The sequence below is a fragment of the Hyalella azteca genome, unplaced genomic scaffold (assembly GCF_000764305.2).
Source record: "Hyalella azteca isolate HAZT.00-mixed unplaced genomic scaffold, Hazt_2.0.2 contig13234, whole genome shotgun sequence".
NCBI classification, from domain to species: domain Eukaryota; kingdom Metazoa; phylum Arthropoda; class Malacostraca; order Amphipoda; family Hyalellidae; genus Hyalella; species Hyalella azteca.
The window spans coordinates 951,671-1,095,849 of record NW_025943163.1 but is presented as its reverse complement, the minus strand read 5'-3'; the positions used below and the strand labels follow the sequence as shown (position 1 = coordinate 1,095,849).

The 144,179-nt window shown below is 36.6% G+C and overlaps 1 protein-coding gene across 1 annotated transcript; it reads right to left on the bottom strand.

The window, feature by feature from the left end:
- Nucleotides 1-58,168: 58,168 nt before the first annotated feature.
- Nucleotides 58,169-100,565, bottom strand: LOC108682113. Its single transcript, XM_047883568.1, has 22 exons — nucleotides 100,535-100,565; nucleotides 99,420-99,599; nucleotides 92,702-92,879; nucleotides 91,486-91,655; nucleotides 89,865-89,984; nucleotides 87,040-87,228; nucleotides 85,549-85,660; nucleotides 83,247-83,422; nucleotides 79,242-79,431; nucleotides 78,753-78,865; nucleotides 76,634-76,736; nucleotides 72,405-72,556; nucleotides 71,532-71,652; nucleotides 71,001-71,155; nucleotides 68,479-68,663; nucleotides 66,195-66,359; nucleotides 63,971-64,264; nucleotides 63,521-63,662; nucleotides 63,154-63,300; nucleotides 62,389-62,498; nucleotides 60,855-61,938; nucleotides 58,169-60,587 (listed from the first exon to the last, which is right to left on the bottom strand). The coding sequence occupies exons 1-22, from the start codon at nucleotides 100,563-100,565 to the stop codon at nucleotides 59,509-59,511; spliced, it is 5,196 nt and encodes a 1,731-aa protein (XP_047739524.1). The 3' UTR covers nucleotides 58,169-59,508.
- Between the last annotated feature and the right edge of the window lie 43,614 nt (nucleotides 100,566-144,179).

Here is a 144,179-nt window from a genome sequence, read left to right as displayed (position 1 = left end):
CAAAAAAGAACCCGAAAGCCTTCTTTTTGTATGCTAGCTCGAAGTGCAAGATGAAGGATGGTATTTCTGATTTGAAAGTACATAGATCAGCGAAAGATATCCTCTGATGAGGGCAAAGCTAACGTACTTTATCATTTCTTCAGTAGCGTATTCACTGAAGAGGACTTGAACAGTATTCCAGCTATAGAGGAGCGCCCAGTCGGCTCTAAATTAACAAGCTTTGAAATACAAGAAGAAGTTCTCAAGCGCCTTATCGCCAGCGTTGCCAGATGGTATATTTCTATACCAGATTTCACAAATCTGGTATTTTCAGAAGGTGTATGGTCTGTCTCTTATACACATCTAGATGTGTATAAGAGACAGGATAAATATTATGCATATTAATTTATTAAAAATATTGCATTCTATAGACTATTATATTCACCACTCACAGCGTGCGTTCGCTGTGAACGCGGTCCGTGCAATAAGAACAGTTATTTAATTGCAAGTTCCAACTCAGGTTAAGCCGTGCATTGAGCTTAGAACTTCACTCACTAGTAATGCGATGTTCCTGTGCAATTTGGTGACTATTCACTCATATCCATGAGCGACTATAAACTTGGATGATTAAAATTACAGGTCGGGCTTTCAAAGTATCGAAAGACAAGGCATTTTGGGCTTACCAATTCCCATTAAATGCTTTTCATAAAATTTAGTGAATATCGGTAAAAAATGACTTTTTCAACATTTACGAGCCAATTTTGAATGCTGACTGTTTCTTTTTATTACTCACTTCCACCGATTTATAAGAAATATCTAGCTAATTCTTATCTATCGCCTGGATGGAAGAATGGTTATCGAGCTAATCCTTATCTATCGCCATGATGGAAGAATGGATATTAATCTAATCCTCATCTATCGCCATGATGGAAGAATGGATATTAATCTAATCCTTATCTATCGCCTGGATGGAAGAGCTGAGACTCTTNATCGTCAGCTATGGAAAGATCGGGTTCCAAAGGCCGGATCCCTTGTGAATCAAGTCACGAAAAGTTCAAGAATCGGCAACAGGCCATGGGCCTATTTCTTCAACGCCGACACTTCTATACTATTCTATAATAGAGTCAATGTGCTTCTGGAGAGCGGGCCGTAGACCAGGTTGAAGGTCGAGTTTGGAGATCCCGTACGTCCGAAGTGGTCCCGGATCAAGGAGTCCCGATCTCGTATTGAGACGGTTAAGCCGCTACCCGTAACTTGTCTCTACAATGCCAAGTGTATGTATTTAGTGTTCCTTTGATTACGTTCTTTTGTATTAATGTAATAACTGTTCCATCGAGTCCTGTTTGAATAAACTCTCATTGGTTGATAGGAGTGTTTTAAAGAGAGTACCTCAAACTAGTTAGAAATGAACCCAAGAAAGCAACCATCTTCATTACAACCACCATTTTCGGAGCCACAAAATTCTCACTAAATAAATTGCCTCCTACCTAATCGTTAATTAAAGTGCATCCTATAGAGACATGCTTCAATGGTGTTCGCATCTTAGAGCTTCTTCTGTACGTCTACTGTGAGTGTGGGTTAGCCAAATGTAGGTTGGGTTTCACGGTCATTCTGGATTGTCTTGACTACCGAACAAAGGCCTAGGCTGATCGTAGCCTCCAACCTCCTAGACTGAGTCTGGATTGATTGCATTCGAAAAACTTTGGCAGATAACACTAATTTTACCGAAAAAGCATTAACTTAAAAAAAACTTTGCACTTTATCACGATTTGGACAGTTTAGGGACTAAAAAATGATGGCAGCTAAAAGTGTCATGTTCTTCAAAACGAGAATGTGTTTGCTTGGAATACTAAGTGAAATACCATGGCGAAAGCTCAGAAAAGGGAAACCGAGGTATACCGCTCGAAGACCTTGTTTCTTTTGTCAGCAGAGAAGTGCTGCCAGCAACAGACTGCCATCAGAGATTGCTGATTTCTGACACTGTAGCGACCCAACTTCCTGCGAAATGTTGGTCGCACTATTTTTCTTCCAAAACATTACTCGAACCTGAAATGAACGAAAGCTTTAAACCCAATTCTTTCTCGATTGAACGCCTGCCTAAGCGGGCGTGGCATGACGCGGTGACCGTATGGTTGTCTGGCAAGAAAAGTCCATTGGAGTCACCTCCGACGCTGCAAGCTGCAATTAATCCTAACCAAGTTCTGATTATTTCACCACACCTCTGTCGACGGCCATGGGCGAGAGCGCCAGCCGGGTAGTAGCCTAGAGAACCAGCCTCGAAGATGGTGCTACTCCCAGCGCCGTACTTCTGCTAAATTCAATGGTCAAATAAAATTTTTTCTTTCCTCTCGGCGAACCGCGTAGAAGGAAGTTCCTACTCATGAACGTCGGATAAAATGAGTCTCGGCATATCTACCCAGAGCACTGCGCTTATCCGCTGGGTTCCCGCATTTCACTCGATTCTTGACCTATACCCGATCTTGGACCACGTGACCTCTCAGCGGTAAAACCAGTGACGTACGGATGGGTCCAGCTGAATTATGATTTCGTGTTTGTGTTTATTTTGAAGTTAACGTCTCATTCATCTTGAAAGATCCTTCATGGTAATCATTTCTTATTATTATGTTTATTCATTAAATTATGCATGTGCATTTGGTTCCTGCTTGTCATCCTCTTGTCTGAATTGAACATTCAGCGAAGTTTATTAACGACTATCTAGATAACGTGTTACACGCTTTCCCCCAAAAACACCAACCGTTAATGCTATCAACTATATGCTTAACTCCGTCATTTATGTTTTTATGTACAGAGTGGAAGAACCTCAAACCAAGAGTCCAAATACATCGGTCTTTAAGTCTTCAAGTACTTGGTACAGTTTTTTACATGAGCGAGACCAAGGCTCCAACAAATTCTAATATGTAAAAGACGGAAAAACGAAGCACAGTTGAGGGCTCAAGACGCTTCCATAGCTGTAAAAAAATACGCGATTTCTACAATTGACACGCGATCTGACATTGCACAAGCCCAATCTCTAACGGTTGCAGAAAAATAGTTATAATTTGTTGACTTACATTGAATGAAATCATCCTATTTTCTACGTTATCGTTTTCATGACGTATAATTCAAATGTTTAAGTTTTCATCTGACATAATGATTAAGATTCAAACCTATAATCTAATTATTTTGTTGCCATTGGGACAGCGAACTAAAATTTAAGCATACACAGATTTCTCATCAGGCAACTTAAACTACAAGGTCGGTATGTCATGTGGTATTAATTTCTTCATTATAGAGCCGTGGAGCTTGCTGCTCGATTTTTTCAGCGATTTTCCTGTAGCGCAACTGACGCACATCAGAAATGTTATGACAAGCCTAGTCCAGGATGTTGTGAATCAATCTCTGATTGTACGATATTTAATCATTTTATTTCAGGGCCTCCCAAGGAAAAGACTCATTCAAAGTCAGGTTCGGTATTGAGTCGTCACGTCTGAATACCTAATCAATGTCGAGAGCTCCTCAAAAGCGTTGCATCATCAATGCCATCGGTACAATTTATGTGATACATTCCAAGATAACTGCGGACAGAACATTTGCGCAACGCGCGTCGGCAGAACCAAGGCATCCTGACATGATATGGATCCCCCTCCCTTCTTCAGAAACTGCGTCTCTAAGTGTTCTGAAAATATAATTACTAACTTGATGGCAAAGCAACAATGCTGCTATGTGCTTATCCTAAACATTATGATGTCATAAAATTCAACTACGGACGGGTTTCAAAATTTTATAAAGAGAAAACATTAATTTAAATCCAACTATTTATTATTATCGCCTCTTGTATACATGTTGTATAAAAAATTTGTCGAAGTCTAAATAACAAAGTAAAATGTTGGAAAAGTAAACCATATTTTGCCTGCTTTTGCCCTTAGACAAAAAAAAGTAAACCAGCAGAGTGGCTCTTTCGTTTTATGATGTGTTTACCTGTCATATATATGCGTATTTCTATTTATAACAGAGAATGTTCAAAGACGTGCAACAAGGATAGTTCCAAGCTTGAAGTGCAAGTCCTATGAAAAAGATTAAAAATTATGAAGCTTCCAATCCTCTGTTATCAACGTCTGGGTGCGGACCTCATTGAAGTATACAAGTATACTCATGGTTTATTCAAGGTCCCAGAAGGATTACTAGAATTTGAAACAAGAACCAACACCAGGGGTCACGGCTATAAACTAAAAAAACTGCGCTGCAACTTATCCGCGCGACAACATTTCTTCTCGCTTCGAATCACCGACATGTGGAACAGCCAGAGCTGGGCAGCGCTACTTTGAAATGTAGCGGCGCTAACGCTACCGCTACATGCCCTAAATGTAGTGGGCGCTACCGCTACACTCACTAGATTGTAGCGAGCGCTGCCGCTACAACTACAGTACATTAGCCGCTACAATGGCCAAAATTATTGAAAATCTCTAAATATTTATTGTTCTGCTATTGGGATTTAATCATAAATATTTAACGACAATAAAACATTTTCAAAACGTATTACTGCAACTTTATTGCAATTAACCTAACCAAACTAGTACGGGTTAGATACAATAAATAAAAGTTACAGTTATTTTTATGTTTTAACTTCCCTACATGGATGTCTACTTTAATCTACCAATCTCAAAAATTATCCACATATACATATAAAAAATCAGTCTTTTATTTGTATATATATGAGGATTATTTTTGAGATTGGTAGATTAAAGTAGACATCCATGTAGGGAAGGTGAAGCATAAAAATAACTGTAAAAATAACTGTAAGCAAACTGAAACATGAAAAAATACCTGTAAGTGGTAACTGGTAACATGTTAACAAATACCAACTAACATGTTGACACTAGTAACAGGCTGAGGTTGACAACATTACAACGAAATCTTTCGTACAGTTTTATTCTGTAATTTATATTATGTATGTATCATGCTGGTTTTTAGATAATATTTAATACTATTAAGTGAAATCTAAAGGCTTTATCTACAGGGTGTTTCAGAATTAAGTAACCCTTTTAATTTGTTAATAAATAAAAAACTAAGAACGTTATGAAGTTGAAACTTGTTTTATTTAAAAGAAGAACATTTTATGGTAATATTGTATCCTAGTTTTTAATTTTTAAATAAAACAAGTTTCAACTTCATAACGTTCTTAGTTTTTTATTTATTAACAAATTAAAAGGGTTACTTAATTCTGAAACACCCTGTATAAATGTAGCGGTGGAAGTCTAGTAGCTACTTCAAATGATCGTCAGTCATGAAAAGATCTGGTCAAATCAAAGGACACGATTTTAAATCTTCTGCGAACAAGTCACGAAAAGTAAGAATCGGTGACAGGCCACATGAGGCCTATTCTTCAGCGCCGACATCACTATGTTATGTTATTTCCATGATAAGCTCTTTTATGTTATGATAGCAGTGTAGGACAATGACATGCGATTCTCGATTTGTTAGGCGCAAAGAAACTCGTGATATTGATCTGAACTCCGCCAAGTCTCATTAAAAACTCTTGAAATTTATTATTTGTTAAAAGGTGAAGAGATAAAAAATACAGAATCCTAAACGCCACTATTTAATAATGATAGAGGAGTTCTAATATATTACCGCTGAATTTACAAATACAGTGGTTTATCCTCGAATAACTTCTACGGATCCACAGAGATAGAAAAAACTTTTCTTTGATAACTATCAATTATAGGAGAGCATAACATCTTCAAAAACAGACTAGAGTCTAGACGAAGCTATGCAGGAGCATATGTTCAGTCTTAAAATGCCTAGCAAATTACGGACCAGGCAATAAGTCCGGCAGCTATCTCAATCAATCGTCAGCTATGGAAAGATCGGGTTCCAAAGGCCGGATCCCTTGTGAATTAAGTCAGGAAAAATTCAAGAATCGGCAACAGGCCATGGGCCTATTTCTTCAACGCCGACAATTCTATTCTATTCTATTCTATTCTAAGTTTAGCACACTTTCTACGAATAATTTTATCACATCTGAGTAGATCCATACCTAAGCGTTGATTCACATTGCGCTTCTGCGGGAGTTGTAGTTTATTTGTAAGCGTTTTCGTTAATAAGGGTAAAATTGTTTTAGGTTTGACAAAATTATGCGTAAAAACGCCTAAATTTCGTTCGCGACGTATCGCAGCGGTCGTCATAAGAAGTTTGTATTGACAGAAAAATATTTTTGGTCTTTTAAATTTTAGGTTTTAATTCGTAACTAAAGATTATAGAAACTAACAACACATGATCGTGCGACATCGCTCTTACTGTTTTATTGATTTACATTCGATTGTGCGAATTAATCTGGAAACTTTAAAATGACTTTAATCATGGAACAGATTATTACATGTACATATATAACAGCCTCAGCAACTTGATTAATGTGGTACAACTTGGCATCCAGAAAAAATGCATGTGCCTAATTATGGCGAGAAAATTTTTGTTTTCTATTTTACATGCTTCTAGGTTTAAATGATAACATTATTATTTATTGTTATAATTTTATTTTTTTCCGATTCGCGAAACACCTCTTGGTCTTGGACCGGATTATTAAAGGATCAATAAGCAAGTCTAAATTTTTGTTTCATACGCAAATGAAGTTTCACCATACTAAGTAGGCAACTTATGAGAGATATTAGTCACTTAGGGCTCCTTAACGAGAATGAACTAATTAGGCTCTTCGAAAATAAATCCAAGGAAATCGATCGAAGATATTCTATGCAATAAAATCAATATAAAAAGGTTGATGAAACCTTAAGTGTTGTGCGCTGTACATTTTCTGAACGTTGGTCGTGCGAATATGTAAGATGCATTCCCTACTTTTTTTGACCTTAAATAATAATTTATTAGAAATACAAGTGCATATACCTGAAATACAATAATATTTGAAAAATTGTAACACAATGCGCAGTGAATAAATGAGATTGGTGCAGAACCAGAATTCACTGACGATTTTTACATCACATAAACGAGAGCAAACAAAAATACAAGCATAATCAAATTATGGCACAAATCAAATGATTCGCTTCAGTTCATTCAAGTATTATAGTTTGATGCATGAGCAACGCTCGGGTCTCATTCATGTTCGAAATTTGGTGAAAAGAACACCAAAGTTTCAACGCATAAAACAGACCGTAAAGTGAAAGTTCCAGGAAATAAAAGAACGGTCTGCAGCACAAAGCCGTTCATGTTGCTCTACAGGCAACTGCCGGTTCGAAGCCTTAACATTTTCTTGGACGTTAGAAGCAGAAGCTAACTCGTCCAGTAATGCCTGGATTAAAAGTCTTGATTTTTCCCAGACAAAGTTTGCTGAGAAAACGAGAGGATACTTTTAAGGTCGAATGAAAATCCTTGTGTGGGAAAACTTGCGCTAGATTCAGTTATCTTACCCCAGAAACTCACAGTTTCCAGTGCTACTACCAACTTTATTGTAATATCGAAACCAGCTTTCGAGATGTTTTTTCGACAGTGACATCAAAAGCTGATGAATGTTTCTCTGAATATCATTCCAGGTTTCATGTATCATATGCAGCATTTTATAAAGGTATGAAAGATTTTGCCATCTAAGATATGTTTTTTGTTTTTTTAAATGCTTTCGCCATAAAAAGAATTTATTCGCTTCAATTGGAGGAATCATTGATTAATCATGTAAGCTATTCAGCAATCATCATAAAAAATTACTGATAAATAAATGAATAGTGACGGACATTTCAAAAAATCTATGACCCTACTTTACGGCATAGTATTGAAAAATTTTCGATTCACACAATCGGATAGAAATTAGCTAATTGAAAAATCTAATCTGCTAACCACTACTACTGCAGGGATCATGTATCAAGTGACCTCAGCAGGCTTGATAATGTTGCCCAACAAGTTATCCTGCCGCATGGTGGTGAAATCTTTAAGCCTATCTCGAATGAAACTACTGTAGAAATTTAATATTTCTTGCTGTAGAAATTCAGTGCACATTCTCCGTTAATTCAGGCAAAGTTTTTGATTTGTGAAGAGAAGAGCTTGGTGGGCTCGGTCGGGACGCTGCCTCGCGTGTTTGCTCGATCAATCAAAACGAACTTAACGGTCGGCAAATTTCGTTCTGCAACGAACGAGCGCCGTTCGACCGAGCGAGTGCCCCGACTGGTGCTACATAAGAAAATTTATAGTCACTCTATAAGAGGCCCTGCGAAATCTCGCTTTCGGCCGTCCGTGATACTTGAAGTTGCTTTAATGTAAATTTGCAGCAGAATATAAAAATTATTAACATTTTTCTACTTCAACATACATGGACGAGAAAGAAGATATGAAAAGTGACTAATTATAGTAAGCAAATGAACAAAACTTAAATAAACGGACGGTTAATGACCAGAGAATCTACTTATTTATTTTTTTCTGATTCGAACAATATTCTTCAGATGATTCAGGCGTTTCGAATGTAACAACATTCAATTTCAAGTTATAGGAAGCATTGAATACAGAAATTTTTATAGAAATAGGCACATGATACACATAAATATGATACAACACGAATAAAATCAAGTTTTTGTTGTCATCTCTAAATAGTAGATTCCTATTATTCTTTATACGATTTTTTACCCGTAAATTAATCTTTCAGCATAACGAAGTAAATAGAAATAAATTGAAATCAAATGGAATAATAGAAGAAAATCTAAAATTCGAACTTGCATCAGACAAAATATATTGGTCTAACACGCAGAGAATTTCAACTACCTTTGGTTGGTGACTTTTTTATATCGTAAACTATTTGAAGTTAAACCATTTTTGAATTTCCGAATTTTTTAGTTGAAGACTTGTCAGAAACAATCCATAATTTTATTCACACAATCTTAATGGCATATGATTAAAATTGATTATACATTCTAATTAAGTTCATGATCTGTTAAACCACGAATATTTATAAAAGTTTATTTCTTTGCTGGAATAGCTTGACAACAGTGATTAGAATCCGTTTTATCCAGAGCACAATTCGCCAGGAGCTGTGACGAACTTGGGACTTGCAGTAGACGGGACTGCCGATGAAGCATGAAATTTCTCGGTGTAGATTATTAATCTTATAAATTAAACCTACCAAAGAGTAAGCACCGGATTTTGAAATTTATTTGTAAAAAATGTCAATTTATGTTCAATTAAAGAATTTCGATGATGAAGACTTATCGATGTCCACGCTAGCTGCGACAGTAAAAAAAATTGCATAAATGGTGGACGGTAATAAAGTTTGTTTAATAATAAAGCAGGGATATTAGGACGTGAGCGATTGTTTGATCCTCCATACATTTTATAACTTAAAAAAAAACATACTTTATAATGAAATAATTGTCTCGACTCGCTTGAAATTTGTCTTGTGCATTATCAATTTTGATTAATATCGATAATCAAATCAGTGCGAATTATGTCATTCGCACGTACACAAATTTCGTACGTAATAATGGTATAATTATTTAGGCGAGCATCAAATTGCGAGTAACACAGGATACTCAATGTTTATATTGCTTCCCACCGACACCCACGCTCGTTCGTTTTACCGGCTTCGCACGAGAGCCTGTGAAGGCCTTAGCAATGAAGAGGAGTCTACGCGGCAACGAAACAAACAAGACGGCTAATGAGATATCAACAAGTCGAGGTGTCGTGGCGCGGTTCCCCCAGACTCGCATGAGGGGAATTGCTCATTGCTGGCTTCTCGAGGGCTCAGCCTCGATTTGTCGAGCCTTCTTGTCCTGGGTTTTGTGTTACGTTTTGAGAAGTTTACAAAAATTTTGTGACCTTGCCATGGGTTCCAAGAAACTAGCTTTTATTCAACGCAAGGAACTTATGGGAGCACAAGATTTCTACAGCCAATTGGAACTTAAACCATTTCTGAATTTCCGATTTATTAATTTGAAAAACTTGTCAGAAACAATCCATAATTTTATTCACACAACTTATGCACTGAAAACAAAGAATCAAACATCATAATAAGAAAATTAATCTTCTTATACGACTTTTATATACAGAAATGAACCTTTGAACTTTCCTGCTAATTCATTTCCCACTCAGGAAAATAATTGTTCCATCCCAGTGGCCGCGAAACAATGAAAAATGCCATACGTTTTATACTTGTATGTTACGAGGGAAGGCACAAGTGTAAAATTTTGAAAGCGTATGGTGTCTGAAAGGGAAACATTCCATAGGAGAGGAAGGAACAAGTGTAAAAACTTGAACGCGGATGGTGGATAAAAGGCAAACTTTCCATAGGAGAGGAAGGCATAAGTGTGAAAACTTGAATCCGTATAGTGGCTGCAAAGAAGGGGACGAAACTTGCGCGGGTGTTTGGTAACAAGGTTATGCCTGCCTACGAGGCAGTAACGCAGAAGTCCATTTGCTCGCTTCCTGCGTAACTCTTAATCTAACTTTAAGCAGACGTGCCTCTCATTTTTGGTCGGCTGTGCGCGTTGATTCGGATGCATGGCAGCTTTATGACTTATTAGCGAGCTGCGTTGTTGGATCACGGCTGGCCTGAGTCGCTGTTTTCCAACGGAATACCAAATTCTGAAACTTACTCGTGTATCTCTGGGGTGAGATATATAAGCTACCTACATACTGTTCTATACAAGCTATTAGAGCTAAATTCTTTATGGGTACACAATAAACATACGCTACATGAGCTACATGATGGATCTACACATGTTAGTGGCAATTACAGATTTTGTTTGGAAAGAATTTCACTCCGTCTTGAAATAAGAACAATGTAACAATGCGATTATCTACTATATATTTTCTATTATGATAATAAATCATTATGTTTGCTCGTGTCTTTGTGATGGTTTTTTTCAACTTAGGCGCTGTTGATATGTTGAGCGCGCATCAAAATTGCGTATCGTGACGAAGAATGTTGTGACATTGCAAAAATGGAAGCACTTTAGAGTTGATAAATTTTATTATTAATTTAGAGTAATTGGAGGTATATATAAAACTGAATATTCGTATAAAAAATTCTCAACGTGAACTTGATAGTAATTATTTATTTATCATGAGGGCAAATTAGTTCTTCTTTAATCAGCATTAATTAGATTGAGAAATTATTAACCGGATTCAGGATAGCGGGATTCTCTAAGCAATGGAGATTTTCTTTCACGAGCAACGCTGGGATTAACGTAACGCATTTACTATTTTTTTATTCATACATAAATCCTTACAGTGAACTTGCACGAGAAAAGTTTCGGCACTGAATAAGTAAAAATACTTTTAATAAAAAATGGGCTACAGATCTTCCTTTCAATTTTTAAAACCTTATCATTTGATTTCTAAAGCCCAATATCAGATATTTCAACATTCGTATTATATAAAGTACTCATCTATGAAGCTAATATAATGAAATGCTCATCGGTCATTTCTATCAAAATCCTTCGTTTTAACACATATGTTTCTAGTACATTTGAAATTTCGCATCGTCCACTATCTTCACTTGGAATTGAATTCGTTTCCGTTTGACAGCAGTTCGGAAGATGGAAAATTCTACTATTGTATGATTATAATTTTTTCCGAACTTATCTGAAGCCCAGTTTATGCAGTGTTTTTTCTATTTTTTTTTGCAGACCGGAACTTCGTTGCTGAGTTCATGCATTAACGGCTGCCTAAATTCACACAGAGGCTGAGAGGTTTTTCGAGCGAAAACTTGAATGTTGGAGATGGAAGCGACTTGCACACATGCGTTTGAGGTGCCGATAAGTTTGTTGTACATTGCGCTCGCAAGAAGCATCAGCATCAACGTATTATTTCTGAAATGTATTTTATGAAATATTGTGAAATTAAATTCAAATGAAGCTTATCTTGTGTGACACAGCTTATCTCGGTAATTGATTTTAGATTCGACAGAATTTTTGCGGAAAAAATTTAATAAATGCATTTATGTTGTTATTGCCGTTAATATTAATTTAACAGGAAAGTTAGATATCTATAACCCATGCCAGTTGAGTATCCCATCATCCCGTGTAACATCATTTTAAATAAAGTTAATTTTTTAACTAAAAGAACCTACGATTAGTTGAAAAAAAAAACAGTTCAATTGCTGAAAGGAAAGGACCACCTACTAACTCTCAAGTTCTGTTTGAAATCCAAAAGAAACTTTAACATTTTATTTTGAATAAAATTTCCTCCTACCAACATATAAGTAACTTGTTAATTTTTGATTAAAATTTTTTCTCTTCTTTTCTACGTCACAAAATTTCAACATTAATAACATTTTGGGGTTTTATTCCGTCAACATGAGTATTATCTAAAAGCTCCAGATCCTGCTGTATATTTTCCCAGCGCAAGTCTTTCAAACACACACGCAATCTTTGACAGATATACGTAAGATTTTTCTCCCATGAATTTGTTAAGGGTGATTAAATTATTGAAACATTTTATTAATGATCAAATTCAGAATATTTCGACGACGATGCCGAGTTTCGAGAAAAACGAAAGTCGATTCAATTCCAAGATCAAGCCGCTCATTCCTGATATTCGGGCCGGAGTCGAACTTCATCCTTTTTAGTGAGATCGAAGGCCGCACAGTTTCAATTCAATATCCCGAGACACGAATAATTCGAAGTCCAATATCGCGACTCTAAGATCAGTGAAGTGGTCGCAGCGAATCCATTTTGTGGAATTTTACTTCAGGATTTAGGCAAGGAACGTCGTGAGCCGCTACTTCAAGTTCGATACAATGGGGGCTTTTAGAGCGTTTTAGCTTTTAGCCGCGATCGGCATAAGTCATTTGTTGCTGTATTGTACATGAGAATACGCTAGTGGTTAGAAAAGTAAGACAACAAGTGATTTTTTTGGCTTGATTTAGATAATAATTTATTAACTATTCTGTTAGACCGAGAAACAGTGTACTAAATAATAATACTTTTTGTTGGTATAAGATGAGATTTATATTTTTCTATCGCCCCTGCGACATAAGAAAACTTAAACTCGTGTCATTTAGTAAGAATTTTGGCTTCACAATAGAGTATCAAACAAGTTTATATTTTTCTTGTAATATTAGGTAATCGGTTCCTAAGAAATCATATCTTGATTTAAGCTCAATCGGGTCGAGGAAGGCGTGGAAAAATGTTTTCTTTTGTTACGAGACCATCAAATATATCACTTAATCATGCTTAGGTGCAATTTTAATTACGAGCGTCGAAACTGAATTTGGTCGGACATCGTGAAAGACATCATCTCTGCAACGGTTGTCGAAAAATTAATGTATATGTATATGTATGTAAAAATTAATGTACCGTAATTTTATTCTTCATCACTCGAGTATTCATGAGTTGGAATCTTATAATTTGAATCATCGTAATTAAACGGGATTTGAAAGCAGCAGATATTTTTGGGTGGCTCGGCTGAATTAATGATTTGAATCTAGCCAAGGTTCACGAATCTAGCTACTGGCCTTGATGCGTCCGTCTTGGCTATCCGATAGTTAAGGAAGAGTTAGAGGCGTTCCGAATGGCTGGTCAAGAAAGATTGGTCTGCCTGAGGCCTGGGCCATCAAGGCCTATCACAGTCCACAAACGTACTGGTGGGCTCATCTTGAAGAGTTAGCCATTTTTGTGGGCCATTTCCTGCAAAGCCGCTCGTCTCTGTCGTCGGACTTCACGTGCGGCGGTGAGACCCACTGCCTCTTAAATGCTCCTTAAATACAGGAATAAACGGCAGTACTTGCCCTCTAAGGATGAACATAATTTTCAGTATAGCCTGCGATGAAAAATTAACTGCTTTCGGCTAAATGAACTGCCACACTTCACGATAAAACACACTTATTTAGAAAGTACAGTTAATTGCTCATAGTATTTTTAGATATGATCATATATTTTTTAGCTACGGGGATTCCAGCTGAGGTTGAGGGTGATCTTTACACTTAATAATAATAATTAATAATATCCTGTTCCTACAAGCAAAAAGCTTGAACTTGTCAGTCTCGACTCAGGCATTCAGTTAGTTTTAAAACTATGAGAAAGTTGATTTGGCATTACGTCTATGATTTGTTACTTATTAAATGCTTAACATTACCTATGAGTGCTCGTTGAGTTGCGTTATCCATAAAGTTCGGCCGCTGCAGCATTTTTTAGGGCAGCAGCACCGAGTCCTGAATGTTGGTAGCGTGTTCGGCAGCCATGTCTACCCGGCCTCATATCTTTGGAATGACTTGCGGTACCACATCAGGAATTTTTTCCTCTTGTTTGGCCGATTTTGGAGCAAAGCACTCAAAGCAAAGAATACTTTTTCGTATAAACTCGCCAACGCCAAGCACAAGTCACGAATACTCGATCTGCTAACCACAAAAGTTTCCAGCGAAATTAACGGGTCCGAGGCTTCCTTTAGCGTGCATAAATTGCGATGGAGAAGCAGCACGCTCAAGGAGGCGTGCTTTTTTACCCAGCAGTCATATAGGAGAGGCAAAGATTACGGAGTTATGCCGGATATTAAGGGAACGCCACGATGAAAAGCCTCGGGCACGTATCAGACTGGGTTCTTGTTCTCCTTCATTGATCCGAGTCGCCTCACAAACACATCATGACCTTACCTAGTCAACCTTGCTGATTTTATGCAGTTAACACCAGAGTTTTTAATGTAATAAGAATAAATGTAAAGGTTAACTCAAATTCAAGCGATTTCCACAAGACAAAGGATAAGGTCTAGTTTTCTATTTAAATAAGAAAAATGTCATTGTCGTATCTCATCAGACGAGCCCATAATCACTGACAATATTTTCATCTATTTGCGTGAAAAATCTTTTAAATAATTTTTTCTGTCCGGGATAATTACAAATTTTATCATACTTTATTTCATTCTTATTTGAATAACATGAATTTAATTTCGTAAACATAGAAAACCGTGAATTCCACAGGGACATCCCTAAACAAATGAAAATTCCTAGCTCAAATGATTCGTTTTTCCTCGCTTGGGACCAGGATTTTGGCAACAAATTGCGACAGTAAGAGACTGGTAAACACGAATAATTTTGCCGTTTATTATGAAGTAAATAGAGGCTATTGCTGAAAAACTTGCACCAGCACAGTTTGTTGTGAAATGCCTGGCGGGCTTAAAAATGGGCCTGGCTAAGCAGCTTTGTTTGATCTGATCTACGAGTCGTTCAATTTAGATAGGAATTCATGTTACGTGGAGCCGCACCACAACAATATTGATATCTAACAACCAACATATTGCGAGTGCTCAAGAAACTCTTGGAGCACAGCAGTGACGTAAAAATTGTTCATAATGATATTCTTTCGTTATTTATTTGGTAGTAGTTATTCAACCAAATTGGGGATTTAGATTAAAAAGTTTTATCCTACACCAGAACCAAATAAAACATTCTCTTCATTTTGCTTGTTCTTGTCACTAGCCAACCACGACAAAATTTCGCTTGCTTGCCTAATTTTTCGCTTTGATGAGAGCCAGGACTATTGACTATCAAAATTTTCCGGCACTTGCAGATGAGCACGAGCAAAAAGGCATTAAATCGTCGGCGGCGCTAAGAGGCGAACATCACTGCAGACAACACCTGTCATTGTGCTAAAAAGAATGCCTATTGTTCGCTGGAACATCGGGCAGTCTTTGGTTGCCTCGCTGGTATCCCGCGTCAGAGCCTCTTTCAGCTGTCCCGCTCGGAATGATTCCATTTACAAGATGGAAAACGCAAAACTATCCTATTCGAAAAGGGCCTAAGAATAGAAACGTTGGCGTTCTTTGCACCGAAGCTACTCACTGGATTACAGACGAGGACGAAATGTGTCCGTGGATTTGCATGTGATATTTATATGAAGACGAGCGCGGCTGTCGTCCTTTGTTCTTCAGCCTTCAGTTGAGGAAAGAAAAGTTTTCTCAACCGGATCATTGTTGGCTTACTCTGGAAAATGGACTCCTCTTTCTCCGACATCTTCTTTGAACTGAACGAAACGTAAACAAGAGCAGCTTCTCGAAATCTGGGTGACAGATTGGCTAAATTTTGCTCGGCGAAAAATATGTTATTTATTTTCTTGAATGAAAGCCAACGGAAGCCACAATGTTGATGACGCTGCATTAATATCTGATGAAGATAAATTTACGAATGTGATTATCATAGGTATATTTGGAATGAAAAAAAACAAGAAATTAACCGGGACTCATTTCTCTAATAAAATATTGTGTAGAGCTTAGCTAAGGCTAAGGAATACGATGGAGATATTCGTACGTTTATTACATTTGGATATTGTACTTGATTCCGCCGTCTAAAACTAAAGCACCTTGATTTAGTATATATTAATGACCGTTAATTCAGTGTATTCCTCGCAACCAAAATAACCAAAGTCAATTAATGTACCTGTATTGCAATGTATGTAGTTCAGGATCTCATTCAATGAAGAAATGAACGATAAAATACAAACGCAGACGTGAAGAAACTCTGAAATTGACGTATTGAATACATTGAGAAGTGCAGGGGCAATTGCAAACTTTCTCTGCACACCGAAAAGGGATGCTGATGGAGCAAAGGGGGTTTCGCGTCGTGCACATTATTCACGGTTAGAAATCTTACAGATTCTAAGGCAACCAACTGTCCTCAAAAAGTATTGTTTTCCCTCAGGCACTTTCGACCAGCAAATAGCCAGACTTGCGGATTTAGTGCGATCTTGCTGGTCTTCTTTACGAGCTTCGAGCAACGCAGTATTTCTTTAGAATCGCTCGCCTGGGTTGAATTCTTCGCACAATAGCCGAACGCTCTTCTCAAGCAGTGATACCATTCTAATTGCCTTGCAATTTATTCTTGGTGTTCAAAGCCTTCATTTAAGCCAAAAATTCTCATGCAATTTCAATGAAATCTGCAGAAAATAACATCAATGAAAAACTACGAGTGGAATTTTCGTATTAGGAAGTGAATTTTGGTCTTCCATATAGGTTCCTTCAAAGTGAAATATTAACTTCGGAAATAAACTACCGTCTATCCAACAACAAATTTTACATATTGCTAAAACAAGAGCGAAAAATTTATCACTGCAAAATGGTGTAATTCTTTGTATAATTAGTCGGAGAACGAGTAACAAAAACTTTATGCAGATTAAAAGAAAAATTCCTAATCGGATTTTTTTTCTGCGCGATTTGACATCTACTTTTGTCGTAACTTCATTTAATGTTATCGCAAAAATATTATACGTGATCATAAGAACAAACCCCCAGAAGCTCAGAAAATTATAGCCTTTTAGATGAATTAATTGAAAACGACTTTGAGAAAGTCGTTTTGAAAGGCAAGTTTCTCTCAGTCACACTTTAAAATGCGGTGTAAAATCCTATATGAAATTCATCTTTAAATCATTTCAATGGTATTTCGAAGCTTAACTTTTCTTTAATGTCTCTGTGACTCAGATCAAAGAGATCGGGTCCTGAGATTATCTTTGCAGAAACTCCTTGCCACGCTGGATGCTTTTGATTTCGACTTCATTGTTGAAGACTTGAGTTTATTGTATTTCATTCTGTTGTAGTACAAACAGAGGTGCTTGAAAATTTTAATAGGAACCACAACTGCAGGGAAGAGAGCGACCGATAAAATACTAGTTGAGTTGACAAGTCTTTATTTAAGTTTAACTATAATTTTAATTGGAATTTACTTAACTTCATTATATTTTAATTTTTGTTCACCACGCGCAATAGTTTATTCGATTTAACGACTTTAAACTTCAGTCACACGTACCAACATTTTGAAGAATTATTTTTCAACCGAAGTTAGATTTACTGGTTCTCTTATTTTATCGGGAGGATAAAAGTTATATTTCCGGTGACGCGCGTGGACTCTCACGAGAAATGTAATTCAACGGATCGCCTAAAGTGGACGGGATTCACTCAAAGCGAAAGTCCATCGCCTCTACATTAGAGGGAATTCGATAGACTTTATATAGGGACGTAAGGTCACAATCACCATGGCCAGCGACGAATGCACTCAAGGGTTTTTAGATGGGCTTTCAAAGGCCAATAAAAGATTTTAGAATTCAATTGGAAGATGCATGCGACTAACAGTTGGGGTTCCAAAAAAAAATCAATGGTAAATACTATGAAAATTGCAACTCGCATGTTCATTTGTTACCGAATGTAGTTATTCTATTAATTAACTAATATGATATCACACAGTATTATTATGTGTTATCAGCATTGAAAGATGAAATATCTAACATTCAATTCAAGGTCCGCGTTAAAGCACGCTCCACGTTGCATGTTATTGCATGTTTTAACCATATTGAAATGAACGTAGAGTTTCTCGTGCCAAAGCAACGCCTCGCCAAATCCCGTTGCTCAATTTGTACGAGCGCTAGTCAACACAGTCAAGATATTCCCTTTGATATATTAATGAAGTAACGCCAGCAGAACCCTTGTTGCAAGCTCCCCCAACCTTGCAAGACTTGAGGTTTTATTAGATAAATTAATTGAGCTTATTGTATTATTAAGTAAATTTTAATATATGGAAGCAGTGAGAAGAATACTCCTAAATCTAAATACCTTACTAAATTTGTATTCGCAAAATTGATCATCGCCTGATTTTGGGTAATCAAGCATTTTCTAGTCGTTATTCGTTCCCCAAAACTCAACTTATTGAGTTCCAACATAGCAGTAAAGTTAAGTCTATAGAGTCAAGTCAATGTTTGTTAAACAAGGTTTAAATATTTAAGCCGTTAAGTTCAATGTTACACTCCTGTGTTGTTTCACTTCCTCCCTTAGTTTCTTAGAATATTTCAGAGCAGCAGAGCTCACCTTCAATGAGATTAGAGGGGCGTGCTGGAGCAGAATTTGCACAGCACGAGGAGAGACTTCTGAAGGTTTAAAAATAATGTTTGCCAGCCCGCAACACGATGACGCCATGAAAGCTGTACATGCTGTAAAGGATAGAAATAGTTGGGTATTTTAATGTTATGCGAGGCGATAATTTTTGTTCCAAAATGGTTTATTATTTTTAATTTGTCATTTTAGTTTAGAGTTTACGGAAGGCTATAAGTGCGGAAGGAGAAGGTGATAAGAGTATTATGTCGTGGAAAGCCGGAGCGGAGGTATGTGCTGCGTTAGGATGTGGACATGTAAATATATATGTACGTGAATAGATTGATGTGAACAAATTGTGTAAATACTTAGGTTATATATGTATGAATACTTTAATGTTTAGGTAACTATTATTTATCTGTTTTATTTGTCTCTTTTGTAGGAAAGCCTCAAATCTCAAATCTCAAATCTCAGAGTCAAGAGTTAGTCTCGAAAGCCATGCATCCAAGATGAAGTGTTAAAGTGTTAATGTGCCGAAGTTATATATTATTTATTGTGTTCATTGAAAGTGTAATAAACTGTTTTAATAAGTACTCGTTAATATCCAGAACCTATACGATCCTGTAGGCTAGTTGGGTGTTCTGAGAGCCCCAACAATGCACATGAAGGGACAAAAATGTGAATAGTTGTTAAATTGAATTCATGATCATTGATAAATATTATTTTCTAGCATATGCATTTTTATCATTTTTAAAAAATTTTCGCTTCCAGGAGAACTGCGATCCTTGGTTAATTTCTAGTGTGTAAAAAGGGTCTTTGAACGAAGACTTTGCATCTTTTTGCATAAGTAAACAAATGAGTTAATCATCAACAGCTGATTGATAGTAAGAAAGTCATCTTGTAAAAACTCGAACGATGTAGGGGAAGAGGAAATTCGAATTCCTGCGCAGCATGAATTTAATTAATGTCGCCATACTTCACTTAGTAACAATATTGGCTTTCGAGCAGTAGAACGTGACCAAGAGCAGGCCAACGAGTGAATTGAAACCTGCGCAGCTCCGGCACCTGTGAGCCCGCCAGAATCTGTTGCTCAGAAATTATTGGGGCCCTAGACGCTTGATAGAGAGATTAGTGATCACAGGATAACACTTTTTGCCTTTTTGCAAAGGAAAAAGAAAAGTTTCATCGACTTTACTCAATTATAGAAAAAACTTTTTCTCATCAGTCGCCGTCGCTTAAATTTTTTACATTTCAATTAGGTTAGGTTAGGTTAGGTTAGGTTAGGTTAGGTTAGGTTGAAAGTTTCATTTGAAATGAAAGTTAAAAAAAACTTAAGACTCTTTTACACAACTATAATTAAGTTTTGCAAAAAAATGTGATGTTAATGCAATTTCTCGAGATTTGTTTGTTGCTTGCAAATGAATTAATTTCGGAATCCAATTTATTTGGCATAACTTCCCTTAAGGGTCATACGTACAGTGGAGTGCTAATTCGTACAACAGTGCCCATAATTTTTTTCTGTTGTTAAATGTTACCTATATCTAAATTATGTGATTTTTTTGTATGGAGTCGGCTTTTATTTGTTCTAAGGATTTAATCATCCTGATCAGAACTTCCTATTAGAATATCCAACAAAAAAATCAAAAGTACTTGGAACGACCGACAGAATCGACAACGGCACATCACCAAATAAAGAAATTATTTACTTTATTCAAATTACTTCAGGAAAATTCCATTGTTGCTCCTAGTGTTGCAGCTGACGTTCCTATTTGTGGAAAGAAACGGTATTTTCTTCGTTATTTGATGAAATTTAATCACGCACTTAAATTGAAATTACTTTTCGAGTCTGGCATTTATCGTGCTATATAGTATAAAAAATCGCCCCATGTTTCAGAGATATGATGCTCCTCCTTAATTTTAATAAAGCTCTGAAGAATAGACTTTTAAGAATTTATTTAAATTTCATAAATATAGTATTCAAGACTTAGCTAATTATTTTGTTATGGTCGTGAGAGCGAATTTGTTTGCGAGCGCTAACTCCAACGCACATTACAAAAGTTGTAAAAATCAGTGAGGTTTTCCAAATAATCCAAATAAACAATGCAGTTTTACGACTCTTACCCTTGTGTTAGTAATTCTGACTCAATTAATCTCATCAAAAGATCGTATCAGTGCTACGCGCAGGAAGCAATTTGGACTTAATACCCAATCCTTTTTAGCGCATTTTTTCATTTATAGAAAAAATGCACTATTGTGCTCGCCATGTCTGTCTGTCTGTCTGTCCGTCCGTCTGTCCGTGACCTCAAGTTTTCGTCGACGGGAAAATGCGATCTCTGTCACTCACTGCAGTGAGTACTGAGTTACATTTTTTCAGTGCACTCTGCGGTCGAGGGTCGCGGCATGCAAGTATAGCGAGGGCCAAACTGTGCGCTATAGCGGCGTATATAAGCAACCGAAATTGTTGTGAATTCCTGGCATAAAGCCGCTGTGACGCGAATACAAGCTACTGTTATGTACGTTCAGGCGTGAGGGATGGCCACGGCCCTGGGCCGACGGTTTAGAGAAGCAACCTCCGCGCGTACCCGAATAATAAACTACGTTTCTATTCTTACCCAGACTATAAACAATCCTCGGGTCAACAAAAACATAAGGCCGTGATTAGCCCTGAAGCACCGTAAGAAAGAAAATAAGAAGTACAGTGATTATAATTTTGATGGGACCGTAATTCATGTAACGGGAACGACACAAGTAGCTCTCGATGTTACGGTCACGGCCTGCATCAGGAACGGCACGACCAGGAGACGGAAGGATCATCATACAAGTACGGCCGTTATGAATTCTATGGCCATGCTAACCGTCAGACATATTTGCCTGCAGTGGGACAAAAATACAGCCGTGATGATGTTTGAGAAGCTACATGGTGACGGCAGCGGAGTCCAGAGGCTATGGCAACAGTGCGACTTCCGATGGGTGCGGCCGCTTCGTGATCTGCGCGGGAGGATGCGACACCCGTTACACTCTACGAGATCGCATTACACATCAACATCTTCAGTAGAAGTAGGACAGTTTGAATAAAAAGTATTGGCATTAATTTTTAAAGTAATTGAATGAACTCATTCATAATGGATTAATAGTGAAGTTTGAGGGAAAACATTTCTAGCTTAAGGGGAGCGTCTGGGTGGTGAAAAACTTTTTTATTTACTGACGGATCACTTTGAAACTTGGTGCACCTATGTAAAACAGAATTCTTAGACTTTTTTGTTCGTGTCAATTTTTTGAAAAAATGAAAGAAAGCATGAAATTCTTAGAAAACGGCAAAAAGGGGGTACTAGAGAAATCCATCTCCTCTTAGGATTTTGAAGCTACAACATCGAGACGCATATCATTCGATGCGTAAGTACAATATAGAATTTTTGTGGATGGAGGAGCATTTTTTGCCAAATTTTCGAAAATTTTTTGATTTTCCCCTTCCCCCCCTTTTTTTCAAAATATTTTCAAAACTATAACGAAATTGAGAAAACAAGCACAAATCTCTAGATATTTTAATTGCAAATCGAATGGTATATGTCTTATCGCTGTAACTTGAAAACTCTAGGAGGAGATAGGTTTGCAGTGACAATAAGTTAATTGTTCAGTAGAGCTCGACAAAGTCCCGGGCGCCTCAAAATAAGCGTTCAAGGTGGCAATAATTATTGAATCACGTAAATCATTACTCAAAGAATCGCGTAAAGCATTGTACAGAGATGATTTTGGTAGCGTTGGATAGAGCAGAATGTCAGCTTTAAAATGAGACTAAAAAACAGGAAAAGTCAAAGTACACAAATTTTGGCCGGACGCTCCCCTTAAAATGTAGCTGATGGTGGTCTACCAAGAATTTTGCTTGTATTAGGATGTGGATTTGCTTGCATCGGAATAATTTCAAACGGAAGTTGTGTTCAATTTTGACCCTCCTGGTCAGAATGAATCTCTTAAAGGAGCATTGCTTCAACTCGCCTCAATTTACCGTATTGGCAAACTATAAGCCACTTATTTAAATGACCAATCACACACATAGAGGTATATACGAAACGTTTAGGGCCAATTTAAAGTTTAAAATACCATTTCTAAATTGGAATGGACCTGGTCTTTGATCAACGTTACTATAATTTTTCCGGCGCAAAAAAAATACCTTTATTTTCGATAGATAAATGGGATGTAAATGTTCCACATCCTGTCATGTCTTTGAATTAAAGATCAAGTCGGGATGATTAAGCCACTCAAATTGCTTCGGAAGTTCGTTTCCCTTTCAAGCGTCTGGCGTGATTGCTTCCTGCGAGACGAAGATTTGATTGCAGTCTGAATAATTCAAGTCTTATAATTGAGACGGCGTACGATAAACACTTCAGGTGCGGAATTAGCAGGCGTGTTTTGACGAACGGACGAATCATCATTTGCGCGGAAACTTTCTCATGGCTAATTATATTTGTACCTAACTCAAATAGTTCATCATGAAAAATTATATGAAAAAATTTTCGTTTATTGTAACTCGCTAATTCATCATAAATTTATAACGGGCATTTTGTAGTAGTTGACATTGCATTAAAACTAAATCTAATTATTATCAGGTTCAATTCATACTCGTATACTCGTGTATTGAATTCATTAAAATGAATGGTTTTTCGGAGAATATTTTTCCATTTGAACAAAGAATAATGCTGCAGCATTCAGCTGAAGAGCAGCATCTTCACCGTCAAATTTATACGAGTCATCCTTGAAAGAACTCTGGCCTCACTGAGCTGCTGACTCCGAAAGCCTTCTCCGATTTTCTTGTCATCAGAAAACATTAGTCGCTTCTCATAGGCGCCGCGTTGGTCTGGATGGGCACAATTTAGTGTAAAGCTTTGAGTTGTTATCGTTATCGTGGCTGCTCTCTTATCTCTGTGAGTGCACTGAGAATAATCTTGATAATACAACAGATTAAAAGTGGATGCCTAAATGAAATATTTCATTCCTGAATTCTTTGTAATATTGATAATTAATAATGTTTGCAATATTGATTTTTTTGTAGTGGAATTTGCATTTAACTTTTTCCAAGAATGACATAATTCATAATTTATTCAGAAAAGACATAAATGAATGGTACATGTAATACAATATAGGTAGTGCACCCAAGAATGATTTTCCTAGTTTGAAATTAAAAATTGAGAATACACTTCTCAGCATGACCACATTTTTGGCTCCAGCTATGCTACCCACATATCAAAGCATGACCAGTCATTTCTTTTGTTAAAAACGTGATTGAATTGTCGGGCTACGTAATTGCTTCGTTGTTTTACTGCAATTCTTTGATGCGATGATTATTTAAAACAGAGCCTTTGCCCCAGGCCGCTGACCTTAATTGTTCGTCTGACAATTCGCCAAAGCAAAAGTCTTGTTTTTCTTCGACTCTAGGCATTTATTCGTGTATTTATTTATATTTTATTGAAAACTCAGGGTTTAGACGGTGCTAATTAGAAGACAATAACCAGACAATCATGATTGTTTGCAAATATATGTTCATTTCTGAAATTTGTTTCTGTAAGTCGGCCCAATGGAAACTGTCGACCGCAGTATCAGGGATACCAAAAATCAATTTTTTTAACGTTTTTTTTTTTTCAAATTTTCAGCTGCAGTTTTTAGCGCTGCTGATTTCTTTCGACTTCCGCAAGGGCTGTGCTGGTGCTTCAAGTTTCAAGTCTCGTTCATAGTGAACAATTAATTTGGGCTGAGAAGGGCAGAAATGGGTCTACCCTAGCCGGCAGGTTAAAATTTGGATTGTCAATATGTTTGCTGAAACATATTGGCATGAAAATAATGTTTGTTGCATGCTGAAAAACTACTTATAGGATGCGACTGTAAATTTCTTTAATGGGGGAAAGATGTTCTCCTGGTACATTAATTCATATCTCAATGAGCAAAAAATTTATTCATATGAAATAATATTAGGTGAAGGAAAACTAAAAAAATTCATTTAAACCTTGGATAACTTACACAAATTACGCACGGGACAGAGTAAAGCTTGCCAAACTGACTTCCAATTGCAGCGGCTGCTATTTCGTTGTGGACTTAATTATTCATTCTAATACCATCCTGGGAGACGAAAATTTTAAATCCTATTCTATAAAATCATCAAAAACTTATAATAGGTGAGACTTTCAGGGTTATTTATAATCACTTTCCTTGTCCAAGCAAAAGGTTGTTGCTGTCAAGATGTTACTGACCGGCCTGATAGCTCATTGCCTGCCGTCAGTAACACCCGCGTTCACAGTTGACTTTGTCGCAGTAAAGTGGCAATGCAGTGCAACGCGTCGCGACAGCATCGCTTACTCAAGTCAAGTTATAATTAGGTTTTCTCCCTCCTAACCGCCTCCAAATGGCTTCTAAAGGCAACCTGTATGAATAGAAAGCTGTTACCTCCGTGGATTTCGCTGAATTTGCTACCGCGGTGAAATCTCGACCCAGAAGTTCTGGTTGATCCTCTGAACCTGAGCTGGAAAGTTGCAACTTGCGTGTGAACAAAAATTCATAAGTTAACGAGGGTTTTTTTTACATATCTTGCTTGTGGAAAGCAATCAAGGACTCTTCAATTGATGCACCAACCAAAAAGTTAGCCAAGGTTCCGGTTCTATTTCAGAGAAGACTTCATTCAACTTATTTCATCTCAACGCGGGAAGCTACGTTGTTTATTAATAACTTCGTTAATGTTCTGCGTGTCTTAAAACATTTTCAACAGTCGTAAAAAAAGATTACTTTACCATCAATGTAATGCACTACACTTGTGAAGCATTCTGCAGGAAAGAGTGGCGCAATTCATCACATTTACATGGATTATATGTATGCATCATTATGGCCTCAGACATTCTAAGGGCATCCTGGACATTACGATGGTTACATGTGACATAAAATATGACCGTTAGGCCTTCACGCAAGACATTTGAAGACAGTGTTCCGATCTAACGGCCGTCTAAACGATTGAATCAATTGCCCACAACTGCTTCCTATCGGCATTTGACAATCGTTCCAGCATTCCCAGTAAGCTCTTAAATTTTCTATCGGAATTATTTCTCTTGAAGATCCAGCGTTTGAATTCTTGTTGAAGAAAGAAGGAGCATCGGACATGCGAAAGGGCAACGTATACACAGGAATTCTACATCAGGTCGTGCAGCAGTCGTAATTGTTTAAAATAAAGGACGCTCGAAGCATTGAAGGCGTAATAGAAAAATCCTGTCTTTACATAGTTTTCCATTACAAAGTATTTATGGAGAGTCAATGTTCAAATAATAATTGGTTTAGCTGCACTAATTTATTCTTCACAAGATTTAATAAGTTTCGCCTCAAGTGTAAACATAATAATAATTGCTTTTAATATGTAGAAAATTTTTAAATTTATTCTTGATTGTTTTACTCACAGCCAAATCTAAAGCTGGAAGCGCACTTTTTAAAAATCTTTATGATTGGCAAATATTCAATAAAGAGGATGGTTTTATTGCGCTCCTCTCGTGGAGAAACTCGGTTAAGTAAAAACTTTTTCTTACGTATTCAAAATTCCTTTAAAGACTTGATAAATTCCTGACACGATTCTATTAAATTTCTCATTTATTGAAACTCAAATTGACGGAACTTTTTCTTCGATTTTGCTCCATCATAGAACATTTATTACTTAAGAATAACTGTTTTTCAGGACATTTTTTTATCATTAAACAAAACAAATAAAGCACGTTTTCCTCCGAAGTTGATTCATTGAACGGAGAAGTCAGGTTTTTTAAAGCAAGACTCCGAACTGATTTGTTTGTTTGCCATGTTTGACGTCACAATGGCTGGCGATTATAATTTATTGGTCTCAGTGACCATGTGGCAAAGGAAATATTGAATTAATATTGTTTTTGAGAGCCCAAACTTAGACGTGACTTAATTTGGATTTGAGCAGCACGACCTCGCTACTATTAACGACTGAAAAGCAGGTGCAAGCAATGGTTACGCGTTGAAAAATTGTCATTGAATAGAAAGAAAAAATGTTCTGCAACAAAAAATTCATGCAAAAAATTATTTTTCTAACTTTTTTTTGCATTGAAAGCTGGGCTCACCCTGTAGGCCGCACGAAATGACAACTCAAGAGATCGATTCTGTTCTTTAATGTTCGTTGATCCAATAATCGTCAATTTCCGGTCGCTGAAGCCGAAATGTCAAGAAGCCATCATCAGCCTCGCAGAGCAACATCTTCTGCCCTGAAAAATTACATAGCCTTCCGTTTGCATCGGATCAGCAATCCATCGCAATTTCGTGAACAATCCTGGAAAAAATGTCATTATTGCTCGATGGAAGCTGAACCCATCGCAATATCGTGAATATTCACACAAAAAGATTATTTTAAGTTAACTGCCAGTTTAACTCGTCACCATGTCATAAAAATGCAAAAATTGGTTGTTCTCCAAGCTCGACCGCACGGAATATTTTACCAAATTGTATGAAATTTGTTACAAAAATTGGTTATCACATGAAACAAATCAGAAATTACAAATTGTGCTGTGAACCTTGAAATAGCTCCACGTCGGTCCGAAGTAGTTATTTGTTATGTTTGGAATCATTTTCAACAAATTTACACTTCCATATGAAATTTTTTACTCAAATTGCAATATATATAGATATACACTTTTTTTGTTCTCCCGGTAGCTTTATTTACATTTATTCAAGATGTGTACAAATAATAGTTCGCCTTCGCTTTGAGATTTCCTGGTTTGAACCCTTGAAACTTGTGCAGTTACGAAATTGTCATATTGTTCCAAATTTGTGGTCAACCATCATCCCGTTATTTCAGCCAAGTTCTGCAAGCGCCTCTCAAACTTGCAGCCAAGAGAAGATTTTCTTGTCCGAGGTCACGACACAACTCCGTAAAATGTCATCTCTTTGTTTTCATGAGATTTTTCGAGCGTAAAGTGTCGCGAAAGTCGAAATAAATTTTCCCGCTTTGAGCATCTGAACGCTTCTTTTTACAACTGTTAAACTGTTATTTAGGCGAGCTTGGCGAACTTAAATAGAGTGTAAACTTTTTGTGTTGATATTTTATGTTGAAATTATATGTATGCTTGCGGGTAAAAGGCGAAGCAATGATGAACTCAAAGTTAAATACTGATAAAGTCTCCAAAACAATTTTTTTTAAATCATATTATTTAAGACTATAAAAATGCGAACATTTGAATCAGTTACTTAAATCGTTGAGTTCATCTACATTGAAATAATTTTGATGATCTTTGAAATAATAAACTTAAACTTATCAGTAACGTTTTGTGATGCAAAAAAATGTTTTTTTTTTTAACATTACAGTTATGGTGTATCTCACACACCATTTAATAATTAGAAAATTTGGCTTTACTATATTGTACGTTATTCAGTAGGTTAATGCAGTTGTATACATTGAAAAATAATGTTCATTCGTACGAGAAATTCAATTGTAATGCTCTATTGCTTGGTAAGGTGTATTAGTAAAAAATAGATAAATAATTGTCAATGAGATTAATAAATACCCGATTATATTCTTCAATTTTTTCATTAATATGTCCGTTGCAGTGTTGAGACCTTGACAATAATTTTAAAATATTACAAACTTAGAAGATTTCGATAAATTCAAAAAGATTGCGGCCTTGTGTTTTTTTTATCTTGATTTTAGGAAACCAAGGTTAAAGATGAAATGTGAATAACCGAGGTCCCATATTTACTACCCTATAGACTACATAAGCTCTCGAGAATGTGAAAACTAACCCATCTAATTCTCCATCGAGACTACCATTAAATTCCTCCCTGTTTCAGATAATTAATAGACTAAATAGAGTGCACTAACATTAACTGCTTTGCAATATCATCTCATATCAAAAGACATTCGGGAAGAAATGAAAGTAGTTTGAGGTAAAAATGTTGTCTCAGCATTTCCGAAACAAAACCAATTAGCAATTCATCTAATTCAATACCCTAATATCTAGGCTAAAGACTGAAATGAACAGATGATGAAACTGACTTGCACTCCGAGACCCGTTGTTCGACTCTGCTTGCCAACTTCAGGGAGTTTATTAGAGAAGACTCGCCAGCGCCTGGTCTGAATATCAATCTCTTTTATTGCTCGCAGGATTTGCACAAGTCCTCTTTGATGGAATAGAGCCTTCAATTTTTAACTGAATTTGAGTGTTCCGTCCGGAGGGTAGTCGTCGATCGAAGGCCGCGTTTCAAATAACGACCCACGCTCAGGACTTTATCGCACAAGAACCAATTGTCAGTTATATATTAATTGATTTGTCCATGCGAAAACCATCAACATCATTTCAGTATTTCGAGTTGTAATCAAAACGTGTAAATTGCTGAAACAGTCGCAGAATTATCTTCATCTTCGTTATCATCAGTCTTTCGGGCATTGATGATCTCAGTTGATTGGTCCGAGTCTGAAAAGACATAGTTTGAAGTTCTTTATGCAAGTAACTGAATCCATGGCAGCTGAAATATCTTGTCCTGAGTTTCCAACATTGATCAAGGCATAACCAAATAACTTATATCGTACGTTGCAGTGCTTTTTTGGCTGCTTTTGAACAGTTAATTTATATAGAAATGGAAGGGAAGCTCAGAAGGTTTTGGAGGCCATTAAAGCATTCATGCTTCTATAGGGGGCGATATTTCAAAGGAAAATGATCCGGTACATTGCATCAAAGCGTAGCAAACAGCAGCGCCATCCGAGACCAAGCTCGCTCTCATTACTAGTGCTAATTGAACTGCTTCGCTTTTTGTAACCAACTAATGAGAGGAACGCGGCTGAATGCAGCAAGAAACTCAATGGCAAACCCTGGTCGCAGATTTCTTTATATAATTATGAGCGTCATTAACACTATGATCGAAAACATGAACAGCCTTCCAAGTATTGAAATACTCAGTCGATGTTGCACCGACATATAAATTCGCAATTTACATTTTTAATTTTGATAAATTTTAGTCAACATAGATTCAATGAAGAAACAGTGCTTTCCACTACAAAATACATGAAAAGCATTTCACAATCGCTAATCTGTGCTTAATATTATCACCTATTACCGTAACAGCTGCAGACTCAGTGAACAAATGTCAGTATCCTCGGTAATTTTTTTCCATGAGTATACTTCTGGCATTTATCCATAAAAACTGAGTTTAGATGCTGCAAGGCTATATACAATCCTTCGATATTCCGTAACACTTCGCTTCCTGATTTTCAATAATTTTAAGTAAATTATGAATGCGCCATTTAAAGTCTCCAAATGAATCCCCTTGAATTATTTTGCTGTTCTGTGTAAGCCATTTGGAAATTTTAGTCATGTTTTTGGCAGCCAAACACTCGACCGAAGCTATGATCACTGATTTTAAGAGCCGAAATTCAAAATACAGGGCGATTCACCAAGATATCCTGATTTGAAGGCTCAATAAAAAACTGGAAAAGATATCATTACAATATAAACTTTATCGAAAAATACATTACCTGAATTTCTGTGTCATTTAGTTTTAAACATAACATTGGACAAATGATGGCCTCCATTGTCACTGCATTCATTTAGTTTAGTTTAATTTGAAGTTCCTTTCAACTCGCTGAAGCATATTGACGGGTTAATTGGCAAAATCTTGGCGTATTTTGTTCTTCAAATAAGTTAGGGTCCTTGGACAGTCATTGTAAACAATTTATTTAAGATAACTCCATAGAAAATCACACGAAGCCAAATCTGGTGATCGGGCAGGCCAATGAAGGTCTCCTCCTCATTCGACCTGAAGGACGAATACAGAACCGAATACGAAATGATCGTTAAGTGGCGATAATGGTACGACAATTAGAATAGTATGCTTTGACAGCAAACGCACGTTGCTTACTTGTCCAATGCATAGTGGCAACTGACTAGATGGGACACAAGACTTCATGACATTGCTTTTCCTTTTGAAATACTCTCCGCCCTTTTTCTACATTATCTGGCTGCTAGGTGCGAAATACAAAACAGGGGATTTTCGTGAATCAACCTGTGGTTAAACGTCGTCCATTCTTCAAAGAATAAACAGCTTCAGAGCCACCAATCACACTCTGAAATCACTTGAAAGAGGACTAAATGGGACCCAGCTTAAAAGTGAGATATTTGTCTAGAATTGGAAGTTATTTGAAGCCGAACGAGCACTACTCAATGCAGTGTAATTTAAAAACAAAGAAATTCAAGTTTCTATTCATGTTCCTGAGTATTTCCGTACGAAGTATTTCAATTTTATACGCATTGTTTGCCCTGTTTGACAATGGCTAGATAATGAGAAGTATTTTTTATTTTAGGTGCATTACAGTCATTTATGTAGGTTTACTTTTTACTGAAATTTCTATGGTATTATATATCATTATGTGTACAGTTCTTCACAGTGTCTATATAAAACCCATATAATGGCTCCTAGTGTAGCCAATAAATCAAAATATCTTTTCGAAACCCTGTTCAAAGATGGAAAAAAAGTTTTCTTTAATTTGTCCCATAAGTTAAAACAGACCATCATGTTTTCTGAGATATTTAAGACTATCCGCGATTTTTATTATGTTAGCAAAATCTGGAGGCGCTACATCAACATATAACACGAGCAGGGCAAAGTCCTTGGGTGACGTTGTCTTCCCTCAGACGGAGGTTAATTCCTCACACAAAATTCCCACATCTTTTCCTCCAGCGAGAGACGAGCATTTCTTCCGATGCTCAGGCCTAAAAATTATGCCGTTGCATAATTAATCAGGCACCTCTGAGGTCTTAGGCTCCTAAGCATCTTAGACGAAAACATGACAGGATCAGGCAAATGCGTGCCCAAATTGTGGCATGATTTTAGGTCCCGGCCTCCCGATTGTCAAATGACTCACATGATGACTCTAATATATATGTTATCTGATCATTCAGATGGCATTATTGCCAAGCTTCTTAAATAGAACGGAATAAAATACTCTCGAGTCTGCACAAAAAAAAGATAGACCCTCTGCAAAAGGTCTTTCAGTAGATTTTAGACAGTTTTTCTGGCACTTTCATTTTCTTCAACGTAGATGATGGTAAGCTATGTAAGTTTATCTTCTATGAGAATTACGGTTTTAACAAACACGAGGTAATTCACGTTGTCGAAGTGCAGTGCTGAAATTCATCCTAAAAAAATTTCATCAATCTCTGCCGTGGGAGGTCGGAACGGTATAAAACTTGTGAAAATATTGAAAAAAATTCTCTGGCAACATGCATTTTGCGTTGCTCCATTCCCACGCACACATACGTCGCATTCCGACAGAATTTTTGTCGATTCTTTGGGCACTTCTACCTTCATTTTCGGCAAAGGCACTAATTACTGAAGCTTCCTGACAGGCTTATCGATCAACGTCTGAAATTTTTACACAGCCACCAGCGTTCCGGAACGCAGCCACTTCAATTAAACTTGAGGAGTCTATTGTGTGGAATTTTTTAGCCAGCTTCAGGAACAGGTTTTCGGAAAACAGACCAGACGCCTCTAAGCTCTCAGTGCGTCGTTTTAAATGCCAGGTGAGATTTTCAGTTCGATGGGAGCAGTTGTTGGCATGAGTGACTGGATTCATGCGAGGTAATTCATGTACATGAATTAACGTTTGTCAGTCTCGACTGATATTTTCCGAACAAAAGTATCGATATTCTTGGTTTCCGCTGTTCATTAATATAATCTAAATTCTTGTGTTTTATGGCGTAATCAGGCTCCATCAAATTTTCTCTTTAACATTTCTTATGTTAGATTTGCGACGATTTGAGACGCATTTACTGATAAAAATATAATATTTGCCAGACAAAAACTTGAACTGAAAAGGAATCAAACGAACTTTGCCTGAATTCAATTTATAAAACCTGCACGTCTTCATTCCGTATATTGATGGGAAAAATTCAATGCATTCTTCATTTCTAAGACGTCAATATGCCGTCAATATTGCATTTCGCGGACCCAACGCAATAAAACCAAAAATTCGTTTTGGAATCAAATTCTGTGCTTATATTTTCCATCCGTTTAGAAATTGGCTCAGATCTTGATATGCAAGCAGATTTATACCGCAATACACATTCCTCAGTAGAGCGGGGAGTGAGGAGGCTGGAGAAACAACAAATATGAGTTTTAGGAATTGAATTACTGGTAAATGAGGTTGCCCTAATGTCCAGATCTCAAATTCAATTTTTTTATAATTTTATGTGATAAGTTACAAAAGAATATGCTAAGTGTCCGTGTATTTCTTCAGTGCAACTTATGTTTGACTTAGAACGTGTGAAAAAGAAAAATAAAAATAAACACAATTCTATACCTTCGTCGCACAGAGGTGAAGAACATTCTCTAAAAAAACGTGTTTTTTTAACCCTCTCTGGAAAACATGATTTCCATATTAAACAACGAGGAATAAGCTAACGAAAAATATTCTTTTACTGAAGTATGTATAGATATGTAAACTATACAATGTATGAACGACATTACTTGTAAAACCGTGTAGCTCATCTCATCATTTGTTATCAATAAATTTGATTACGATTGCAATGTCACAGCGAGTCCCGATATAACCCTGAATTTCACCATAAGTTTTCGAATCATTTCTTGATATTCGCGAGACCCGTTCAAATTATTCCGTGGAAATCCATACTTTTTCTAAAGCGAGAGAATAAATCCCATTCAGGGCTGGAGCTAGAGGGGGTCTCGCTCTCCTGGCAGTGTGGACAAAGAGGCTGCGGATATATACGGCTACACTACCAACATTAGCGCGCTACCGAACGTCTTTGCTGAGTTACAAGCAAGGCATTGTCGCCTATTATGTCGGCAGCGCCACAAGGCCTTTGTGATCCTGCATTATCGTTACACGTGTTTTTTTCAATCCTCAATGCTGTATTGATTTTATTAGCATATCTTAGGTCCTAATTCCTTTATTTTAATATATTTTTAAATTATACTTGTAATATTGCTTCATCGAAACAACTAAGCCCTGTTTGTAATCTTTTGTAGAGGAATTATAATTTGATGAAAACGCAATAAAGAAGTTTAATTAATACATGACAATGAATAATTTAGCGTGATGAAGATCTGTTCTGATATAATAGGATTGGAAAGTAATGCCTCAGCCCTTCCAATAAATCATTTCAAGAATTTAAAAGCAAGGTAAACAGCCAAATAAATTCGCTATTTCTCAAGAATGAAAACCTTTCGGAGTCTAGCTCCATCGTCAGTTCTAAACCTACGGCTACTAGACAAGCAAAAGCAATCAGAAAACTAAAATTCACATTGAAGATAAGAACCTAAATTGACAAACGAAAAAATACACATGAGGTGACAGGCGTATCTATTTACAATTTCATGGGGATTGGAGCTGGAGGCTGTATTTAAACTAGGTTTCTGTTAAAAAATATACAGGAATTCTAAAATTCGTAGGTCAGAAACAACTGTCGTGAAAGCTAGCACTCTAAAATCACTATCGGACACCGGAACATTACACAGCTCGGCGTGGGCGCGCATAGCTGAATAAGGTGGATGCGCAAGTAATGTTCCCTTTCCAAAATTTCTGCCCGTATGCTCCGCCATCGGAATGTGTAAAATCGCCTAATCTAATAGCCTAAAATCGCCTAATCTAATCTCCGCCATCGCCTAGTGTAAAAATTGCGAGGCGTCATACCGACGTACGCTGATGCGCACTGCGCACAACTGTATCTATTAACTATGGACGAACGCAAAAAAGCGGGAGAATATCTTTATACTTGAAAAAACGAGCTGATTTCAAAGTTATTCGCCAACATCACTTGCAGATTAACATTCGGAAGATATTTATTGAACAAAAATTTCAATTCCCTAGCCATAGTCCCAGATGCATTACATTATTGCATCATTTTATTATGCTTTAAATAAATGGTTGTCAATGTTTGCAGACGTAGAGTTAAACTCATAAGGAAACAATACTGAGCTTTCAAATAAAAAAATCGTGTTATTATAAAAAAAAATTTTTTGAGTATTTCTTCTCATCTCTACACCAACATATTTTATACAAAACTAACTTGCCTGCTTCATTCCATAGATTATAATGGTTCGTGTGGCAGTACATTTCAAGACTTGAGCTCATCAGTACATGGCAGACCACCTTAACGGGTAATTAAGTGTCAGTTTCCGTAGATTAATTGCTCTAAACTGATTCTCAGCCCGATTAGTAGGAGAGCGATTATAAACGGGGTCCCAAACTCCCACTTCTCACTGAAGGTAGTAAGCACCGCTCGGGATTTGACTTGATTTACAGCTTCATCCGCAGTATCGCACATACCAGAGTAATGGTCACCGCTCCCCCCTCATTCCGGGTAAGAAATGATGCTTCCGCGGCTGCCGTTGAAGAGAAATCTTCGGTCCTGTCTCGCACTTTCGGGAGAGTAATTCCTGTGGTTCACTTCATGCAAAGTGTTACATAACTTTTTCAGGAAAATTTAGGCTGGATACATTTATAGAAACTGGTGAAAGTGCAATGCCGAGATTTTTATATAGAAACTTGGAACACGGTTATTATATAAAATTAGAAATGTCTTTTTCGTGAGCGTTAAATTGCCGAAAATGTCTCTCATTCGTTGACGAATAATTACGTGTGAATGCTATTCGTGAATTTTTTAAATTCTTTTTTAGCGCATTTTCTCATTTATGGAAAAAACGCACTATTGTGCTCGCCATGTCCGTCTGTCCGTCTATTTGTCTGTCTGTCCGTCTGTCTGTCCGTCTGTCCGTGACCTCAAGTTTTCGTCGACGAGAAAATGCGCTCTCTGTCACTCACTGTAGTGAGTACTGAGTTATATTTTTTTGTTTTACAATGCCGTACGATGTATTTGCTCATATCAAAGTTTCGATTCTAATCCTAAATTTATTTCTTTCTATCGTGTTTTTCTATTTCCATTCTGTCGTTGCAGTTACATTAGATGAATTTAAAATCAAAATTATAGTGCAAAATGCTTATGACATTTCTCTTGAATTTTTATACTGATATGTAACTTTACCGATTTTTTATCTTTTACTCTATGTGTTTTAACTCTCGGCTCTTCTTGCAGACAAAAAACAAACGTGCTTTAGTATATAACAACCGCATACATAGTATATCAATCACAAGTAACAAAAACATGTGCTAAGCAACAAACATAGGCACTCAGATTATAAACTCAAGTTTTCAAGTAACAAACACAAGTTCTCAAGTAAACAACATGAGTTCTCAAGTAACAAACGCTAGTTCTCAAGTGAACAACACGAGTTCTCAGGTAACAAACACAAGTTCTCAAGTAAACAACATGAGTTCTCAAGTAACAAACGCTAGTTCTCAAGTGAACAACACGAGTTCTCAGGTAACAAACACAAGTTCTCAAGTAAACAACACGAGTTCTCAGGTAACAAACACAAGTTCTCAAGTATCAAACTCAAGTTCTCAGTTAACAAACACTATTGCTAAGGTTACAAACACAAGTACTCAAGTAACGACTAAAGGAACTCAAGAAACAAACACAAATATTTAAGCAACAAACAGAAATACTCAACGCAGTTCGTTTTAAGACACCGTTGAGCAGAATCCGTTCGGAATTTGCGAATAAGAGAAGCAATTCGCAATGCTGTTCCACTTAGCAATGCGGCACACAAAGCGTCCTTCGGGACGGCTGACTTTTAGTCTCTTGCTTTCAGCATCCCAAGGCAAATGAACGCACGCGCGGCGAGCACTACATACGAGCTTTTGCATGACTGATTCAGCGGACATTTTGATTGAACATATAGACAGCCGTTACAGCCAATTGGATATAAATCCAACTTGAATTTTGAACATCTGCATGGAGTTGAGAAATTTGCATTGTCAAATAAGTGTGGAGATTTATAATATTTTTGGAACAGATTATTTCATTTCACGATCCTTGTCATTAAAAACTGAATATTAAGTTCTTGGTTCGGTTCAATATTTTTATTTAAAGGTGAAGCATTCATGAAATCCAGTGAACGATTCCTTTTTCCGGAGTATCATTTTGTTCATGTGTACACTCATGAAATACGTATACACTAATCCTTGAATAAACTCCATTTTTACCTTAAACAGGCGAATCTCATTCGAGAAAATAGACATGAATTTCAGCCTTGGCATAATATAATAAACTTTACATATGATCCTCATATTTCCCGTAGCACCATTGAAATTCAATGAGGGTTCGTAACAAAGGAAATCCTTCAGTCCGCCATCATTCCCGCCGCGTCGACCTCAAAGAGTTTTCTATTCGTCAAAGCCCCAAGCAGAGTTTAATTCGTCCCGCAATTACGAGAGGTTCTTCGTTTCTACGCCGCATTCCTGGCGTGCGACAACTAAAGCCATTAGTCTCAGGGAGGCGAGCCTCAACATAACCAGCGCGATTATTGTGCCGTCCATTAAACACTGGCAAAATTCCATTAATAATTAAAGACAGACTCGCTAAGCCAAATTATGATTAACGACCTCGAGCTATGGACCAGACCGGGAGTCAGGTCTATATGTTTTTTTTTTGCCGAGAGTGTAACATTCATGTTCTCCAGGTGAATGAAAATGATTTAATCGGAAGCTCTGTTCTACTTTAATACGCGTTGGCAGTAATAAATACATAAATTTATTTCCAAGATGCATTCATTTTACTTATTCCTATTTGAATAAAGTAACTTCACATTCTTGATTTTGTTGATGTGCACATTAAATAATATACGTTTAAAAATTAATTTCTAAAGACAACACTCCAGTGTCTCCAATGTAAAACATTTTTAATGAATTTCTAATTTTAATTCGAATATTAAAAAATTAATTATTTAATTATTTTAGTACTCAAAATAAATGAAATTTTCAAAATTATTTATTCTGTCAACTTATTCATGCATTGTCTCCGACTTTACTCAAGTCTGCAAAATTTCAGATAGATTGGACAGCTAGAAGTGTGTTAAATATGATTATAAGATTTGTAGCAGACACAATTATTTTTTCAATTTTTTCAATAGTAAAAAAAAATTTTAACATTTTTTATTGTGTCAATCGATTCATGCATTGTCTCCAACTTCACGCAAGTGTGCAAAATTTCAGATCGATTGGAGAAGTAGAAGTGTGTTAAAAATCGATTATAAGATTTGTAGCAGACAGATAAACAGACAAATAAGAAGTGAAGTTAAAGAGAAGTGTTGTAATAATAAAAACCAACAATTGCCCTAAAGTTTTGAATTCAGTTCCATTCAAATAAGCTTTTTTGAGCCATTCACTGCAATTAATGCGCTCATTATTTCAAATTTTGTAAACTCAGTGACAGTCATCTTACCTCCCTCCAACTTTTTTCAAGCATTCTCCTGTTGCTGCATTCGTGAATGAACAATCCAATGCTGAAGCATTCATCTCACTACCGGCTCGTCTATGTTCTGCTTTGAACTTGCGCGACTAAAAATGCCTTGGCGAGTCGCAAGTGAGGCAATCTTTGCGTTAGGTCCCCTCAAAGTGGTCATGTCTCTCGTTGATTCATTTTACGGCTGCAAATGAGAGTGATGACGTACAGAATCGCATTAGCATTCAGGACCCTCGGCAGCATTTGACTTGGGACTCGAAACGTCTTCATCGCGGCGAGAGTCCAGGGCATTGACGGGGATGTTGGGGGTGAGGCGCAAAGAGGGAAACTGACGCATTTAGATTGTGATTGTTTATATACAGAAAGTAATTGAAATTGAATGAGGATGTTGAGAAGTTGGAATTATCTTTAGTTGAATTAATGTTGAATTTTTTATAATTGTTGTTTTTAAATCAAAGACACTATCAGATGCAATTGATCAAATTAAGGTCTTACTGACGCACATTGAGCTATGCATTCACTTAAAGACCGAGGAAAGGCTCGTATATGCATTATCATGAGGCTAGGAAAAATCAGAAAATCCGAAGGAAAAAATTTGTTAGAATATGTTGCGCTGCAATTTAGACTATTTTGTTTCATTTGAATTTGTAAGGAAATCCATTTGGACATGGATTTGTAAGAAAAAACTCCCGTACAAACGTCAAATTATGGAAGAAGTCCTCTCGAACAAATTTCTTTAGGAAAACTCATTTATTATTTTCATTTAGGAGCTTCGCAAAATAAAAGTTAACATTCTTCCACCAATTAGTCGCTGGAGCTCTAAAGCATTCAAAGCTTTTTTGAGTTGTGAAAGAGTCCGACCGTTCGACCGTTTCGAGGGCATCCGCAATGCGGAGTTCTGAGGCTGTCCATAGTTCAGCGCTCTCATCCAGAGCATGAAAACTGAACTGGAAACCTAAAAACGCCTGGCGTGCACCACAAACTTTTGAGAGATCAGGAAAAGAGTAAACAGGCTTGTGTCTGGAAGCCAAGTTTAGGGAATCTGCATGTGAACTACTGAATTTATATTTATTTATAACGTAAAATGAGAGCAGCGTGTGTATTGCCAAGAAAATTAAATGATTGAGAAAATTAAAGATTATTAAAAGAAAATAAAAGAAAATTAGATGATTAAATGAGTGATTATGGATGGGTGACGAACGCGTGATACTCGTTACTCAAGAAAGAGTGCACATCAAAGATAAATGCATTATTTCTTATCATTTGATGAGAGTGAAAGAAGTATATTTTGCAAAGTAACTGTTAGTAAAATAGATTATCTGTACAACACAACGTTTTTGTACAACTATCTCTGATCTCAGAGTATTTATTACATTCAATTATACCACAATTTCAAATACTATTCGTTATTTAAATTGTGGAATTAGAAGAGAAACCAAACGCGTGCGCTGGCAGCTCATCAAATATTGTTTATAATTTTGTTGATAATGGAATACAAAATTTTAGCGATATTTAAGCTTGAACGACAAGTTTTTAAACTTGGGATCGCAAGTTTACTTTGAAGTCTTGAACGTCGTGTGAAGTTTCCTTTTGTAGCCTCTTTGCTGTGAATTTTTTTAATGATTTTCATTTATACTGCTCAGCAATTAATTAACTTTGGCATACCTGGCTTACATTTTATTAAAAGTTCATCGAATGTCGGCATTTGCACCATCCTTTACAATAAAAAAACACCTATTGAATATTTTATCAAAATGATAAATAACCTACTCCTCATAATTAGATTAGGCAATTTTATTTATTACAATGAATAATATAAATGCTTGATCCTACAATATTTTTGATCCATTATATTTATGCTAAACCTCAAAGAGCCCAACGTATTCTGCCCCCGCTCGCAGCATGCGCGCAGGCTGCTGTGGAACCGAACATAAATCTCTTCGTCGCTCTCGATTGTTTTTCTTCTATACCCTCCTGACGGCTTATCCATGGCGCTGTGTTGATGAGATACAATTTATGAACGTCATACTTTCCCCTTAATATATTATCTGTGCTGAGCCATAACCGAAATAAGAAAGCTTGCATTCTCTGCAACCTATGAAAATAAATAAACTATATCCTGCTTTTCACAAAGAATTTTTACCGAAAGGATAACTATTCCTGGAGATATGCAAGTTTCTTAAATGCTCGGATGAAACCAATAATTGCATCAAAGTAACTTTTGCTTGTTAATTTGCAAACGCTTGTAAAGGTTTGCAAATGATTTGTATTTCGACACCAAAATAAAATATGGCGAATACATAAAAAGAATAGTAAATTTTTTTACTAATTTCATCGATTAGTAAAAAATGTTCGTTGTTACCATAATAAGACCTCGATGCAACGGATGTATCTTCAGGCAAATATACAGTAGGATGCTCACTAGGTAGTAAAGAAGGTAGTAAACGTTAGAGGGCAGATAGATGATAAGAAGTTTATTAGGAATATTCGTGGTGTTAGTATCCATAAAACACATTCATGTGAATAGCCGCTTACTCAAGTGGCCGAGTTATGGAAGATTCGACGCCAGACTACGAAATTTCGGACGCTCTTCACACAATTCCGACCTTTGCCCTCTGCCTCAGGACCCTGACCACGATCCGCCCCAATTGTAAATTATAACTGAGTTATAACCTGTTCTCGGTTGCAGATGGTCTGCCATCCGTAATTCGGAGGTGATTTTTAATGAGGTACCAAGCCTCGGTCTGTGTCTCGATATTATGAGCACATCTCGATACCAGTAAGGCTGACACATAAAGATTTTTATCGGGAAGGTCTAGCCGAGGAAATGACTTGTATTAACGCTGCGTACGGACAGCGCGTGGGCATGCGATATCAAGTTTATCCATCTGTCAAAGATACCATCATAAAGATAATAATTTCTGTTGCTCATTGACCTTGGGAGTGTTTTGATCCGTTTATCCAGCGCTCACTGAAAAACGATCAATTAAGATTGAACGTTGGTAAAATAAAAACTGAACATTTTATAGTATTTTACAGATCTGCCTCTCCGTCGTTATTGACGGAGTGCCTTATATATATATATATGCACCCAACCAATCGATTATTATCGATTATAATTGTTAATAAATAATTAGTCACTGATTCATTTCAATGAAATTCAGATGCTAATAAGGCGTCAAAAAGGCTCATTCTCCATATTATCTGATACTTAACTTGCTGAAAAAAAAATGAATTAAATTTTGCGAGTATTTTCGCTCAGTTTTACTGTGGAAAGCTGTCATCGAAGGTGCGAAGAAACATTTCGTTCACTACACTAACACAGCGTATCTCAAACAACACTCAAAATTACTAAGACTGACGACACAGAGCCTCAAGAGCTACCTATTTATACATGCATGAAAAATACCACACCATTAACATTATGTCTGTGCAATTTGGGGGCCGTAATGGCACTGACATTATTTCCGTGACATTCTCCCATGAAATTGCAGCTATTCTCTCTAGTAACAGCACCCGGCCTGGTCGTGTGCCGCTGTCGACGGCGGCAGAATTTCCGAATGGACTTTAACGAGTCATGCGTTGACTTTGCGATCAGGCATTACATTCTGGCTCCTTTTAATTGATTGCTGCATCATTGTTAGGACTTCAGTGAAGAGATATTTCGTTATTTTATTGAGAAGGACTGGTAAAGTATTGATAATCACTGCTGCAGCACAAACACAAATTTATTTGCGCATAACCTGTTCATTATTTTTTTAATTTAATTTTCACATTATTTCAATAAAGTTCAACAAATTAAGTTCTATTAAAACTGAAGTGTATTTTCAAGTTCTAAGAATGTCGATAGTTTATCAGAATGTTTGCATTGTTCAACTTCGGGGCATAATATGAGTGTCGAGCATCATTGTTTGGCTAGCTTCACTGATTTTATAAGCCACAAAAGCACGTTTATTGTTATGCACTCACTGCAGCACTACTTAATATTCCAGTTACTTATAAATGAACACATTAGTATATATTCTACTGTATCACAATTGAAACCAAGTCCTGATATAGGAGGATTCATGCACGAGAAGACGACACCAGGAAATAATAAGAATAACATCACAAGCAGTATTATCAATAACAATAAAAACAATAATAACAATAACAATCCATAACAATATGTGGACAGAAACACATGATATTGGCGGCCCAGTTCGCTGTCGCGCGCCCGATGACCGTCTTCTCATTAGCATAGAACAACGCGCATGGTTGATCAAGTCGGCCGCTGTTGGCGCTGTTTACATTACCACGTCTCTAAATACTTATGCCATTTAGGCCGAGAGCATGAGTGTTTTTTAAAATAGATATCCCTCTTAAAAAATTCTTGCACAAATATGTTGCTGCTCATAAAATATAGATTTGTGAACGAAAGAAACGAGTTTTATGTCACATTTTCTTGAAATTATACAAAAAAAAACGGAAATAAATTATTGGGAACAGTTGGATAAACTTTACATTTGATTCAGGAGAGCGAACAATACATAAAATATACTCATTTCGAGGAAAATGAGTTTCGATGTTGACGCAAATCTCACGACTTGCCAAATCTTAAAATAAATGCATATATATTGTGATCACATTCTTACTTGCCACGACTCCATCTCACGACTTGCAATTGTATTTCGAGTAAATAATCATTAAACTAGGTTAATAAGTGGTGAAAATCATCAGATTAAAGCCGTGATTGGCGGGTTTGCAACCCGACTAGCCATGAAATTCTGTGATCTCTACGAGCGGCGAAAGTCCTGACACGGTCTAATCTTCTGAAAAAATTATTAATAATATAATTATATCAAATCAACATAAACTATAAGTATCAGATTTTTTCTAAGACCAGTCGCGCTTAAATAATGTATTTAAGTGCGAGTGATAAGCATTTTATCTGGAACACGCCCAACGTGCAAATTATAATTAAAAAAAGTAATTTTCTATCAGCAATGAGCTGAAACTTACTACAGTGATTGATGGCTCTTTACTAAAGTCGCCATACAAGACTTATACAATAGTCTATCATGCTTGGTTTCTTAAGGCTGACTTTTCAAGGTACAAAATGTGAATATTGAATTCAGTTTGTAATATGTGAATACAATTACTTCATTCAAGATATCAGTATAGTGAGCAAAAATTATTCAGGAATGCTCCAAAGAAATATTCCATTTTAAATTTGATTATGATCCCATTTTATGGATGATTGAGATTTAACGTTAAATTTTAACACATCATAATTATGACAAAAAAGCCTGTTCAAATTGGATCCCCGAGGCACTTTCTTATGCGAGGCTAAATAGTTCCCGATAATTTCTGAAGTTTTCAATATTCGGCGGTAAAGTTGCTGTTGAAGCCTTAAGTTCATAAGTATTAGAAGACCTCCCTAACTTCCCAAGAATCGATAGAGTAACTTTCAAACTGATAAAGTCTTTGGTATGAGCAAGAAAGTATATATATATATCCTGCAATTAAGTTAGAAAAAATACGATCTATCAGAGAAAACATTCCTAATCTCATGACTTTAATTTTGAATAATTAATTAGGCTAAATAGGACACTTGACGAAGACCGTGATTTCCCTGTAAATAACTCAATTAAATACCAGTGATCAGCTGACAATGTGCAGGTGAGTTCATCTGAAGGTTTACAAGTCTTTAGGACCATATTTATTTTAATGAATATTTGGCGGATGATCTGAAAAACCTAAATAATTTTTGGAAAAGTATTTCACTTTTTATAGAACACTAGACGATAAATTAACATCGAACAAAGTCTGCGAACAGCGCTTATAATACTGCAATGTAAACTAGGATTGCTACGTTATCTCTTGCCAGGAAAATGTTCTGATTAACTTTGGCCAACTGCAGGTGTTCAAAAATTTATCTATGAAATAATTATTTATTTTTAATTCATTTATTTATAAATCAATATTTATATTCAATTTCATAATTTCGCTCCAAAAATTTTACTGTCGGAGATTATAGTCCACTTCGCAGTTCGTAAGTGAAGACCGGGAGGTTCGATCGAGCGTCCTAATCCACTTAATGAGCTCTTCGTTGGAAATTACCTTCTGGAACCTTTGGAATTTGATTACAGAACTCCCGCAAAAATAGAGCTCAAGCTTTACGCTAACGGAAAAAATGATGACGCCCTTCAATGGAACTGGAAGGTGGTATGTCAAAGGAAGGTCTCACGTTAAGTTCATTATTGTACTTGAACGTTTCTATTACGCTTAACCGTGTTCACGTCGCATCCGTAGTTAATTGTGTTATTGTACGAGCGAGAAAATTCATTGTGAAAAATGTGCCCTTTCTACTCACCCTTACTTTTCTTAATTAATCGGCTGGAAATAAAACAAATTTTCAGTATTTGTTTAAATTATCGGTGCCTCTCCTAGTTCCCTAAATTTGCAGATATACTTATATGGTTCTTGTTTAAATCTTGATCGGTGGCATAAAACCCGAAAAATCTGTGGCTCCTTGGGCAAGTTAAAAATTGAGAAATGCAATAATTCCTGCGGTGTCTGCAATTAATAACTGCTGCTCAAATAATTGTATGGTTTTGAATAGTACACTAAAAATCAATTTATACGATTTCAAGAGACACAAATTTGTGTTGATACGCGCCCCAAAACGTCATGTATGGTCATCGATGATTAATTGTGTCAAATGAAATTTTTTCACATTTTACAAACACTTCACCCGACTGCCGTAGGGCCGGAAAGGAGCGACGCAAAAGATTGCGTTAGGATTGGCAGACCTTGAACGAAGGATCCTAATCTCGAAGGTCTAAAAGCGCTAGCTTTCCTTGTCAAAGAATGGCACTGAATTCTGCAAGCGGACTCGTGTGCTGCAATGAGCGCTCCATGAAACGTTTGCTTCGCTTGGAGCTCATATCGTACAAACAACATGATGCGGGAACAATATTCATGCACTTATTCTAAAATGAGTAAATGTTCTACTTTTAACCGTAGTGATTGATCTGCAAAAATCATATGGACTCATCCAACTTCGCGTGCGTTGTGGAAGAGTTCTTTGGTTGCGCAGGCGCCCATACGGCACCTCATTTAACTGAGAACGAGTGGTAGTAGCTTCCGCTCAAGCCGCTTCTTGTGAAGTCGTTTGACTTCTCAAAGACAATGGTTTCGACGTAGTGAAATAAAATGAATCCAATGTTTGTTTCCTTTCTCGTCAGGCGCGACATGAACACATTTTTTTGGTCGGATCTCTCCTTGATATTTCCATTTTATTCAAGCGAGAAAATTGGAGTTCGTTCGCCGCACTCTGCTCGTGGCGAGAAAAAGTTTTTTATTAAAACATTGCACGAATTATATTTGAGAACGTGTTTCAGTACACAACAATGGAGATTGTGCCCGAAGCCTGGCATTCATGCTCAGGAAAATTGTTCGATTAAAACCATGCAGCAATTTTTGTGTGGGGCTAGCAGCTTTTACCGTTAAAGTTCTATCCCTTTCTCTGTGGCTTATTTTAAGCCGGAGAATCGGAAGGGCATACTCAAGAGTAAAAATAATTCATGTTTTTCTTTCAGGAAATGTTGTTGGGAAAACCCCTGTAAATCTGGCTTTCAGTTAAGGAATTTAGTAACAGTTTGTTGGCAGAAGCAACGTATGTTCTTCAGGAGTGATTGAAAAGATATTTCGAAATAATTTTTACTCGAGCCAAGGTCATTACGTTTTAACCAAGCCGAAGCATAAAGCCTTGCGCTTTACATGTAGTTATATAGGCTCAAATCAAAAGAAAAAGCATTGTTTCGATTATTTAAATTTCCCTTACGATTTTTTTCCAGCCATCAGGCCCTTGAACGACCCGATTCTTAGGAAATAAGTTTTAGTAAATTACTATTGTATTCGACCTCTATAATTGAACTAGTAAAGTAATCAAGTACATATTATAATAAATATATTTAAATAAGAATATTTGGCTTCGACCATGAAAGAAAAATCCCAGATAACTTTTCTTAGTCACATGAGCATCAATAAATTTCAAATAATTATTGTTTAATTATATTGGATGTAATATTATACCAAATAACTTCGTAACACTTGAATTTGATGGCAGATCTATCGCAATACCTGAAGCACTTTATTCTATTATTCTGACTGTATCGTATATAGGAAAGAATTTCTATTTTTGGACAAAAAAAATTCCGTGGAGTATCCGAAACGGAATTGTAATATGGCTGTTGCACAATGGATGAACATATAAAATTATAAGCAAACCGTTGAAATGCTTTAGTGAAGTTGAGTTTTCATGAAAGGAATTATACGAATTTGGAACAGCCGCTCATGATATCGATTAAATACGAATTTCGTAATTCTCACATAGTAGAACCAAAAATCCTATTGGTGTGACAAAGTCTCGTTGACATTTGTTGTCACACTTCGTTGACAAAATTCTTGAATTTAACTTTCTGTCAATTGTGATAACAAAAGTACTCTCGACGAAGCTTCATCTGTACAAATATTTGCCAATCAAAACTTATGCAAACATGGAACCCTCAGTGATAGGATCATAATTTTTAACTTTTGAGGTTGATAAGTTCCATTTTGAAGGGCCTTGTAGGACATTGTAAATAAATCTCAAAATTTAGATCCATGTATTGGAAGTAATTGAAAATATCAATAAATAGTTACGCGTTTCTCTTTAAATCACTGCATATACGCCGCTATAATTCGCAGGTGGATAGATTGTACGCTGAACGCTTAGAAGAGTGCGTAGTCTCGGCCTGTGTTAAAAATGTGAGTTTTATGGACAACGGCGCGGTCGCGAAGCAACTGTTCGGGAGTATAAACTTTTTACATATCTCAATATTGAAAGTTCACTAAAGGAATGTGGACCAACTTCGAGGTTAAAGTAGCATTTTAATAACAGACAGCTTGAAACTGTTCCTGAAATATTTATGCAGCAAAGCGATATTTGGACTTAACTGGAAAAACTGCAGTGGTTAGTTCATTAGTAAAAAATAAAAAAAATTTCCGTATATTATGTGCATTATTAAAGTTTCAAGTTGTGTGATTGTTTGACTAAAACTTGAACAGCAATAGTATTTAAAATAATCAATTTGATACGAACGATGGAATTAATAGTCTGCGAATTGGTACCATTATTATAAAGTCCTATTATAATGCTATGAAATTTAACAATAATTATTATATTATTCTCTAATTAATGCCACCATGAATATGAGACATAAGACAGAATTATTTGTCCTAAATTCAACTATTTAAGCTGTTGAATTGTGATCAGAGAGAAGCTCTTCTTTTGGATTGTCTCATCAGTTTTTTAATTAAAAAACCAGATTCTTTTTACTGGGTTAATACTCAAAGAGAATGCTCTTAATGAGGCCAATCAAATTAGCTAAAATAGTTGTTTAACTCGTAAAACGTTACGCGTGAATTTCCCTCATTCAAAGTACAAACTTTGAACTTCAAATATTTCGAAGGAAGCATTAAACTTCAAAATTAATTATTAAAATAAGAAAAATAGTAAATGTTGACATTTGAGATTCAAGCCTTTGGAACTATCATCTGAGATGCATCGACACGGAAGAATATGTGAAGGCGTGGCATAAATGGTTTCTGGTGAGCAAGAAAAACGAAATTGACATTAGCAAAATTATAACAAAATGAAGAGAGACACGGACGCTTAAAGAATAAACAAATGAAAAAATTACAGATCATAGAGACAACTTAAACTGACCTATTAGATCGGGTTAGAGACAAACAGCAGGAACCGATATATGTAGCCTTCAAAAAATCGATAGGGACTCTTAAATCGCCCTCCATCTACATAGTTCTTTAACAAATTTTGTTGCCAATTGGTTATCTCAGTACTACTAGTCTTTGCAAACATCTAAATCGAATATTCAACCCAGCGGGAAAACAGATGAGAAATCTCATTCGAGAAATAGATAGTCTCCAGTCACTACTTTTCAATAGTTTAATGGACATTATTAAACTTTGCTGGTATATTTGCCTAATTAATTCAATTTATTAACTTTCACATGAAAATTTTTAAAGCTCGAAACATCAAGTCAAATTGCGTAGTCAAATTTTTCCGCAGTGGTGACCTCAGTCATTATAAATTCCCCTAACTTAAATTAAATAAAATTGTAAAAATTTTCTATAAATAGAGACGTGTTCGACACACAGGCGCTGTAAACAGAGTCAGAGTCAATCGGCCGGCACAAGTTTGTTGTTTACGGGGCTTTGTGACGTCCTGGCTAGCCAAATTAATGGCGTCGAATTTACGAGCGTAAGTCATGCAAAATCACCTAGTGACGCCAATAAGTTAACGAAAAATTGTCAATAAATTGAAGAAAATGTAATAAAAAGTATCTTCAAGGTTTAACAGAGAATTAACGGAGATTCTTGATGGTCTGAAAAATAAAAAAAATATTAGATAACTGTGAATCCTAAAATTTATTTGTAATTATCACAACTAAAATCCAATTAAATGCAATAAGGGTTTGAAAAATGTTTCCTGAATGTGCATCACTCTAAGACTAAAGTTATTAGGATATTTGATTAGCAGCATTTTTAGCGCATTTACTCATTTATGGAAAAAAGGCGCTATTGAGCTCGTCATGTCCGTCCGTCTGTCCGTCCATGACTTGACGGACAGACGGACGAGAAAATGCGCTCTCTGTCACTCACTGCAGTGAGTACTGAGTTATATTTTTTAATCAAAGGGTTTTGAGTAGTTGGTGAATATTAATTTTATCCTATAAATTAGAATTCTTCATTATTTCATAACAAAAGATCATTGGGTATTTGACGTCGTGAATTAAACGTTTTTTATTTTATTCAAATAATTTATTTTATGAATATTTATGAAATTTGGTTGATGAGATTTAGTGTGTCCTGTTTCGGGGGTGATAGGATTTGGGCTAACATTATTTTTAAATCTTTTGGAATAACTATTCCGTGCAATGCAGGATTAGGCGTGAATATATAATGAATAAAAAATTATTCGCACAGCCCATTATTTTCCATATTCCAGGTACGGAATCACGAAGAAAGGATCCCTGGATTCATCATGACGCGATGCTATCACGACACCAAAACTCGGCGTGTGATTCCCGTCCCTAAGGAATTCAATTACGACCAAAATCTGCAGTTTTATTATGCACGCAGTCCATGAGGCTCGCGACAAAATTCAGACCTGTCTCCGACGAGATGAGAATGTTGCCAGACCGCTTAGGAAATTAACTTGGAGCTTCCATAGACCTCACAGAAACTCGTAATTCGAAACGAGAGGGATTCTTAGAGAGAAGATTATCGCTTCTCGGAAATTCAATGATAAAGAAACCCCGAAAAAAATGTTATTTGTTGCTTGCTTGATTTCGAACGTGGTACTGACGTTAAAAAACTTGATACCATTTAACATGTTAATTTAACAGCTCGAAATTGATCTGAAAATTTTTAAACGATGTTCAAATGTTCCATAAAGGACTAAAATTTACGTCCGGTGCACAATTTTTCGGAAGCTGCCTTGCTTATATATTATATCGTTTGTACGGTTTATTGACGCATTACGACGTAATCTAAAATTTCTTGAGTCTCAATATTATAATTATTCATCCTATTATCGAGTCAAACATGAACAAGAGCAATCAACCCTATGATTTATCACAAATTGTCCACTTCGAGTTAAAATTATTTCATCTCTTTAGTGGCAATTATCCTGTCAGTTCTACAATAACTTGACACGTGGACAACTCCTCTGTATCACACGTGCATCTTTATTGCGCATACAGTCGAGACAATGACAGTTTTTTTACAACTTCCCCTTTGGAGAATCGTACACGAGAATTGCCAGTCTCAAACAACTACACACACGGGATAATGAGCCTGCTAATATAACAATATGATGGGTTTTTTAATGGGAAATTCGTTATAATTTTCACATTTTTGGAAAATTCATCGTACATTTAGCCAACGAGTTGCAAAACCAACAAAAAAACAGAAACTATTCACGAATAAGGTATTCAAAGACATTACCTCTGAAAATCTACTCGAAAATGAGAAAGAAAAAAGTTTCTTAAGAAAATTAAAAAACATTTATATGTCAAATGATACATAAAAATTCAAAAAGCTTGATTGCAAAATTTGAATACCTGTCAATAAAATGAAACTTCCAACATGTGCTTCTTGGCTACAGCCTCCGTGTGGGTGCCCCGGTGCTCTGCAGTGATAAGGAATACGGCGTTGAAAGCGGCTATTAATAAAGACTGAGCAGCAGTCGCTTTTAAAGAGACAACCCTTTTCAGAAACTTTCATGTCATAATATAATCAAATTTTTCTATGTTACTAGTACCTGAAATATTGAATAAAAAAATTCTATCTCGTTCCACATCGAACTTACCACCTCATCTGGCCACCACTTGAAATGAGAACAACTTCACGTATCATCAGCCTCAATTATCTACTATGGGACGCCGGAGCAACACCACAAATACGCGCTTTTCCGGTTCTACACGTGGTTTAGATGTTACTTATACATCATAGTATATGGCTGTTGTGAGATCCGTTTAACGGCATACAATTTGAAAAAAATTATAAGAAATTTCGTCGAAAGTGAAATATAAGAAACAAAATTTATTTTAAATCACCTTAAATTTACAAATAATAACAATAGCAAATAATAAGGTTAATCGTTCATCTGGCTTTCTTTTAAGAGTCTACTCTACAAAACAGAAGGAAATCGAATTAACGCAAAAAAAGAGAATTTATGATTTTTATACGGAATAATCATAGTCGACTTATCAGTTGAACATTAATTGATACTTCTTAGGTGGCCAACCCTCGTTCATTCAGCGGCCATGGAGGCTGTAGCTGCGCAATGCTGAGCAACAATTCAAATAAAAGTCTAAAGATTTGGACAAACAGAGTTCAAAGCTGCACACGCGGAGAGCAGAGGTCGCTGGGGCTCAAAGGCTCCTCCTAGGCAGCATGTTAATTAAGTCTACCCATTATTCGAGCACCATCATCGAGGCAGTAACTCATGCAGCTAAGCCGCGGGGTTCTCTTGAGCCAGACGCTCATGAGATCAGCCCTCGAAAATGGTTTTGCGATCCCCGGCAAACTTGCCAGGAAAGCGAAGGAAGGCTGGGCCTCGTGTTGCATTAATTGCATATATCTATTGCCTCACTATGGAAAGTATTACACTTGTTTAAAATCAGGGAAGTTTCATTGAAATGAATATCATCAATTTTTCCGACGGATGCCTGAATTCTACTTAAATTACTATTTAGTTTAAAAATATTTATACGTAAATCACTTTCCACGAAACGGATAAATTTTTCTGCGGGGGTCCTTTCTTTAACAACAATGCCTAAAGGTTTGTACATCGGTATTTTCGATGATAGTTCTGGATATAGACTTTCATCCATATTGCATTTTGAAAATCCAGCAATTTTTTTAGGACTGACTTAAGAACTCCGTCCTCGATAAAAATTCTGTCCATTCTGCCCAAGATTTCAATAATTATTCATATTCATCTCTTTAATAAATTCTGAGTATTTCGTCCCATATGAACCGAAATTATTCATTATCTTCTCTATTTCCTTATAAATCTGTAAATTTTCCACATTTCTTTGGTCAATATTATATCTCTGAGAGGAACAAGAATTAATTCTCAACGCAATTAAATGTAAACATGACGAGTTTATCCAGTTTTCTCTTCAATTTTGAATTTTATAAATCAGGGCATACAAGAGCAACAGCTTCCACTCTCTTTTCTTTCTCTTTTGTTCAAGTAGAATATGCTCCAGTGTTGAGTTCTAGAACTTTAAAATTAAGATTTTATGCATTAACGCCATACGGTTACCGAGAAAAAATTAATTAGCTTGGAAAAATATGCCTGTATTTTTTTATGAATAACAAAAATCCATTTGATTGAATCGAGTTGAATATAATCTTGTAATTATTATTAGTATAATGACATACATTTGTAGGTATATTGCCGTCCTTATAGTATAGCTGAGTGATATACAGTACAATAAATATATCCATTCCTTACTAAAAAGTACATTTAAACAATATCCAACAACAACAGTAAATTACGGTGATTTTAGCTGGATCTTTGTTTTTGTACCACTCAATCATTTATTTATATAGCAAATATCTGACGCTAACACTGATGAGCGGAAAGTCGTAGATGCAATGCTCCAAAAATCTAATAGCCTCCGCAGTCTCGGTCGTTTCTTCTCACTCTATATTCAGTAAAAATAATTTAATCTAGAATCATAATTCACCTGTGCAGCCCTGAAGCTCAATTCAATTAAGATGTAAGTAAAAATTGAGCAGAAGAAGACCGTGCGTGACTCGTCATTTCCAGGAGCACGAACGGCACGATAGAGGAAGAAAAAACCTGCGTAGGCTGCAATGCCGAGAAAGCCTTCATGCCATTGCCACGGCAGCCTACGACCAATAAGTTGTTCTTGTGCTGCTCCACAATATAATGAAAGACGCCCAAAACTCCACCAAACATCTTAGGGACTCCCGAATTACACGAAATAAGAAAAGGGCACCTATTCCTACTCAAGTTCTACTCAACAAAAGAGTTATGCCTAGCAAATTTCTATAGTTATTCGTGACTTACAAAGAGTATGATGATTATTATCACGATTATTTCATCATAATCGACAGCTGGAAAAAATACGGATTCTCTCATTCATGCGATCCTTGCACCAAAGTATGTAGTATTTTTATTTCTTATTTTGATTCGTTTTTAACTGTTATTAACTGAGTCAAAATAATTGTATTGGAAACAAACCGTCTCGTTCATTGAACTGGGAAAATTGTTCTATCATAAAAACATGGATAAAAATAAGCTAAAATCAATGAGCTTAAATTAAAATGAACAATTCTATCATTAAATTCAAATTATAATTTTCTAATTGGCCCAATATTGAAGCAGAAAACTCCCAAACCCGGCCTATATAACATGCCTTGCCCTTGAACGGAAAGAGGACACTTTGATGAGATTCACGCATGAACGACAGCGTTCGTCTGAAGCACCGAACTCGTCACAAGAAAATTAAGCTCTACTTGCCAGGGCACTTGGAAGCGGGGACAGAATATTTCTGAAGATAAATAGCTGCTAAACACGCTCCCTAACGAGCAAACTTTTGGCCTCAAGGGACAGCAAACTAGACGTTCAGCAAACTTGTTCTAGTATTTATTAATTATTTTCATGCCCAAGGCTCATTTAATAGGTGTTCACATGTAACTGACCCAAGCTATTCAACCTGAGTACTGAGTTTCAACAGAACATAATTCATCAATTTATCTCAACTTGTCGCAGGCTTTCAGTTCCATATAGTATAGTATCTTCGGCATTGAAGAATAGGCCTGGATAGGCCTGTCGCCGATTCTTGTGCTTTTCTTGACTAGACTGGCCTTTTGATCAAAACTTTTCAACTGACGGTAGATTTAAAATCGCTTCTAGATATCAGTGGCTCCGTAGGATACGAGACATTTCAAGACTAAACATATGCTCCTGCACGGCCTTGTCTAGTCTGTTCTTGAACGCGTTCATACTCGGAGCGTCAACAATATCTTCAGGGAGGCTGTTCCACATGTCGGTGATTCGAAGCGAGAAGAAATGTTGTCGCATGGATAAGTTGCCCCGCAGTTTTTTTTAGTTTATAGCAGTGGCCCCTGGTGTTGGTTATTGTTTCAAATATTCTAGTAATCCTTCTGGGACCTTGTACAAACCATGAGTATATTTGTATACTTCAGTGAGGTCACCACGCAGGCGATGATAACGGAGACTGGAAAGCTTCATAATCTTCAATCTTTCTTCATAAGACGCCCTTTAAGCCTGGAATATCAAAACACTCTTTTCGTATTTTCTAAATATGAAAAACTGCTTGCATTTTCATTCTGCAACTGGTTTCGTATTTTCTAAAAATGAACCCTATTGTTCAGCCATTCAAAATGTTATCACTTTAAAGTGTTAAATTAAATAAACAAAAAAGTGTCCTTAACACTAAAGTTTTCATAACAATCTATGAACAACTGCTCCGTGCGGCCAACAACCGAACCAACGCAGCAGCTGGCTCTGACTCTGATGGCAGAATGGCTTTGTGCAATTTTGACAAAATTGGGGAGGCGTGAGTGAAATATTTACAGACTACACTTGCTAACGACCTGCTGGATTGAAGGTCCAATCAAACGGGTACGGATTTTACGACATGAAATCGTGCAGCAGGACTTCAGGGTTGATGCCGAGCGAACGTGAGAGACGATCAATATTGGGATTTACAAGTGCTGATATATCCTTATTTATTCCATCGTCTAAATAAAGTTTTACTTGTATTCTTCAAAATAAAATTGCAATGCGCCTCATTTCCTCTCGGCTTGTGTTGCGTGGTTTCATTATTGAGCGAATTAATCGCAGTAGCAAAGACATATGATCAGTTCAGGACAGTGTGCCGCCAGTACAGTATATGAAAGGGAGGTTAAAGGTATGAATATATTCTTCACATATTTACATAGGAAAGAATTTACCTAATTTCCTTTAGTTCATATATATTGATTAATCAAGTAAACTCTCCATTCCTTTAAACCTCGTACGCATCATTAGGAGCTCTCCTTTTAGAAATTTGTACTTAAAATTTGAAAAAAAAATTCCAGTCAAATTTTTGTGTTTTTCAGATATGTAAAGTTGCAACTGTTCTGTTTTACGCCCGCGTTTCGATATATCATTTCCATTAGGTAAAATTCTTTGCACGTCAAAATCTCACAACATCGAGCAAGATAGAAAAAAGTACGTTTCTTGCTCAAACAATAGATTTTTTTAAAAAAGCCTCTAAGTTTTCCACGGCAAAATAATCGATCGTGATTATCGCTGCGCATTTTTAGCCTTGAGAGGCGATCCCGCTTGATGTTTCAGGCGGAAGCGCGCGATTCATTAATCAGGGCAGCAATTTAACTTTGGTCGTTATGACACTGGGCCGAAGTAAAGAAATATCATAGCGAGCCCTCAAGTTCGCGGCAAGAAGATCCGCAGGAATGTTTAGGTAAAGAACATCCAAAATAGGCGAGAACAGAATCACAAAGAAGAACAATATTGGTGATGGTTTAAAAAATACAAAAACGTTGTTTTGAGATTTGTAGAATGACACGTCAAAAGGATATATTAAATTCAGTGGACTGCATGATCGAACTGAAGAGTAATATTAGCAGGGACCACATATAAACTGATAGACAAATCTACCTTACGATAAATGAAATTGTAATTTAATTTTACGTGAACATAAAAATGCAATCTGCAAGAGAATTTGATGCAAGATCGCGTAGTGAAAGACCATCAAAACCCGTTGAGTCTGGACCTACAAAATGATCTCTCTAAAACTTCTGTAATATTTACATTTTGGTATGCCATTTCAGCTGAAGCGAAATCATTCCGTGCTATGGGACATAAGCTCAACTAGACGTAGTCATATTACCCTCGTGTTCTTTGATGTGTCTGCTCTCGTTTAGCAGAGGAACTGTACCTCTCGTCGCAAGAAGACGTAATAAATTATTACACAGATTATAATTGATGGATACTCAAGCTTTGGTACTTTAATGAATTTCTCAGTCGAAGTCGAACACAGTCGCCGGCTTCATCATGGAATGCTTTCAGCAAGCATCAGTTAATATTTATGCGCACTCTGAGTGAGAAATAATAAAAAGTAGGTATAGAAATTAATGGAAGTTGAACATGTTTGGAAAACAGATCGGTGATGTTCACTCAATTTCTAGCCAAATTTGCTCAGAGTTAAAAAACGATTTAACCGAATTCAAAAAGTGTTATACGAGTAAATGTCATTTAGAAAGGTGGAACTGAAGGTTATAAAGAGGGATAAAACTTATGTTCCGTTGAAAGTTTTTTAAAAATTCGTTCCGTTGAAAGAATAGTATATAACCAATTGGTAAAACTAAGAGAGGGAATAAATATTTTGAAAATTGGAGTTTCTAAAATATGTAACAAGATGAGCCTAAGAGTGCTTGTTCCTTATAATGTGTTTCATAAAACAGGGGAAAGCACAGATGCTTTACTCAAAGTCCTAAACTAATCATGACATGACGCTAAGCCATACAACTATTAAAAAATTACGAGCATTCTCAATTCATGAAAGTTTAATGCTTAAACACTACGTACGCTTTACAGACTGAAAAAATGAATAAAACGGCGCGAAATTTCATGTCAAGGTAAAGCCTGCACAAACAAATCTAGCTCGGGAGGTTATCAGGCCATTAAAAAAGCTGGCACGCTGCAGTCCTGGTGAACATCAAATGTGAATTGCCTCCTGAGGCCATTTGACCAGCGACAAAACTGCTTCTTTTCACGACTTGTGATAATTAGAGACGCTGCCTGAAGCTAGTGCCAATTTGCACGTCCGGACGACGGGCGTTGCTTTGCCACGGGCTGTTCCTGAACTTGCTTTTCTGTCTTCTTAAACTCATTAGAGCTCCACTAATTGCATCGACTTCCATTAATAAATTGCAATAACTAAGTAGAAATGCTCCTTTTATAAACCTAACCAGGAAAATGAATTAAATTACTTATTACGTCTGCAACTCTGATAAGCTGCTGTGACATCTTTAATAACATTGCAAAATATTTGGCAAATGTTGTGCAGCGAAGAATTTTGCATTCTCAAACTCAATTAAACTTCATAAATTTTGTGTGTAATTTTCAACAATGGTATTCTTTTGCATAATATTTCATCTTCAACCCAGAAGAAAAGAGCTCTTTGAAGGAGAAACAAATGTATGAGATTCAAAATATGTTTTAAAATAGTTCCTGCTCTGTTGATGAAGCTACGCAGGAAATCTCCATATATATAAAGTGCTGTAACACATAGCACGGGAAAATTTTTGCAATCTAAGAAAGATTTAAAAATTTTCTGATATTGAAATATTTTCGGATTATGAACAAACTCCTGGGAAAGCAAAAGGGGGAATGCGCAGCGCTCTCATTAGCACCGTTGCAGGGATCGCTTTAATGGGAAGCCCTGAGAACTTCATTTCCGAGCTCCTGTCATCTAATTAGGTGGCCGGGATTGTTTCGTCGAGTTGAATTACATCAACGAAGCCATCAAAAAGTGCTACACAGTCACTGCCGAGGCGTATTTGCCGCCGTGAAATTGGCATGAAATGTGCTTATTTTTCAAATTCTGTATGAATCGTTTACTACAGGTTTTTTAATATTTATTAGAAGAGCGCGTTTCTGTTTTAGTTTCTAGACACTGAGCTCGTACAGACACGTCGCGTTGTTACATAGAAATGTTTCAACATTGAGATACAAGGGCGACTTATCTGTCGGGACCATTTCAAAATTTCAAAACAATTCAATAAAAACTTTTCATTTTATGTAAAATACAAAAAATATATATAACTTGACTGAATATATAAGTAGCTCATATGAAGTGTGCGATGATAGCTTAAACTCCAGAGTTAAGGTGAAAGCTTAAAGTGATGCTGAAATACAACTCTTTACATACAAATGTTGTTTCAATACTAAATGTATTCCATGAGACTGACGGCTGCTTAACAATTAATTTAAAGTTTTGAAGGGTAATGACAGATTCTGAATGAAAAATAGTTTATAGTTCTGTAAAATAACTAACGTAACAACTCCTCCGGAAAAATTTCTAAGTGATGAAAATGCGCCAGATAAATTTTCTACAGCTGTCGTATAACATATAATCTTGTAATCAATAAACTCGGTGATAATTTAATTCGATATATTGGTAATAATTATTTACAAGAGTTTAATGATTCAAGGGTAAAATATTTGATAGACATATTTTTTGTTGTTTTGTTGAGCGGAATGGCCGCGGTTTTTCAATGTCATTCAATATATTTATTTATAGAGTGAATGATAAATGTCTTCTAGATGTATTGCTCGCATTAAATTTCCTGATTGGCTAGCCGCACTATATATTAATACGCACTCATTAAACATTCAAGATAAAAATAACCTGGGTAATGCGTGTAAGAAATTTCATTTAATATAATTCACTGACTATAACGGTTGTGTTTGAATAATATTGTATTTTAAAAGCAATGCAAGAGTTGTTATAGCTGTCGGCGCTGATAGAACTATCGCCACACGTGACCATAGGCCAATACGAATCAATTACTTAACCTGCTAGTGTTCTAAGGGAAATCAATCGAATGCATAAAATTAATACTTGGAATTTCACTTAAAAATAACGTATAATGGGAAGATTTTAACTGGAAATGGAATAAGCGAATAGGTGCATAAAAAAATATATCCACAATAAGACATGAGAATACTTTTCTTCCAAGCAGTGCCATGAGCTAGCAGGCGAACCGCTTGGAAGAAATCATTAGACAAACCCACACGATATGCTACGAACAGACGAACCGTTACGATGAGGTACTTGGCCTTAGCCAGACCAATAATCTAGGATCAAACGAACCAAGAGAACCGTTACGATACGACAAAAGTCCACAGTCAAACCAATTCTATGATCAAACGAACCTGGAGAACCATTACGATACGACAAAAGTCTGCGAGCAGGCCACTTATACGATCAAATGAACCTGAAGAACCGTTACGAAAAGACAAATGTCTGCAAGCAGGCCAATTACACGATCAAACGAACCAAACGAACCGTCGCGAAATGATGCACTGCCACGACCAATCGCTGCAGGTCAGACAAACCAGAAGAACCATCACGCTTCGTCTCGTTTATTCGATTTTTCCTATGAGTCGCAATCTAATGAAGATTAATTAGAAGAAGACCAATCGTCAGGACGAGACGACGAACCGTTACGGGCATCAAAATGACGCATAACGACGCGGGTATCAAATGATCGGCATAATTGCCTGATGTCTAGTTTTGAATTAAAGATGAATAGACAATAATATAACATGAAGATAATTGACTGTTCATTGCAATGCAAGAAAATCTCATACTATAATCCCTAGCTTATGACGTCATTGGAAATTAAATGCTACCAATTATTTATTCATACGACAAAATAAAGGATTGTCTGATTATCATATTGAGCTGTTGTTTGAGACTTGGGAAGCTAAACCGAAGTTAGACCGCTCACTATATTGCATCCTGACTTCAAAACTTTGTGAGCATAAAGATCGAAAGAACGAAGAATAACCGTGATTAGAAAAGTTTATGTTGCAAGATGAATTATATATATAACAAAAATAGAAACTCATTCTGCTTCAATAGAGATCTTTTGTGTTGCTAATTCAACCAATTTCTATTTATCTCAGTGACGGAGGAAAAGCTTTAAGAAAATCATATCTATCTAGTGACAGACTTATCATTTACACATCACTACTGATTGAAAGTCGCAATTCTCATGTAGGTCCGTTTGACTCCTGAGGATTAGCAGAGGGATTAATGTGGGTGCATTGCTTATTTACGGGTGAACTATTGACAATTTTAATTGACACTGAATTCATTTCATTCAAATCCGGTTTCGCAGAGGAAGTGTTTGCACCAAAAGACGCAGTGGGGGCTGAAGAGCAGCTACTGTTGCTGCTGGTATCACTCGCGTTGTTCGGGCGCTGCTGGGCTGAAACTTTCGTGTTGCGATGTCCTCGCAAGGTTGATGAAGGCGAGGATGAAGCATTCGATGATGTAGACGATGAACATCTAAAAGCTGATAAAGGAGGGGAACGCAAATGAGAAGGGGAATATTTACCAGCGCCTGAGGAATGTTTTTCTACGGGCTTTGAGTTGGAGGAATTTTTTTCGGTGTCAGAGTCGTTGTGTACGATGTTATTAGCGTATATAATAGAATTCGATCCACTGCTGTGATTGCCAACGCTGCTCACATTACTGTCCTCGTCAAACTCGTCATCATCGTCATCATCAAGTCTTGGGTCATGAAAAGTTTTAGTTTCTGCTATAGGTTCATGAAAAGTAACCCTCGGCTCACTGGGTTTCGTTGTGTGTGGACTGCCGTGAGTGGGGAAAGGCTGGCAGGCCGACCGGTTCATCCGTAGACTTGAATCACTAAATTGATTCATTACTTTGGAATTGTTATCTCGACTCAGTCTTGTTTTGTCAATATTTTCAGCGGAATTTTGGTTGATGAGATATTTTGATACGTTGTCGTAGTCAGAACATGGCGTGTCGATACCGTGGCAGTATTGGTTACTGTTCGGCTGTTCATGATGGCCGCCGCCGTCAACACTAAAACTGCGCATCAAAACCCGGGATCCTGCCATGCCTATTGAAGGAACTGGACTTCTCTGGCCTTCAATCCCGTGCAGTTGAACGTCAGGAAAAGCTTGCACTGCTCTCATATTGTTGCCGTCTCGCTGACTCATCGCCTGGCTCTGGTGATTGCCTCTTTTTAAAGTCGTGAAATGGCTCGGAGATTCGCTTTGCCGAGGCCTTGGACCCTGGCTTCCGTAGTGAGCAAACTGACCTGTAAAACATTCGCCAGAAATTTGTAGCCTAATTTTGTTTTCTTCTGACTTCGTTAGTCTAGTAAATTCAAATCTAAACTGAAAATAGTCTAAAAAACTACATCTAACTCGAAATATGTGTGAGGTAATATTCGTTTACACATTTTTCGATACGGAGTAAATATGAATATCTTCACATTATTTCAAAGTAATAAAAGCGATACATTCAGTTTTCTCTCATACACAAATTTGTTTGAATTCGGTAAAAAAATTGTATTTTAATTTACCTCCTTGACAGCATCGAGAATCTTGGGTATCAGACGTGTAGCCACACAAGTCAGCTGGATTCAGAGCCGAAAACATTGAATAAGACTTTTCGGTATAGCTGCATCGTGAAATCGTATTCATCCTTGTTTGGTTGGGATCATGTGTATTTTTGTCGTAATTAGAAGGTAGCAAAGTTTTTATTTGCAGATCCGTCCTGACGTTGCCGGAATGAATGGCTTCGTTAGGAGAGTCTCCTTTGTATGATTCCAGTCGTTCATTGTCAGTGGGTCTCCCGATAGAGCTACGATCACTGCTGAGCATAGGGTCTATTGTAGGACCGTGTGGTGCATGTAACTGATGCACATGGTGATGATGGGGAAAATGATCGCGGCCAAAGTTGGAATGACACGCAGGATGAAAATGATCACAAGGATCTGCAGAAGGTATGATTTTCTGATGGCAATGCATGTGGTGCCGAGGATGCATTTGCATCATGCGTGAATTAGAGTGCACCAAGTCGAGTAGATCTAAATTATCCTCAGGTAGACTCGAAGGCTGATGTGGTATAAATGTATTCCTGCTAAAACCTAAGGGATGATGATGTTGTATCATTGATCTATTCGATTCAGAAGTTTCAATACTCGGTTTAGGCCGAGAATGTAGGCTGGAAAATACTTGTGCTTCAGTCAAATTATTATTCCTTCTCACGTGAGGACAATGCACGGGGTAGCTGTGCCACGACGATATGGAAATTTGATCCTCCCCACGACAAGGCGATCGGCCCTCGCAACAACTTCCAGCAAGGGAACAAATTTCTGGTCCGAGCTCATTATTTTCACACGACTTATTTGGATCCAAAGTTGAGAAACAAGTGCTTATTTCATTAGTTTGGCATGTCGTGGGTCTTAATATTTGGGTGTTATCACACCCTTTTAGTTCATCTGGACTTGTAGAGAGGTTATCAGGAACTTGTAAGTCCATGATATCATCGTTGTTTTTGAAGTTGTTGGAGTTTGATAATGAAGGAGACCTAATCCTGCCCGGCGACAGAAGGATTGGTTGGGCCAAGGAGCTAGTCAGCTCCTCATCTTCAAAATGATTACCCTGGGGGAAAGAGAAGCCAAACAATTACCATAATGAAATTCAGTGGAAGGCACCGGTCTCGGAGCTTCCAGATTAAGTTTACTCCTTGTAATAATTTGATAATAAATAGCAATTTCGTGAATTCATCCCAACAACATAAGAAACTGCAAAAAATAAGTGTGGTTGAATTTACTGATCTACAACTTTGTTTAGCTCCATGAACTAAATTATCAATTGAAATTTCAGTAAAATGAAACATGAAAAAATTGATAACGCCGAACGATTTTTTCATCGAAACATTCATCCCATTAAAAGAATAACAGTCTGCATGTACCACCGAAACAAATTTTTACTCCACACATTCGCTAAATCTAAAAATTTGGCTAAAACAATTGTGCTAGAATACAGATGAGTGAGGAAAATTGAGCTAAAAGAGCTCGAGTTCTCGCAAATCACATCAGCACTACACACCGAGCCGCGCGTCGGGAGCGGCGTGGGCGCCAGCAGCTCGTGTTGACCGTCACCGTCGCTGCCAGGCGTGCCGGGGTACAGGGCGATGCCCGTCGTCTTGCTGCTCGACGCTACCGTTGCGAGTGAATCATTTCAACTTTATTCAATGATTCGAAATTTTTTATAAAATAAAAGAGTCCAAAAACTGTACATTATCTTCGCACAATTCGTTTTACGATATTTTACTAGCAAATGTAAATTTAAAATTATTTTGTAAAACAGCTAGTTTCAATTCTTAACCTAGTCATGAATTAATTTACCTTGATTTGTTGGTTACATTTGGTTTGCTATAACCAATTAATTCTCTCCCTAGTGTAAATTCATTCACTCAAATCTTCATTCTCTTCTCAGTCTAAATTTATCCACCCCACCCTTAATCCTTTCTCAAGTTCAAATTCAACCGCTAACAAATTATTCTCATTCCAGTCTAAATCTTCTCTTCTTCTTTCTCTTTCGTGGTCCTTGATCCTTTCCCTAGTTTAAAGTCAACCACTCCCTAGTCGAAACTAAGGATTCTATTATCTAAACTAGGGATCATCTCCCTAGTCTAAGCTAGGGATGCTAGCATCTAAACTAGGGATGCTAGAATCTAAACTAGGGATGCTAGAATCTAAACTAGGGATGCTAGAATCTAAACTAGGGATGCTAGAATCTAAACTAGGTATCATCCCGCTAGTCTAAGCTAGGGAGACTAGGGAGAAACCCTCTCTCAACTGTCCGCCTCACCAGACAGGGAGTTTGCCCGAGCTCTGCGCCTCAAGAAGCACGCTATGATGGCCAGGTTGAGGGCGAGCAGCGTCCCGCCCGTCACGATCAGGATGAGCAGCAGCAGCCGTGGGGTCTTCCAGCCTACCAGGCCCTGACTGTCCGTGTCTATACAGAACATCATTAGTGTTGAAATAACGAGATTAAATGTGCATAGGGTAGCATGGCTTGTATAAAATTGTATTTAGTTTTAACTTTATTTACATATTGCCAACAATACCTCTATTCAGCAATGCCTTTGAATAAGCTATTTGGAATTGGAGGTAACCGTGTGTCAGTCTTTTCAGATAAAAAGTTCTCGTAATACAATAAAACGAAACTTTCATACCAGGCATTTTGAAAGCAATAGGTGGCGTGGGCTTGGAGGTTCCCTGCTCGTTTGCGGCCGCCACGACGAAGCTGTACGTGACCCCAGCCTGCAGCCCCGACAATCGCGCCCACGTCGACGATCCGGGGGCGATCTCAACCACCTGCAGATACCGAATTCAATACACTGCATGATATGATATCACTACCTGGATGTTCTGATCTCCACCTCTGTAGTTTTTCTCGCCGCTGGAGTCGGGAAGGAAATTTTTTTAACATCGGGAATGGCAGCTAATTCTAGATGATACGATCTCTACCGTATTATTTTTACTTGCGAGTGTGGCGTGAAAATTACAAAAGGCAAAAAGTAGTAATGACAGTGAAAATTTGTGAATCACCTTTATGGGTAATTGCAACTCGGAAATATACTTAAAATTAAAGCCTTACTTTAATATTTTTATGATATAGTTACCTGATGCTTGCCGGTAAGCTCAGATCTGTACTGAAGAATGTATCCCACTTCACTGTTGTACGCCTGGCTAGCAGCTGCTGCGTCGACCGAGGTGCGTGATTGCTCCACGTATTCTGCGTCTGGCACGAGAGTTCCTACGACTTCGGCGCTTTTGTCCACGTCGCTCTTCTTTCTCTCAGAAGAATCGCGCGATTCGTCAACACCATTGACAAACGCGTTGCGATAAGCAGCAGGATGATTAGATCGGCCTGGGTTCCAAGCCAGCACAATTGAGTCGTTTGTTACGTTGACAACCTAAGTAGAGAGATGTTTAAATGATAGCGGGCGGTTAGTGTTGATTTATGTTTGTGCTGCAACGGATATTCTAATATTTTAGCGGACCAATCAAGAATCATATATGCAAGGAATATTTTTCGATTTTCTGAGGCACTGAAGTTGTATTACCGAGATTTTCTACTTCGTGAAGAAAATACGTATGTTTGGGAACAGCCGTAAAGCTATCGAGAACAGCAATGATTTCCGTAATTGATGAAATGCATTCCTAATTTTACCTGATGTTCGTAAACTGCATCAAGTCGATATTTAATTTCATATTCATTAAACCTATCGTAGTGTACAAAAGCTGTACATATGCAGCCTGCCAATTTCATTGCACGTGTTAGCTTCAAACTTAAAATTTCATGTTGTCTTGTAATCTGGAAACAAGGAAAAAATATTCGAATTGTTTCTTAATTAGACTGCCTCAAACTTGATATATTATTTCCCAAAAATTTAACTTCGTTGCAAAGTTTGCTTTGCATGAAAGATTCTTCGCAAAAATTAGAGTTCGGTTCATGTACATAGAAACAACTACACGAAAAGAACGACGTACTTAAATATTGGGAGCAAATTCCGTAGACTGGATTGATCTAAAGTTCGTGTGTATATGCAGCTTCCGCGAAGTAATAAACGTTTGTTTTATTCAATTTACAAAAATATTCGATATTGGCTGCAACATCTGCAAAACTTTGATCATGCTCCGTGCATTTCACTCTGTAGTAGCAAGACTGACACTATAGGTTCAAGTTGCCACGGCAGGTGCACTTAGTTTGTTATGAATTTGTCAGCGTGGATGCTCGTAATTCCGTACAACTGATGGAGGCTTCCTCGTCAGCTCATGCAAATTCGAAATGCGAGTGAAAGCTTTCATCCGGAATGATATCAATTCCCTGTCGAGTTTTTGTCAAAATACTTGGCTCCTAATATGTTGGCAAATATTTATTCATAATAGCTTAGTACAGGCACAAAGAGTATGTTGTTTAAAAATTTTTCCGTTTGTAGAAGTGTTAAATGTTCCATCCTGTAATTTTTAACAGATCTAAATTTTTGTGCCGATATATTGGGCGATATTATTTTTTTCCGATATTAAAGATTAATGCTATGAATAAAGAAGCTTGTCGCCTTATGGAAACATTATATCACATCTATTTGCCTTATGAGTTTCAGAAAGATCGTCATTTATCAGGAACAATTTTCAAAAATGGATATGAAGTTTGACAGTTCTTTTTGACCACCTTAAAATGAATAAATATTTAGCCATAATAGGCATTATTTACTCCAATGTAAATTGCGAGCTCGAGGCGGATAAAAATCGACCAACAATCTAAGCAAATCATAATCATTCATTGAAATTAACTGAAAGATTTTTCTCTTACAGAGAAACCTCTCTTGCCAATTTTGTGATGGAAATAAAAGAAGTAAATATATGAGTGCACAATTCGACCGACCATTGCTTAGAGGCATGACCGCTCCAAAAGAGATAGAGAAAATCAATGCAATAAATTCCGCGGCAAAATAAATAAATTTAAAAAATCAATGAAATAAAAATAAATTTATTTTTATTGAAATATTGTCAACATTTTCCAAATTCGAACCTTACCGTGATCAGTTTTAATAAAACCATCACGGTTAGAATATGAAGAATACCGAAATTACAATGAGATCACAGTGATTCCCTATAAATTTGGTAGATATGCTCTGATGTTTTGAGTCAATCTATAACTGATCGTAATTTTGATCAGCTACAGAAAAGAACTCACGGTAAGATTATAAGGAGTGGGTACCGGCATGGAAGAGTGCAGAGCGCACTGAGCTGTGCTGGCACCCAGAGAGTTGTTGGCCATTAATATAATCAATATAACAAATCACGTTTCTGATCAGCTACAGATCAGCTACAAGAACTCACGGTGAGATTATGAGGAGTGGGTGGTGGCATGGGAGGGTGCAGAGCGTACAGAGCTGTGCCGGCACCAAGAGAGTTGCGAGCCGTACACCTGTAGAGGCCGTAGTCCCGTACGGTCACACGACGAACCTCTAACCGGGACGACCATAGGATAAGGTCATCCTCCAGCTGTGAAAATAAATGATGGTTCTTTTATACAATATGTAATTAGTCTTGTTCACCCTGCCGCTTTTGAAAGGTATGTTGGCCGAGAATTTTATTTTATTTTTTATGAATATATTTTAATTATGTTAATCTGGAGTTGCTCGTGAGGCAAAGTGTGGTAAATATCAGGTTAACCCAGGTATAGTAAATATTTGCTTTTGTAGTATGAATCCATCGTGCTAAACCAGTTACAACCAAACTGGCACCAGTATTTATGGTGAACAGTACATAACATGCTATAAGCTTTCTCTCAATGATACTAAGCTTATATATGGAGGCCAAGGTAAGCTTCAAATTCACCAATAATTTTTAAAATATAAGAATAAATAAATCGGCAAGCAAATCCAGCAATACTGGGGGAAAATAATTTCTGAGATGCGACAAATATATCGGTATATATCACATAAATGACAAAAAATGAGTCGCCATTTGAACAGTGTTCTCAATTATCAGCGTCATGCCTACCATTCTAATTTATTATGCAAGAATATGATATGAAATAACAACGAGATTTTATATCTGAAGATGATTGTTAATAAGAATTACTCTTTGATGTTCAACAAGTCCTGATTAAGTTGGGCCGTAAAGTATGACCTGGACTTCAAAAAGAAGTGCAGGGCATAATTCAAAAATTCAAATTAACATTAGGATCCATAACAATGAACTCTTAGGGACGCAAGGCTTTGATCCTCCGTAAGAAAAAGCTAAGCGTATAATGTAGTAAATTTGTTTTTAGAAAACGAACGATGAGAATTATAAAAAGTGGCGTAAAACGTCAGAATAAAAATTGCAATAAGTTTGCAAAAAATGTGAACGATTTACTGGGATTGATATCTTTTTCTGTAGTTCGAACAGTTAGTTATAGCCTGAATAGAAAATTTATATATATAAAAATATATTAGTTAAGTGAATATGCAAGGAATTAAGCTCAACCTTTTTCTTTTTTTTATAAATTTTCGGTCGCATTGGTATTTTATCAATCAGATAGCTGAGAATAGCACATTGATCATTGAAAAAATTGAAATAGTATTTTACAAGTTGTGACTGAGAAATAATTTCAATTTGATTTCGTTCTGAGACTACTTCCAGTTTTTTTTAACCGGCAATGTTTCACGCGTCTTGCCGATCGCTTCTTTTAATCGCATCGCTTTCCTACTATCGGAAATATTTTGAACTAACGATGTAGTTGAACGCCTTGAAACAATTTCTCAGTATTTCTTCCTGTCAATTTTATTGACGGTTACTCAATTTTCAACTTGTACTCTGAGCACATGTCGACAAATCATCGATATTCCATCCTCTCTATCTTATGTCTAATTTATACGGATGGTTCATCCTATCTTCAGTCTTATAGACTTTATTGATGCTGCATTCTATCGTTTACCTAATATATATATATATATATATATATATATTTTAACCTAACTTTAATGTAGTGTATATCGATGACTCATCCTGTCCATCTTCTGTCTAATATATTTGAAAGCCTATCAAGAATCCTCGCTCATTGTTTGTGCCGGCACCTGCCTTCTGGTCCTTGTTGTCCTTTGACGCGAGTCTGAAGCAAGTGCCATACAATGGAGGCAAATTCACCCTCCGAAGTCTTATTGACGTAGAGAACTTGAGAATTTTCATGGACGTGATAAGGTCGAACTTAGACAATAGGTGAAAGGTCAGCTCCGGTGAAAAGATCATCTGCTTCAAATTTAGTGCCGGCGAGGAGGAAGCGAAAGCAAAAGAAACCGAGTCTCAAGTTTTATGTTCGTCTTTGATCTTTCGCAGACAAACGCAAGACGTGTTTTCTAATAATTTTTTAGAATAATAAAGATGTTAATTAAAGATACGGACGAATTACGACGTAAAACTTCCGTTTGCCTAACACTTAAAAGTCGATATAATGGACGCGTCTTTCAATCTACGCTTATCTAATAGATTATATCTGCTAAAACCGTCAACAAAATTTAAATATCATAAATGTTTAGTTTTTTTTTTAATTTTCGCCCTTTATTTGTTCGCTGTTTTGGTCATCGCAATGAATTTTGCCGAAAAAAACTCATTTACTTTAGCTCCAAGCAGTACTCACTTGGGTTGAATGCACGACATGTTTTTCAGAAGAGTTTAGTCGGTCCCCGTTCTCTGTAGCCCACACAAAAGTGGGCCGTGGGGCCGCCCTCGCGTAGCACGAGAGCAGCCCCAGCCCACCCAGGGGAGCCCACCCCCCCGACCCACCACCGGGTACCTCACTCCCCGCCACCATCTCCACAGCCTCTGCGAGCATGAGAATGGAACAAATGGGTTAAAAAGAAGTAAAAGTTAATTTATTGCAAATTACAGTGCATGCGAGAAATCAAAAATCACACATGATTACTAAATAAATTGATTAATTGATGTTGCATTCATTCAATGAAAAATTAGTTTACAATTTTTTTCAATTCAAGGGAGTAAAATAAACGAGACGATTGGATGAAATCAGTTGGAAACATAATGAATTAAACGACTTTAATGTGAGATTATAAAACATAAATTGTGAAAGAATGCCAGGATGAGAGGGCTAATTTATTGTATAGACAACTGAATTTCGAAGCCATGGATGTTCACTGAATTAGGGAAAGCTTACCAATTATATTAATAATATGATGGGGTTACGCTAATATAACGGAAATGGAGCTACAAGGATGCATCAATGAATTATTAAATCCAGTCATGAATTCTCAAAATCTGATTTTATTGAAGAATAAGAAGCTAACGAAAACTTTATATAAGAATCTTACGTGTTTGATTACCTACTTTAATGAATGATAAATGGAGTCTCCTAATGATATGCTTCCCGGCACAAACCAGGCACTGCAGTGCAGCCAAAAAACCGAAAGACTTGCAGCTTTTATATTAGCCAGAACAATCGTAATGGCACGGAGGCAATCCGAGCAAGCGAGCTAATCTTTTATTACGCTTGTTACAGCAGCCATGGTCAAGCGCAAGCAGAGAGAGCGCAATGCGTCCGGAATCCTAATGCCCGTCTCACTTAACAGTTGTCCATTCAACCCAGAGGCAGGCCAGAAAATCTGTATCTTAACATTGAGAACTTCATCCTTTTCATTTGTGCTTGTGTCATCCCATGCGTCGGTGCGTGCAGTTTGTAAATAACAGAAATTTAAATGACTCTGAGTATGCAACATTAAAGTTCCTTAGGGAACAAAAAACCATAAATTCCTTACGATCTCGTTTTCTCCGAAACATAAATGAAGGAACTGATACTATACATATAGATTATTGATAGATAATTAAATGCATATAAAAATGTGATGATGAAATAGTTGATTATTTGTGTCTAAAAAAGCTAATATTTTCTTCAGATGTGGCTTGGCACTTCAGAAGCGGCAGCGTCTGAAGAGCATTTCGTGTAGCAGACGATGATCCTCAGGCCTCTCGTCTTGTGCTCAAACTTCATGAATACTTTATGGACGAGCCATCGATCTCTGGCTCAGGTTTAGAAATTCTAAAATAAAATTGCATCTTTTCGCGGCGTCATCGTGAGCCTACGAGATAAATAATTAAATAATGAATGAATGAAGAGATGAAAAATGAATGAATGAATGCTTACCTATAGCAGATTTCTTTCCTGTGTCAATTAAATCTTGTTATAATAAATATTATTACAGTTGGACGTGAAAAAAACCTGGTTTAAGCGGAAAATTAATTTTTTTTTTGCTCCCAGTGATCCCTTAGCATGAGTTAATTATTCCATAAACGATGATTTCTTGACTGAAATCGTACGAATCTCATACTCGGAAATCGCGTCTCGAGTTAAGTGTCGTAACATCTTTCATTTTCTTGCTTCGTCGTGAATGGAAAAAAATAATGAAGCAAGTTTCATCACGAAAACGCCCAAAAAAACAAGAAGTAAACAATAAAGACGCCCACTTCAAACTAATACAATGGATCAAACATAATGAATTTTTACGCAGGAACAAAATCTAAAACAACGACGCTTGCTTTAGGTATAGCAGCTTTAGTGTTTAGCCGGTGGCATGCAGCTCCATTATAATTTAAATCCCTAAATGACGGAGATTTGCATATAATGAACACATTTATTTAAAGCTTAAGTTGAGAAATGTTCTATGTTAGTGAGTCGTCAGAATGATGGTTAGAAATCATTATTTGCTAGAAAATAATTTGTAAATTTCCATTCTCGTTAAAGTATGATTTCCTCAACAATGCAAATCGTGTTTAAATTTTAGTAATGAAAGAGAATTAAATGTTGTTGAGTGAGTTAATTGAACGTAAATTGTACAGCGTGGAAGTTTATCTCAGAGAGATCTTGTTTCTAGTATCGGTAGACGTAGAACTTTTTTCTTACTGACTGGTCTATCTCTTTTGTTATTTTAAACTTGTAACGTTATTTTCAATTGGAGATAATAACTACAAATTATCAGCTGACAAGCATCCAAAAAGGGGGTTTTCACTACATTGCCACGAGCGTCACACTTGCCAATAATTTTTACTCAACGATTCAATAAATAAATATTTCAAACATAAATTTTGGTGTGTCACCTTCAACTTACTGATAAATTGATATAATTGATTTATTAAGTGTAATTATCTCACGCGTGACGATGATGGCGGCAGCGACGGGAGGGGCGGCGCCGAGGGAGTTGTGTGCATGACAGAAGTAGAGGCCGGTGTGTTGACGCGCTGCTTCCTTCAGGACGAGTCGCGCCGAGCCTAAACCTTCTGAGAGCTTATCCTCCGTGTAGCTGCTGCTGCAACCGGAACAACCCCAGCAATTATTTTTAGCCCTTGTCGTAGCCATAATTTTACTACTTTATTATCGTACCGAACTTTAGTACGAGTTCAATAATATTGTACATATGCATATCGAAGAGGAGAGGATTAAATTAATGCATTGGCTTGAAGATCTCTAGATGTGAAAAGGGAAGTCATATGCTAACCAATATTAAACCTTCTCTGTAGACCACGTGAATTATCCAAAAGAATTAAAAATTCACGCACGGATTCCTTAAGTTTGCCGTGAATAACCGTATGAGACCTTCAAGTCCCGAAGAAGATTACTCTATTATTTTCATGTAAGTTAAAAACTCAGCCCTGTTTCTTCTTAAGAGTCCCTCGGACCGTAACCTGTTGTGCTGCGACCAGTACAGCTTCGGCTTAGGGTTCCCTCGCGCGGTGCACTCGACGTTCGCCACGCCGCCCTCCTTCACAGTTACGCGCTTTGTGACGTGCACTTCTTCAGGAGGATCTGGTTCAGGTACTTTTATCAGTATCCATCTTGACTCGCAAGTTCAAACAAGAATTTCAAAACGAACTAAAGAAAAAATCCAATGCAATTTATTATATCTTAATTGAAAACGGTTTGGAGACCAGCTCCAACAGTTAACAAATTTAGAGAATACAGATGCAATCAATAAAGTGCAATGGTTTTTCTTTCGTGAAAATTTGTTATTTCTCCCGATATGATAAATTTACCTGACATTTTTGCTCTGAAATTTTTGATGCGATTCAAACCATACAAGGGTTGCATTACAGCAAGCCTTCATTGCAACAAAAGTCATTCACTAAGTATAGATGTTCGTAAGGCTTTGTTCCCAGCGTTGAACGAAGAAGCAAAGTTTTATTTAATATGAGTAGCGTAATTAAGATGCGGTTTAATTCGCTGTTCACAAAATTTAAGATTTGACTGAATTTACACAGATTGTTGAAGATGAAGATGGTAATGATGATATTTAATGCAGAGAAAGAAAAATAAATAATACCGAAGAAACATTGCCGACGGTGCTTAGCAATTAAAAGTATTTACTTAAGTGTTCTCCGTGCTCTTACGGAGAATGTCAAGAAAAAAGGAGGTACTGATGGTATTTAATTACGTGTTCTTACAGAGAATGTCAAGGGCGAAGGAGGTACTGATGGTATTGATGATATTTAATCAAATGTTCTTACAGAGAATGTCGAGTGTGAAGGAGGTATTGATGGTATTTAATTACGCATTCTTACAGAGAATGTCGAGGGTGAAGGAGGTATTGATGGTGCCCTTGGGGCTGGTCGCAGAGACGGTGTAGGTGCCGGCCTCTTCCCGAGATATCCTAGAAATGTGCAGCTCTGGCCCGCTCTCTGACACCAGACGGCCGAAATGTTCCCAGCGGTATCTACAGTGTAGGAAATTCCTTACGGTCAATTGGCATTAAAATTACATTGTTAATTTATAAATGATGCTCATGACAGTTCAATGGTGCAGATTTTAATTTAAATTGTAGATTATGTGCAAATAATTTTAAATTATATAAAATTAAAGTTATATTATGCCCAAACTGTTAATTTCAATGTTTTTGGCTAATTACCATTTTAACACGTTGACTCCGACTGCTTCATCTTGTACTATTAATTCATTTTTTGTGCTATTTTGAAAATTATGCAGCATTACATTCTGAAGAAACACATTTCGTGGTACTTACTATATGTACCACTTCGGAGTCATCGCGTTAATATTAGTTAAGTAATGATTTCAGCAATAAAAAAAATTTCCCAATCGTTTGGTATTCATTCAAGAGTGTAAAAAATGTGAAATAAAGACCTAATTATCTAATTAATTTAAAATTCAATAAAAAGTAATTTTCGTTCTTTATATTAATTCATTTTGGAACGAATTAGTTACTACGCAGGCACGGGTAAGATTGTCGAATTTCTCACTCTGTTTACAAATCAGCTTTGACTTGACCTTGCGAAGAAATTCGTTGTACATTTTCATTCTGATATCTGATTCCACTACAGGAGTACGTGGTTCAATTAATCGATTTTCTGTGTTTTTCATACCCGTGCTGATTTAAGTGGTCGTGAAAACTCTCAATTTTGATTATTCTTTATTTATATTATGCAATCCATGATATATTTTGCTTTAATAGTTTATTAATAACACTAATTCTAAAAGTATGTATATGTTTGCAGTTTCCGAATGATTTCTATTTACAATTTTGCTGCCGTCATACGACAATTCCATAACATTCTCTAAGCAATCAAATGCTAACGGACACATATTTTATAGAAGAAGGATGGGTTGAAACTATGCTTGTGAAATACATTAAGCCTCGTTCAAACATCAAGGGAAGAGTGATCCTTTGTTTTTAATTTCATTGGAATACGTAACACAGAGTCGGACAGACCAATTTTGTGTTTTGATCTGCCTCGTACTTGGGTCTTAAAGGCAAAAAATTCGTTACGCAGAGTTGCCGTGAGCGTTCTGTTTGAAAAGTTTTAGCAAAAGAATTTGCATAGCATCTCTTTGATGGGTTTTCTTTTGGTTTGCCAACAATAACGTACAATTCTTGGAATCAGTCGAAGCCGCACACATTTATTATTAAATAATTTAGATTATAAAATAATATTTGGTTTGCAGTAAAAATCAATACATCAGACTAATTTGATTAAGTTTTGTAGATGGATTTTAAGATGGAAAATAGAAACCGATACAGAGACCGGTTCAAGCGCGTATTTGGAAAACATTGAACTTAACTTTGAACTTTGGACTTCATAGACAATATGTGACAGATAAGAACATCTGTTCAGGTGGAAAAAAGGTTTAGGCAAAGAAGTCATTCCTAGTCTTGAGCTCCGTAACTCTGACTGGCATTTCCATGACAAAAGAACTTGATCTGCATTCTTATTACACTTTCTCGATGTCGAGTGACAGCAATAATTTGCATAAATCTCCATAGTTCAAATTAGAAAAATTCCGTGAAATGCTACGGGAGGTTAAACTTCTTGAGATTGAGTTTAGCGCGCACGGTCTCAGCAAACGGTTATGGAGAAACTTCATTACATAGCGGGAAATAGTCTATTTTCGTTACGCATTCAGTTTGATAAAAAGTATTTATGTTTATCAGTTCATTCAAAAATAAATGGAATTTGAACCTAGAGAACTTGAGTTACGTCAGGGAAGTAGCTCTGTGGAACGAAAAAGTTATGGTTACAAATATTTGAATTAGATTTGTTATAGAAACGCTAATTTCCGGAAAAAGTAAGTCTGCAAGGGATTGAAGCCCATATTAAAACATATTAGTAAAAAAATTTATAAACATACAAGTATAGAATAATTGAATGCTGCCAAAATCTTATATTTTTACTTTGGATATAAATTATTATATGTTAATTTTTAATAATAAATGAATTATCAACATAAGAACGAGTTTTATAGAATTTTTGACCTTTAAATATCTCGAGACATCATAAAAGAATTCGTTCATTTTACTTTTGTCTGGACACTGTAGAGAGTGCGAATGAATAGTTCATTCTGTTACGTGAACATTTGCAACGAATAACTCGAAGAAGAAGTCGTTATTAAATAGAAAAAGGAAATATTGCGATGCCCACACCGTAGTTACTCAATTACTCAAGTTTGATTATAAATTTGGTAATTAATGTCTGTACGAATGGCGGTTTTTGCGTTAGATATCAGGCCTTCTTGCATAAGTTAAAATTTCACCTACCACTCTTTTCACCTACCGTAAATTTCTTCTGTTCTTTTCAAATTCACAAAAAATATTCACCAATTTCATGATAAACTATACAATCAGGGTTTCTTGCATTGATTTCGGTTATTACAGCTGACATGGCAGTGGCTTCACATGGAGCTGAAATTTTTAACATGAAATGACTAAAGAGAATTCAACGATAATTTATATTTATAAGTTAATTACGTCCGGTACATTGAGAAAATGCATTCAAATAAGTATGTTGCTACCACTCCGCACTGTTGCTACCACCCGAGTGTAAAAATCAAGGACAGTTCACATCAGCTAGGCCCTGCCCGGGAGCGACCTCATTGGAATAGCGTGCATCGCAGGTTGGCAAGTGCAGGCAGCTGTAGAGCAGCTGTAAAGCAGTTGTATGGCAGCTGTGGAGCAGCTGTAATGCAGCTGCAAGGCTGCTGTAGAGCAGCTGTACGTCAGCTGTTGTGCAGTAGTAAGGCAGCTCAGGCATTTGCCAGGCTCGCGCGAGTAACGTAGCGGCATTCAGTGCGTTAGAAGTCGCACCTTAATGGCGTGTACGAAGCAGAAATTTGCTCCGGTGAGTCGGTATTGCGGAGTAGATACGAGTATATATAGTACGTGGCATGCAACATGTGACCATTGATGCTTTCGTACCCACATGAAGAAGTTTGTGACAAATAATTGAGGTGTCCGTAGTAGTTATTTATTATGAATCGACGTACACAACAAATTTTAATAAATTAGATCATCAGTGGTAAGCTTCAAATAGGCAAACTGACAGTTAAAGAAGTCGTTCAAAGTGTGTCATATGCTAAACTTATGTGGAAAATGGGGTGTGAAAAAAGACTTGGTCTTTAAGAAACAGCCTTAGCGTTATAAATTAGGTTATTAGTGCGACTGCGTTCAACAGCCAAACGTGAACTTCAACGTAAAAAATCAGTTTATACGTCGTAAAAATATGACCATTGAAAATACGGAAAATACCTTTTAGACGCGACATACGTTGTTAAAACACACCATAAATGTTGCGTATTTTCAACAGCAAATTTCAACGTAATAAATAATCGAGGATCCTTGTTCTTACAATTAAAGATTTTTGTTACCGTATGAAACAAATGCGGAATTTTTTATATAAGGCTTCTACTTTCTGATGTTCTTGTTCCTTTTGGTAGTAAGGGCTGTTGAGGGTCCTAATCTGATTGTGGCTGGCTGCAGCATACGCTCAAATGCCAACCGCCAACAAAATGCGGCAATTCAGTTAGCCCAACTTCTCGCCTCTTTGAGGCGCTTCAAAAATTGTTTCAGGTCGAAAATGCATTGAAGGCCGCTCGTGTGAAGGGCTGCGTAGGCGGGTATAGTGCTGGATCCTATAAGGTGAGAGTGCATTCACAGCAAAATGACGCAAACATTTCGTGATGAAGTTTACAGTCCAAGTAGCAACGTGAATTTTCACAGGCAATGTGCAATTGGTTTGTAAATTTGCACATTTCCCACTAAACAATTAGAATTGCGCATCATGGGCGATGAGTGTTGATTGTTTTATCTTTAGATCGAGGATAGAAATTCGATTATTCCTTAATGTTACGTTACTCGGTGAATTTCAGGGGCTCGGTTTAGGTACTTTCAGAGAAGAACTTGGTGGAGAAATTTCCCACACCGGCCCAGAGTAGGCGTGACTGTTCGATTGCGGTGCAATTTCAAGAAAAAAGAATAATTTCATAAAAATTAATTAAATTTCACCTGACGGGTCCAGGGTTTGCCGCAGCTTCGGCCGTGACAAGAAGATCGTCTCCTTCGTGTACGTCCACCAGCTCGCTCGGCGACTCCCGCCACACTGGCGCATCTTCACGACAAATTCATCACAAATTAGCAAGGTAATGATGAATTACATTAACTTACCTAATGATAAATCGTGTGATGAATTAAAATTTTTGTGAAATGTAGCGATATCTCTCCGATTTGACGTCCTTCTATGTTATTATAAATGCAAATGACGGTAAAACTGTGATAGCTGATCTTGAGCAGAATTAATATCACGCTTATATCTGATAGCGATTAGAACAAATTATCAAAAAATTTGATTTCTTGGTCGTTATTTTGATGACAAATGTTAGTAGTAGCTTTTTTGGTTAGTAGTAGCTCTTTTGAGGATTACTTAATTTTCTGTCGATGTTTATTGAAAGAATCAGTTAGTAAAAAACATAATTCAAGTGAAATTGCAAATGATTAGAATCAATCATTTATTGCTTTAAAATACCATTAAGTTCATCACTGGAAAGACTGTATTCAATAGAAAGAAAGGCTTTTGTTTCCTGATGAAACATTGATAATTGTAACCCTCCTAAAATAAAGCCTTTTAATTATGTTTTGTATGCACAAATGCTTAATGGGTTTTTGAAGGCTAGTTAACATTTTTACTGCTGAAGAAACTTTAATGTATTTTTTCACAGAATAAATACACCCATCCCTCCAACAACGTGTTCCAGTTCAAGTTTGTTTTCCCTACCGCAGGCAACCTCACCAAGAGAACCTTCGTTTTTATTTGTTTGATATACAACAAAATTTCAATCGAAAGAAAATGACAAAACTGTGACTTGGAATATTTGGTCGCAATTCAACCACATATGTAAAGAATTCGAAGCGCTGTCACGCTGCATTCTCCTCTCGCACCCTTTTCAATTTGACCAACGGACTTTCCCCTCTCCAAGGGGATAAGGCACGGAACTTGAGCCCCCAAAGGGCGCCTAGGATCTGCAGGGCTTTCTCGACAGCCCCAGATTGTGATGAAGTGTTGCGGTTTGTGGACCTTGCCCAAGTTCCCAGTCTGGTCACGCTGGGCTTTAAACGAGCGCCACTTCCGCTTGAAACTCGGCGATATTTTAACACGCTAAAATTCTTCCCCAAAAAATACTCGCTTTAAAACTTGAAAAACATCTAAGAGTTTCTGGTAAATGAAACTGATAGGAGATAGCGAAAGGCTTCTTGCTTTCTTGCTCTAACCGAAAGGGAGAGAGGTATTCCATTGGTATTTAAAGAGAATCGAATCTTGTTATTATCTCAGACTTGTATACCATAATTATTTTGAACTACTATACAAGGATATTATTATTATTATTGCCCATACTAAGGCCCATTCTAAGGCATCGCACATACTAAGGCATCGTAACATTAGAATGAAAATAGCAGAATGACTGAACGCACTAACTGGATTATTTAACGTTTGTGAGTTACTCATTAAAATTACAGCACTCTAAAATTATTATACCGCAAATCTGATTAATTGATGAGACTAGAGTATTTATATAAATTAAAATTGAATTTATTTCAGTACTTTTTGTTATGAAATTGAAAATGTACATAAATAATTCTCAAGCTTTCTACTAGGCTACAGATAGTGTTTTTAAACTGAAGAACACAAATTTTGCTTAAGTTATGAACATCACTGCTTTCAACAAAGAATATCAATGTTCTCAAGTTAGTAAAATCAATATTTTCAACGGATGAACAGCAATTTTTTCGATCTATGAACATCCTGTTCTTAACAGATGAACATCTCTTATTTCCTACTAATGAACATCGATAGTTTGAACTGATTATCATTAATTCAACAAACCCAGCTGATCAATATTTTCTACCAATGAACATCAATATTTTTCAACTAACGCAAATCTTTCTCATACAAAAGCCCGTACCACGCTTTTCCCCAGAACGCACTTCAATCTTATTTTTAATTTAATTAAAATAATCTTATTTTAGCATTTTTTATCATAAATAAATTTCAATTTGAAAAAATTAAGCCACTAAATCAGTTTTAATAAATTTTAAAGTGATAAAATAATATTATATAATTAGCACTAACGTCTGACGCGCGTGGTGATGTTGACCGTAACGGGCGGAGTGACACCGTTGTCTGCAAGACACCCGAACACTTGTCCGTTGTCTGCCGCTTTGGTTTTTATGGTTACCTGCGACCTACACGGGAAAACAATTAATGTTTCAATTAGTTTGAGTAATGTATGAAAATTATGGATGTGTATTTGATACGTAACACTTCTTTCGGTAAAAAGAATAATCTCTAACCATTTTGAGTTTTAAACTATATTGTTTGTTCCAGTCGCTCATTTGCAAATCCAGTATCTAATATAGCAGTAATTTGGCTGATATTTATTGCTTCGAATACAGCCTTTGAATCCTTCACATAAATGATTTTTTAATTCTCCAATTATTTCTTCGTGCATTTGCAGAAAAATTACCAGTAAATAAGAGAACAAAGTCGTCCAACGCTCTACTGCCATTCATTGCACACGGTATTAATTCCAAGTGCAACAGAAGCAGAAAAAAATCTTACCCTGTAATTTTGCCACCATGTTCGCCGCTGGAGATTTTCTGCTTAGCGCCGTTCAAAAGACGGCCGCCCTTCGACCGCCAGGTGATGTTGGCGGGCGGGTTGCTGGAGGACGTCTCGCAGATGAGGGTTGTCTCCTGACCCTCATCAACCTCGATCGGCTCGGCCACCCCGCTGATGCGGGATGGGCTGACTGCAACCAACAAAAAGGATATCATAACAACAAATATAAGAGGCGTGAAATACGGGTACATTAATGCCTAGTTGAAAGACTTTAAAGACGGGAGGCATTAGATCCTTTCATGCATCACATGAAACGCGAGGATTATTATGATTGCAAAGTTGAAAAATGATGAATGTGAAGAGGAAGTTTAAGGCCTCTGAAAGTTGTAATAGCTTACTTATTTAGATCCGCAAAAATAACTGAGAGTAATTTTTGATTCGTTGGTAAAAATATTAATCAGTTGAAATTAGTTACTTATAGCTTCTAAAGATCTGGAAAGTTTCTCAATCGCAATCAAATTATTATAAGAAATTAAAAATTGTTTTGTACTTTTACACTCTTTCAATTCCTTGATAGAAACTTCACTCATCTTTGATTTATTAGATAATTTCTCAACTCGGCGCACCTTGTTTCTCACATGCAACAACAAAATTCTCATCGTAAATCTAAGATCCTAATTATGATGAAACGTGGAAAACTTCGTTACTAGATTCGTTACGGCCAACGCCTTGAGTTCAAACTTAATGACATATTCCATAAGTCTCCATGAAGATGAGGGCGGATGAAGAAATTATCTTGGAGCGTCCATTTTAATTATGAAACTGTTAGCTCATAACAGGCGGGTTGTTCTCCGAGGACTGTAATCACACGTCTTGGTCTTCTCGAGTAATAATTTTATTCGCTCAGCGATATGAGGGGAATGAGGGGAATTATTCTTAGGAACGAAAAAACAGAAGAATAGTCAGTGATAAAAATTTCCGTTCCAACGTAAAAGATTCAGCGGCAAAGAATTACGCAAATGATTGAGGTGACGGACCTTTTATATGATCAACGATTACGACAATATCGTTCAGATAAATGGCCTTATAAAATAATTTTAAAGTGAATCGAATCAAGTGTGGACTAGAATTTAACGTCGTGAATAAATTTGCGGGTATTTTTTTTGTATTCCACAGTGAAAGATTTTAATGGAAGTGGCAGATGAATAAAACAATTTAGCGCAATGTTCATCCAACCTTCGTACGAAAAAATTAATGAAAAGAAGCAATTTCAAGTTAATAATTTAAGCTCCGATTACAAATTGTCTTTTCTTTTGTCACCTTTCACACTAAGAGTGTTTACATTTATTTGTTGCTGCAAAAATTTAAATCTCAAGACATTCATTACTATTTTAATCTTAAACCATTCGAAACGATTTGCTTCATTATTTTCTGATCAAATTCGCATCAAAAGAAAAATTATGGTTAGCATTTGATCAGAATAGACGGTTTCGACCAAATTTCAATTCGGAAGATCATCAAGTCTGAATTTATTTCATGAAAATCAGTTATTCATTTTAAATACCTCAATATCAGATATACATAAAATGCAAACCCCTGAACTTTACCTACATACGCGATCACTCTGTGAATTTGTCTATGATTTAATAAAAATAGATGTAATTTTCACCTTGAATTTGGATGCGGAAGTTTGTAAATCTCTCAAATAAAAAGACGAAAGAAGACTATACCGTCAGAATATCAAGAAAAAACTCGAAGAAAATTCTGGCCAAACTTCGAGAAAAACACTAACTAGACAACTTCTGATTAAGTTTTCATTGTCCGAAACATTTAATTAGGAGGACTGACTTCTCCAATAAAGGCTGAGAGAACGCCCGACAAAATTCAATGAGGGGCCATACCTACGGTGAGTCTATTTAGTTTGTGGTCTAAAAACTCTAAATTGCCGCGAAAAAGTTTGTCTCCACAGAGATTCGGAAGAAAAAGCAACGATTCTATCGCATTAAAATCAAGCCATTACGAAGGTCCGGTTTTTGAAACCCTTAGAAATTAACGACAAAGGCATGTGAGAACAGTTTTTCATGAAGAATAATATATATTATAGGCTTAAATGAGCATCTGTTGAAGTGACTTGAATGAATTTTTTGAACAACCTTTATAAATTTAAACCATAATTATTTCATTTTTACACATTCTTTCGATTCCCTGACCTCATTCATGTTGCTTTTTTTAAATTGGAAAGCCGTACATTATTTCGGCCTATTTCAAAGAAATATTTGCAGGGCATTTCTGCTACTAATAAGAACTGACTTTTTGCTTGAGGATGTGCCAGGAAATCTTCTCTTCTAAGCCCCGAGCTCCAATCTGGGCCCGCGAACTCTCATGAATATTCGCAATATTATCCACCTGATATCGGGCTACTGTTTGCTTTCATGGAGCAGGAAAACATCGGGCCTGAAGGGAACCTGGTTCGAATATTGGGCTTCTGTATATATGGTTCTATGGAGCAGGCTAACATCGGGCTGAAAGGGAACTCGGCTCAGATATCGGGCTACTGTTTGGTTCCATGGAGCAGGAAAACATTGAGCTAAAAGGGAACTCTGCTGGGATATCGAGCAGCGGTTTAACTTCACTGGAGCAGAAAAACATCAGGCTCAGACTTGAGCTGGGCCCGGATATCGTGCTCCTGTTCGGTTCTATGGAGGCTTAAAAATTAGGGATAAATAGGGAGCTGAGCTTACGGAACACCTTTAGCGTTGGCTCTTGCCTTTTTTCTCGCTCCTACGTAGCGGTCATGGTTTCGGAGGTGATTGGTCTAGGAGCTACGTACCCTTACCTTAGAAATGTGGAATCTAAATTTTACAGCAAACTCTGCAAATTTATAACTCAATTGGGCCTCAATTTTCTCGCAACGTCCTCTTGCCGATTTCCCGCGATTTCGCCTACTTAGGAATGCATGAGATCTCGAATGCATCACCTTGTCTTACAGAGTAGATCCCAAGAACAGAAGTTTTAGTGTTTTTCGTTCTTCCATCCCTTTTCCGTCCCTAACATGGGATATTCACGTTATCAGAAATAAAAAAAATATGCAAAAGAGCATTCCCTTAAACAACTGAACTGTTTCCAAATTCCACCTCCAAATTTCCAGTTTCTTGCCGAACGTGTTAAGAAAATATTGTTTCGTAGTCCTCGCCAATCTGCAGTAATGTGAAACTGAGAATTTTTTGCTGAGTAGAATAGTCCCAATCAACCCCAAAAATAATAGAAGCTGGCCTAGTGTATGTAATTTTGTCTACCTATTGCCCCGATCTTTAATCAAATAAATAAAAAATTCGGCATTGAGTGTTTGAAATGCTAATGAAATTCCTCGCGAATTCACAAACGCTTCAGGTGCTATAAGCTTGGTATGAAATTATCACCGCCATTTTCAACGACACCTTATAAAATTAAGTTTTTTCTTGTTCAGTGAGCAGGATTAAAGTTGTTCGCTGAAGTGAAATTCGAGTTTAAATATTTTTGACTTTTTACACAGAAATACTTGCAGTCCAGGGTTGGTTTTGTGATCCCATGCACTTCGAAATCGATTATCTGGTGCCACTCATCAGGCGTACATGCATAAGACAGTAATAATTCCGATTCGAAGAATCGGAATTGATTCATCCAGAAGAACTATCTCTTCATTTAACATGACAACCAAAATAATCAGGTTACCTCTTCGCCTTCGCTCCATAACTTTCTGGCCTCTGGTGGTGAGGCCTTACTCTAGTGAATTTTAATCGAGCGATTTTAGGTTTAACCGATATTATCAAAACGAATTATCTTGTAGCGAATAGGCGTCAGTTGCAGCATGCAGTACCTACAATTAAATGCTCGATTGTACTTCAAATTCTATAAATAATAGAAGAAACTTACTTACTATGTAATCAGATTACGAAAAAATTTTTTCTTTTAATTTTAATTGAATGATGACAACGAGAAAGACAAATAATTATGATGGGCACTGACATGCGACGTCGAGTCTGGCGACGGCGGTCATTGCTTTAGAGAGCGCTGGTCCTGACACCTCACACAGCACCGCGGCGCCGTTGTCGGACGCCCGCGCCGTGACGCGCGCACGCGCCTCCGTCACACCGTTGCGGTGGATCAACTCTGATGTGATCTCCTGCCCGCTCACTGAAATCCTGTGACAATTGTGATAGTTATTAGGCTTTAAATATTTCTAGAGTGTCCATCTCACACTACAACATTGCGGCCATTGTGATAGTTAATGTTTTTTCATTATTCTCTAGAGCTTTCATCGTTTGCTGAAATCTTGTGGCAATGGTAATAGTTATTAGGCTTGCATTGTTTCTAAAGTGTCCATCTCACACTACAACCTTGCGGTCGTTGTGATAGTATTTTCTATACAATAGAATTCTATAACTGGCTCACTGAAACCATGCGGTCAAGGCAATAGTTAATGCATTATTCTCGAGAGCATTCATCGCTCACTGCAATCCTGTGGAAATCGTAGAAGATATTATGCGTGCATTATTTCTAGAAAGTTCATCACTCACTGAAATCCTGTGGAAATTGCAGCACTTATTATGCGTGCATTATTTCTAGAAAGTTCATCGCTCACTGAAATCCTGTGGAAATTGTAGCAGTTATTATGCGTGCATTATTTCTAGAAAGTTCATCGCTCCCTGAAATCCTGTGGAAATTGTAGCAGTTATTATGCACGCTTTATTTCTAGAGAGTTCATCGCTTGCACTGTAGCACAGCGGCAACTGTAGTAGTTAGTTACTATGAACTCAGTAAAGTGTCTGCGAACCAAAGTGTTCACTGTATTCTGTATCAATTCGTGAAACAATATTTATGGCAAACGATGAATTCACATGAATTATTGACGTGGAATTCAAAGTGAAGCTTATTGTTAAATTGAATTGCGAGTAATTTTTAGTAAATAAATAACTTTTAACAATTTATTCATTGTTCAATTTGCAAATTAAAGTCCCAAGTTTTTTTATAATAAAAAATTGCTTGAGATAGCAAAACAAATAGGATTCTAATTCATGTTCAAATTTGGCTTTAATCTTGCTGTGTCACAAATGTAATCGCTAGCCGAGGTACTGAACAAAAATTTCAAATGGTGTGATCGAAAAGAAAATTTTGATTAGGGATCGAAAAACAATTCGGCCACTCCCTAGCTGACATTTTGCAAGGGATGCTTCACGGGTCGAGCTGCATTAAATCATTATGCAGCAATCGCTGATCTGCATAATGGAGTTGCGTTGCTGCCTGGGATTTAACAAGCGTAATCCATTTGACTTCTGAAAAATACTCATTTTGGACATGTACTCCGATGCTCAAATGCTATTTATTGCTGCATTTGAGATAAAAAAACGGCTGGATACTTCATATTCTATATATTCTTTCTATAAAAATTCACATTCTTTATGTTTTAATATATAAATCCAGTTCTTCAAATGCCAAATATTAGGAGAAAAATTTACGATACTGGAATAAAATCTAATTTCATTCAATTCCATTCATTTTTCTAATAGATTTCTAATGAAATCTAATTTTGCAACATAGATGCTAACGGCCTGCAGATGGTAGGTATGATCATGATTATTTAATTCTATTATTATGACGACCATAATAACTCTTATTATGATCTTATGAGAGATTCTCGTGAAAGAAATATTTTCTTGTAAAGCCCACGAATAAGTTAGTAATATGTAGTCATGAATGAAGTATGTTTCGCTAAAGACGATACATTCAGACTTTCATAATGATATGATTATTTTATTTTTCAAATTTAATGCGCGAATGCAACGCATTCATGAGACGATGAATCCTTTGCCACCACAAAATTATCACACATAATTTTGTTAAAGAAAAAAGGCATGTCGGATGTAGCGAATTCATCCAACAAAATTCTTTATCAACATTATTATTAGAATCAGGATATATGACGTCATTACTATTGTTATATTTATCTTCAAATCATTCAATGTATTAATATTAATATCATAAGAATACTTAATTTCAATGTTATTAATATCAACAGGATATTTGAAGGTAATATTATTAATATAATCACGATATTACCTATAATATTAGTATCAGGATTGTAATTTTATTATTATCATCGGGATATTATTTATTTTTATATAATATCAGGATTTAATTCTATCATTATTATCAGGATAATACTTTTTGATAATATCAGCATTTAATTCTATCATTATTATCAGGATAATACTTTTTGATAATATCAGGATATTAATATTATGAGGATATTCGAGGGAGGATGACTCACACAATAGAGGGCGGAGGGTTGCCGCCGACGCTCGTACAGATCACAGGCACGATGGAGCCCTCAGGGACAGTCTGCTGCACCTCGCTGGCCAACAGCGGGGGACCGGGAGGCTCTGTAAAATATCCAAACAATATCTTTAGAATAATATAAAGTTTTTTTATATCACAGAATAACTAAATTGACGCAAACGAGGCAGTAGTTTATTTATGGGGATAGATGGAAAATGTTAATTCTGGGCAAAATGACGCATAGAAAATTATGAGCGAATTTTCCCGAATTTTCGGAATTTAAAAATAACAAGGACAAAAGGTCCGTCCGGATGCAGGCATTTCTTTATCTCATTCATGTGTTGCATTACTGCTTTGCTCAATGACTTGGACGAGCGACTATGATTTTGACGACTAAAACACTAGAATTTTTAAAGAAAATCCATACCGAAGATCCTATTGCGATAAAGTTTACGATTGGTTTGGCACAGGTAGAATCGCAGTTTAAAAACATATACTTTCGGAGAATTTTTTGAAAGGAGTCAACTTATTCCAGTGTGCTATAAAAGAAGGAGAATTGTTTCCTAGCTTCATGTCATTATTGTAGAAGAGCAGCAATAAATTACTTCCAGAAATTATACGTCCAGTAATACGAGTTTGCTCATCACGGGATAACATAATTCTTGTTTTCCTGGAACTTGTTCTGCTGAAGCAACGCGCGAATCGTCCACGTACTTTAATTTAGCCAATCAATAAAAAACTTTAGCAGCAATTCAAATGCCTCAAATTAAGTCTTTTATGATCTATTCAAAGGAGATTGGATGAGGTCTTCAGCGGCCCCTCAGCGGTTACAGGAAATGAAACTAACTGCTAGCCGCGGAAAGTCTAATTATTTCTCGCTCCGAGTTCAAAAGAATGAAGTTTCAATGCAAATTTTCTCGTTTTTCTTCAGGATACGGTCGATAGGAAAATTCCTTGTTAATTAAAAGCGTATTGTAGCTCCATTATAATTCGAGAGATTTTCTCATTTAGAAAATTTATTTGAATTTTAAGAACATTATACAAGTAAAAAGGATCACTTGCTGCCTGCCAAACCAAAACAAACAGTGATTTAAACAATAAAAGAATCAATTTTTTAACAAAAATCTTCTCATATCAATTAACTCAATGCAATAATTAATGATAATGATTGACAGTTACCAACAATGATGATGAGATTGGAAGAAAGTGAAATCTTCGTAGGAGGCAGTCACTATAACCATGGTGATGGTAGAGGAGGAATGCACTCATGCCCAGACATACAAATGATGGTGATGAGAAGTTGGGAAATGGGCTATGGGCTCTTTACCAGACTTACTGACGATGGTGACGAGATGGGAGTTGAAGGTGGACTGGGCCAGACTTACTGACGATGGTGACGAGATGGGAGTTGAAGGTGGACTGGACCAGACTTACTGACGATGGTGACGAGATGGGAGGTGAAGGTGGACTGGGCCAGACTTACTGACGATGGTGACGAGATGGGAGGTGAAGGTGGTCTTGTCGAGCTCTTTGCTGGCAGCGCTGCACTCGACGATCACTTCAGACAAGCCCAAGTGGCCGAGCTTGGCTTTGTTGAGCGGCAGTTGGGAGACCCAGCCTCCCTCAGGGCTCTTGGATATCTTAAGTTCTTCTTTCGAAGCCACTTCGTCACCTTCATGTTAAAATGAAATGTTTATTATTTTTCTAAGTTTTTTAAATTCAAAAATGTATAGTCAATTAAATTTTACTTACCACAATTCGCGAAAAATCGTTTTGTTGTAATCCACGCTGAATCTAAAGCATAACCATAAGCATGATGACACGTAAAATACAATACATTCTATAAAGAATAAACGGTAGATTTGCACCGAGCTGGAAAAAATCTTTCTTCTATTGTTTTGCCTTAGCACACATTGGACAGTTATATTTGTAAAAATATAGCAATATGTAAAGTAATTCTCAATTTTTTAATTATAATCCCATTTGAAGCAAATTCAACCACATTGATTATACTTATAATTTGAAACGGCTTAAAACATGTGGCCCGTTACTTTCTAAACTTTTGTCAAAATGCACATTATTTTTTACGAGCTAAAGTTGGCATTTAAACTTTAATATTATGCACTTCAATTTTAAAACTGTTTTCGGACTTGCAAATTAAGTCCAAAGAAATTCTGGAATATTTCAAGAAAATCCCTTCCTAAGAAATAAAATTCAAAAGCAACGTCATCAAAAATGTATGTCACATTAATTTTCTAATATGCAATGACTGCCAAGTCAAATAAAGGCTTCCGGCATGACTCTAGCAACTTGGTAAGGACATACGCCATATCTTTTGGTTATAGACCATCATTGAGAAAGTCAGTGGTGCAAGGCATACGATCCTAACTTGAGCCAAAGTCACTTGGTCATATCCAGTTGTTCGAATGGTCTCTTTGTCGATCCCTTCTGTTAGGTTCCGTCATCAGCTTCCTGATAACACAACTCGACTCTAGCAGAACTTTAGTCAGGAGCCAAGTTATGTTAGTTGTCGCTTGGGATCACAATACTGCTTCGATATTGCGCGTCGCTAACTTCAATATGTGACTGGAAACGAAACTTGTTCTCACTCTCAAGGCCTCGAGTCAAGCAAGATCTGCCAGTGATCGTACTCGACCTGAAGAGAAGGGTTATAGATGACAAATTTATGATGTTCCGTCACAATTACCCGTCACGCATTCCGTCACGTATTCACAGTTTTATTATCAACAGACCGTATAACTTTCCACAATAGCTAAGGTAAATGCATTAAAGCCGAATAATTTGGACTATGTTTACGCATCTAGTTCACTTTTTAGGCCGGTGCCCTAACCGCGATATCTCGAGCGGCAGTACCGCAAATAACGATAATAATAGGAGGAGTAAAATTTATAGTAAGAATTATGTTCGAACCATTACATTTTTGGTTTCAAAATGTCGAAAAAAAATGTTTTCTCTAATCACATTCTAGATTCTAGAATATCTTTTTTATAAGTAGCACATTGGCATGAAAAGAAAAGTCATATACTGATTAAAAGTTTGCCTTTTTAGCAGGGAAGCTCGCTCGGTTAGCGATAATATCAACGGTAGATTCAAGACACCAGAAATGACGGAAGTGGATGCGTAGAGTTCGAGTTTTGAATCGATTTCCAATATGAAGAGACCACACCGACCACCGCACTGAAAATGACGACGACTCGAATTGCCTCCTCGTCTGACGTTCTTCAAAAGGCAGAAATGGCTGCCATTATGGCAGTAGCGGAGTCATGATTTGCTAATGGGGCGTCTTTTCGTTATTAAAAATATTGGGTCCAATATTTGATCAAGCTTCAATCTTTCCGAAAGCGAAATTAATACTCATCTGTAATTAAATTTCCGAATTTTTTTATTCTGTGCAGCAGCGAATCAAAGTATTGTCGATAAGTTTCGGAGTAAAACGCATATATGTGCTTCTTTTGATTTCTCGTCAGAATTTAGTCGTGATATCTTCGCTATTTAGCGCATGTGTCTTGGTGGTGTACCTTGATTTTGCTTCAGATTTTTTATTGTCAATGATACAAACAGAAGTATACACCGCAGTTTTTAGGCTATGATGCTAACTAACCTAAAATCTTAACTCTTGATGAATTACTCATGCAATAATCTTTGTATTCACCATCTTTGTATTAGACTAGTTAATGCAAGAAAAACAAGCTCACTCAAATGTCATTGTCCGTAACCAGTCTACTAGAGAATTGCTCACTATTAACAGTCCACTTGACGTCCACTTACTATTAACATTCACTTGATTAACTCAACATTACCAGTCCACTTCAGTGCCACGCACCATTAACAGTCCACATGAGATTCACTCACCATTAACAGTCCACTTCAGTGCCACGGACCATTAACAGTCCACTTCAGTGCCACTCACCATTAACAGTCCACTTCCGTGCCACTCACCAATAAACGTCCACTTGCTTGTCACTCACCGTTAACAGTCCACATCAGTCTCACTCTCTATTAACACTCCACTTGATTGTCACTCACCATTAACAGTCCACTTCCGTGCCACTCACCATTAACAGTCCTCTTCCGTGCCATTCACCAATAAACGTCCACTTTATTGTCACTCACCATTAAAAGTCCACATCAGTGTCACTCTCTATTAACAGTCCACTTGATTGTCACTCACCATTAACAGTAAACTTCAGTGTCACTCACCATTAACACTCCACTTCCGTGCCACTCATCATTAAACGTCCACTTGATTGTCACTCACCATTAACAGTCCACATCAGTGCCACTCACCATTAACAGTCCACTTGAGGGCAACAGGGGGGTTGGCCGGGGAGCTCCGACAAACAAAGTCCACAGTTTGTTCCTCAGTGATGGACGACGGTCCGCTGATGTGGACGGAACGTGCGGGGTCTGTGACATAAAAAATAATCATATTCAGTCACAGGCTCATCTGCATAAATTGCCTGAAGCCACAGAATAAACTATCGACTAGTTAATTTATATATTTATATTGCGATCATTTGGTACAGTTAGGCAGAAGCAGTTCTCTAATGCATTATTTATGGAAGACCATAGAGTAATTCTTATCAATAATATTCTAATATTATTGTTTTTCGCAATTCGTGTAATTGGATTTTTCCTAACGAAGCCTACATTTAAAAACAAAACCTTCTTTATGTATTGCGTATAAATTCACCATGAGATAGAATAATCGTCTTTCCATCTTTGTTGCAAGTGCTCGGTTTATTTTTGGAAATTATTTGTGGAATGAAACAATATAGGAATTAAACATAAATTTTCTACCCCAAAATTTTTATATCTGCTACCGATGCATATTTCCAGCCCTGAATTATCGGAAGTTAGCTTCGAGAAAAGACTGAATGCACTAGAATCACAAGGCAAAAAGAGTTGCGAGATTTATAGGCGATGTGAACAGTTGAGGCATCTTATCTAAAACGCCTTCTATTGGCTCCATGAAGACGAATGAGATCCTCCTAACGGATATAACTTTCTGCTATAAAACTTCGCAACTTGAGCCTACGACGAAACAGTTTGTGAAGTCACGTTCAGATGCAGTGGCAAGTCGCTGCTCGCAATATGGCAGAAGCTGGTGCAGAATTATGGAACAGGTGCACAAGTTTCGAAAACAATAAAGTTTGCCCTCTAAGAGGATTGTGAAACATGAAATTAGGGAACGTTCTTGGCTCATTGCGATGAAATGCAGGAGTAAACTTCCAAATAAAAGTTGGCTAATTTGTTAGAGTGTATGTGTACCATTTTAGCATCAAAATTTTGTTCATTGGGCTTACACCAGAATTTGGTGTAGAGGCTACCATAAAAGAATTAGGGCCTCAAAGGGATGCGGTGGCTGCACAAAACTTGAAATAAATTCTGCTCTAAAACATTTGTAGGCTAATAAATTTCCAAATAAAATTTTTAATTCATCAACTAAATTTAGTATCGTACTTCTGATGCAATGAAGGATGGCGTGAAATGTTAAGCCTGATTTTAATGGTAAGAACAATTTTCAAATTGCGTACATCAATTTTAAATTGGAAACCTCAAATAGAGATCGGATGAAAAAGACATGTTTTCATTTCATCGTCCGCATTTTAAAGAGCTTGAATGTTTGATGCTTCTTAGAGAGCGTTTCGGGGCGTAAAATTTTTCAAATGGCGATCAGTTCTCAAAGAAATTCGAAAATGAATTTTCTGATGAATTATCGCCAGCGCAATATTTTGTTCTTATCTCTTGTTGAAAGAAGAGCAAGTTAATTATTCGTATTCCTCATATAAATTATTATGGTATGAATAATGCATAATTTATAATTAATCAATAATATTCTTACTCTATAATTCAATTTCATTTTTAAAATAATAATAAAATAATATACCTGACATTAATGACTTACACATGACGGAGAGCGTGACGTTGTCAGTCAACGGTTTATCGAGCATGTCACTGTTAGCGTGACACTCAACTGATGCCCCGTCGTCCTCTTCCTCCAACTCGAACTCAACCTCACTCTTGATTTTCCGTGTGAGGTGCCCAACGGGTAGCGGGGTTTTTGATGTTGGAACTCTGCAAAGTTATATTATGCGGGATTATGTTGTTATATAAAACAGGGTTTTTGTTTTCGGATATCTGAAAAGTTATGTTATTCATGATTAAGCTCATTAATTTAATTCATTAGGTTATTGATTAAAAACGCTGGCTTAATTTGCCTTGATCACTGGTATTCCAACCTGCTGGGAAAAAATCAATTTGTTTAGGATACAAATTGTTAAAAATACTATTCAAGAAGGTTTACTGTAGCAATGCTACGCAATATAATTTTGAATGGTTAGAATTCTCATTACTGTACAAACAAATCCTTTGTAATTGACTTTAATTGATTTAATTCAATAATTGATTGATTCGGTGACTTATCCATATGGACTAATAGAAGAGGTGGCTGCTTTGAAAATTTTAGACCAACGAAATACACTAAAATTTTCAATTAAAATTTATCTTCTTCGAAAAGTTTCTCTGTTATAGACAAGTAGATGGCAAGTGAACGAACAAATATATCCAGAACATATCGTATATTCATGGTTTATGTAGATTTTAATAATTCAAATGAACGCAAAAAAGTGCCACTGATCTAATGACTCCTTACATTATTTGTTTTTGAACAAAGCGAATCAAATTGACTGATGAGGTTGCGTTGTCAAATAATTCACTTTGCCTGTCCATGATATGATTTTTTCCAAATAAATTTAGACTCCATTTTTCTTTGTAAGAGCCATTCAAATTTTTTGTTCTCCCACCGAATGTTTTGGAGCTCCGAAGCCGAGATCCAAGTAACTTCCTCTAACAAGCGTAACAAACAAGCTTAACTTTGTCATATTGTAAGCCTTCAACTCGAAAATCCTTGATGATAGAACGCAAAAAATAATTTCAAAAAAAACTTCAAGTTTTGAATTATTACACTCTTACAAACTTTCTTCTAAATTATAAAAATCCGCAATAAATATTTCTGATGACCGGCTATTAACAATATTTTGCTCAAACTGCGCTCCACAGCAATTTTAATATCATATGACTTAAGGAAAATAGCCATGAAATGTAACATATATTATAAATACCCTTTACTGCGGTCTCCTCCTATGGATGAGTTGGTGGGCAAGGGCACGCCTCTCCTGAACCAGGAGATGGTGGGTGGTGGGTTGCCGCCTGTGACGCGACACGTGAGGCGAACCTTGTGGCCGGACTTGCCGATGTCTTTCTTGGACCAACCGCTCAGCGATATCGAGACCGGAGGGTCTGAGCGACATGGAAATAAAAATAAATGTTGAAATCCCACTAACGTATTAACCATTGCAAGAATAGTGAGTTTGCAGGAATGAAAATGTTGTAAAATACGGCATTTCGTTCACTTGTTAGCGTTTGTTGCTTTGGTACAGCATTTTAGTTTGAAAGAAAAAAATGTTTACTCATTGTTCAAAACTTTCAGCTTTAATTTCATTTTGTATATTATTTCGCAATTTAATCTTTTTCTTGTAACTAAAAATAACATTAAACTTGTAACTAAAATGAATTCTTGCTCATTAAATTTGAGCAAATCAAAAAACAATAATCTGAATATAAGGTTATATGAATAATATATAACTGTTAGTCCATGCCTACTGTCTAAATTATATTTTAAAAATTAATAAATATAAGTCCAGAAACGCAGAAGCAACCACTTTCTTTATTTTCAAACTCAAGATTGTATTCGAAACTTCCTGTCTGACGATGCAAGACAATGAATTTAAATGTTTCATACATTGATAAGATTAAGCAGTCTATGGATGAGAGCCGCTAAGTGCGATCTGCGCAACTCACTCCAGCCGGAGGGAGCAAAATATATAATATTGTGTTAGTTTAAATTTAGGGTAAGAATTAGGAATCATTGTAGGAATTTAGGGTAGAATTAGGAATCATTGTAGTAATTTAAGGTAATAATAAGGAATCATTGGATATACAAACACATTCCAGTAAAAATTTCGAGACGAATTGGACTATGCACAACATAACAATATTTTTTGCATGAATGCCCGTGATGTAACATGTTAGTGAAAAATTGAGTATTTAAATTAGTACAATCAAAATTCACGAGTTGCTGAATGAAAGCGTGTGTCCCAACTGCTTTCAGTTCGACTGATTGTGGAAGTTAAGTTTATGGTGTGACGAACTCTTCTCATGCCGTTACACCCGGTGAGCACATGACAGATGCACACCATCATTGGACTTTCATTATAAAATCGAATACAGTATTTGTATAGAAATTTCTTATCCAAGGTCAGTATATATAAAAAAAATAGAAAGCCTGAATGAATTTTAGGATTGTGTTCGCGGATCCTTTCATCCCTCGGAGACTATCCGTGAGCGTACGAATCCCGAGTGTCTTTCGATCCGCACTCAAATTATTGGAGAAGTTTAATTCAGTTTCACATACCACATCTTTTTCATAAAGATTTAAGTTTGATGCTCATTTTTTTATGTAAAATTACGTTCATTTCAAAATGGAAATTCGGAATTGTGGGTCGCAAGATCCATACAATAGACAGGTAACCTCTTATACGCCTTTTTGTATTCGACGGATTTATTTTGTTAGTCTCATTTTTCAGACGCGTTTTATGTTGAGCAACCTACTGCAGAATGGACAAGAATTTTTACGACACTTTTAATATGTAAAAAAATGCAAGTGATCCGGTAAATCTCAATAGAGTTTTTGATTTTCCTTAGTTCAAAAATCTAATTTCATCTGTCATAAACTAAGGATAAAATTCTAAATTCTCAGTTCAGAATTAAACGAGCATGAATTTTTAAATTGTTCGAACGGTTTAATAATAGAGACAATGAATTGTATTGTAAATTATACAAAATATTATTAGAGAGTAAAATAAGTTCTAGTATCACGATGTTGTGAGATCAAACAACGATTTCGACGATCACGCCGATAACCATAAAGACTATCGCACGCTCGTGTCTCGTATGTCTTGTAAGCACAAGAAAATTGCCTGTGCGTGGAGTCCGCCAGAACTGCGACGTAACTCTTCATAAATATGTACATCAATAACTAATTTTCTGGGCTAGATATTTTGTATCAAATCTTAAGTGGCGATAATATTGAAATAGAAATCGAACGTTGAGTTGCAATAAACAACCCTGGAATTAATTAGAATACACTATCGTTACTAAAAAATTCGTTACGCTAACTTTAGAGCAAGACATCGATTATTGCAACATTTCACTAGTTGATGCTGAACGATTTTGCTCCAATATGCTTTCATTTTCAATGATCCGGATTATCAATAGATCTTCTTTATGGACCTAATTTTTGCTTCCACATTTTTATTTCTGACACGCAGAATATAATACATTTTGGAACAAGATTGGAAATGTTCTGACATGGTGCAGGATCCTCCAGTAATGAGGCGAGCAATATTCCGGCGACTTTAATGCAACGTGGCACCGGATAGATTGGTTCTGCTCTGATCCCAATTGAGTTCTGCTGAGTTACGTCGACGACCAAAGTTTGAGTTGCGCCAAGAACATTTTAATTCTAGCCCCGTACTGAAACTGTCATCGCAATTCCCTGACGTGTGGCTCAGAGTAAGGCGAGCTATTAAGACTCTTCTTAAGTCCAAACGACACCGGTAACGCTTTCTCCAGCCCTCAATTACGAGAGTTGAGCTTCACTCCTAGACTCTCAATTCAGGCCGCCCCAAATATGGGATCAGCACGAACGGACGTCTGAACCAGCGGGGTTGATCGAAATACTTCTGGATTTCTTAAAGTGTTTCTCGGAAATACGTGGATCACTTCTAATCCCAGACTCTAGAGAAGTAATTCCAGGAACGAGTCAATTTTATGCGATAGATTCATTTTTGATCTACAATTCTATTCATATCAGAAATGGTCAATGTTTTCGACAGTTCATATCGAAAAGTGTCGTCAATTTGCATACTATGTAACAATTACGTATCACGACCATTTATATCATCTTATAAATACCTGATGATGTACAACTAAAAAAAAAGAGCCTTGTATTCCACTGCACGCTTAGTAACTTGTTGATATGTTGTACGTGCTTTGCTCGTGCTCTCGATAGAACGATATGTCGGTGTTTGCTAGCTATGAGGATATCCCTGTCAGGCCAGGACAGCATCATTTATCTTTACAAGGTCGGCAAGCAGAGACATCAGTCTCGCGAGACCGCGGCCATGTCTAGGCAATGTTTGCTAAGGGTATCGTCAGGTGCACTGCATCCAAGCCAGCAGGTGCAGCCAACCTGCATTATAGAGTTCGGTAAATGCACGTTCTGGAGTCTAACAAGTCACGCAATTCATCTTGCAAAGGTGCTACTCCGCATGCAAAATTTCAATCAGCCGTGCACAAATTTTCTCAATAAATTGATTCCTGTTTTAGTGTATAAATAATTACTTGGCTTTAGTAGTAAATGTGATTACAGGAAGCAAACTGAATCGTGGCCCCAACATATAACTATTTCACTCTACGTTTTAGAAATAACGTACTTTACTTATGTTAAGTAATAATTTCCTGAACTATTTGATCGAAGATTCGTACGTAATTATGCAGCTGATAATTTAAATTGTTATTTATTTTTTCTCATCTATGATCCGACTCGTATTAACGAAAAGTACATGTATCTGAAAAGTTATCCTTACGAATTCATTATAGCCTATTACTGCAAAACAAATAGACTATTTGCTCATTAATTCTCTAAAACTCCCATAGCCATTGACGTCACAAACATCAAAGGCCCATCAAACAAACGACATTAACTTTCAGTCTTTTCCAGTTTTGAAACTCCAAAAACTCGGCTGATTTTCGATGGAGTAGGAAATGGCTGCTAAATTTGAGGCTGAGCGAGGCGAGTTTCTGAAATTCTGATGCGGCTTTGATATTTGCGGGAAATCATTTAGTAATGCAGATGCCGCATGCAAGATGAGCTTTCAATTTATTCTCGACTGTCACGACCTTAATAATCTGCGCGCATACCATAACGCCGGGGAGCAAATGCTAGGAATTTGAAACTAGTTAGGCCTAGACGGGGGTGGTGTTCATCCTTGTGTAGAAATCGAGAAATGAATGAATCACACGCAATGAAATTATCACACGAAAATTTTATTATTTATGAAATAATGGAAATTATTTAATATGCAGATTGTAAAAGTTGCGTTAGTGTACAAGATGCGATGTTAATAATAAAATTGAAAAAGAAAACACCGCGAGATTATCGCGCATAATTAAGGAAAAAAATGTAATGCAACGAAAAAATACACCGAGATAAATCTAAAAATATGCTAGCGCGACAATTGAAATTACCAGACTTATCATTAAATTACAAGCACCATTAATAGTGTTCCTTGAGTAACACACAATATTGAGTACCAGGCTACACTCAGAAAATGAGTGAGTTTGTCGTAAAAGCTACCATCAACTGGGGTGACTTCGGCCAATGTTTATGATTTTGTTTAATGGCCATTTCTTTCTGTTGTAGTTGTGTTATGTTATTGGAACAAAATGGTATCCAATGTAGTTTTTCCTTATCTATCGATTGGAAACTGTCTTGTTACATTAATTTTATATCCTGCTTGACCAACACAATCTGAATGCCACAGTACTATAAAGAAAAAAAAAGCTGAATGCAAACTTCAATATTTTGAGATATAAAAAGAATTTTGGAACCAGATTTGTTTCACTTATTTTGGTATCTTGTATAATGATTATATCAATGACTATACGTTTTTTTACCAAATATTATATATATGCTTAAGTGGAGCGTCTGGCTAAAATTTTTTAATTTTGGCTTTTCCGGATTTTAGTCTCGTCTTAAAGCTGACATTCTGCTCTATCCAACGGTACCAAAATCATCTCTGTACGTTGATTTATGCGTTCCGACAGATCGCGAAAGGGTGGGGGGTGGTGGAGTTCTTTCACATTAAAGATAGGCGGAAATTGCCGGTAGCACATTTAAATAGCTAGTCCAAATACGATGTGCTTCAGTTATCCGCCTGCAGTTGTACGGGAGGGTTCGCGCGTGTCGTCGTTCACACCATCCTTGGCAGGAATTGAGTCTTGCTAATGGTGGTCAGTCTCGCCAGTCTTGCATTCTTGCCACCTTGAACGCTTATTTCGAGGCGCCCCGGACTTTGTCAAGCTCTACTGAACAATTAACTTATTGTCACTGCAAACCTATCTCCTCCTAGAGTTTTTGAGCTACAGCGATTGAGACACACACCATTCGATTTGCAATTAAAATATCTATCGATTTAGTTTGGCATTTTTTCAATTTCGTTATAGTTTTGAAAATATTTTGAAAATATTTCGATTATAGGGGAAAATCGAAAAATTCTCGAACATTTTGCGAAAAATGCTTCCCAATCCACAAAAATTCGAATTTCGAAAAACGCGAAAATTAATCGATAGATATGGTTTTTACGCATCGAATGATATGTGTCTCAATGTTCTAGCTTGAAAATCCTAGGAGGAGATAGATTTCTACAGTACCCCCTTTCTTGATCGTTTTCTAAGAATTTCACGTTTTCTTTCATTTCTTCGAAAAATGGACACGGATAATAGCTGTCTATTTTTCGGTCTTAAATGGTGTACCAAGTTTCAAAGTGATTCATCTGTAAACAGCCGACAAAAAAAAAGTTGCCAGACGCTCCACTTAAAAAATTAGCTGGCCAAAGTCACCCCATAGTACATCGGCTAAATGGGGTGACTTCGGCCAGCCAATAAATGTTTAGAATAATATATTTTTCTTCTTTTTTTTTCAGACAATATGCACAACTATAAACGTTAATTAGATTCTGTGCCATATAGGATATATTATGAGGAGTCGTTTAAGAAAGCATTGCAATTGATAAAAGATGGTGTTAGCTTAAGAGAAGCTGCAAATATTTGCGAAGTCCCTCGTTCAACTTTGAGCGACCGATGTGCTGGCCGTCATGTAAAAATTTTAGGACAGTCTACTCTTATACCTACAGAGGTGTTCAGATTTAGTATCCTACATTATTCTGCTTTAAGACTGGGAATTCCCATTACTGGCCATTAGACGGCATGGATCTGTGTTTTTTGGTTAAAAATTACCTTGACAAACAGGGTCGCACTTTACGTAAGTTCAAGGGTCGCACCTCTATCAAGCATCATTGGTTTTTTGAAGAATGCTCCAGATCCCATGGGGACTAGATTTTTCAAACTTTCACGTCCAGCTGCCATTGAAATCGACGGAAAGCTGCCCTAATGAAGCATATGAATCACAAATGTGAGTCCTTATCTTTGTGTTACAATTTTTATAATACACAGTGGCATTGATTATCATTTTTTAAAACACCCTACGTGGCCGATGTACCCCCGCTAATGGTTGAATTTGGCCACGAAATCATTTTTACTACGTTTTTACTGTTTTAACACATGTGGTCGAAGTCATCCCATCGCGGGGTGACATCGGCCAACCAGCCAACTTAGAAAAATATTAAATAATAAAAGTGACATAACTTAGAAATGACACATATAAAGAACATTTCAGTAATATATTTACGAATTTACAATCACCGGCAATGCCTCATTCCTATTTTGTAGGAATTTGATTGGCAGAAACTAGTCTAATTTGGCCAAAATCACCCCAGTTGACGGTACGCATTTTTTGCATTCTTATGAGTCATCCTGAACCAAGTTTGGTCCATCGAAAGCTCGCATCAATGATCTCTCTGCATGCTCATGCTGTGGGTAATTTATTGTGTCAATATTTGGACAACATGACCCATTCACTTCCCCGAGTGTACTCACGGAGGACGGAGAGAGTGACGGAGGCGACAAGGGCGGCAGTGGCGTCCTTGAGGGCGGGGTGGCCGCCCCTGCAGGAATATTGCTGACCATCGTCCTCGGCGCGCGCCGCCACCTTCAGGCGACTGACGAGGGTCACGAGACGACGGTGGCTGCCTTTCTCTTCGTGGTCCTCTTGCAGGCCTGAGGTTACAAGTGGCAAGTGACGTTACAAGTGGCAAGTAGCGTTGCAAGTGGCAAGTGGCGTTACAAGTGGCGAGTGACGTTACAAGTGGCAAGTGACTCAAGTGACGTTACAAGTGGCAAGTGACGGCACAAGTGGCAAGTGACGTCACAAGTGGCAAGTGACGTTACAAATGGCAAGTGACGTTACAAGTGGAAAGTGACATCACAAGTGGCAAGTGACGTTACAAGTGGCCAGTGGCGTTACAAGTGGCAAATGACGTTACAAGTGGCCAGTGGCGTTACAAGTGGCAAATGACGTTACAAGTGGCAAGTGACGTCACAAGTGGAAAGTGACGTTACAAGTGGCAAGTGACGTTACAAGTGGCAAGTGACGTTACAAGTGGCAAGTGACGTTACAAGTGGCAAGTGACGTTACAAGTGGCAAGTAAGGTCACAAGTGGCAAGTGACGTCACAAGTGGCAAGTGACGTCACAATTGGCAATTGACGTTACAAGTGGCAAGTGACGTCATAAGTGGCAAGTGACGTCACAAGTGGCAAGTGACGTCGCAAGTGGCAAGTGACGTCATAAGTGGCAAGTGACGTCACAAGCGGCAAGTGACGTCATAAGTGGCAAATAACGTCATAATTGTCAATGTGACGTCAGAAGTTTGGTGTGGCTAATAGAGGAGTTGATACCAAGATGAATTGCAACATTAAATGTCGTTTAATCATATTTATAGGAACAATAACCTATTATTCTTGTTGTCAATTAGAGTAACTCTATTTGTAAACTGAGAAAAATTTCAAGCAATAAATACATTTTCTTTATTTTTCGTGCAGCCAAAAATTGTACTCGCAATGACAGAAGCCGCAGGATGGAATATTTCCTAACTGTTGGCTGAGCTTGGTTACTGTTGGAAATTATAGGCGGCAGTAAAATTTGAGGAATTACTTTGGTAGTTGGCAATAAATTTTAGACACATTTTCAGTGCATATATGCTATATTTCTTTTAAATTATTCTGTAGGCTGGTCACCGATGTTAATGAAAAACGATGTTAATTCTCCTAATTTGAAAAATGCAAAAGTTAATTCTTGTGTGTTGCTATAATCAAGGCTAGCAACGCACCTAATTTATTTTGTTTAATTGTATAATATAATTCGAAATGATGGACTTCAGAATATGTATGATTATAATTTCGAAAAAGTTAATTTTCGTCACACGTCTATACCGATTAGATATAAACATATTCAATAATATGTACCTTATTTTCCTTTAAACCAAAAATAATTTTCTCGCTATTTTGAATAATTAACACGTTTCTAATAATTTGAGCATAGTTAAATGTATAATTAGAGTCGTAAATCATCACTGCAAGATCTAAGTAAGAAAGAATGCTAAAATTTCAGATTCTTGAGACGACAAAACTTCAAGTTCAAGTTGCGCAGTCCGGAAAAATGTTCTTAAGTAAACTTGTCCGCACTGAATGACGCTATTTCCTACTCAGAGAATTAACTGAACTGCATTGCTACAAACCTAATGATGAGATCGAAGCCATTTTCCGACCAGCTCTTATAGTCTCGCAAGTAAACTTTCCGGCTTAAAGTTCGCAAAGACGAAAGTTTCAGAAAAAAATTATTGTGGCATGTAGACGTGATTGCAAAATATCTGATAAAATGTCGGTAATGTTGTCAAGCTACGTAATATTACCAGAAGAAAATGACAGATATACAGAATTCCGAACAGTATTTTTGTGGTTTATGATCAATGAGATTTTCTTAAATTAATTATTAAAAATTATAATAAATAAATCCGAAAAATTGTCACGATATTTTGAAAAAGACTTTCAATGTTCCCCTTTTAAAACATTTTGGATTTAATTCTAACATGGTTCATCCACATAAGTATCAAATGGAACAACTTGTAATACATTCGTGTGTCATAAAAATCCCCATTTTCAGCCATCATCAATCGAGGCCAGAGACATTCTCAAAAAGGCTTTAAATTTCGGCAATGTCAGAAAAGATCCACGCGACACCAGAAAAATTGAACCAAATTGCTGATGTCGCTAGCACAGCCAATGCGTGTCAGGCGCAATTGCTCGGTGACCGAGTCCGATTTAATGAGACTGAAGCGCGCTGCATTGACGATTCGATGTAATTACGTTCTGCTAAGCCGAAGCGAGCGCGTTCGGTTAGATGAGGCGAGCGCTGAGCCAAATATGTTAGGACAGAGCAATTTATTTCTCAATTTGACGTGTCCATCACAAACCACCGCCTCCAACCCACGACATCAACGCCGTTTAGAGGATGTGACAGCAAGAATCAAGCACTTCGCTCAGTCTTCCGGAGCTGCAATCTAAATTTGAATATCTGACGTAGGTATTGTTGTTGGCAAGTGATTTTCGTGGATGTGGAGTTATGTATTAATTTATACACTTATAAAAACTGAATGAATTTCAAATTATTTTGAATTTCTTGCATATTTATTGCTCTGCTTGAGTTAGTTTCGTTTACGTTATGAACGGTGAAACGAATTGAGACAGTTTCCAAAAGCACTACATAAAGATCACGTGTGAGTTAATATAAAACATTTTATTTATTATGGAATTTCAATACTAGATGGTTGCTATACGATACAAAAACAATTTTCGCGGAGAATACATTCGAGACACTTCTACACTCGAGAATAATCATCACCTTGACGGTGATGATCGAAACTTTTTTCATATAGAAACTCATGGCTCGAACTGTTATAATATAGAACAATACGAAAGAAGAAAAGTTAGACTTGTCTCATCAAGAGGAATCTACATAGGAAAGTTGAGCAAACTTCCAGGAAGTTGTTCGAATATTCATGAGTAAGACTGAGTAAAAGTATTTAATTAACAATAACCATCGAATCTAATGGAAGCCACATAACACAAAATCAAAATTTGTGCTAAATGAGAAATGATACAATAGTTTTGTATAAGCAAATGTTAAAAAGTATAAAATAAGAATTCACTTTCAATTTTCCAACGTAAAATAAGTCTCTAAACTTATGTCGTTAAAATGTTATCAAAAGAGAATTGAATGAATTACATTGCTAATCAGCTTCTAATTTAATTCTTATGGCTCCGAAATACTCGCTACTGACTTGAGTTTAGGATCATAAGGCACTTAATTGAACTAATTACAATCACTCCATATAACTCGAGTTAATAAATATCAATAAATAATCACACCAATATCACTGTTTTTTTTCAATTTTACAGGTACACGACAGACCTGAGTACAAATGAATTGAAAATGTCACTAAGTTTATTCCAATCTTACAGCACAGTCATACGACTAACTTGTGTCTATCAGCATCGATAATATATCTAATTTCTCATCATTTCCGCAATACTAAAGACAATGTGACTAATTGTTTTCAATTCCTCAGACACACGACTGACTAGAGTCTATTTAAATTTAAAATTGTACTTCTTTCGTATCTGTTTCACAATCGCGAGACAGACTTTAGTCAATAAAAATAGAAAATTTCACCATAATTTCCAATTAATTCCACAGCCTCACTACTTAATTGAGTTTCAAAACATTGATAATGTCACTAAATTTCTTAACAATTCCTCAGCCACAATACTTACTTGAGACTATAAACATTTATATTGTATTATCATTGATATTTTTTCTCATAAATTTCCCAGGCTTCCGAATAGATTGAATCTATCAGCATCGATAATGCCATTAATTTCGCATCATACCTACAGTCATATGACCGACGTAAGTCAATAAGTCAATGAATATTGATAATTTCACTAATTTCTTTCCCTTCCATAGCTAAATAATGACTGATTTGAATCAATCAGATCGATAAATAATGTCACTAATTCAGTAAAATGATACATAATCTGACATATTTCTTATCAATTATACTGACTTGAATTAATAAGCAGGCCGTCGCGATACCACGTCACGGAAGGCTCAGGCCTCGCGTCGACCACGCGGCACTCGAGCGCTAGTGACGACCCTTGCACCAGCTCCACCACAGCATCGTCCCGCCACCCTGCGATGCTGATGCCGCTAGGGGGCACTGAACCAACAAACCGGGGGGCAGCGTTATTAATAGATTAATGTTTTAAAGAATATTTATCATTAACCATAGACGATGATTATTTTCCATTAGAGTATATGTTACATTTTTATCGTATTTTTCAAAATAAGTACTTGAATATGTATGCAAATAGAAATTGTAACTGAAATGCCTGGTGAAAATAATTGGTATATGAAATTATTACTATTTACGTTTTAAAGAATATTTATCATGATCAAATGACGATGATTATTTTTCATTGGACTATTATGTTACATTCGTATTGTATTTTTTTTAAAGAGGCACTTGAATATGTATGCAGATAGAAAATGTAACTCCAATGCCTGGTGAAAACAATTGGTATGGGAAATTATTACGATTAAAGTTTTAAAAAATATTTATCATGAACAAATGACGATGGATATTTTCCAATGGATTATATGTTACATTGGTATTGTATTTTTTTAAAAGAGGCACTGTAATGTGTGTGCAGATAGAAAATGTAACTGTAATGCTTGGTGAAAACAATTGGTATAGGAAATTATTACGATTAACGTTTTAAGGAATATATATCATGAACAAAATGACAATGATTATTTTTCAGTAGATTATATGTTACATTCTTATTGTATTTTTTTAAAAGAGGCACTGTAATGTGTGTGCAGATAGAAAATGTAACTGTAATGCTTGGTGAAAACAATTGGTATTGGAAATTATTACGATTAACGTTTTAATGAATATATATCATGAACAAATGACAATGATTATTTTTCAGTAGATTATATGTTACATTCGTATTGTATTTTTTAAAAGAGGCACTTTAGTATAAATGCAGATAGAAATTGTAAGTGCAATCCCTCGTGAAAACCATTGGGATAGGAAATTATTAACAGCTTGACTAAATATATATTTCTTTAAAAATAAAAATAGAATATACAAAAAGATATTTGATTCCGAATACATAAGAATATTATAATATAAAAAAATGAGCCGTTTGTGAGTAATTTTATTTCAGAAAGTTATTGTTAAATGAAATAAACATTTATAGTTAATGATTTTTGTAATAACCATCAATATTTCTAATGAAAGATATTAATCGCTAATAATGAAATTATACTACTCAAAAATAAAAATTAATAATAAAATATTGTGAATAAATGATAAAAATTTCGAAAAATTCTTTTATCAATATGTAATGAATTAAAATTTTTAATTCCATAACAATTATTCGTAGTATGAGCAGGTCTGTTTTTTTTTTTAAGCCTCCCAAACCTGCACTCATTCTTTACTTTGGTCCGGCTTTGCTGGCTCCCGGAAACTGTGATAAATCACAACCACTCTTCTACTCTAGCCCTTTATCTTTTGACTTATAGGATGGATATCTCGGTGCTACAAGAATTGTTACCGAAGAGTAATTCTATTAATAATGGTAATAAAAAATATAAATATAAAAATGTGAAGAAATATTGCTTTGTCAGGATATATTGCGTTAGCAAAATCTACTAAAATCCGTATCAGAAAAGAATGTCTTGGAAATAATTATACAGGTCTGTCATGATCAACTTCTTGTCAAATACTTCAAAATTAATCTATTAATTTCCAGTGAGAGTTAATGTACGAGTGGTTTTACAATGATTTTTAGGGTGAGAAAATTTTTTTTAATCGGTGTGAATTACATAATATTTAGTGATTCATAATAATCAATTACATTATATTATGTAATTCATAGAAGTCAAATAGAACTTATAATCAAGCTACCATACAGGCAACAATTTTTTTACAGTCTATTTGTCGTTGCTGTTCATAGAGAATTAAACATAATAGATGGTAACGTCTGGGTCACAGATAAATTCTTTGCTTTCAGTTTGAAAGAGAAATTTTCCAGCCTAACTATTCACACCTATGAAAGTTAAAAAATTAACCTTTTAACCGTAACTCTAGTTAATGAATCTTTTTATTGAATGCCATGAAAGAAGGTTATAATATCCGTAACTTAATAGTTTAAACTTTGTTTAAAGATTACCAAACAAGAGCTGCGTTCCCTAGTCGTAATAAAGCAGTACGTCACCTAGCACAGTTACGGTGGCTGAGGCCCAGATGGGCGCCGCTACAGCCGTGGGCCCCACTTGACATTGATACTCTCCATCATCCTGGAGCGTCACTCCAGTGATGACCAGGTAATGCTCCCCGATACTTGAGTCTCCCGTGTAGCGGTAGCGGGGGTAGCCTGGCACTCCTCTCTCAAATCCTGCAGTAATGCAAATATTTTATAATATCATCTAATGTAAGATTTTAGGAATGCTAATAACATTATTGTATGTTTTACAAAAATCTTCATCTAATGAATTATATTACATTGCAGTTTTCCCGTGAGCTCTGCGACTGCAGGATATAACAATTTAAAAAGGATCAAGTCATCGTTCAGTGATAAACTGCAAAGTCAGTCATAGCGTTTGTGTCTCTATAGTCCCGAAAACTCTCATCAAGGTTAGTTTAGGTTATTCTGACGGCGAGGCGAACTTAATCATATTTTTTCAATTAACTGCCAAGGTATATCTTATTGATATGAAATATTAAGAAAAAACGAGTAAAATTAATGAAAGAATAAACAAGAATATTAACAGTATTATTTAACGTAAAAATACAACCATATGATAGTATTAACATGAGTGTATGCTTAAATGAATCGCAGATGGTAGTCATGATAAGCTAATTCAGCAAGAACAAATTCTCATAACAACTTCCAAGCTTTTTGATGTAAATTCATATTTCTTGCCATGATTAAGCAGGTAATTAAAATGAGCGATTTTTTCAGAAAGAAATAGAACGGTTCGAAGAATAAAAGGGAAACCTAAATAATCTTCAAATGCCCCAAAGTTATAGAAGTCGCCTAACGGCTCACAACTTCCGGAATAAATTACAATTTTTATCATTCGTAGCTGCATATATATCGCTCTTGAAAAGACTTTCTGAGATACAGCGTGAATATAAAGTCCCAAACGTCTATGGTTTCAAGAGAAAAGCGACGATGCCGGATCGAGCGTAGTGTAGCGTTGCTGTATTGAAGTGGTCATGTCCAAAGATATACACTTCTATTACGGAGCTCAGTTCAACAAGAGGCAGTAGTTGCAGTAAAAATATATGGCTCTCAGTGGAGCTTAATGTGTAGTGTTTTAGTTTTATCGGAGCATCTTATCGTGAAGAGAACATACCACAACAACAGCGTCATCGTCTCAAGCATTTTTCAGGACTCAAGTCGCATCCACAACGAAACGAGACAAATCACTCGTGTCCTGTTAAAGGTCATTCGGTACATTTGTTGCTCGTAACGGAAACATTTTAACCCTGAATAAACTTCACTGCTCGATATTAGTGGAGTTATTATTTTAATTTATCATTAATATTAATTAGTAATATTTCCCAGAATATAACCTATAAAGGAGTTTGTACGAAAGTTCGAGGGTATTTTTAGGTCCGAGAATTCCCGCCATGAGTAGAGTGTGAACGCTGCATGGGGCGACACGAGCAGCTATTGTCACAGAACGTCTAGCACGGCGACCGCTCAATGTTCCTTCGTGGTTCCAAATGAGCCTTGTTTATGCTAGAGGTCGTCTAAAAGAAAATTTTATATAGGTTCCGAATAACAGGCTCTTCAAGAAGCTGAAAATTGAAACCTGGTTTCATACCATGGAGAGGAAACCGGGTTTCTCTTGGTTTTCGATTTATATAGAATTGCGGTAAATGGTATCGATCTGGCGATAGTATTATTGTGTTGGCGTACGATTTTGTTCAGTTTATTGTTGAAATATAATACATATAACAGTTCTCAATAACATAGCAATATTGAGATTACAATTACCGTGAATTAATTAATTAATTCATTAATGTAGTTTCAGGAACTTCATGCAAATATAATAACCGAATAAATCATCCCCTTAAAATAACCTGTAACATTTCAGTACCACTATAATGATGAGTAAAGTGGAACTTTATTATGCAGTAAGTAATTCTGGTGTAGGCCGGAACGCGTTCTGAGTCGGGAACGCAAAATGAGGCTGAGCGGGAGTTTTAATTTGCTCTTAATAGAGCTCATTACTGGACTCACCTGCGGCTGGAATTAAATATTATTTTTTTATAATTTAATGAAAGATGCAATTAAATCTGTTCAGCTGAATTTTTTATTAATTGAATCAAGTTTCTACTAATTTGAAATAAATTCAATTGTGTTTGAAGTCTGCAGTGGACGTGTATAATTGGAGGTTCGTTGGATTTGTCAATTTGCAATGAGAGATAAAATAAATTAGCATTCATTTCGAGGCATCAATATCCAATTAGTGCTGATAGCAGATTTATATTATCGGCAAATAATATTCTGCCCATTAAATATTCGATATCGCTTATAAATTCTGATGTTTCTCATTTCATCGATAAATCATAATGATCGTTAAATTTCATGGACATGAATTTTGCCCTGAATATGCTTTTGAACTCACCATTGAAACGCTGCAACTACTGTAGTTTGAAGTTGATTGAAATAAAACATCTTACAAAATCGTTTTTACAGAGATTTTTTCGTAAAATATTTTATTCCTATGAAAATACATAGTTTTCCTGCATGTCCTTATAAAATAATGATGAAATGAAGATAAAAAATATATAAAATGAAGATAAAAATTGCGAAACTGGAAGTTACCGAGAATAACAAACATGGTTCATGGCTCGGGTACAGGATTTATTGCCCAACCATATAGGACAAGGAAAGGAAGATGTTTTGCTGACGTCGACGAAACGAAGGTCCCGGAACTAATTCATCACAAAAGATGAATTATCAGTATTTTCTGAGTCAACATAATGCGTCCAGAATTACAATACTGAATGATACAGCAGAAATCGTGATACTGAATTGGCAATATATTGTGCGACACATAGATAAAAACAAAGGAATTTGGTCAGAGACAAGACGCCGTCTGTCTTCGGCATGAAAGCTCTGAAGATACGAGGCAAACTTTAGCCAGGGCAGGAATCCCATCTATCGTAGCAATACAAGTCCAAATTCAAATTTAGACTGGAAATATCAGTGATGATACTAAATATTGTGTGATAGTTGGGTATTGGTTATGCAAAGTGATTATTAGAAATAAAAAAAAACTATGTTCAAGCGATTTCTCAGACACCAGAAAATTTTGCGTTTGCAATGATATATCTATCAACACTTTTCACGGGCACAGAAAAAACTGTACATCGGTTTTACTATCAGTAACCCTCGTGGTGTAAAGTACGAATAATTTTTTTTTTTTAATATTTACGATGCAATTAATTTTAATTAGATATTACAATAACAAATATTTGCTCATTGGCTTTCCGTACATAATATTACGAAACCCACCGAAGGCGAATTTGTCTTTGGCCCTATGCACATAAAGAATTTGACTTTGGCCCAATGCACATAAACCTCGGTGTCCGAATAAAATTAATATATTACTATTTAATTAATATTTAGCAAGCATTATATCAATATAGTCGCATTGCCAGCATAATACTATAGGAAACCCACCGAGAGCGAAGCCATCCTTGGTCCATTGCGCGCGTCCCTGCTGATAGTCGACGGCACAGCGCAGCGTCACGGAGCTGCCCTCCGCCGCCAGCACGCTCGCCGGCACCTCCCGGAACTGCTGGCCGGGTTCATCTGAACAAAGCCAAGGCAAAGAATATTTTTATGTAAAATATATATAGTGTTCTTTATAAGGTGCAATTAATCAGATTAGCAGGCAAAAGAAAGAATATTTTTGCTCTATATTAATATGGTGTTCCTAATCTCGTTCGCGTCATAACCAAGAATATTTTAATGTGTGAACTAAATGACGTTAAAGTTCTTAGGTACACTTTTCACCAACTTGACATGAAACGATTTCTATATAAAGACATATTTCTAGTAGGAGAAAGCGATTAAGTAACCATTAATGTCGCTTACCGTGTTTCTTTTACATCAGTCATCAGTACTTCTGGGGTATAAACTTATAATTAAATTACTTATTTTGTCGTATTGCTGTATAATTCCTCGTATATGGTGGCGAGTAAGCGAGATGTTCGTATCATGATGAATCTCAAGTGAAGGTTTAATGTTGTTATTCAAAAAGTTTTTGTCCATGAATTACATACCATTTTCAGGTAATCAAAAGAAATTGATCAAATATTTCCTATAGAATCGAACTCGATTGATCTAAGTAAGCCCAACTATTATGAGCAATTACCATATGAGGACAATTGAGAAACGAAACACGTCCGGTCATACATATAATACATATTTCATAAATGCCTTATGAAATAATTCGTAAATTAAATATGATGAATACTATTTTTGCTTGTGGCATCACTCGATGCTCTAGTTCCCGATCCTCCGCTATTTCAGAATAATTACAATATTAAAAATCGATGGCACCCAAAATAGCAACCTCGGCTGCGAAATTTCACGCTATAATTGATACATTTTAGACTACACATCTCTATAGACAATTCAGCAAAATTTCTAGTTTTAAGTATTATCAAGTCTTGTAATAATTAATCTAGCCATTGAAGTCGAATAAAAAATGTATAAATAAATAAATGTATCAAAAACTAATTGAATTTTAGAATAAATGTTATTTACTGCTGCAGGCTGAACTGCAGATTTTACGTATTGTGGTTACCAAATCTTAATTGAAACTGAACGAATAATATTCCTTAGATAGCATAGAACTAATTTCTTTTCCAAAATTTGTTTTCCTTCGTCCTTCTTGAAAGACAGGTCAGTATTTTCTGTCGTTACGAAGTTCATATACGAAAAAAACTGAGCCTCTCGAGGCGAGAAAATGCGCTCGGCGATGATCCACGATAGCGGTGATGAATGGAAGCTCGTCGTTGAAATGCTCCTGAGAATAGCAAGACCTGAATTAATCATCACTCGAAAGGCTGCGAAGTCGAAAAGTTTTTTTTACGATAGGAAATACGAGGGAATTGCCTTCATGAGACAAGAGTTAAGTCTCAAAATGCTATCTAAATGGAAATTGTGTAACGCATTGAAATACTTTGAAGATTAAAGCCCACAATTGTTATGATACATAAAGAAGGACTCGAATAAAAGAACACTGTGTATAATTTTAAGAATTCCTTGCAATTCGCTATCTAAGAAAAGCAATCATATAAGAGCAATGGAAGCAATAGCTTTCCACACGTGGACATTGGCCACCCTGTATCACCGCCCAACATGGGGCTTATCAAACAACCCGTACAAAAGAAAGATTCAAGAGGCCAAGCGTCGGCGGTCGGGCTTGTACTGAGGCTATCAAGTACACGATGGAAAAAAGAAGTCCAAGAAGCCCAGAGTAAGCCATCGGGCAAGTCTTTTGTTGGAGCACCGCAGCTGCTGACGATAGCAAGCGTCGTTCTATCTTAAGGTCCGGCACTCTGAGATACGACCTCCGGCTCGCGACTCATGGCTAACATACGCTTGTAGAACGTTTGTGTTTTGGAACCGCCTATTTCCTAGAAAACTTTCCAACCTTTTATATAATTAACGATTGCACGAGCATTCGTTATTCTTCTGTTGCTATTTGCGGGTTCAAATTAAAATCGGGTGAATTAATGGCAATTGCAATCAATTTCAAGTAATATTGGTGGGTGTATTGTTTGAATGTTTAACTTTATTGTACAAAAAATCCTAAAAAAAGAAAAACTGCGAATGAAATGTTGGGAGAATTTAGAAAACTACATCGGATTGGACGCAGAATGCTTGCAATAACTCTACGCTTGAATACGGCCATTATTCCTTTAAATTTCACAATAGAGCATTTTAAACTGACAAAGGATTTTCGTTTAGGTCGTGACTTAGTGGTTGATAAACACTGACAGGTTTAGATAAGAGGAGAAACATGTACAGTTTTTTCCCTTGTACACACGTCCCGCACACACGTCATATGAACAAAAGAAAAGAGTATGTCTCGCTTTTGATATAAATGTAGGAGTCTCGTTTGTCTGGCTCAAAGCCAAATGAAAGCGGCGTGCTCTGCAGCACCCACAATAGTTTCACTTAGAGTACACTGTGGGTCTCTTCGCAATATTTGTCTAACTCAGTTTGAAAAATTCGGGTAAAAAAAATAATATGCAAATTTTCAGCTTCTCCGCAATTTCGCTGTCAAATAAAATCTCTATTGTTTCTCTCGTGTACAAAAATTCTTTATTTTTTTTTGTGTTGGCAGAACAGCAAGTTGAATTTCAGTCTGCCAGTGCTTCACGATGAAGAGCGACATGCATTTAAATTGCTGAATTTGGCGCCCCATGTAGAATATCGCCGAGTTTTGCGCCGCGCTTGCTTCACTGGATGGGCGATGCTGTCGTCACCGCTTCGTGATCTCGCCCGCCAAATTTAAGAGGATGCCTCCTCAGATACCGCTCATCCAAACGGTAGCTAGTGAACCCTTTTAATGTATTTTCAATCGCCGTTAAAATTGAATTTCAACCGAAACAACTCGTATAAATTTAAGACCATTTTAATTTATTGTTGCTGCATTGAAATAATAATTCGCCTCAGAACAAGTTCATCCAACGGTAGCTAGTGAACCCTTATATGGTATTCTCAATCGTCGTTAAAATTGAATTTCACCCGAAACAGCTTGTATAAATTTAAGACCATTTTAACTTATTGTTGCTGCCTTGAAATAATAATCGCCTCAGATCAAGCTCATCCAACGGTAGCTAGTGAACCCTTATATGGTATTTTCAATCGGCGTTAAAATTGAATTTCACCCGAAACAGCTTGTATAAAAACACTAAAAGCATTGACTGTTATGTATTTTCGCTAAAAATTATTCCGACGTATCCGAATTTCACCGTAATTTTTATGCGCCAGAATTTTTTCAAATCATGGATGTACACTCAAGTCCAAATGAAATAACATCACATGCCAGAGTACAGAAAGTAGCTCTAAAGATTTATGTTGTCAAGGTTCTTCTGTCAGTGACAAAGATTTAAAAAAAACTCTTTTTCATAAACTATCCTATCTACTAAGGCTTCTTCTACTAAAGCTAGGCTATTCTACTAACTTGTTCACGTCGAATCAAATTTGAAATTACTCGTTTACACTGTGGAATTAAACTTTCTCTGTAAACATTTGAGCCCGACCTATAAAGTTGTAACGACCTCAAACAAACATCCAATTAGTCCTACATTTTTGAAAAGCATGCACCAGTACGTAAAATTTCCTTCGTGTGTGTTAACCTGTATTATTTTCTTCAGTTGACCCCTGGAATCACCGTTGAATTTTCAATAACATCTTTCCTACCTGTTTAAAAGTAATATATCATAATAAAAACAATACAGAATTCATTTGTTTATAGAGAGTCAAAAGATGGCGAACGGGAACGTTGTTGCAGCGCTCGTTAATAGCGGGACGTGAGAAGTTCGGATGAGAAGTCGTTAGTCGACCAAATTCCTAATCGATCATTTATTTATACGCTACCCTTCACTATATCTCGCATCCCTGGGGCTGATAGTTACGGCAAATTTGGAAAGTTTTTAATTGCTCTTCAAGGAATTTGAATGCATTAATTGCATTCAATTAATTGCATTTGAATGCAATTGCCACAATTGCCCTACTGTTTGATCCAATTAGGTATTTTTAGAGTAGCCAATAATTGTTATTTTCTCTGCACCAATTACCGTCACAATTATTTTATATGAAAGGAATTTTAAGTTCAGATTTTAAACAAAATAAAAGAGAAATTATTCATATGCAACTATTAGTTCAGGTATAGTTCTTGCAACTTTAAAAGACATCATATAACAGACAGTGAATTCAAACGGAGGAAACTTGTCATACACGAAGGAAACACTAGAACGGGCTCTTTTATATTTCTACTTTGTGGTGTACGGGATTATTTAATAATAACTGCATGTAGGGTTTTTATAACTATGATTTAACAATAAAAATTGATCCTATTTTAATTTAAGGGCAAATATTAAGTCATTTTGCAGATAACTCGTATTTTGTGATGTAAGATATCAATTTCTTTCAAATTTCAAACGTAAATTCAGGTGTTCATGATCTACCAAAATAAAATGCACAACTGTGTGAAATGAGCTTAAAACGCTCGAATTTAAAAAACTATGACAATGGTTGAAGAGATTTATCGAGTCGGCAATACTTTAAATTCAACATCGAACTAAATTCCATCCTCAGTAAATTAATAAAAATAATATAATAATAAAATAAATGCCTGCACACGCTAATTAAATTCGAGCAAAAAATCCTCATACGGAGATTTAAATTCCATTTATTAAGTTTATAAGCAAAGTCAGGCAACAGAATTTGTACGTAACCTCACTTACTCGAGTCTAACTTGGACCACCCGACCAGAAAATTCAGCAATAAAGCTAAAGTGGCTTCTGTATGAGAGACGACTGCCTGTCAACAGCACCGGCATTAAAAAATGACGCAGCGTTGAGCAGTCTCAGCCATTCCCGTGCGCCGCATGCAGCCATGACACCCAATATTTTGCAAGACTATCCTGCCAGAGACCGTTGTGTAGGCGGCTCAACCTTGTACAATGTAGAGTTATAGTTTTGTATTCATAACTTTTACACGTATTAAGTGGCTGCGTTTGCGCTTAGTCGCTGCTTGTCTCTTAATTAGACTGGCTAAATGACACAGCATTTAGGCAACATTAATTTTGGGCTTCTCTTTTTTTGCATATACAGGTTAGAATATATCATTTCACTTATTACGTTACTATATATTTGACTTTTAACATGACGTAATAAATGACTACGGAACTGTTGACGTTATTTTTGTTAATAAAACACAAACTCTATTTTTCATATTAATTTAAGTTCAATAGCAATGAATCGCCCATTTTAAAAAGTATTCTTCTAAGTTCTTGAAAGGAGCAATGATCAACTATAAAATTTACCGAAGACATGGCTGCTATGTTTTGCCATTGTCGTTATTGTCAGAGTTGTGGAGCCACAGCGCGATCTATTTCAGAACTGCTTCTACATGCACCGTTGTTCGAAAAATCTTTGATGCCTCCTCTTTTTAAATTAATCCAGATAACACGAATCAAACTTCAAGGAATTATTCATGGTACAAAATTTTTCACAATGTTGTGCATTAATCAAACTTTTTCGGGTTGTAAGGCGTGACTCTCGTATGCTGGGGCGTTGATAAAAAAACTTCCCTAAAATGAGCACGAATCAGCGCATTTTAGCGAATCAGAAAATGTTATGTAATATTGCATAATTGAGAAGATATTTAGATAAGATTGCCTATTAAATATGTTACTTATAAAGACTTTGTCCTATTCTTTGTAAGTAAAAATATAATCTTGTGTGCTGAACGCGATTCCTACGCCAGAATCTCGCAGTTGTCCCTGGCAGGCGAAGGTGTTGGCTGGGAGACTGGGCAAGAAAGCAACCAAGCGACCTAATCACAGTTTGCTGTCACGCTCGTATCCGCAGGAATAAATGTTCTAAAGCTAGGGGAAGAAATTCCCGTCAATCCCTAGAAAATAGCCCATTGACAGCCATGCGCTCCCGTACCATTAGCTCTCTGAGAGATGGGCTCCATTTTTTATGCCCTGCAACTATCGGCAGCGAAACGAAGACGACCGGCTGTTGTCTCAATACTAAGCGTGAGAGACGGAGATGAATGTTAAACGTAATTTGAATGTCATGAAAATCGCGTCAAACTTTCGCATGAGAAATAGTTTATAATAATATTTCTGAATAGTGACCAAGTAACTTGTTCGAACATGAACTCTATAGGATGAGTATTATTCCGAACTTCCGAAGTGTTTTACAAGGACTTTCCATCGCACATGTCTTTCTCGTCACCGAAAAACAGCTGGTGATAATATCTTATAAAATCTTCTATTGAGAGATGCATAATCAGTGCAGCTCAGGGGCCTCCATTCAATTATGGCCTCTAAAAATTGCCTAGACGTTAATTACATGGCTCTTCCCCACCGAAATTCGATTTATGTCATACAAAGAAAATTTTAGATTAGGTTCGTTCAGTGAATGCTTCTTGCCGGTGGGCTTCCCTCCAATTTTCGTAATTATATCTTGCGTTACATGACCCTGCGGTGACCGGAAAATTTCTAATATTAAAAATTAAAACGGTAAAATTCACAGGATTAATAAATTGAACATTTCTTGTCCATCCACTTGCATAATATCAATATTTAGAATTTGTAGCACAGAAAATTATGGAGATTCGTATACATTCTTTAGAGAACTGAAAAGTCAAATATCAGGTTTCCAAGGGACATTTTATTATAATTTTAATTTTACGACGTTTCGAATGCAACTTCATTCTTGAATGAAGTTGCAGTCCAACAGTCCAACCTTTGCTGAATTCTACATGTGCGAACTAGAAAACCGAGTATTGTCGGACGCAACAATCAGGCCTGAAATCTACTGTAGATACGTCGACGACATTTTTGTCGTTGTTCGAGACGAGAATCACATGACGGAGCTACGCGTGGCCTTGGAACTCAGTTCAGTTTTGACATTCACCTGCGAATTAGGGCTGAATCAGTCTTTGCCCTTCCTCGATGTACTCGTACAAATGGAAGATACAATGTTCGTCACTACAGTTTAACGAAAACCTACAGACGTCGGAAGAGTTCTGAACGAAGCAAGTGAATGCCCCCAGCGATACAAAACCAGCACTATTCGCGCCTTAATACACAGAGCATTTAAAACCTGTTCAACCGCCAGTGAGTTGAGAACTGAACTCCAGGCCTGCAAGCAAATCCTGGTAAACAACGGTTATGCGAATACAACTATCGACAGCGAAATCTCAAACTACCGAGCACGTCAAAACCAAACGGACAATGAACCAGCATCTAACGAAAGTATTATAACAATTTATTACCAAAATCAGATGATTAAAATGTCCCTTGGAAACCTGATATTTGACTTTTCAGTTCCTATCAAGAGCCTAATTCGCCGAATAGAGAAAAACAATAAGAAAATTGTCAATAAGAAATACTCTCTGGTCTTCAATGAAACCTGCATTAAAGAAAATCTTCTGCCAAACTACACCAATATTCTTTAGAGAATTATACGCGTGTGGTTAGTGACAAGAGAATTCGTTTATTAAAATTATCAGAGAGTCTGACAATTCTTCAGATGACGTTAGTAGATCCAAAGGCATATTTCAGGAGGTAGTTCTATTTTATTAACCTCGTCTTGAATGCAACAAACATTCAATTTCAAGTTACAAGGAGCATTGCATATAGAAATTTTGGTGGAAATAAGTACATAATATACGTAAATATGGTTATTCAATGCTCTTTGTAACTTGAAAATGAATGTTTGTTGCATTCGAGACGTCATTAATGAACTAAAACTACCTCCTGAAATATGCCTTTCGACCTACCAACGTCATCTGAAGAATTGTCCGACTCTCTGATAATTTTAATAAACGAAATCTCTGTTTACTAATCTCTGTCACTCTGCTAATCTCTGTCTCTGTTTACTAATTTCTGTCACTCTACTAATCTCCGTCACTAATCGCACGCGTATAAATCAGTAAATTCTACCATCTAAAACTAATTCTTTGGAGAGTGTACGTTTTGCATCGGGAAGTGTGGGACAATGAAGTTCATTTCACATAGGGTATATCTCGTCATTTTATGGTAATTTTGCAATCTCTAATCAAATAGTAGACTTTCTTAATCGAATTTAATTTATACACTTCCCTATCTACGCAACAATCAATAAATTCTAGGATCTATGTATAAAATTTCGGTTTTCACTCATAAAAAAATCAATATCAACTAGTACTAATCGTTAAAAGTTTTTTCATCAAATTTGAAATTTAGGCCGGGAATATTTTCCCTCTAATAAATGAGGGATGTGCTCACGGTTCGAGCCCCGCACACTCATATGGCCTGTTGGGTCGTCCGCAACGCCTGCAAGATACTGCGGATGTCAAGTGAAATAAAAATATTACTTCCTTGATAGTCTAGGCGTCTAAGCCCTGCGATTTCTCCCTTCATTTTTGCTAGGCGCTGCGACTGCTGTCCTCATTTTGCTGCTTAATAACTTGGTACCTATAGAAAAGTCATGGTGTACTGCTTTAACTAACTAGTTTAAAGTAGAATTATTCGTAGGGGGTAAAATAAGTGGATTTGCCTTTTCAGATTCCATGGTTGATATTCCATAGTTGCCCTGCTACAGCTGAGCCACCGGATCGACACTTCAGCGAACTCGCCTGCGAACTCGCCTGCGAGCTCGCATGCAAAACCTAACTTAATTTTCAACTGTGGCACGCATAACTCCGTCAATAATGGACTGATTTTCTTCAAATTTGAAATATAAGTAGATAATATCAGTACGCTGCGGAGGCTATTTTTTTCAAAATTTTTCATCAGAAACTTTTTTTTTAATACGGAAAACCTAACTTAATTTTCAACTGTGGCACGCATAACTCCGTCAATAATGGACGAATTTTCTTCAAATTTGAAATACAAGTAGATAATATCAGTACGCTGCGGAGGCTATTTTTTTCAAAATTTTTCATCAATAACTTTTCTTATAATACGGAAAACCTAACTTAATTTTCAACTGTGGCACGCATAACTCTGTCAATAATGGACGGATTTTCTTCAAATTTGAAATATAAGTAGATCTCACCAATAATTTGTGAACGGGATAATTTTACAGTTTTACGTTGACTAGTTTTTCATTAATACGGCAAAACGCCATGTTTAAGCACCATCCAGCCATATATCCTTCAATGGTAAACGCATCGCCTTGAAATTTAGAAAATAAGTGCTTGGTATAAATGCGCTACTTAACGAATCGTCAAAATTTGATGAAATTCAAATATATCGAATTAATTCGAGAATGCATGAACATGCAAATGACTCAATAATTTCTAAAAAACGCATGGTGTTGGCACATACGGTGCATTGTACATTTTCATTAATCTGTTTCTGATAGTTCCAAGACTTATGGTAGCTCACCAGAGATGTTTATATTTTCTCATGGGCATTGCATGGCACCATCATGCCATGGCCGATACTTTTACTTCCCCATTTTCCGGGATCGTTATTTTGAACATATTGCAATTAATTATATCGTGGGACCTGGGACAGCTGCCAGTCAATACCTTTCATATATATTAGCAAAAGTTGTAAGCCTGAAGGTGAAGGGTATTAAAATCTGTAATGCCTTCATCAATTTATCATCATCCAGACTTGGAATTTCCAGATCACACTATCAGAAAGAATGTGGAGCAGAGGATCAAAAATGACAAATCTTTTATACATATGAATATATTTTGCTTCACTGTGCACTTTTTTTGGGCATGAATTTAAGTTTATGTTACATATATTATCATACAATTTGCTTGCATTTTCTACATTCACTTACAACTTGCAGGCATAGAAAATGGAATATACCTATCTATACTTGGTCAGCTGCAACCAGAGCCTTGCTGTTTTTTGAGCCACAAGATTCCTCCTAGGGTACTTGTGGAATATTGTGACATCGTGGGTAATTCTGACTCTTCTCAACATTTTCCTTTACATTAAGCTTTGTCTTAGTTTCACCCATTCATTGATGATTGAAAAAGTGACATCATACTATTGCACGCCATTGGCCAAACTATTGCCAAAACACTAGGTCTGGGCCGTCTGGCAATTCTTTAGGTAATTCAAAAGAACCTGCTCCTATCACTCGTATGACATTTAGAACCAATCAACGCTTCATTATGGACCGATCACCGCACCGCACTTGGTATGAAATGTCCCATGTCTTTACTATCTAATCCATATAATACTTGAATGCACAGTGGCAAAGCCGAGAGTTTTTAGAATCTCCGTCAAATTCATTTTTGAGACCTATAAGTAGACCAGTAGTAAGGTATCATACATACAAGCATTATCATATAGGTATATGAAAGTGGACTAAATATTGAGAAATTTACAAAATTCAAAGTTAACTGATTATGAGATATCCCTGATTTGTCACTAGGTATGCTTACATTACTTGACTTAATACTTTGATACTGACTACTTGACGATGAGTTGACGTGCAGCATGCGGCTAACACATAGACTGATCACTGATGCCTTGTATGTTAAAAATTAATAAAGGTAGTAATTTGCTTTTTCAAGACAATACCGTCTTTTTTTTTGTAAAGGAGATTTTTTTAAATAAAAATCACATTACAACTTCAGCCACACAAACTAACTAACTGACCAATGCAATATGTTCAAAATAACGATCCCGGAAAATGGGGAAGTAAAAGTATCGGCCATGGCATGATGGTGCCATGCAATGCCCATGAGAAAATATAAACATCTCTGGTGAGCTACCATAAGTCTTGGAACTATCAGAAACAGATTAATGAAAATGTACAATGCACCGTATGTGCCAACACCATGCGTTTTTTAGAAATTATTGAGTCATTTGCATGTTCATGCATTCTCGAATTAATTCGATATATTTGAATTTCATCAAATTTTGACGATTCGTTAAGTAGCGCATTTATACCAAGCACTTATTTTCTAAATTTCAAGGCGATGCGTTTACCATTGAAGGATATATGGCTGGATGGTGCTTAAACATGGCGTTTTGCCGTATTAATGAAAAACTAGTCAACGTAAAACTGTAAAATTATCCCGTTCACAAATTATTGGTGAGATCTACTTATATTTCAAATTTGAAGAAAATCCGTCCATTATTGACAGAGTTATGCGTGCCACAGTTGAAAATTAAGTTAGGTTTTCCGTATTATAAGAAAAGTTATTGATGAAAAATTTTGAAAAAAATAGCCTCCGCAGCGTACTGATATTATCTACTTGTATTTCAAATTTGAAGAAAATTCGTCCATTATTGACGGAGTTATGCGTGCCACAGTTGAAAATTAAGTTAGGTTTTCCGTATTAAAAAAAATTTGACGGAGTTATGCGTGCCACAGTTGAAAATTAAGTTAGGTTTTGCATGCGAGCTCGCAGGCGAGTTCGCAGGCGAGTTCGCTGAAGTGTCGATTCGGTAGCTGAGCCTCGTTCTCATCAAACGTTGCGTGTTTGACTTTGTCCAATAGGACATTGAAGTTTTCTGCAGACATCCTTAGTTTAGATAGTCGTTTCGACTATCGTCGCGAATGAAATTTAGCAAATTTATATGGCTGAATCTTTGTCGATTGACAAGCCATTCTTTCGACCACATAGATCGTTTCCTCCGTTGCTTTTTCACTCCCCCGAATTCACTCAAAACGATGACAGCAGCGGCAACTTGCCTCGGATGACTCATCTTCACGACTGGACGTAGGTGTATGGAGAAATACCGCCAGATCAAATTCGATAGTCGGAATCAGCTAGCCGGACTCGCGAGTCAGATACGCTAGTGTATACGCTAGGGCGCTTTAGCCTCTACTAAAACCCTGTTCTCACAACGTACATATAGACCGTTCGTGTACTCAAACCCTGTTCTCATGGGCCGTTCGTGTTGATCGACCAGCTGGGTATCTTGATAAATATTTAAAACATGAATGCATTTCACATTCAATATGAAAGTATTCCAAACAAATGGGAAAAATTAAAATATTGGAGAAAGAGAATAAATCAAGCCACGTGCTCACGAAGCATCGCAGTAAGCTTTCAGTCCACAATAAATTGGGCAATTTTCTCCCCAGATTCATGTTTCACCGATGCGAAGAAGTATCAAACTGGCGTTTCTCCTACGAATCTGCGGCTTTGCGCTGTAAACCCCGGTTCCATTATAAACTGGAGGTTTTTCTAGACCACTTGCACCGCGGAAGCCGTGCGCGCAGCACCAGCAGCCAGTAACTATTCCTCCGTTCGACATCATTCGGGGGAATCGACGCGGCTGTTCAATCAAGTTTCGCTTCCTGGGAGCACTGGCAAAACGTCGTAAAATCTTCCTGGTCTTTTGTAAGGGTGACTCAAGAGAAACGCTGCGCGGCGGGGTCTTCCTTTAAGCAGACAAAATGTCACAAAGATTTTGACGACGATCGAAGATTCTTGGGAACCATCTTAAGGAGAACTTAATATTGTCTACGTTTATTAATGTTTTATGTATGTGCGCATTCACTTGTATATTTTTTATTGAAGATACAACGCAACAATTGAGCTGAATCATTTATTGCAATCTGACGTGGATTTTTGCCGACAACTTCACGAACTGAAAATAAAGTTATCCGAAAGTTTTGATATACCTGCGGTAGTCACCCACGCTTCTCGAGTGAAGTTTTAACATCAAAATTTCATAGCCATAAATTTCATTTCAGCGCAACAATTAATTCGACTTTTATAATTTTTCGGCTCATCAAAAGACGAATTGAAGCATGCATTTGTCGATCACGACTCCAAAAGAAAACTTTCCGTCACTTTCTAATGAGTACCTCACTTTCAAATGAGATTGATCAATATTTTAGAAGCTGGAATTAGAATTTCAATTGTAACACGTTACGAGGCAATGTCCTGCGACATAATTCGTTCATCCACTTCCCTCGACTAGCAGAGTAACTCTAAAGAAGAAATGTGCGTGCGTGCCTTGAAAGATGGGGATTGAGTGAATAGTTTGAATTATATCTTCTTTGTTTCAAAGAAGTCTCTGCTGAGCAATCTGCCGACTTTATTTTTCTTTTGTAGGTTGCGTTCTTTGCCTTAAAAGAACCGTGGCATATAGCTTCCTCCATCCAACTGGGGCGTTAAAATCCGGACGAAAACCAACATGAAATTGTTATGATTTAACGCGAGTTGTTATTATTAAGAACTGAAAGCTCTTGTCGATACAGTAACTGAAATGTGGGAGGATTTCTACCGTTTAAAAAAATTTCATTTACGCGTCGCATACGAGTAACACGTGACACTTTATAGCCACTTTATTACGCCTATAAAATATATGAGTGAAGCCGCAGTTGCAGTTTAGAAGCAGATCGTGTCCATGCCGCGGATGAGAAGAGAAAAATAGCATCCTATGTCTATTTGCAGAATTTTGCAGAAACATCTGAAGATATTTGCAATGAACATTGTAGAATTCCAGCATATTTATGCTCAGTTCTATATTCAAGCAGACCTCGTTTATATAAAAGTTTCAAAATACTCTTAATTAAGTTTGAATTGTAAAGAAAACAAATGAGAAATATTAACTGGCTTTAAAACCTTTGTAATTAATTATCAAAGCTCAAGATGTTATTCTTCAGATTCATGCCTTAGTCATTACAAAGCCTGAAAAATTAATTCTCCTTATAATTAATTATTATCTAGATTAATTATTAATTGATTAGATAATTATCTAGATAATTAATTATCCCAAATTATTTATTATCATTATAGTTGATCTAAATAATTAATTATCTAGATAAACTCATTCAGATTTCTTTCCACTCGACCATTAGACGAGCGTAAAACTCTGTGCACGTCCTCAAAATTCCTCTCTCAAAACTGTGAAATAATTCCCCAGTGAACGGGAAGTTCACAACAAAAGTTGCAATTAAAACGGGTCTTTTGAGAGGAAGTCGTCGAGCATTTAGAGATGCAAGACAAGATCTCAAGGCGCATCTAAACATTGCGGCGACGATACATTAAGCGCTAATTTGGAGCTGTCGCCCCGCAATAAATCACCCCTGAGTGCGGGATGGCTCTAAAAATCCTTCCGAGCTTCCATTTCTCTAAAATTTTCTGCTCTCAGTAGCGCTAATTACTTCATTCCTGAGACGCTCTGATTCATCAACGTCACTATGTGTTGCTAAACTAGTCGCTAAAACAGAGAGGGCTTTCTTAATTCAAGATATTTCAATAAGTATCTTGGGAATTATTAGATTCAAGTAAAAGTAATAAGTTTTCAGCGAAGTATTTAAAGCCTTTCAGAGTCTGACGAAATAATTTTATTCTTTCGTCTAAACTATTTAGCACGTGCTCTATAAAATAAAAAAATTTTGACTAGTGATATTTTTCATGAATAATAATTTAATATCTTTGCACATCACCAGCAGAGTCTATGATCTGTTAATTGTAATGCATTCAAGCAATTCACCCACATTTAACTCGCTTTTTCTCTTAATTTGAATTATCTGGCTTATAAAGTAAAAAAATCACCAGTTCTGTAACAAATGTTTTTTCTTTCTGTTACAAAATCTCTATTTAAAAATGGCCTTTAAAACATATTTTTTTCGAATTCAGCAAGGAACATTAAGCCGATGCGGCTTCCGTAATCAATCAAACTGTTAATTAACTCCAAACAAAGATGGATTTTTGACTATAAATGTGAGCCGCAACTTTCTAATTATAATTTATTGAAAAACAATAAATAATAAATTAATTATTCCCCAATTAACCTCGCACAGTAAGCCCTACAGATGTGGAGCTCCGAATTTGGTGCCAACGCAGCATTGATTTCTTGTTCGTATTCCAGTCAGTATAATTCATTCAATTCTATTAGGGCTGTCGGACTGAGTCTGGAACGTGTTGGTATTCATATAATATTTTGACTATGCAGCATAACATGTTGCCTATGCAGCAATAATACATACAAGTCATAATAATACAAGAAAACAAATAATACATACAAGCAAACATCGGAATCGTCAAATATTCATTAATAATGCATGGAAACTAAATGTTTATCTGTGTCATTGTATAAAGCTTAGAATTTATTAATTTATTTTATTTATTAATAAAGCTCAGAATTTATAAGCAACTCAAATTAAGTTTTGTCAAATAGTGCCTTATTTTACGGATTAAATATCGATGTACTCAATTTTTTATTTTAATTTTTTTTACCTCTTTAAACTTTTGTTTCCGTTCGGAATTTATGATGTTCAATTCGCAATATTTTGAATTTAATATCCATTTTAGACTACTTAGGCCGAATTTACATGATAATATAAGTAGCATTAATGAGCCTGAAAATATTTCGCGTTCTTGAGGTATAAAATAAATTAGTCTAAACTACTATCATACATAGTTCTGGAGCAAATAATGAAGAGAAATATCCGTGCAAAAAAAATCTTACACATCCTTTAACCATGACCGAATTTAAATAATGAAAGGCCTCAATTCGATGTGAATTTGAGGAACCCACTATCAAAGTGAAACTATTCAACGTCCTACAGAGATTTCGAGGACAAGAAACAAAAGGAAGGAGAGAAGCTGGTAAGTCTGTCGCCTTCATCGTGCCTATCCGTGAAGAAAAGCGGCCATGCCCGCGCCTCATATTCGTTACGGTGAGATTGAAAGTCTGGTGAGCGCCGCCGTCGTTGGAATGTCAAGTAAGTTGCGAGTCGCGTAGCTTAACTGGCACCACACAAGCGGCCGAGTAACGGGACTAACTTTCCATGTCAAGTTCTGATGAGTTCACGGGATAATTGTAGATGTAAATCGTACATCTTAGACAACTTTGGATGTTCGCTCCGCGGCGCATCATAATTCTAATTAAGAGGCCTGAGTACCACACGAGATCTCGCAAACTAAGACCGGGTAAGAATAGCTCCTGTTGAGGCTTATATGAGTATCACTTGAAGGTAAATTGAAACTTCTCTTCTTCGTTAATAGAACGCTGCAATCGATACGAAAAACCTGGTGCTATTTTTTCAGCTAGAATTCTTTTTATTCCTTTTATCTCCAATACTTTAGGTTTATAATTTTATATTCTTGAATTAAAAAAAAATTGCATTGCTCCGTTCCGAAAGAACTCGATTGTCTGAGCGATTGATGCGGAAATTAAATTAGGCAATGTTCTTTCCCTGAATGATATGTGACAGCATTTTAGGGTGTGTATGCAACATACCTTATACTGTTATATATTTGTATTTTTTCGACTAATCATGCCCAGAATTTCCGTCTATCTCTATTTATCATCAACATTTTTGTCAGTTCAACTGCATTTTTAGCACGTTAGTTCTCGGCCGACTGTCGGCCATCGAAGAGTCCAACGCATTTTTCAGTAAGATCTCTTGGTCCGTATGGACCCACGGGAAATTCAGCGTCTAGAAAGACAATTTTGAAAGTTTTTGAGCGACATCGGCAGCGATTTTTACACGCAAGGTTGCCTTCTCAGCAGGGCACCGCCCGGGCGTTAAGTCTTCCTGCCAAACCTGGATTGTCGCACCATCCAAAAAATCGGCAACATTCTTCCTCAGTTTTGAAGTGGTTGCTCGATATGAAAAAACTTTCCCGATTGTACGAAGAATCTTGCTTAAAATATGTGATCGGAAGGATGGATCAACCCTTGCTCAAGGCATAAAATTAATCTTGGAGTTAGAACTAAAATGCATTACCGGACTTGGAATTAAATAACTACAGATAAAATATCTTCATATTCTCTATCATGCTTGTTTGGACAATTTTTGTAATAGACTTCTACTCCGACTAATCATTTTTGCTAAAACACAAATACTTGTGAAAATGATCTTTTATGACAATTTTAATGCAGATTTTAGCTTTCTTCAACCCACTAACTGCCAAATCCTAACTAAATCGGTAGAAAAAATTTATATAACGATTCAGTTTTCTAATCATATATCCATCTAAGCGACAGCTTGTCGGATAAATCGAATCTTAGATATCCTTCAGAAAATATCAAGAATAATGCAATTACAAGCGTCACCACTTGTTCCTTCAAAGCTGCACGATAGACTCTGATTGCTATTTTATTTTGCACCAATTTAGTTCTTTCAATCCTCTCCACCAAACAATTGCACCTTTTTCGGAAGAAATTTCCTTCCAATTTCAATACACATGCGTTCTACGAACGAGCAAACGTAGACTTTTCCTTATCGTTCGTAGAAAATCAACAGAAGGCAATTTTCTCTCGCACTGCACCAAGAAAACTCTGGGAACATGCCAAACTTTTTATTCGGACCACGTAACATTTTCCATCACGGATTCTTGTTCTTACGAGCCATATAATTCTAGAGACGCTTTCACTTAACTGTCAGATATCGTCAATCTTTTCTCATTGTGAAGAGGCAAATAAAATTTTATTAGTTTGTCCTCCGAAGAATCCTTGCTTGTGAGATGACTGGGATTGTCCATAGACGCCGTCTAAACATCGACTTCTCAGTCGCAACTCATGCATTATCTAAGCTCATTTGATTCATACGTTGCCCTTCAAATTTATGGAGCCGAAAACTTTCGTCTTGCGTCCTTGCTTGGTATGAATTTTTACAGCAAAAGTTTATTATTGGTACAGTTTGCCCAAGTTAGATTTGACAGAATAAATTAGTTTTTAGGTCCACATCGTGCTTTTATAAGGAAAGTGACACAGCATTTCTGAGGAAAAACTGGACTTCTCGTTACCTGGATTTAGGCGGTTCCAAAATTATCGGATTTTGTTTCTAGCAAAAGAACAGAGTAGAAAAATGTAAATCGACGTATTGCGGTGACACTTCTTATGTGTGAACATTTTTGGCAAAATTTGTTGCAATTTGTGTAATAATATTTGATGTTTTTAATGTACTAACAATATTGCGCGACGCCAACGTATAGAACTCTCAATGACAACATAATGGTATTTTGATTTATGAACTACCCACATGACGAGGCAATCTAGGTGACATGAAACCGTGCATTTAAGAAATTCTTTTACGGTAACTTATATGCGATATAAGAGTTGACAATATGCCTTATATAACGTTTTCAGATGACACCTTTGGATAAAAACATATTTCACTAGGCGCAACATAAATTTAATTGTTTTTATGAGCTAGAATAAGAATCAATTGATTTTCAAAAAGTATTCATATAATCAGCATAAAATAAACCCCAAATCAAATATATCTTAGTCTGAGATTTATCCAAGTCTTCAAAGTTATTCATGCCGAGATATTCGGCCGAAAAGCGGCTGTTTGTAGAACTCATGTAATGAGTAGCGGCTCGACAGGCTTCTCTTTGAAGTACATAAATTCAACGCAATCCTCCAGCCCGGAATACTAAATGAGGAGTTCGCTAAAACGAAATTAAGTGCTGGAATGTGATGCGTCCTGCAATTTGGTCAACGGCAGCGTCCCTCTCGCACGAAAAAGAAACTCAGGCGAGTTTTGCTTGCCTCGGTGAGACAAACAGATGGTCAAGCGCACCGAAGAAATGATTCTAGATTCTCATGACTGGTCTGTGTAGTCCGTGCCCATGCACGTTGCGATGAAGCCGTATTGTGGACAGGAAAAATTGAGTTTATGTAAAAGTATTATATGAAAAAATGATGTTATACAATAATATAATATAATAATACATTACTTTCACGTAAAAGGAATGGCGATTTAAATATTAGGATTGTTTGGCCTGACATGAAATTGTTCTTAATTTGAGGTTGATATTTCGAGAGCCAACAGGTGTTATTTCCCTAACAAAATTCAGGGTATGCTTCAGCCTCCGCCCCAGAGTTTCTATGTTCGCGTTAGAGTTATTCTGGGTCAGTTAGCCAACTGATCGCAATCAGCGACTAGTCAGAACCTATATGCCGACTTTATAGTCTCCTGAGAGTAGGGCAAGAGTTGGTAGAATAAGGACCAGGCGCTTGTAGCTGTCTGATTCGGGGACCGAAATGTAGACCAAAAAGCGGACATAGAGAAGCTGATTTACGTTCGGTCAGAGTCCTAGGCGGTTCCTAATTCAGGGTCGCCACCAACTCAAAATTATGATAGGGTTATGAATAATAATCTTTTAAGAGGCATGCGTTAAGTTCAGACTGAAAACTTTGAGTTCTGTATGCTCATGGGTCAGAGATTTTCGTATGCAATTTTTGGCCCCTCTTCTTCACCAACATACGGCATAACCAAGCAATTGTGGATTATTCCATTGGATATTCCCAACAGTTTGTATGTAAGTTTACTACCGTAGACAGGACGAACCTTTAATTTCTCGATTCGTCGACCGGAGCGGCATGAGAACGCACCGACTTCTCTAATATCTCTGGCCCAGCAAAGTTGCTGGATCATAAATCCTTATCTGGACCAAGTTTCCAGAGGAGCTATGAGAGCCAACTTCTCAGCTCTCGAGGAGCACACGGCGTTCGTGCTGAATTTTCTTGGTTAACTTATAACATGCAATGAAAATATTAAGTTAACTAGAAAAATTTTGCGTCCAGCAAACTGAACACGAACTGGAAAACAAGTCAACTCTGGCTTGAGTCTTAAAAATTTTTCTCCTCTGTTTCATACCTTAGGATTGTTTTGGAAAAATTATTAGCAATTATGACGTGGCAAAAAGGCATTTTCACAAATTTATCATAATGTGAGTGAGAGCGCGCCATGCTTTGAATAATCATTTCGCACTGCATTGTATTTTGCACCGCGAAAAGATATGCATTGCTTTTGCTTCCTCGGTGCAGTGACCAGGGCAATGGGAGTAAAATTATTGGCATAATTTTTAATACCATATAATGGTTTACATTCGTTAAAACAGTGAATATTATATGCATTTTCGGGGTACAACATTACAAAGAGTATGTTTCCAAAATTCTTGTTTTCCGAAGAGTTCGACATTCTATGTACGCATGATTATTCTAAATAAAATTACTGAATAATATAATTACCATATTTCATCTTTCATTATTAGGATAAATTGTGGAATTAAATAAAATATTTTCTCGTTTCACGAACAGTAGTTTCACATGCTCTATTTCCCTAACTTCTCATCTTACCAATCCTGCATCAAGGTACCTGTAACATTGATTGCTACCATCACTCATTTCAATTGTTTTCAGCCGCCTAGATCCCTCTCTTTGAGAACAGCCCCCGCAATTGAGATTACAGAGCAGGCAGTTCATTGTGTTTTAGGCCTGATATAAGCGGATCATCTTTTATCTTAAGTTCCTCGATAGAAACAATTACTCGGCCCTCCATAGGAAGCGTTATTCTCGCCGCTTGAATGTCGACATGGGCCCTTGATTTGCCTCAGCTTTAGCGGCCGCAAAAGACCCCAGCTTTGTTCGTGCTATGAGGGAAAACCTGAAACAATTAATATTGAAGTATTATGGGATATCATTTGACTGTTTTTTTTTTGCACCTATATTGATTGATTTACTAATACGGGTACTATTTTGATGCAGAAGAAATTGTACAGATGGCCACATAAACATGTACATCGTACAGACTGCAGTCAAAATACGCATGTTGTTGTAAGCGAAAGCCGAGGTAACTCATCAAGAGCTTTATTCAACAAGAACGAAACATGCTGGAACAAAATAACACGACTATAAATCAGGAAAAACGGTAACGCAAGGTGAATAGGGAATATATTCATATGCGAAGGTCTTACACATAAAGAAACTATATACAGAATACTTACAAGGAGAACAGTAGTTCTACGTATGTCTTGAACGTACATGAGCCGAGTCGATGCTAACAATGGTCATTAGTTTAAAGCGAAGTAACTTACTCGTAGGAACTATAGTACGGAATACTATGTACATGTGGGCGCTATAACAGAAATTTCATGGCACATGTTATTAACGTTCATTTGTAAGCTCAATAAATATAGAACTAGTAAATATATATTTTCAATATAAATTTAATTGAAAAAGATATTACTCAAACATTTTTATCACTTAGTTTTAAGATGATATCGCATAAATGACGGCCCCCATTGTCAATATATTCACTTCGTCGATTTTTGGAGCTCCGTTCTACTCACTGAAGCGTATTGCCGGGTATGTTGGCGATGCCTTGGTGTATGTTGTTCTTCAAATGAGGCAGGGTTCTTGGACGGTCATTGTAAACAATTGATTTAAGATAACCCCATAAAAACTCACACGGAGCCAATTCGGGGCTCAGGGTGGATTTCCGATCAGGAACCTGACCTGAGAAACGAGTACGGGACCGAGTCGGGAATGATCGTTAAGTAGCGATAATGGTACGGCCACTAGAAAAGTATGACTTAACAGCAAACGCACGCTGCTCACTTGTCCAATGCATAGAGGCAACTAACTAGGCGAGAAACAAAACTTCAAGACCTTGCCTTCCATATGAGATACTCCCGCCTTTTCTCTACAACATCTGGCTGCTTGGCGTGAAATGGAAACAGGAAGTTTTGCTGAATTGCACTTAAATTTTTTCACGTGTATAGTACAAGCCTACTTATTGTATATTATAAGCCTTTCAGATCATCCCAGGTCTGAATATATTATCAGAACGAGCGTCATCTGAGGTCTTAATATTTTATCAGGACAGCCATAATCTCAGGTCTGAATGTATTATCACGATTGCCATCATCCCAGGTATGAATATATTATCAAAACGACCATCATCCGAGGTCTGAATATATTAGCAGGACAGCCATCATATCAGGTCTGAATATATCATCAAGACAGCCATCATCCCAGATCTGAATATATTACCACGGCAGCCGCCATCTCACTAACTCGTTCACGACGTCGGGGGCCAGGTTTGGTCCCAAGTCTGGGATAGTTCCTTGAAGTTCTTCAGGGGCTGCCGCTGCCACTCAGCGTCAATATTGGATATTGGATAGAAATTAGAGGCCAAATTTCCTGGAATATTTTCGAAGGTCTCATATATTTTTGCTGAACTAAACTACTAAATATTAGTGTCTGATCAAAGCAAAATATCTTGGCTTCATTTATTTGCTGTAATGCCCTTAATTAATTGTTTCAGTGTTGGTATGTTCAAAGTGTTTCATTTTAGATAAAGTCATTCATATTAAGTATTATAGTTTTATTTATGAGTAATTAGAAATATTCAACAATTTTCTTCGTCATTATATACGTTTTATTGTAATATATTAATTTTTTTTCATGTGTATGAAATAAAAGTGTTTAAATATAAAATTACAGTGAATGCAGGTTCAATTTCTTCTGAGCCTTCTTATACAAAATTTTAAATAAATATTCGGTTATGTTCGTACTTTAAAATATTCACAAAGTGAAAAATAATCTTATTAAACCTTGGACAAAAGATTCAATTCAGATCTTCTCGGTTTTCAATGCTTTAATTCCAAGAAAACTAAACCGATCCCTAAAGACAAGCTATTGATCGCTGATACTATTTACGGTCCCAAATATTTGGCTTCCGTGATACTTGCCCAGGCTGCGTTAAGAATTAACCCACGAATTCTAAAGACGTGATCTTATTTCCATAGAACGAAGACCGTGATGAAATGTGCTTAGACTGAATGCAGGGAACTGGAGATGTTGATGATCATCGAAAATCTCATGAAAAAAAATTGAGTTTTATTTAAAATAAAAACATTATTACATAGCTCGTTGTTGAGAGAAAGCTGAGAAACATATTACCTAGATTGTTTGATTTAATAGCGGTGATTTCTTTTACGCATTTCCAGTGAAAATATTAGACAACGTGCTAAATTTATTGAAAAACACATAAAATAAAGGTCAATGAATTTGCCGTTTACATAATTAAGCTAAGCAGGTCAATGCCACAGACAATAATTCGAAGGCCCGTAGCTGGGGCAATTTTTTTAGTAATGAGGCTCGAGGGTCCGGCCATCCAAATAAATATCAGTATACATCACCAATAGGTTCAGGAGCCGATGACAGTCCTTCGGTGGGTTCTGGGCTGTTTTCGGCCAACATCGCACTCCGCATCGGCTGTTGGTTACAACCGTTTTCGAGCGAACATTATGCTGCGTAAGATGACAATGGCTAGAACATATTAGACAAATGAACAAATTAGAATTTGACAGTACATGCATTGAAGCTCATTCACTCAATTCTTCTCAACTTTTGACTCTAATTCGTTCAGCACCGGCACTTGGTTGCGAGATCCGTAATTCTTTATTATATCAACAGTTGCTGAAGAACTCCTTGAAGCTTCTTTTCTAAGGGTCGCGTCTAACAGCTAGCACTTCTGGCTTGGTCACATTGTTCCAGCACTGCCGATTTCAGCACAGGAACCTGGGTTCGTCACATTGTTCCAGCACAGGAACCTGGGTTCATCAAGTTGTTCCAGCACAGGAACCTGGGTTCGTCACATTGTTCCAGCACAGGAACCTGGGTTCATCACATTATTCCAGCACAGGAACCTGGGTTCATCACATTGTTCCACCACGGGAACCGGGTTCGACATATTTTAAAATGAAAAACTATTTCACAGGAAGAAGACTGGTACAGGCAGGTATCTGATAAAGGCCTTGCCTGTGTAATATTTTCCAATGATTGGCGCTCCAGCAACCAAACCTTCCTCGTCTGGAAGAACTCGAGAATTTCCCAAAGTACTGGGTTTCCAGGTCCCAAATAGGGCCAAGGGCGAGGTACAAGACGCTCTTCAATCTGAATCAATTCTTTATATCAATTTCGAGCAATGCGTGGCTGAGACACGCAGGCCTGATGGTTCTTGTTACAACGTAAAGAAAAATATTTGTTCGCTGTTGTGTATTCATTGCGTTCATGTTCACTTTATCAAGAAAACTAATGACAAGGTTTATATTCGACGAATTTTCCCGTATTTTCTGTGAGATAGATAGTGTATTCCAATTCCCGATGAAGCGCAAAGCCATCATCGGAAGAATTTGTTGTTAGTAATTGTGTCACCTTTGTATCATTGCATCATTATCAACAGTGCGTCATTGTGTTGTTGATAATGATACAATTCAACTTATTCTCTGAGTTTTCGAATGGCTTGGAGCCGGATTCTTAGCAAAGGTCGCAATACACTTCAATCTAATCTTACATTGAACGGAACTTTGCGCAAGTTATGTCGGACAATAAACCATTCGTAAGCTACGCAATACATTGACCAGCCTGGAAAAAAATCTCTTTAGACTTGTTGAAAATTTCTTGGGATTGGAAACAAGTTTCCATTGTTGAGCAGAATCGACGACTAAGTGAAAAACTTCGCACTTTCGTTCGTTTAGAAATTGAACCTGACAGCTTTCCTTTATCACAATCGCTGAAGCCTAAGCAGTAGCCAGGTAAAAATTTTTAGTTTTATCAAATCACACCGACTTTATATTACTGGGTTGAATATAGATGTTATATTTATCCCTGTAACACTTTGACTGAAAAAGTAATTTTTCAACAGTTAAAATGTTGCCGGTATGAGGAGATTAGAATTGAATTAATTGATGCTTTATTTTTTTTGTTGGCAAAATGCAAGCCGTTGAAGCAATGGTCATCGGGCATGGCACGTCAAAAGTGGGCGTAACGAGAGAAGGATGTTGATGCAAGTAATTTTGGTCAAGGGGGTTGATTCAATTCTTTATATCAAAACGCAAATCATTGTATTTTTTCTTATATATGAAATATTTTCCTAATAGAGACTTATTTCATGCAAATTTCAGCTCCTGAGCCTATTAACCATAATTTGAATAATTGCATTTATTACTTCCACTCCAAATTTTGGAAAAGAGGATCGTTTTTCTAACAAAAGAAAATGTGATAACGCATGATTACATTTGCTTCGTGCGTTACTATTATTTTTTCTCTATTCATTTTAGATTAACTTAAAATTAATCTTTCGGTTATATCGACTTTTTAGATAAATCTTCATAAAAAATCTATTCATTATTATTTTATTTAACAGTAACCACGTCATTATTGCGATTACATTTAATTCATTCAAGGTCATTTAAACAGTTGCTTGTGATGTTAAAGATTCGCTTGGCAGCCAAAAGCCGCAATGCTATTGGTTGAGTTGAGTGGTCGATTCTCTTCCGATACCCCAAAGTGGCTGGTAATTAAATAGCTCTCGATTCTAAAACAATTATTTCAGATTAGCGTTCAATATTTGTCAATTAGATCAACTAATTTACGTCTGTAAATAGCATTATTCCTGAGGCAATGTCTGCACATTTCCAGAATATAATTAAAAAAATTCACTAGGAGCCGATGTAAATCTTATATTGAATGTAGCAATTCACATTCCTTTGCCTTAGTTTCCTCATAATCTGTATTGGTTTGGTTCAATTCTCCCAACATCGGGTTTTTCATGATGCTTAAATTCAAAATTGGGTTCGAAATTTTTATTTTCATGTGGATAAATTTCTTTTCTCCATAAATTATTTGGATGTTTATTTTTTTAAATTCCTTATTTCTCGGTCCCTGTCCTTTATATATATCTTACGAATATCTTCCCTGTCGGTTTTTGGTCAATAATTTGACATTTTTTATAACTTAAATTATAAAAAATTTCCTCCAATTATAAATCAAATACCATATAAATTTATTTTGCATTACAACTTAAAAAACGCTCAGCAGAATCCAGATTTGTATAAACACAAACATGAGTCCTCCAGATTTCCAGAAACCCAGATTTCCAGATTCCATTGGAACCTTTGCCCTTATCCGCTCTTTGAATTTTCATCTCATTCTTTCCTTAGAGCCACAGACGCTTCATCTTTTGAAGGCTTATCGTCTCGAGTTTTGGGGAAGATTATCGGCTTGCTTCTTGCATGTAGTTTTTCCCTTATTTATGCAACACCCATGCAATATCTCAATATATTCTCTTGCGGGCAAAGTATTGAGCTTTTTTGGGGTGCAACGCGAGTTTTTCCTTTAAAATTGACAATGTAGAGCTTTTGTTTCGAGGTTTTAGCGATACTTTTTGGAATTAGATTTTTAGCGAGACTGTGCGATAGCAACGAGATAATAAATGTAAGCCCCTCCCCTATTAATATTATCGCGTATTATAATTATTGCAAGATTTAATTTAGTCTTGCTAATTATGATTATTAAGTGTATTCAATTTAATTAATAGGTGCTGAAAATCTAAAAATAAATTGCCAATGAATTAATAGTTAACTCGATATTCATTGTTGTTTATTATATGTTATTTCTGGAATATTCGTTTCATATATAAAGTTGTCCTAGAAAATTGTTCTCTATATATTTATCTTATCAAAATACTAACTACATATCTGAAAAAATTGCTTTTCTTAAGGAATATTCCTACTATGAACTGTTGCCTTGATTGGTTTAGTAGAAATGGGAAAGAAAATTGTTTGTTCTGAAGGATTAAAATACTTTATCTCGCTGTTGAAAAAACATATTTTCCATGGTTTGTTATCATGAATCTCAAGGTCTGTTGAACCAAGTAGGCTTGCATCAAATGGCAATTCAACTCTTCACTGTTCAACTTGTAATTTTTACAACTTGCATACATCTCAATGGCATTCTTCTTTAAGGAAACAATTTAGATCCCACCCAAGCAATATATTCACTTTCAGCTTGCCGTCCAGTGATCAAAACCTGGCCACAAAATAAAATCTGTGGCGGCCAAGATGCATGCGCGTCCTCCAGTGTGCGTTGCATTACGTTTTAACGCAACCATGCACTTGGCTTAGCAAGTCAATTTTCAATAAAAGATTTGGGCAGACTTGCTCACGCCATGCGAGTATTCTTAACAAAGTATTTGAAAATTTCTTAGACTTTGCTTAGCAAATTTGCTTTCGACAAAAGACGAGTTCAGCGTGAGGCCATTTTCTTGTGTATGTGCTCTAAAGAACGTGTTACCTCCTTTGCAAAGCATTTTTATGAGTCGATGTTACATGACTTTCGATGTGAATTCTGGCTACCCAACAAATATTTCTATTTGTGAATTTTACATTGTATAAATTTCTTTTGCATAATTACCCATGTAAAGAACTACCAATCTTGAATCACCTCCGCAGAATAATTGCTCGCTCATTAATTAAGCGGAAATGGAACGGAAACGATACCATTAGTAATACGGCCTCATATTTTAAAATTTTTAAGTTGGTCATGTATTGCTGATGTGACAATTTTGTACAATTTTCCGAAATCCCATTTATTAAGATCCTGAAATTTCTGTTCATTATAGTTCCAACATTCACTTCACACTATATATACATACTCAACTTTTCTGATTCCTTCTAAAGCACATTGTGCATCATCATATCTCGATATAAGACATTTGAATTTAATACACTTTTATGCAATATCGTTACTAATTAAAAGCTTTCTTTATATCTCACAGAGTAAAGAACTAGAAGATCGTCGACCACACGAGAGTCCCAAGGATACAAATCGAGAAGGATGTTCAGCTCGGGGGCACTAATTGTTCATAAAAATGAGTTTGAAGTCTGTCTCGGCCGAAGACCTTAAGCCGGTTTGGGCTCTCATCCATTCGACTGTTTACTGAAGGAGACGCCATGCAAACACCAAGCCTCATTCCCGTCCTTCTTCTGGGCTCTGTTTACACGACCGCTACGGCCTCGCGATTGTCACTTCAGGCTCTTCGAGACCTCGTCTTCCTTCTATTTCCCGTCACTTCTGCCACTAACGCCCACCGTCTCATGACTGTCACTTCAGGCTCTTTGAGACCTTGGCTTCCTTCTATTTCCCGTCACTGCTGCCACTAACACCCACCGTCTCATGATTGTCACTTCAGGCTCCTCGAGACCTTGGCTTCCTCTATTTCCCGTCACTTCTGCCACTAACACCCACCGTCTCATGACTGTCACTTCAGGCTCTTCAAGACCTTGGCTCCCTTCTATTTCCCGTCACTTCTGCCACTAACACCCACCGTCTCATGACTGTCACTTCAGGCTCTTCGAGACCTTGGCTTCCTTCTATTTCCCGTCTCTTCTGCTACTAACGCCCACCGTCTCACGACTGTCACTTCTCCATTCATTTCACGTCACTTCTGCCACAGAATGTCATCACAGTCACTTAAGATTCCTTGAAGCCTTATTTTCCACCTAATTGCAATCTACTAAACCTCACTTCAGTCTATCAAATGCCAGTGTAACAACTGAAAGCCAGATAAATCGTAAACTTTCTTTCCTAATTTATTTCTTCTTTCTTACATAAGAAATTTCTCGCACATTCTAGCTATATTACAGTGAGCATAGATTACTTTTCTTGCTGTCACAAATTCAATGACAAGCTAGTCATTGTTTCTTTAAATCATTCTGTTTATTATTCCACTTAGTATCCGAATTTCATGTTGCACCATAATTGCTGAATTAAAAATTTCCTTATGCAATTCTTCCAATACATTCATTTAATTTTGTACTGAATGCAATACTCTTTGGTGACTCAAGAGTTCTGTTTGCTCTGTTATGGATAAGCAGGCAAGTGTTCCTCAGATCTGTATCGAGTTGAAGAGACGTTTGCAGTCAAAGCGTTTCAATCTTAGTTTTGTGTGTTTACTCGCTTAACTTTTGTCGTCACTGCCGATTGGCCATTAAATGTGCATATATGCATGATTTCCGAGTGTTTTTACCTGTAGAAAAGTTTCGTAACATTTTTATATGCGGCTGAAATATTTTCGAATTGTTGTGTTACAAACTAGCATAGCTAGTTATACTTTGGGTCCGAACTTACCCATCTACATATATCACATTAATAAAGAATGAAGTTATACGGTGAAGCAAGACTTATTCGTCTGCGTCGCATTTATAAATAATCAACTTCCAAAAATTTTCTGAAATTCGGCATGAAAAACAAAAATTTTCATAATTTTTCTCAGAGCTTCTTGCTCTTCATAATGAGAAACACGATCTCATAGTTTCAGTGAATTCCAGCTCCTAGAAATCCATTCCCCAATTTCTTGAAGCTGAAAAATAATCTCTGGGATCTAAATTCATTGGTTCCCCAGTCAGTAGCTAGACATTTATTTCAATCGAATGGCAGCTTTTCATGGAAAGTATCTCTGGTTCTCATGACTCGCTAATGAACATCATTACTAACAGACAAAGTTTTATGCATGGCGATTAAATTTTGTGACTCCTTATAATGGGGCCGTTAAATTTAATAGCTTACGCGATTTGGTTTGACGCGACCTCGTCGATTCTCCCACAGGCTGTCAATTTTTTCGGTGGTGCTGTGAATGCGGCGATTGAAATGAAGTTTGAGTTGTTCTGAGATAGACTCAGCTTATTATGTATATGCACTTTATATTACCTTTAAATCTAAAATAAAACAGATATGCACTATATTTCATATAAATCTAAAATAAAAGAGATATCACTACATAAACTAGAAATCTAAAAACATGCAAAATTTATTCTAAAAAGTGAACAACTTTTTTAGCTTGATCTTATTTTTGTTAGTTATGTATTAAATATGCATTACTTGTATGAGATGTTCGCATTTTTTTAATGAGATAATAGGCTTGAAGTATTCGCAATAACCCATACAACGTACAAAAAATTTAATCCCCAGAAAGTTCACCCAGTCAAAAATTATGACCAAAAACTGAAACTTTGAACTCGTGGTTACCTGCTAGAAGCAGAAAATGAAAAATAGAAAATAAAATATGAATTGCGTAAAATCATTATCTACACGTGATTTTACAATCCTTCTTGTTTTTTCATTGGATCTTATTTAAACTGAAAAAAATTCCTAATGCAGTTTACGAGAGCTCTGTGAACTCCTACATTCAGGAATGCAGTTTCTGATACACCATTTGCATATGCATGAATTTCTAGTGATGCCGTCTCATCGCTCCAGACTCTCGCACTATTCGCGTCTGGAATTATCCGGCAATAACCGCTGGTCCTGGGGGTGCACTCGCCAACAGGTATGATGGATATACCAGACTATGACCGGTTGCAGCATAGAATAAAACCATAGTTAAGTGATCGTCCTAACACTAACCTGCAGCATGAATGAAGTTGGTACTCCTCAGCAGTGGCAGAAGCAGCAGCAGAGTTAACCCATTCATAGGTCGTGTCAAAGTACTCACTAAGCACATTTTCACACCATGGTATCAATACACATCTCTGTTAAAATATGTACTAAATTTATGTTTCCAACTTATTATTTACGCACATAATTCATCAGAAGTCATTTTTGTCAAATGATTTCCCTAATTGAAAAAAGTAAAGATTCATAATAATACGAGACGTGTTAAATTTTTATACTTTTTTTAGGAATTACGGTAGCGCTATTAATGCATAGGAGAATCCTTCTCAAGCTTATATACTAAAAAAATTATCATTTTATCTTGTGTTTAGGAATAAAAAAATAAATGAAATATTTGGAACATGTAACTTCTTACTATTTTAAATGTAAGAAATTTATATGAAGCATTTCGAATATCTAAATGATTTAATTGGAATAAGTGATTTTTTTTTAAATGAAGGTAAAGCGACAAAACTTTAAAATAAAATTTGTAGACTTAGATATGATATCAGGCTGAATACAAAAAAAAAGTATTGATATAATATAGTTTGTATCTTGACATTATACATTTAATTTCTCTTTAAATTTCATCTTGATGAAAAATTATCGAGGGATATTATAAAGTGAACTTTGATGTTAAAGTCAACACTTGCAGCTTGTAGTTCAATTATGAACGTCACGCCTAAGTTACTGTCGCCCATTTCAGCGTCATCAGAGCAAGTGAATTTGAGCCTCCGCCTCTCGACGCTGATGGACAAGCTGCTTTCCACAGCAAATTAATGCAAATGCTTACTTAATTATCGTCGTAACCATATTCGTAATAACTAATATATTTTCAAACATCTCAAGATTTTTCAGTGGTATTCTCATAATTCTACGGAATTAATATCGGTTTCTCAGCAATTATGTGTGTATAACTCTCATAATTAAGCACTAAAGATGGATTATATTACTTCTCGTGGACCGAAGTAGCGGCGTCAAGTGCGGAGATTACGACCGCTGAGCGACACGCACCTCACTCCACCACGTCTGTCGGGCAACTGATTCTGCAGCATCCTGGATGCTGCTTCATTGACCCATCGAACATCTTTTTTCATTTAACTTGTACTAAAATGAATTTTCACCAATATTTTGACAAATAATAATTTAGATAAACTTCTTATTTAGAAAAAATCTTGTTTCCCATAAATAATTCTTACTTAAACTTTAGTAGTAAAATCCGCAGAGTTTCCGATAATGCCTGCTTTGCCACCAAAATTTTACCTTAACTGAAGTGTGAAAGCACAAAATTCAAATTATACTAAATATTTATTTTGTGTCTTCAAAATTTGTCGTTAAAATTTCATTTCCAGGCAGATTTAATTCCCATTGAAGACCCAGTAAATATGTTATATATCGAAGGTTCAGTATATACTGTATGTTATGTATTGAAGGTTCAGTAAATATTTTAGCTATAGTAGGTTCAATTAATATGTTTCTTAAATCCGGAATCATTTTTACCAAGTTTCCAATACATTAACGCGAAATATTTCGGTCAATTCCAATAACAACCCCGATTATCAGGCAGATAGTTAAGGATAATTTACGTTACTTCAATATTGACCATATATTGCCTATGTTATTTAGCGTAGGTTAATCAATCAATCACTATCCACACCCAAAGGTGTGAGAGGAGGCTTGTTCAAATGGCGATGCATTCTAAGTTGGATGTTGATCACAACAACCCAATTTGGCTTGACAAGGGAGCGTATCGGTGAAATTTTTTGCTCTTTGCTCGTGTTGTGGGTAATAAATTGCGTCACTATTTGAACAATTGACTCATTATTTTTCTTGAGTGCAGGATCGCTGTGAGGTATGGACTGCTGAAATAATGGCACTGAAAATTGCCACGTCAGGAGAGTGCCGCAATTAACGCGAATTAATGAGACTTTGAGATGTATTGTTATTCTTATGTGGGTCATCATGACACAGTTTGGCCCATAAAACAGATGTATCAGTGCTACACAAGTGTGTCACTATAAGGACAAAATGAATATTTATTGTTTAAGTGTAGCCTATGGTTACCGCCCTGATTCTCTCCCTCGTTCTGCATCCGCAGTGTACGAGTTTGTGAGATATTATTATAATTTTTTTTTCAATTTTACAGTTTCAAATAACAGGAGATTTTTTCTCCTAGCTTAGTTGGTCGGTTTATAGGAGAATTAAACTATTATTATCAGAAAATTGTGTGTTCTTTTTATTTAATAAAATGTTCATTTGAAAACCTGCGAGAAGATATTTTAACGCCTTCTTGTATCAGCTAGTGGACGTGTTGGCACATAGCAATTTAAATGTGATTTTGGAGGTATTGCCCGTCAAAATGAAAAATTACTGAAACAAAACGCACTGTTTTTGGGTTTTTTAATCAATGAATTCAGGCAGAGAATGGAAATTCTTCATAAACGGGTGAATTCAGAAACTGATGATAAAAATAAAGTATAGAAAACAAATCATCATGAATAAATCTTAAGCCGGTACTACAATAGTTACGTCGGCTGTTCAAATATTTCTTGTGTCACCCACAACAACAACATAAGCCTTTGTCTTAAGTTGTAAGCTGCTTCTAACTACAATTACAATAACATCTAAACATGGCAGCTACTGCTTACAGGCAGATAAGTTTTCAATTTTACATCATTAAATATAACTAATGACACGCCTCTGCATAAAGCGTGGCGAGCTGACGCCATCACAAACGATCACCGACGCTTCGATGCCCAAAACCAACCAAGCTCAGCGGGCCGAAGAATCTCAACGCCTCGAATTTGCAGCGCCACGTTTCAGGACTGGGCGAGTGGCGAAATGATGTTTCGGCGTAGGGTATGTAAAAATGTCGTGTGAGACGTGTGATGAGTACAGCTGTAGTGTGAGACGAGTGATGAGTACAGCTGTAGTGTGAGACGTGTGATGAGTACAGCTGTCGTGTGAGACGTGTGATGAGTACAGCTGTAGTGTGAGACGTGTGATGAGTACAAATGTCGTGTGAAATCGTTTTATGTTGTAAGTTGCGCTTGTGATCCTATATGAAGCAATCGTATGATATGTATGAATGTGGGCTCTGATTTCGCATTTATTTACATTTTGTTCGAAATCAGCCAAGCTAAGTTAAATCAATAGATTGCTTGACAAATTTGATCCATTTACTGGTTTATTGGCTGCTGTCTATGATATTCATTTGGAAAAAACATTGGAAACAAAAGTTCTCGGCGGTATAATAATTTTTTTATCATATTAACAGAACGCAAAATTTTTTCTCTATATAATATTGTAACCTGATGAACGTCTAAAATTAAATTACGAATATTCCTTCACACACATCTATTAATTTGAAAGAGATTTAAGCGCATAATTTTGCATCACTCCATTTATGTGCTACATTGGGAGCAAAAATTCACTTCGAAATAGAGAAAAAATACATCGAGTGTGGGAAGACGTCGTGTGCAATGCAATCTACTTGATCAAGACCTGCTGTCAATAGCAATCTCTCGTTGATTGATGCTGCAGATCAAGCATGTCTCAGCTACAGCTCCAGTGAACCCATTCGCTCAGTTAGTTCTAGGACGTATTAACGCTGGGTCAATTATATATACGAGCGTGTCCCATATGTATTCTGTTTACTTTGAGCTCTATGAAGACGCGGCGCAATTGTTTGGGGTTTCGATGTATAATGAATTTGGAAACTCTCTCACGAGTATTAATAATACGTTTCAGTTTATATAATTACAATTGTTTATAATAGAACGGTGTAAAAATATTAATGTGGTTTATTTGCCCGTAAAATGTTCGCCATCGTCGAGTTGCATTATTCCATATCGAACTTTCATTCCTAGCCAAATTCTCAACATTAAAATATAAATTTATTGAAAAATTATTCCAAATCTTGTGTACTTCTTGCATCCAAACAGTTATGTTGTACCAAGGAACTCGTTTGTGTTCCACTTTTAATTTACAGTTTTCAGTCGTGTGCTAGGTTACATTTTGCCGAGCGCAAAAATTCTTAAATTAACATTCGCCATCGGAACACGACTTCTAGAAAAGTGAGTTAGGCAACAGTTGTGCGTTACAGAACTTTATTTTGTCTCTGAAGGTCTTTGTTGTTAAGCCAATTAGAGGGTGACAGCAGAGCGTCGCATAGCCGCTGCATTTTTCAAACGGAATTCAATAAGAGTGGACAAGCGGGGGCTCCGCCCCCCGCAAACTAGCCTGACAGTCTGCCAGTGCTACAGCCCCTTCCGCGTCTACCAAATAGGCCTTCGCTCCAAGATCTGTGGAATTGATAGATGTCGACCTGGCGATATATTTCTTCATAATTGGAACCCACTGCAAAATTGCTCCGGCCTTTCAAACATTTCACGCTGATTAAACCGCTTCGCTTCCTACAGGCACACTTCAGAAAGAGGAACTCGCTCGTCGACTTGATGGAAACTTTTTAATTTTATATCGGTTACTCATTACGACAAGGCACACTCAAGTCGATCCTTTTGAAAGCTCAACGTAAAACTAAAGCCAATATTTCCGACGAATTTTACATCGACGGGTCACAAGCTAACAAGATTTCTCCTCACCAAAGAAAATTTTAACCCTGAAGGAGGCAGAGTTACTTTATCGAACTTTTAAGTAACTGATGCTATCGAATCTTGAGGTCGAAAAGTGTTTTATTGACTCTTCATAGTAAATTAAGAATCTGTTAATAAACGTGATGTAGACTAATTTTCGTGGTAATTTTGCAACGAATTTAAATTTTACATTGTTTTAAGAAAACAATGCATCATTATCTCGAATTGCTTACTTTTTAGATTCAAATCTCGCAGTGAACGCACGTGTACGAAAAATGTGAGTCCGTGGATGACATTTCATCAGCTAACGAGTTTTCAATGAAAGCTTGATGGTAAAATTAAGATAAGTG

What these genes read in the sequence shown, in the direction of transcription:
- LOC108682113 (XM_047883568.1), bottom strand. Translation starts at nt 100,565, where the DNA reads ATGTGTCTAAAATTTATTGCCAACTACCAAA. An exon ending in CATCACCACGCGCGTCAGAC is followed by an intron (nt 76,737 to 78,752) that starts GTTAGTGCTAAT and finishes TTTGTCGTGAAG; the next exon opens with ATGCGCCAGTGTGGCGGGAG. An exon ending in TGCCGCCATCATCGTCACGC is followed by an intron (nt 68,664 to 71,000) that starts GTGAGATAATTA and finishes TCATGCTCGCAG; the next exon opens with AGGCTGTGGAGATGGTGGCG.